The sequence below is a fragment of the Durio zibethinus genome, chromosome 15 (genome assembly GCF_047325235.1).
Source record: "Durio zibethinus cultivar Kanyao isolate XHJ-2024 chromosome 15, ASM4732523v1, whole genome shotgun sequence".
NCBI classification, from domain to species: Eukaryota; Viridiplantae; Streptophyta; class Magnoliopsida; order Malvales; family Malvaceae; genus Durio; species Durio zibethinus.
Window position 1 is genome coordinate 7,580,879 of NC_143176.1, and position 144,179 is coordinate 7,725,057.

Genomic DNA, 144,179 nt, shown 5'->3' on the forward strand with positions numbered 1-144,179 from the left:
TTTTCAAGGTATGTAATGTAGGCTAAGGTTTGAGACTTTGAAAAAAGGGATAAATAGGCTCAAAATATGTTATCCAAGGTAAAAAGGCTAAGGATCCTAAGGAACATTCTCTGGATGAAAAGTTATATGCCTTTTTTTTTTTTTGTGCTTTCTTGTCTCTTTTTTTTAAAAACATTTAACTTCAACCTTAGCATTGAATTTTGTTTTCTTTTTACTTAAGATTCTAACTGATGCTTCATTTGCTTTTTGTCCCAAGCTTTCATCTTCGAAGAACATGTTTTCATTCTTTGCTTTTTTTTTTTTTCTTTTTTGACTTTTTTTGCAAATATTTGACTTTATTGTTAGCAAAGTATTTTCTTAAGTTTTGGGAATTCTAACTGAAATCTCTTTCATTTTTGTCTCAGGCTCTCATCTCCAAGGTGTATGTTAGACACTCTCAATATCAAACATTTTTTTTGAAGTTGGTCTCTCAAAAATATCCTTATTTTGTCTCCCAAAATAAAAGACAATCCTTGGTCGAAGTTCATTTTGAAATAAAAAATTTAATAGGCTCAAATAGGTAGTAAGTAGATAAATTTTTTATATGTAAAAGATAGAAAAAGATGGTAATTCATTATTTCAAACATGATCACTTAGTTAGAAGAGCAAATTATTGAAGAATGAGATAAAAAGCTTTTTTTTTCTTTGACTGATGCCTCATCTTGTTTTTCAGTAAAGGTTTTTATGATGGTAAAAATTAGATTATTTGAGATGTTTTAAATTTGATCGCACAGTTCAAAAAGGCTCATTGGTTCTAAATTGTTTGGCATTTTCTTGGTGAAAAGAGAAAAAGGTGTTAAGGTATGAAATAAATTATCTTAAGGGGAAAGGAATTTTGTTTCTTTTAGTTAATGTGCCTTAAGACGTAAAACAAGGGTTACTTAAGAGAAAAAATTCAGGCATTTTTCATGTCCATAGCAAAATTTTGACGTACAGTAAATTACCAATTGAAAATTTGAAAGAGTATCTTACCTAATTTTCAAAATTCAAAATGAATTTTTAAAATTGATCTCTTTTGTTCATTGCCCAAGAAAAGGTTATCACTCCTTTAAATCACAATATTATCAAGTATAAATTCAAACTCACATTCTTTGAAGGGTTATGACTGATAAGTCAAATCATTTTAGTGATTAGGGATATGAAAGTATTTGAAAAGATGTAAAGGTATTTGATGAGCTTTTTCCTAATAGAAATCGCAATTATGTCCAAGAAACTTTTTTATCTTTCATTGTAAAAGAAAAACTTTTTTTTCTTTCATTTCTTTTGGTTTTGTTTTTTTTCCCTTGCTTTATGATTTTGAAAATTAATTGTGCTAGACTTTTATTGAAACAAATGCATAAAGAGAAAATTTCATAAAAAAGTCCAAAGCATTTATTTCTTCTAAAATAAGTTATAACAAGATTAATTTAGATAACTCCTATGGACACCATGCACATGTTATACATAAACGGTCAAACGATTCAAAAGAAAATAATCCTATCTTGATTTTTCAACACTCAAGTCCTCCTTCCACATTTCAACTTCTCACATTTCATAATTGGATAGAGTTAACTTTCATTGTTCTATCAATACCAGAGTCATAATATCACTCTTGATGAGATTTTTAACTTTTTTCTTCAGTTGTCTGTATTTTTCAGTTTAGTAGCCAATTGTCATCATATGATAATCACACTTGCATTAGGATCATAACTCTTTACTGGTGGATTTGGTGTTGTTTTTAGGTGCAAAAGAGTGATATACTGGCCTTCTATTAGTAAAGGCAAAAGAAAAAAAATAGGGATTAATAGTTTCTCTTGATCATTCCTTAGTCTTTTTTGATTCTTTATTAGTTGGGTGGTAGGTTTAAGTGTAGAGACAAGATCGTGAATGGTCATTTTAGGATGGCAATTTTTTAGAAAGCCTAAGTACTAGCTTGGTTGGCAAAAAAATGGACTTTTAGAGATACTACATGTGACGAGGTAATGGGGTTGATGAAGAGGATAAAGATTATATAAGATGAAGTTCTTAGGTAGATGCCCCTCTAGTGTGATTGCTTGCACCTCTTGTTTATTCTTTTCTAATGTACTTTTTTCTTCAACATTTGTTGTATCTTTCAACTTAATCCTGTCATTCTTAATTGTATTTTTTATAATTTTGTCAAAAATCATCATGTCAATAAAGTTTTTAAAGACATTCCTGATCATTCTTTTGTAATAAGGAGTGTTCAAGGAATTGACAAATAAAACAATGATTTTTTTCTCTGACAAAGGTGGTTGTGCTTGGGCTGCCATGTTTCTCCATCGATGTGCATATTCTTTAAAAGTTTCAGTTCACATTTTTTTCATGTTTTACAGGGATAACCTATTTGGCACCATAACTTTAACATACTTGTATTGTGCTAGGAAGGCCTTAGCCAAATCATTCAAAGAGCAAATCTTATTTCGATTTAGTTAGACATACCATTTTGTTATAGATCTAGTGAGACTATCTTGAAAGCAATAGATTAACAATTTATCATCATAGGTGTGGATTGTCATCTTTTAGCAATACATAATGATATCTGTTGAGGGGTATTTCATTTTATCATACTTCTTAAAATCTAGGGCTTTAAATTTTAACGAAATGACAAGATCTGGCACTAAACTAAGTTCATTGGCATCAACACTCCCATATATATTAAGGCCTTCAATTGCCTTCAGTCTCTCTTCCAACAAGTCATGCTTATCTTTCATCACTATATCTCTTGATAGATCTAGCATCATTGTCAATTTTTTTTAATTCTTTAGGCTCATCCACATTAGGCCCAGCAATGGAGTCGTAGGGAGTAGACCCAAGATTGACATTTATTTGAACTGAGAGCAACTTGACAGAAGTGCCAACATAAGGTTGATGAGTTACTAGAGGTGTTTATGGCATATAGAGGTCTTGAATATGTGTGAACCTAAAGAGATATGGTGATGCTTCAACAGCTGTTTCCTCTATTGCCCTGTGTGTTTCAACAATTCCTTTTCCTTTTGTCAACCTTACTAGCATTCGTTTTAATTTTACCAACTATCTATCCATACTTTGTTGCATTTTTATAATTGTTTTCTTGATCCTTTCTTAGGCCTTTTCTACTCTATTTATCTGACTTACACTTTAATTTTCTATGATTCTGGTACCGGTTCGAGTGTTATAAATACACAAACTTAACTATTTAACTGATCTTGTTTCCTAAAATGCACAATCTTTAAATCTTTTATTAATTACCAGAAGTCATAAATACATGACATGAATTTTGTTATTAAAACTTTCAAAAATATCCTTTTGCTTTGAAGGTTTGACGAAAGTATAATCACAATCACCATTCCTTATCTTAAAAACTTTTTATAAACACTCTAACACGTTAGTAGTATTTAAAAAAAAATCTTTTCATCTAGAGATTTCGTAAGTATTACTACTCGAAATACCTTCGAATTTTATCCTTGGATAAAAATTTCATTTCTTACATTTTTTTAATTTTTTAATTACTTTTCTTATTTTTTAAAATTTAAAAAAATTATCAAATTTAGAAATCATTTTCATTTTCATTATTGTTAGTATTATTATCCTTAGTTATTTTTTTATATATTATTTATGAAGTTTATTTTAACTTTTAGTAGAATTATAAAAAAATTTAGAGTTTATTTTTCGTTATTTTGTGTTAATCATCTTTTTGTTTTCATTTTTATTAATTTCATGTATTATTTTATCTTTCTTTTATTAATATTATTATTATAAAAAAATCAACAAGTATTTATTCTAGCAAAGTTAAGATTCTAAACATGCAAAAAAAAAAAAAAACTATAACTATAAATACTAAAAATAAAAAAATTAAATCAGAGAAAAATATTTACTTGAAACAAACTTATCAAGGATTCAATCAATATTGATTTGGTTGGACCAATCAAGGGTGGTTTATTAGTTTAGAATCGATTCAATTAGACTAGTGAAAGCTGAGGGGTGTTGGGCCTTTGGGTCAAATTGTGGGTTTATGTGTGGATTCTGAGGTCCAGAACGATGTCATTTTGGACTCCCATGCTTATATATAAACCAAAAATTTTTTCAACTCATTTTTTCTCCCTTTTTAAAAAAAAAACCTCATTTTTTCCTCTCAAACAGAACCCAGAAAGGGTTGACCAATTTTCAAAAGTCGGTCATTGGCAGCCATACCAATCATCATCATCAGCTGCTGTTGATGGTTGGAAAATCTAAAAAAAAAAAAAAAGCAAAATCTTCTTTTTTCCCTCATCTTTACAAACTCGACCTCTTTTTCATCAAAAAGAGACCCAAACAGTCTAGAACCAAACAATAATATATTTTTTTATTTTTACTCTAGTACTGTGTACCCTGTCCCTAGGGTTATGATATTTTTTGTGTTGATTTTTTCATTTTTCTTTTTTCATTTGTTTTGACAGTAGGGTTTTTTTTTTAATTTTTTGGTGCTTTTTTTTTTTTGCTTGGCAGAGGCTCTTTCCATTTTTTTTCCTTAATTTTTTTTTGGCTAGATTCCCCTCTCTTTATAGGGCTTGAAAAAGACAAGCCCTACCTTCCTCTGCTGTAATTAGCGCTGCCAAGAGATGATGAAGTTGATGGCTTTGGGGGCAAGTGTGATAGGCAGATGTAGGAAATGAGTAGTGGTGCAGGGGCTCAGAGGGTTCAGAAGAGTGGGTGGTAGTGGTGCCGTGCATGGCACCACTACCACTCACCCTTTTTGTATTTTTGATTTTTTTGTTTTTTTATTAATTGTTTTTTGTATTATTATTTGATTAAATTTTATTTAATATTACATTATAAAACTAAATGAATAATCAAAAAAATTTGGGCCTAACTTTGATAAGCCCGAATAAATTTGGTATCTATACTTACCTGTACAGCATCACTGTCACCAGCTATTTTAGTTTTTTTGCTTATTTTTGTATTTTTTTAATTAATTATTTTTGTATTATTTAATTAATACTTTATTTACTAGCAAATTATAAAACTAAATCAATAATAAAGAAAAATTGAGCCTAACTTTGATAAGTCGAAACAAATTTGATATCTACACTTGCATAAACGTAAGTGCTTGCAATTAATTGATTTTATCTATGGTAGGCAATTTTGTTAAGAGGTATTATAATAGATATGCTTTGCCAGTTCTAGATATGTAATCATTTATTTATCCCATGTGGCAGGCAAAGGCAAATTGTATAACGAATTTCTAGTTCCTCATAGAATACAATCTGACACTGATAACGACACGAGTTTAGTTTAGTTTCATTCGATTCTTGTTATGAGCTGTGTTTGCGATCTACACATACCAGAAATTTAATTTGGGTTAAAATATTTATTAAATTTGAATACAGTATAGAAGACTTTTAAAAGAGTTAATTACATATTGGATATTTAAATTATAACCTAATGTTTGATTTGTTATCAAAAGTTTAAAAATCTGCAATTAAATTTGAACTAATTTTTCCTTCTATAAGTTTGTTTTGTTAGTCACATGTATCAAAAGAAAGTCATCCATAATTTTAAGTAAAATAATTTATTTTATATATTATATTTTTTATATATTTGTTTATGAATCGATAAAATTTATAATTTTAAAACTTATTTTTTATTAATATATTGCCTGCATTTATATATATATATATATATATATATTAATAGTATATAATAGACACATTTTATGAAAAAAAAAGATTCATTATAATATCAATTGACTCTCAAAAACAAATATTAAGATTCATCATTGAATAAAACATAATTTTTTTAGTGTAATATATTTCTATATAAGAACATAAATTTATTTTTTCAAGTGATTTGATTATGGGTCAAAAGTGAAGAATTACATATTTTTTATTGGGAGAGTGACAAAAGAGATGTTCAAATTCGATTTTTTAAAAACAAAAGATACATGAATATACTTAATATTTTGCCAATTGCTTAAGTGCTAGAATTATACTTTTCAAATTAGTATTTTTGGTGTTTTATTTATTTCTACAAATATAATTGGTTGTCAATTGTATATTATTATTGGAAAACAATTAATTGGTTCTAATTTTCAAATTAATGCATATTGAAACCAAAAAGTACAATAAGTGTCAATAATTTCTACCATAAATGTAATAAGATCAACGTCTGTTGATTCGAGTGACAAAGAACTCAATTTTTCTTAAGTAAGGTTTTGGTTTCGAATCTTATAAATGAAAAAAATAAATGTTGAGAGAACTTACTTTTTTTTATAAGATCCGATCCAACTTAACTTCAGAATAGTCGGGACACAAAATGGCTATCGAACATCAAGAGGTCCCAAACAAACAAGAAATAAAAAAAATAATTATTAATTCTATAATTCTAATTTCATTATTTGTGAATTTGATTTGTTTTCAATTACATGTTTATTTGTAATTTGATGGATGCGCATATTTATAATATTTAGTTAATTGTATCAATGTATTCTCTTAATTATTTTAAAATTTTTTAAAAGTTTAAAATCATAATATATTTATATTATTATACACTGAATGAATATACTTCACACAAAAATTCTTTTCAAAACAAATTTCACTTTTGCTTGTCCAAAAGTAATTTTCAATCATGTATGTCAGCTGGCCAAAATAAACAACCCGCTACAAATTATAGTAGCGAGTTTCAATTTAGTTACAAATTATTGTGGCAAGTTTCAATTTAGTGGAATCTGGATAATGACACTCAACTGCCACTCAACGAAACAGTGATTATCTATTACAAAATTTATTTTATAATAGATAATCTATAAATTAAAAATTAAAAAATAACTTTGTTAATTTAATTTAATGTTTGAATGAAAAGTACATTAATGCATGGAATATTAATGTGTACACATATAATATTGTTTAATTATCTGTTTATTTTTATAATATATATAATTATAGAATCGAATCGAATTTAAATGTTAAGTATTTTATTCAAAATTTAATTTATTTTTTAAATAAATTTTTGATTTAAGTTTTGATTTATTTAACGGATCTAATATTTATATAATTTAAATTTTTTTAAATTTAGGACATGAGCAAGTAACTTGATTTTCATATAGGTCTAATCAAAATCGCCCTCGACACAAGGTGAGATAAGAAAATATTGGATTATGCGTAAGGAATGATGGAATAGAGAGAGGAACAAAATGAGACCATTTCCCCAACGTTTCTTTGTAAACTAGGTGGAACTGGAAAAGGGCACAACTGATCCATATGTTTAATCGTATCCAAATTCTTTTCCTCTGAGGTTCCTTGCATCTAGCATGTGCTTGACAAACTCTTTTATATTGTAATGGAAGGGCATGACTGATTTAACAAGCTCTTTTATTTGTTCTGATTTAGGATGAAAACAACATTTCATGTCTAAATTTCGGCTTTGAAAATTAATTTCCGTTGCTGATGAGGCCGGTGACTGGCCTTAGCTCAAACCCATAATAAATGTTATAATAATTAAAATTATCATGCAGTCGGTTTGATAGAGCATTAAAATTTTAATTTTAATGATTGAGATTTAGATGATGAAAATTTTATGTATAAAAAATATTATAATAATTATTAATAATTAATCAGGTTAGATATCAATTACAAAACGTAAGGATTGAAGACTGTCTTTCATCAATAATTCAATGACTTATTAACTAAATGCTTAATTTATGACTAAAAAATTTGAGGATTGCCCATAAGTATCAAAATTTTAATTTGTTCCAAATTAAAATTAAATGCTTTTTAAATCTAACAAATAAGTATGATTTCTAATGGAAGTATGCAACTGAACAGCATGCGCAGTCATATAGCGTGAGATGCTATGGACATATATATTTTTTTGTACATATCAAATGATTGGTAGTAATTTATTATGTTTGTTGAATGGTAAAAATTAACTTTAATTTGAAAAATTAATCTCGAAATTAGAACAAAGAACACCAAATTAGCTTCTAAAACAAAGAATTGGCATGTTTTTGGTTCCAGATAAATTAACCAAACCAAAAAGCTAAACGCATTTACCTCAAATAAATTAAAAATTTTTGAATGCTCATCATATCAGTGACGTTGAAACTTTGAAAATTAAAAATATTTTACTTGAAGGTCTTGGAGATTAGGTTGCTAGCTTGATAGGGCTTAGTTTGATCTTGATACCAATTAAACTGGGCTTAAAATCTCAATTTAACTAGCTAAATTATGCTTAAATATCATCTGGGTTTGGGTGCCAACTAATCTAGATTTTAGTTATCATCTTGGTGCAGCTAAACAAGACTTAATTTGATTTGAGTATCAATTAAACTAGGCTTAAGTGTCAGCTAATCTAGGCTTAGGTGCCAGCTAATCTGGGCTGGGAGTACTAGCTAATCTAGGCTTAAAGCTTTATCTAGATGCCAGCTAGACTGGACTTAAGTCTTATCTTGTATCATATCTCATCTTTTTCACTCATTTTTCAATAACCTCTCCACTTTTTGCATATCCATTTTCTTTCAACTCTGCAAACATTTTTGATATTTTGGTCTCTTGTTAAACTATTTTCTTTATTTTTTCATCTTTTCATAATAAACTTCCTTATCTTTTTTTGCCTTTTTTTTTTGCTATTTTTTCTCTTTCTTTTTTTTTTTTTCTAATATTTACAAAGTTGACAAACACAATCATGATACAAATGTCTATTTCTATCAAATGATGCGAATGCAATGTCTATGCGAATGCTTGATGCAAATATATGTGACTTTTTCACAATGTAAATGCCAATGTTCTTTTCATGTAAATGCCCCTACAAATACTTTTTCTATAATCTAGATGCCATGATACAAATGCAAATGTCTTTCTTGTAATGCAAATACGAATGCCTTGGTTATGATGTAAATAATGTGAATGTGAATATCTTTCTCATGATGCATATGTAAGTGAAGCTACTGTGAATGTCTTTTTCATGATGTAGATACAGATGCAAATGTCTTTCTTCTGAGATACATGTAAGTGATACAAATACGATTTTTTTCACAGCACACATACGAAATGTTTTTCTCTTAATGCACATGATGCAAATGTGAAGATTCTTTTTGTTTCTTTTTCGAAAGATCTTTATTCAAAATTTTAATGTTTACTTTTTACCAAAAATGATATCAATATTCTATACAAAATACTCAAATAATCTTTGAATTTTTCGAAAATGATCACAAGATTACCTTACATGATATATCTTTATAATCAATGGGAAACGTTAAAACTCATAACTCTCGAATCTCTTGAAAATTGATGATTACTATTTAGAATGCTTATGGATGGGGGTAATCGACAATTCAATTCTTTTCACTAGTGGGCATATCTCAAAGAAGGCTCAACGAGGGTTGTAAGAATTTCTCTTAGGCTCACGAAAAAGAATTTCTTAAAACAATTTTCTTTTATTGAAAATGTGATATTTCAATGTGTGTCAAAACTAGCTATTATTTTTTGACCAAGAATTGAGAAGACAAAAAGGCTATTTTTTTCACTGTTTGCTGAAATGCATAGTTTTTGATAGGTACTAACTCTTCAAAAGGTTTTGTATCGAGATGTTTTTTTATTTTGGATAGAACCTTGAAACTTTAAAATTCTTTTGGAGCCTCAAGAGTGCCTTTAGCTCTAAACCAACCTTTTTGGATTTTCACTTTAGAGCTATATTTTCTAACAATGAAGAACACCTTGCCAATTAATAACAAGTGCATATAAATTTCAAAGACATAGCTTTTTAATTCAAGTATCTCACATTTGATTAAAATGAACATTTCAAGGTATGTAGTGTAGGCTAAGGTTTGAGACTCTGAAAAAAGGGATAAATAGGCTCAAAATATGTTATCCAAGGTAAATAAGCCAATGATCCTAAGGAACATTCTCTGGATGAAAAGTTATGTGCCTTTTTTTTTTTTTTTTGCTTTCTTCTCTTTTTTTAAAAAAACATTTAACTTCAACCTTAGCATTGAATTTTTTTTTCTTTTTATTTAAGATTCTAACTGATGCTTCATTTCTGTTTTGCCCCAAGCTCTCATCTTCGAAGAACATGTTTTCATTCTTTGCTTTTTTTTTTCTTTTTTGACTTTTTTTGAAAACATTTGACTTCATTGTTAGCAAACTATTTTCTTAAGTTTTGGGAATTCTAACTAAAATCTCATTCACTTTTGTCTCAGGCTCTCATCTCCAAGGTGTATGTTAGACACTTTCAATATCAAACACTTTTTTTGAAGTTAGTTTTTTGAAGATATCCTTATTTTGTCTCCCAAAATAAAAGACAATCCTTGGTCGAAGTTCATTTTGGAATAAAAAATTGAATAAGCTCAAATGAGTAGTAAGTGGATAAATTTTCTATATGCGAAAGATATAGAAAGATGGTAGTTCATCATTTTAAAAATGATCACTTAGTTAGAAAAGAAAATTATTAAAGAATGAGATAAAAAGCTTTTTTTTTCTTTGACTGATGCCCCATCTTGTTTTTCAGTAAAGGTTCTTATAATGGTAAAAATCAGATTATTTGAGATGTTTCAAATTTGATCGCACAGTTCAAAAAGGCTCATTGGTTCTAAATTATTTGGCATTTTCTTGGTGAAAGAAAGAGAAAAGGTGTTAAGGTATGAAACAAATTATTTTAAGGGGAAAGGAATTATGTTTCTTTTAGTTAATGTACCTTAAGAAGTAAAACAAGGGTTACTTAACAGAAAAAATTCAGGCATTTTTCATGTCCATAGCAAAATTTTGACGTACATTAAATTACCAATTGAAAATTTGAAAGAGTATCTTACCTAATTTTTGAAATTCAAAATGAATTTTTAAAATTAATCTCTTTTGTTGATTGCCTAAGAAAAGGTTATCACTCATTTAAATCACAATATTATCAAGTATAAATTCAAACTCACATTCTTTGAAGGGTTATGGCTGATAAGTCAAATCATTTGAGTGATTAGGGATATGAAAGTATTTGAAAAGATGTAAAGGTATTTGATGAGCTTTTTCCTAATAGAAATCGCAATTATGTCCAAGAAACTTTTTTATCTTTCATTGTAAAAGAAAAACTTTTTTTTTTCTTTCCTTCCTTTTGGTTTTGTTTTTTTTTTCCCTTTCTTTATGATTTTGAAAATTAATTATGCGAGACTTTTATTCAAACAAATGCATAAAGAGAAAATTTCATAAAAAAATCCAAAGCATTTATTTCTTCTAAAATAAGTTATAACAAGATTAATTTAGATAACTCCTATGGACACCATGCACATGTTATACATAAACGGTCAAACGATTCAAAAGAAAATCATCCTATCTTGATTTTTCAACACTCGAGACCTCCTTTCATATTTCAATTCCTCACATTTCATAATTAGATAGAGTTAACTTTCATTGTTCTATCAGTACTGGAGTCATAATATCGCTCTTGATGAGATTTTTAACCTTTTTCTTCAGTTGTCTGTATTTTTCAATTTAGTAGCCAATTGTCGTCATATGATAATCACACTTGCATTAGGATCATAACTCTTTATAGATGGATTTGATGTTATTTTTGGGTGCAAATGAGTAAGATACTGGCCTTCTATTAGTAAAGGTAAAAGAAAAAAAATAGAGATTAATAGTTTCTCTTGATCATTTTTTAGTCTTTTTCAATTCTTTATTAGTTGGGTGGTAGGTTCAAGTGGAGAGACAAGATCGTGAATGGTCATTTTAGGATGGCAATTTTTTAGAAAGCCCAAATGCTAGCTTGGTTAGCAAAAAAATGGACTTTTAGAGATACTACATGTGACAAGGTAATGGGGTTGATGAAGAGGATAAAGATTATATAAGATGAAGTTCTTAGGTAGATGCCCCTCTAGTGTGATCGCTGCACCTCTTTTTGATTTTTTTTTTATGTACTTTTCTCTTTTACATTTGTTGTATCTTTCAACTTAATCCTGTCATTCTTAATTGCATTTTTTATAATTTTGTCAAAAATCATCATGTTAGTAAAGTTTTTAAAGACATTTTTTATCATTCTTTTGTAATAAGGAGTGTTCAAAGAATTGACAAATAGAACAATGATTTTTTTTTTTTTGACAAAAGTGGTTGTACTTAGGCTACCATGCTTCTCCATCGGTGTGCATATTCTTTAAAAGTTTCAGTTCACATTTTTTTCATGATTTGCAGGGATAACCTATTTGGCACCATAACTTTAACATACTTGTATTGTGCTAGAAAGGCCCTAGCCAAATCATTCAAAAAGCAAATTTTATTTCGATTTAGTTAGACATACCATTTTGTTGCAGATCTAGTGAGACTATCTTGAAAGCAATAGATTAACAATTTATCATCATAGGTGTGGATTGTCATCTTTTAGCAATACATAATGATATCTGTTGAGGGGCATTTCATTTTATCATACTTCTTAAAATCTAGGGCTTTAAATTTTAACGAAATGATAAGATCAGGCACTAAACTAAGTTTATTGGCATCAACACTCCCATATATATTATGGCCTTCAATTGCCTTCAGTCTCTCTTCCAACAAGTCATACTTATCTTTCATCACTATATCTCTTGATAGATCTAGCACCATTGTCAATTTTTTTTAATTCTTTAGGCTCATCCACATTAGGCCCAACAATGGAGCCGTAGGGAGTAGACCCAGGATTGACATTTATTTGAACTGAGAGCAACTTGACAGAAGTGCCAACATAAGGTTGATGAGTTACTAGAGGTGTTTATGGCATATGGAGGTCTTGAATATGTGTGAACCAAAATAGATACGATGATACTTCAATAGCTGTTTCCTCCATTGCCCTGTGTGTTTCAACAATTCCTTTTCCTTTTGTCAACCCTACTGGCATTCGTTTTAATTTTACCAACTATCTATCCATACTTTGTTGCATTTCCATAACTATTTCTTTATCCCTTTTTAGGCCTTTTCTACTTTGTCTATCTAACTTACACTTTAATTTTCTATGATTCTGGTACCGGTTCGAGTGTTATAAATACATAGACTTAACTATTTAACTGATCTTGTTTCCTAAAATGCACAATCTTTAAATCTTTTATTAATTACCAGAAGTCATAAATACATGACATGAATTTTGTTATTAAAACTTTTAAAAATATCTTTTTTCTTTGAAGGTTTGACGAAAGTATATTCACAATCACCATTCCTTATCTTAAAAACTTTTTTATAAACACTCTAATACGTTAGTAGTATTTTAAAAAATCTTTTCATCTAGAGATTTTGTAAGCTTTACTACTCGGAATACCTTCGAATTTTATCCTCGGATAAAAATTTCATTTCTTACATTTTTTTAATTTTTTAATTACTTTTCTTATTTTTTAAAATATAAAAAATTATCAAATTTAGAAATCATTTTCATTTTCATTATTGTTAATATTATTATCCTTAGTTATTTTTTATATATATTATTTTATGAAGTTTATTTTAACTTTTAGTAGAATGATAAAAAAATTTAGACTTTAATTTTCGTTATTTAGTGTTAATCATCTTTTTGTTTTCATTTTATTAATTTCATGTATTATTTTATCTTTCTTTTATTAATATTATTATTATAAAAAAAATCAACAAGTATTTATTCTAGCAAAGTTAAGATTCTAAACATGCAAAAAAAAAAAAAAAAAAAAAACTGTAACTATAAATACTAAAAATAAAAAAAATTAAAATTAGAAAATTAAATCAGAGAAAAATATTTACTTGAAACAAACTTATCAAGGATTCAGTCAATATTGATTTGGTTGGACTAGTCAAGGGTGGTTTATTAGTTCAGAATCGATTCAATTGGACTGGTGAAGGCTGAGGGGTGTTAGGCTTTTGGGTCATGTTGCAGGTTCATGTGTGGATTCTGAGGTCCCAAACAATGTTATTTTGGACTTCTATGCCTATATATAAACCAAAATTTTTTTCAACTCATTTTCTCTCCCCTTTAAAAAAAAACCTCATTTTTTCATCTCAAACAGAACCCAGAAAAGGTCGACCAATTTTTAAAAGTTGATCATTGGCAATCGTACCGATCATCATCATCAACTGCTGTTGATGGTTGGAAAACCCAAAAAAAAAAAAGCAAAATCTTTTTTTATTCCCTCATCTTTACAAACTTGGCCTCTTTTTCATCAAAAAGAGACCCAGACAGCCTAGATCCAAAAAATAATAATTTTTTAAAATTTTACTCTAGCACTGTGTACCTTATCCCTAGGGTTATGATATTTTTTGTGTTGATTTTTTCCTTTTTCTTTTTTCATTTGTTTTGACAATAAGGTTTTGTATTTTTTGGTGGTTTTTTTTTTTACTTGGCAAAGGCTCTTTCCCCTTTTTTTTTCCTTAATTTTTTTTTTCTTTTTTGGCTAGATTCCTCTCTCTTTATAGGGCTTGAAAAAGACAAACCCTACCTTCCTCAGCTGTAATTGGCGCTGCCAAGAGATGATGAGGTTAATGGCTCTGGGGGCAAGTGTGATAGGCAGATGCAGGGAATGAGTAGTGGTGCATGGGTTCAGAGGGTTCAGAGGAGTGAGTGGCAGTGGTGCCGTGCATGGCACCACTACCACCCGCCCCTTTTGTATTTTTGCTTTTTTTGTTTTTTTTTATTAATTGTTTTTTGTATTATTATTTGATTAAACTTTATTTAATATTACATTATAAAACTAAATGAATAAACAAAAAAATTTGGGCCTAACTTTGATAAGCCTGAATAAATTTGGTATCTATACTTGTACAGCATCACTGTCACCAACTCTTTTAGTTTTTTTGCTTATTTTTGTATTTTTTTTAATTAATTATTTTTTATTATTTAATTAATACTTTATTTAATAGCAAATTATAAAACTAAATGAATGATAAAAAAAAATTGAGCCTAACTTTGATAAATCCAAACAAATTTGATATCTACACTTGCATAAACGTAAGTGCTTGCAATTAATTGATTTTATCTATGGTAGGCAATTTTGTTAAGAGGTATTATAATAGATATGCTTTGCCAGTTCTAGATATGTAATCATTTATTTATCCCATGTGGCAGGCAAAGGCAAATTGTATAACGAATTTCTAGTTCCTCATAGAATACAATCTGACACTGATAACGACACGAGTTTAGTTTAGTTCCATTCGATTCTTGTTATGAGCTGTGTTTGCGATCTACACATACCAGAAATTTTATTTGGGTTAAAATATTTATTAAATTTGAATGCAGTATAGAACAATTTTAAAAGAGTTAATTACATATTAGATATTTAAGTTATAACCTAATGTTTGATTTGTTATCAAAAGTTTAAAAATCTGCAATTAAATTTGAACTATTTTTCCTTCTATAAGTTTGTTTTGTTAGTCACATGTATCAAAAGAAAGTCATCCATAATTTTAAGTAAAATTATTTATTTTATATATTATATTTTTTATATATTTGTTTATAAATTGATAAAATTTATAATTTAGAAAACTTATTTTTTGGTAATATATTGCCTGCATTTATATATATATATATATATTTATATTAATAGTACATAATAAGACACATTTTATGAAAAAAAAAAGATTCATTATAATATTAATTGACTCTCAAAATCAAATATTAAGATTCATCATTGAATAAAACATAATTTTTTTAGTGTAATATATTTCTATATAAGAACATAAATTTATTTTTTCAAGTGATTTGATTATGGGTCAAAAGTGAAGAATTACATATTTTTTATTGGGAGATTGACAAGAGAGATGTTCAAATTCGATTTTTTAAAAACAAAAGATACATGAATATACTTAATATTTTGCTAATTGCTTAAGTGCTAGAATTATACTTTTCAAATTAGTATTTTTGGTGTTTTATTTATTTCTACAAATATAATTGGTTGTCAATTGTATATTATTATTCGAAAACAATTAATTGGTTCTAATTTTCAAATTAATGCATATTGAAACCAAAAAATACAATAAGTGTCAATAATTTCTACCATAAATGTAATAAGATCAACGTCTGTTGATTCGAGTGACAAAGAACTCAGTTTCTCTTAAGTAAAGTTTTGATTTCGAGTCTTATAAATGAAAAAAATAAATGTTGGGAGAGCTTGCTTTTCTTATAAGATCCGATCCAATTTGACTCCAGAATAATCGGGATACAAAATGGCCATTAGACACCAAGAGGTCCCAAACAAAAAAAAATATAATAAAAGTAATTATTAATTCTATAATTCTGGTTTCATTATTTGTGAATTTGATTTTTTTTCCAATTACATGTTTATTTGTAATTTGATGGATGCGCATATTTATAATATTTAGTTAATTGTATCAATGTATTCTCTTAATTATTTTAAAATTTTTTAAAAGTTTAAAATCATAATATATTTATATTATTATACATTGAATGAATATACTTCACACAAAAATTCTTTTCAAAACAAATTTCACTTTTGCTTGTCCAAAAGTAATTTTCAATCATGTATGTCAGCCGGCCAAAATAAACAACCCGCTACAAATTATAGTACCAAGTTTCAATTTAGTTACAAATTATAGTGGCAAGTTTCAATTTAGTGGAATCTGGATAATGACACTCAACTGCCAGTCAACGAAACAGTGATTATCTATTATAAAAATTTTTTTATAATAGATAATCAATAAAATAAAAATTTAAAAATAACTTTGTTAATTTGGTTTAGTGTTTGAATGAAAAGTATATTAATACATAGAATATTAATATGTGCACATATATTGTTTAATTATCTGTTTATTTTTATAATATATATATATATTTATAGAATGAATCGAATTGATTTTAAGTTTTAAATGTTATATCCAAAATTCAATTTATTTTTTAAATGAACTTTTAATTTAAATTTAAATTTATTTAACAAATTTAATATTCATGTAATTTAAAATTTTTTAAATTTTGGATATGAGCGGATAATCCGATATTCAAATGGTCTAATCAAAATTGCCCTCTATACAAGGTGAGATAAGAAAATATTGGATTATGCGTAAGGCATGATGGAATAGAGAGAGGAACAAAATGAGACCATTTCCCCAACGTTTCTTTGTAAACTAGGTGGAACTGGTACAAGGCACAACTGATCCATATGTTTAATCGTATCAAAATTCTGTTCCTCTGAGGTTCCTTGCATCTAGCATGAGCTTGACAAACTCTTTTATATTGTAATGGAAGAACATGACTGATTTAACAAGCTCTTTTATTTGTTCTGATTTAGGATGAAAACAACATTTCATGTCTAAATTTCGGCTTTGAAAATTAATTTCCGTTGCTGATGAGGCCAGTGACTGGTCTTAGTTCAAACCCATAATAAATGCTATAATAACTAAAATTATCATGCGGTCGGTTTGATAGGGCATTAAAATTTTAATTTTAATGATTGAGATTTAGATGATGACAATTTTATGTATAAAAAATATTATAATAATATTAATAATTAATCAGGATAGTTAATCAATCACAAAACGTAAGGATTGAAGACTATCTTTTATCAATAATTTAATGATTTATTAACTAAATGCTTAATTTATGATTAAAATAATTGAGGATTGCGCATAAGTATCAAAATTTTAATTTGTTCCAAATTAAAATTAAATGTTTTTTAACTCTAACAAATAAGTATGATTTCTAATGGAAGCATGCAACTGAACAGCATGCGCAGTCATATAGCGTGAGATGCTATGGACATATATATTTTTTTGTACATATCAACTGATTGGTAGTAATTTATTATGTTTGTTGAATGGTAAAAATTAACTTTAATTTGAAAAATTAATCTCGAAATTAGAACAAAGAACATCAAATTAGCTTCTAAAACAAAGAATTGGCATGTTTTTGGTTCCAGCTAAATTAACCAAACCAAAAAGCTAAACGCATTTACCTCAAATAAATTAAAAATTTTTTAATGCTCATCATATCAGTGACGTTGAAACTTTGAAAATTAAAAATATTTTACTTGAAGGTTTTGGAGATTAGGTTGCTAGCTTGATAGGGCTTAGTTTGATCTTGATACCAGTTAAACTGGGCTTAAAATCTCAATTGAACTAGTTAAATTATGCTTAAATATCATCTAGGTTTGGGTGCCAACTAATCTAGATTTTAGTTATCATCTTGGTGCAGCTAAACAAGACTTAATTTGATTTAAGTATCAATTAAACTAGGCTTAAGTGTCAGCTAATCTAGGCTTAGGTGCCAGCTAATATGGGCTTAAATATCGTCTAGGTTTCGGTACCAACTAGACTGACCTTAAAGTGCCAACCAATCTAGACTTAAAGTGCCAACTAATTTGGGCTGGGAGTACTAGCTAATCTAGGCTTAAAGCTTTATCTAGATGCCAGCTAGACTGGACTTAAGTCTTATCTTGTATCATATCTCATCTTTTTCACTCATTTTTCAATAACCTCTCCACTTTTTGCATATCCATTTTCTTTCAACTCTGCAAACATTTTTGATATTTTGGTCTCTTGTTAAACTATTTTCTTTATTTTTTCATCTTTTCATAATAAACTTCCTTATCTTTTTTTTGTTTTTTTTTTTTTGCTATTTTTTCTCTTTCTTTTTTTTTTCTAATATTTACAAAGTTGACAAACACAATCATGATACAAATGTCTATTTCTATCAAATGATGCGAATGCAATGTCTATGCGAATGCTTGATGCAAATATATGTGACTTTTTCACAATGTAAATGCCAATGTTCTTTTCATGTAAATGCCCCTACAAATACTTTTTCTATAATCTAGATGCCATGATACAAATGCAAATGTCTTTCTTGTAATGCAAATACGAATGCCTTGGTTATGATGTAAATAATGTGAATGTGAATATCTTTCTCATGATGCATATGTAAGTGAAGCTATTATGAATGTCTTTTTCATGATGTAGATACAGATGCAAATGTCTTTCTTATGAGATACATGTAAGTGACACAAATACGATTTTTTTCACAGCATACATACGAAATGTTTTTCTCTTAATGCACATGATGCAAATGTGAAGATTCTTTTTGTTTCTTTTTCGAAAGATCTTTATTCAAATTTTTAATGTTTACTTTTTACCAAAAATGATATCAATATTCTATACAAAATACTCAAATAATCTTTGAATTTTTCGAAAGTGATCACAAGATTGCCCTACATGATGTATCTTTATAATCAATGGGAAACGTTAAAACTCATAACTCTCGAATCTCTTGAAAATTGATGATTACTATTTAGAATGCTTATGGATGGGGGTAATCGACAATTCAATTCTTTTCACTAGTGGGCATATCTCAAAGAAGGCTCAACGAGGGTTGTAAGAATTTCTCTTAGGCTCACGAAAAAGAATTTCTTAAAACAATTTTCTTTTATTGAAAATGTGATATTTCAATGTGTGTCAAAACTAGCTATTATTTTTTAACCAAGAATTGAGAAGACAAAAAGGCTATTTTTTTCACTGTTTGCTGAAATGCATAGTTTTTGATAGGTACTAACTCTTCAAAAGGTTTTGTATCGAGATTTTTTTATTTTGGATAAAACCTTGAAACTTTAAAATTCTTTTAGAGCCTCAAGAGTGGCTTTAGCTCTAAACCAACCTTTTTGGATTTTCACTTTAGAGCTATATTTTCTAACAATGAAGAACACCTTGCCCATTAATAACAAGTATATATAAATTTCAAAGACATAGCTTTTTAATTCAAGTATCTCACATTTGATTAAAATGAACTTTTCAAGGTATGTAGTGTAGGCTAAGGTTTGAGACTCTGAAAAAAGGGATAAATAGGCTCAAAATATATTATCCAAGGTAAATAAGCCAATGATCCTAAGGAACATTCTCTGGATGAAAAGTTATGTGCCTTTTTTTTTTTTTTTTGCTTTCTTCTCTTTTTTTAAAAAAACATTTAACTTCAACCTTAGCATTGAATTTTTTTTTTCTTTTTATTTAAGATTCTAACTGATGCTTCATTTCTTTTTTGTCCCAAGCTCTCATCTTCGAAGAACATGTTTTCATTCTTTGCTTTTTTTTTTTTTTGTCTTTTTTTGAAAACATTTGACTTCATTGTTAGCAAACTATTTTCTTAAGTTTTGGGAATTCTAACTAAAATCTCATTCACTTTTGTCTCAGGCTCTCATCTCCAAGGTGTATGTTAGACACTCTCAATATCAAACACTTTTTTTGAAGTTAGTCTCTTAAAGATATCCTTATTTTGTCTCCCAAAATAAAAGACAATCCTTGGTCGGAGTTCATTTTGGAATAAAAAATTTAATAAGCTCAAATGAGTAGTAAGTGGATAGATTTTCTATATGCGAAAGATATAGAAAGATGGTAGTTCATCATTTTAAAAATGATCACTTAGTTAGAAGAGAAAATTATTAAAGAATGAGATAAAAAGCTTTTTTTTTCTTTGACTGATGCCCCATCTTGTTTTTCAGTAAAGGTTCTTATAATGGTAAAAATCAGATTATTTGAGATGTTTCAAATTTGATCGCACAGTTCAAAAAGGCTCATTGGTTCTAAATTATTTGGCATTTTCTTGGTGAAAGAAAGAGAAAAGGTGTTAAGGTATGAAAGAAATTATTTTAAGGGGAAAGGAATTATGTTTCTTTTAGTTAATGTACCTTAAGACGTAAAACAAGGGTTACTTAAGAGAAAAAATTCAGGCATTTTTCATGTCCATAGCAAAATTTTGATGTACATTAAATTACCAATTGAAATTTTGAAAGAGTATCTTACCTAATTTTTGAAATTCAAAATGAATTTTTAAAATTGATCTTTTTTGTTGATTGCCTAAGAAAAGGTTATCACTCATTTAAATCACAATATTATCAAGTATAAATTCAAACTCACATTCTTTGAAGGGTTATGACTGATAAGTCAAATCATTTGAGTGATTAGGGATATGAAAGTATTTGAAAAGATGTAAAGGTATTTGATGAGCTTTTTCCTAATAGAAATCGCAATTATGTCCAAGAAACTTTTTTATCTTTCATTGTAAAAGAAAAACTTTTTTTTTTCTTTCCTTCCTTTTGGTTTTGTTTTTTTTTTCCCTTTCTTTATGATTTTGAAAATTAATTATGCGAGACTTTTATTCAAACAAATGCATAAAGAGAAAATTTCATAAAAAAATCTAAAGCATTTATTTCTTCTAAAATAAGTTATAACAAGATTAATTTAGATAACTCCTATGGACACCATGCACATGTTATACATAAACGGTCAAACGATTCAAAAGAAAATCATCCTATCTTGATTTTTCAACACTCGAGACCTCCTTTCACATTTCAACTCCTCACATTTCATAATTAGATAGAGTTAACTTTCATTGTTCTATCAGTACTGGAGTCATAATATCGCTCTTGATGAGATTTTTAACCTTTTTCTTCAGTTGTCTATATTTTTCAGTTTAGTAGCCAATTGTCGTCATATGATAATCACACTTGCATTAGGATCATAACTCTTTATAGATGGATTTGATGTTGTTTTTGGGTGCAAATGAGTAAGATACTGGCCTTCTATTAGTAAAGGTAAAAGAAAAAAAATAGAGATTAATAGTTTCTCTTGATCATTTCTTAGTCTTTTTCGATTCTTTATTAGTTGGGTGGTAGGTTCAAGTGCAGAGACAAGATCGTGAATGGTAATTTTAGGATGGCAATTTTTTAGAAAGCCCAAATGCTAGCTTGGTTAGCAAAAAAATGGACTTTTAGAGATACTACATGTGACAAGGTAATGGGGTTGATGAAGAGGATAAAGATTATATAAGATGAAGTTCTTAGGTAGATGCCCCTCTAGTGTGATCGCTTGCACCTCTTTTTGATTTTTTTCTGATGTACTTTTCTCTTTTACATTTGTTGTATCTTTCAACTTAATCCTGTCATTCTTAATTGCATTTTTTATAATTTTGTCAAAAATCATCATGTTAGTAAAGTTTTTAAAGATATTTCTGATCATTCTTTTGTAATAAAGAGTGTTCAAATAATTGACAAATAGAACAATGATTTTTTTTTCTGACAAAAGTGGTTGTACTTGGGCTACCATGTTTCTCCATCGGTGTGCATATTCTTTAAAAGTTTCAGTTTACATTTTTTTCATGATTTGCAGGGATAACCTATTTGGCACCATAACTTTAACATACTTGTATTGTGCTAGGAAGGCCCTAGCCAAATCATTCAAAGAGCAAATTTTATTTCGATTTAGTTAGACATACCATTTTGTTGCAGATCTAGTGAAACTATCTTGAAAGCAATAGATTAACAATTTATCATCATAGGTGTGGATTGTCATCTTTTAGCAATACATAATGATATCTGTTGAGGGGCATTTCATTTTATCATACTTCTTAAAATCTAGGGCTTTAAATTTTAACAAAATGATAAGATCAGGCACTAAACTAAGTTCATTGGCATCAACACTCCCATATATATTATGGCCTTCAATTGCCTTCAGTCTCTCTTCTAACAAGTCATACTTATCTTTCATCACTATATCTCTTGATAGATCTAGCACCATTGTCAATTTTTTTAATTCTTTAGGCTCATCCACATTAGGCCCAACAATGGAGCCGTAGGGAGTAGACCCAGGATTGACATTTATTTGAACTGAGAGCAACTTGACAGAAGTGCCAACATAAGGTTGATGAGTTACTAGAGGTGTTTATGGCATATGGAGGTCTTGAATATGTGTGAACCAAAATAGATACGGTGATACTTCAATAGCTGTTTCCTCCATTGCCCTGTGTGTTTCAACAATTCATTTTTCTTTTGTCAACCCTACTGGCATTCGTTTTAATTTTACCAACTATCTATCCATACTTTGTTGCATTTCCATAACTATTTCTTTATCCCTTTTTAGGCCTTTTCTATTTTGTCTATCTAACTTACACTTTAATTTTCTATGATTCTGGTACCGATTCGAGTGTTATAAATACATAGACTTAACTATTTAACTGATCTTGTTTCCTAAAATGCACAATCTTTAAATCTTTTATTAATTACCAGAAGTCATAAATACATGACATGAATTTTGTTATTAAAACTTTTAAAAATATCCTTTTTCTTTGAAGGTTTGACGAAAGTATATTCACAATCACCATTCCTTATCTTAAAAACTTTTTTATAAACACTCTAATACGTTAGTAGTATTTAAAAAAAATCTTTTCATCTAGAGATTTTGTAAGCTTTACTACTCGGAATACCTTCGAATTTTATCCTCGGATAAAAATTTCATTTCTTACATTTTTTTAATTTTTTAATTACTTTTCTTATTTTTTAAAATATAAAAAATTATCAAATTTAGAAATCATTTTCATTTTCATTATTGTTAGTATTATTATCCTTAGTTATTTTTTTTATATATTATTTTATGAAGTTTATTTTAACTTTTAGTAGAATGACAAAAAAATTTACACTTTAATTTTCGTTATTTAGTGTTAATCATCTTTTTGTTTTATTTTTATTAATTTCATGTATTATTTTATCTTTCTTTTATTAATATTATTATTATAAAAAAAATCAACAAGTATTTATTCTAGCAAAGTTAAGATTCTAAACATGCAAAAAAAAAAAAAAAAAACTGTAACTATAAATACTAAAAATAAAAAAAATTAAAATTAGAAAATTAAATCAGAGAAAAATATTTACTTGAAACAAACTTATCAAGGATTCAGTCAATATTGATTTGGTTGGACTAGTCAAGGGTGGTTTATTAGTTCAGAATCGATTCAATTGGACTGGTGAAGGCTGAGGGGTGTTAGGCTTTTGGGTCATGTTGCAGGTTCATGTGTGGATTCTGAGGTCCCAAACAATGTTATTTTGGACTTCTATGCCTATATATAAACCAAAATTTTTTTCAACTCATTTTCTCTCCCCTTTAAAAAAAAAACCTCATTTTTTCATCTCAAACAGAACCCAGAAGAGGTCGACCAATTTTTAAAAGTTGATCATTGGCAACCGTACCGATCATCATCATCAGTTGCTGTTGATGGTTGGAAAACCCCAAAAAAAAAAGCAAAATCTTTTTTTATTCCCTCATCTTTACAAACTTGGCATCTTTTTCATCAAAAAGAGACCCAGACAGCCTAGATCCAAAAAATAATAATTTTTTAAAATTTTACTTTAGCACTGTGTACCCTATCCCTAGGGTTATGATATTTTTTGTGTTGATTTTTTCCTTTTTCTTTTTTCATTTGTTTTGACAATAAGGTTTTGTATTTTTTGGTGGTTTTTTTTTTACTTGGCAAAGGCTCTTTCCCCTTTTTTTTTCCTTAATTTTTTTTCTTTTTTGGCTAGATTCCCCTCTCTTTATATGGCTTGAAAAAGACAAACCCTACCTTCCTCAGCTGTAATTGGCGCTGCCAAGAGATGATGAGGTTAATGGCTCTGGGGGCAAGTGTGATAGGTAGATGTAGGGAATGAGTAGTGGTGCAGGGGTTCAGAGGAGTGAGTGGCAGTGGTGTCGTGCATGGCACCACTACCACCTGCCCCTTTTGTATTTTTGCTTTTTCTATTTTTTTTTATTAATTGTTTTTTGTATTATTATTTGATTAAACTTTATTTAATATTACATTATAAAACTAAATGAATAATCAAAAAAATTTGGGCCTAACTTTGATAAGCCTGAATAAATTTGGTATCTATACTTGTACAGCATCACTGTCACCAGCTCTTTTAGTTTTTTTGCTTATTTTTGTATTTTTTTAATTAATTATTTTTGTATTATTTAATTAATACTTTATTTAATAGCAAATTATAAAACTAAATGAATGATAAAAAAAAATTGAGCCTAACTTTGATAAATCCAAACAAATTTGATATCTACACTTGCATAAACGTAAGTGCTTGTAAATAATTGATTTTATCTATGGTAGGCAATTTTGTTAAGAGGTATTATAATAGATATGCTTTGCCAGTTTTAGATATGTAATCATTTATTTATCCCATGTGGCAGGCAAAGGCAAATTGTATAACGAATTTCTAGTTCCTCATAGAATACAATCTGACACTGATAACGACACGAGTTTAGTTTAGTTCCATTCGATTCTTGTTATGAGCTGTGTTTGCGATCTACACATACCAGAAATTTTATTTGGGTTAAAATATTTATTAAATTTGAATGCAGTATAGAACACTTTTAAAAGAGTTAATTACATATTAGATATTTAAGTTATAACCTAATGTTTGATTTGTTATCAAAAGTTTAAAAATCTGCAATTAAATTTGAACTATTTTTCCTTCTATAAGTTTGTTTTGTTAGTCACATGTATCAAAAGAAAGTCATCCATAATTTTAAGTAAAATTATTTATTTTATATATTATATTTTTTATATATTTGTTTATAAATTGATAAAATTTATAATTTAGAAAACTTATTTTTTGGTAATATATTGCCTGCATTTATATATATATATTTATATTAATAGTACATAATAAGACACATTTTATGAAAAAAAAAAGATTCATTATAATATTAATTGACTCTCAAAATCAAATATTAAGATTCATCATTGAATAAAACATAATTTTTTTAGTGTAATATATTTCTATATAAGAACATAAATTTATTTTTTCAAGTGATTTGATTATGGGTCAAAAGTGAAGAATTACATATTTTTTATTGGGAGATTGACAAGAGAGATGTTCAAATTCGATTTTTTAAAAACAAAAGATACATGAATATACTTAATATTTTGCTAATTGCTTAAGTGCTAGAATTATACTTTTCAAATTAGTATTTTTGGTGTTTTATTTATTTCTACAAATATAATTGGTTGTCAATTGTATATTATTATTGGAAAACAATTAATTGGTTCTAATTTTCAAATTAATGCATATTGAAACCAAAAAATACAATAAGTGTCAATAATTTCTACCATAAATGTAATAAGATCAACGTCTGTTGATTCGAGTGACAAAGAACTCAGTTTCTCTTAAGTAAAGTTTTGATTTCGAGTCTTATAAATAAAAAAAATAAAAGTTGGGGGAGCTTGCTTTTCTTATAAGATCCGATCCAACTTGATTCCAAAATAATTGGGACACAAAATGACTATCGGACGCCAAGAGGTCCCAAACAAAAAAAATATAATAAAAGTAATTATTAATTCTATAATTCTGATTTCATTATTTGTGAATTTGATTTTTTTCCAATTACATGTTTATTTGTAATTTGATGGATGCGCATATTTATAATATTTAGTTAATTGTATCAATGTATTCTCTTAATTATTTTAAAATTTTTTAAAAGTTTAAAATCATAATATATTTATATTATTATACATTGAATGAATATACTTCACACAAAAATTCTTTTCAAAACCAATTTCACTTTTGCTTGTCCAAAAGTAATTTTCAATCATGTATGTCAGCCGGCCAAAATAAACAACCCGCTACAAATTATAGTAGCGAGTTTCAATTTAGTTACAAATTATTGTGGCAAGTTTCAATTTAGTGGAATCTGGATAATGACACTCAACTGCCAATCAACGAAACAGTGATTATCTATTACAAAATTTATTTTATAATAGATAATCTATAAAATAAAAATTAAAAAAATAATTTTGTTAATTTAATTTAATGTTTGAATGAAAAGAACATTAATGCATGGAATATTAATGTGTACACATATAATATTGTTTAATTATCTGTTTATTTTTATAATTTATATAATTATAAAATCGAATCGAATTTAAACATTAAGTATTTTATTCAGAATTTAATTTAAGTTTTGATTTATTTAACGGATCTAATATTTATATAATTTAAATTTTTTTAAATTTAGGACATGAGCAAGTAACTTGATTTTCATATAGGTCTAATCAAAATCGCCCTCGACACAAGGTGAGATAAGAAAATATTGGATTATGCGTAAGGAATGATGGAATAGAGAGAGGAACAAAATGAGACCATTTCCCCAACGTTTCTTTGTAAACTAGGTGGAACTGGAAAAGGGCACAACTGATCCATATGTTTAATCGTATCCAAATTCTTTTCCTCTGAGGTTCCTTGCATCTAGCATGTGCTTGACAAACTCTTTTATATTGTAATGGAAGGGCATGACTGATTTAAGAAGCTCTTTTATTTGTTCTGATTTAGGATGAAAACAACATTTCATGTCTAAATTTCGGCTTTGAAAATTAATTTCCGTTGCTGATGAGGCCGGTGACTGGCCTTAGCTCAAACCCATAATAAATGTTATAATAATTAAAATTATCATGCAGTCGGTTTGATAGAGCATTAAAATTTTAATTTTAATGATTGAGATTTAGATGATGAAAATTTTATGTATAAAAAATATTATAATAATTATTAATAATTAATCAGGTTAGATATCAATTACAAAACGTAAGGATTGAAGACTGTCTTTCATCAATAATTCAATGACTTATTAACTAAATGCTTAATTTATGACTAAAAAATTTGAGGATTGCCCATAAGTATCAAAATTTTAATTTGTTCCAAATTAAAATTAAATGCTTTTTAAATCTAACAAATAAGTATGATTTCTAATGGAAGTATGCAACTGAACAGCATGCGCAGTCATATAGCGTGAGATGCTATGGACATATATTTTTTTTTGTACATATCAAATGATTGGTAGTAATTTATTATGTTTGTTGAATGGTAAAAATTAACTTTAATTTGAAAAATTAATCTCGAAATTAGAACAAAGAACATCAAATTAGCTTCTAAAACAAAGAATTGGCATGTTTTTTGGTTCCAGATAAATTAACCAAACCAAAAAGCTAAACCCATTTACCTCAGATTTTTTTTTTTTTTGGTCAATTTCACATCAAAATTTTTTATCAATTTCTTTGACAGAAACCGATAAGCTTCAGTTGATATACTAAAGGAAGAGAAGACTAGAATTTTTTTTAGTAGAAGTGACATATTTTCCACAACAACGTCAATATGTTTGAAACCATTAATTCTTCAGATGGAGGCTGTGTTGCCATGCACTGTATCAGCCTATTCAGGTGAGGCCAATATGATAAAACCAGAACTTATGTATTAGAGGTCCGAAAACCTGATAATATAATAATTATAAGTAGAAGAAGATCTAACCAACTTGTATCTAGTTGGAATTTATACGGTAATGTAGTTATCAAACTCAACTATGTAAAATTTGTGTCTAAATCAAGATATTAGTTATTTTTCATAAGCAATGTTAGTGAGAAAGAGTACTCATTAATTATATATATAAATAATAATACAAAATTGTATCATCAATTGACCTTTAAATCAATTAAAATAACAATGAAGCTGATACTTGAAAATTACGGATTGAAAAGAATTTATGCACATAATATGATTTTCAACCAGATAAGTACAAGGGTACATAGTTCAAAAGTGAATAAAAAATTTTCAAAAAAAAAAAAAAAAATTGTATCCGTCAGCCTGTATTTATTGTAGCAACCAAGGTGACCCGTAGGAGGCAGCTAATCTTCAACAGCGTGGGAGAGGAAAATTGAGATGCAAAATTGACTTTTGTAAGCCATAAGGCAAAATCAATTTGCCAAATTTAAAAGAAAAGAATAAAAAGGAAGGCCAAGTCAAGCCATGTGCCATCGTGTTAGTTGAAAAATGAGATAAAATGCTTGGTTTTGGAAGTGCTTATAAAATATGGACAAGGTTGCTTTAAATTCCCAAAATTTACTTTTTATTAGGGCTCTCAATTCAATTTGGATTATTGGCCAGCTTGGTAGATGATAGTCAACGAATTCCGCATATATGAATCTTTATCTATAATAATTAGTGTCCCCAATTCGATTTCTTTATATTTCAATTTTTTTCTTAAAACAACTCAACTTGTTCTTTTTACCAAAACAAAAAAAATTTCACATCTTTATTTTAATAATAAATCTATTATCTATTAAGTACGTGTTTATTAACTTCATTTTCCATAATTTTCCCCAAAAATTGATAAAATATATAAAAACATAGATACTAAATAATTTATTTATATTAATCTTGAAATACCTTATAAAAATGATAACTAATTAATAGGTTTTGCTAATAACTATAATTAATACTTCCAAAAAAAAAAAACTATCATTAAGGCATTTTTTAAAATTAGTTGATATATTATTTATAGTAATAATTTTGTATTAAATACAATAATTGACAATTTTATTCATGATTTTTAATGTATTGAGTGAAAATATTATTTTATACAATACCCTTAAATCTCTAATTAATTAGTAAAATAATTTCCTTTTCATAATCAATTGGTTTAGGGGCCTATAAACTCAATTAGGTGTTTGTTTGTGCACAAGAATAGTACAAGTAATGAACCAAACCCTACTTGATCATTATTGGTTAACTCATCAAAGAGTTAGGAGAATTAAGGTTAACCGATAATAAACTTTTATGATTGTATAGCTGTAACTAAGAAGTTATGAATTTATTTGTCAAAAGAAAAAAGTGTGAATTTAACTCTTTGGATTTTTTGTCTACAAGATATGAGATGAAACTTTTCCTTTATTGGGTTGTCATCAACTAAATCATTTATCACTTAAAGGATAATTTATTGCCCTTTTAAATATGCTTTGCTTGCATGCATATTTTCATTACGTGTATTTTACAAAATATATATAAAAGAAAAGCATAATATCCAAACAAATCCTCAAAAACTTTATTTTTATTTTAAATAAAGTTAAAAAATTTATTAGGGTATCCTAAAAGAAAGGAAAAAATGTGAAGAATGTGTTTTTCACCAAATCCTAGTAACTAACCTTCATCATACAGCTACACCCAAAGAAACAATGTAACCCACCTAACCCATCTACCCCAATTTTCAAGGGATTAGGACCTACAACAATTTTGGAGATAACTAAACGGAAAAAAAAAAAAAAAGAGTAAAACGTTGATAAGATGAAGGGCTTACCATGGTTGAGAAACAAAGTTAAATATGTGAGATCAAAATTTTCACGTTTTCAACGGTTAGGGTTTCAAACGAGAGTGAGGTTATGATACCAAGGAAGACTTGGATTATTAAAATCATGGGCACGGATGGTTGTAATAATAACAAAAGCACATGTCAAAATGGCTACTGGTCAGACGGTGAAAGCACTTATGGCTTATTTCAGCATTCCAGTTGGAAAATTTTGAATTTGAAAAAAATGCATTTAAAAAATACAATGAAAAAAATATAATTAAAAATTTTAAGTATTTGATATTATTATAAAAAATTATTATGAATAATTGAAATGTCACGAAATATATAAAATAATAAAATATTATAAACATAAAAATAAAAATGAATTTTTATCCTAAATAAGAATTTTTACTTCAAAAACATCTCTTGGGGATCTTTTGGTTTGGGTTGAAATATAAAAATTTTAAATTAAAAACCAAAACTTTTTTTTTTAATTACTTAACAGTACATTTGAGTCAAAAACAAGTTTTAAATACAAAAGTTATTTTCAATAACATTGCTAAAATGTGAATGGTTAATGGACCCCCAAACATAACGTGACAATGTGCTGCCAACCTGCACTAAATTTTTTAGCTGTCTTCGTCATTTAATTTTTGTAGGATCCTTGGTATTTTGTTTTTTTTTTTTTTTGTTTTAAAGTCTTTACATATTCAAAACGGGGCAATTATTTATTTTATTTTTTGTTTTTAGGTAATCGACAGTTTCCTTTGTTCATGATTAATCTATTTTTAACCCAAACAAGAGTGGTCTAGTTATTTTAAACTTTATCCCATTCAATTGAGCAAGTATCATGCAAAAATTAAGATAGAATTAGTGTGATATCAGAATTAAGATGTCTAGTATTAGTTATATAATATTTCATATTTATTAAAACTAAATCCAAAAATTTTAAATATAATACAATAATATGATACAAAAATAATACGAAAAAATTATACAAATAATACAATTCAAAATTTTGATAAAAATAATATGAATTTGATAATAAAAATTTTATATTTAATATATCAACACCAACTATGAAATGATAATTTTTATGTTAAAATATATTTAATATAAAATAAATACGATACTAATACACGAATTATTATTAGATATAATTAAAATCGTCATAATTTTAACCAATGGTACTTAAAAAAATAGCGAGTACCGTAGGTGGGCTCCTTATTAAGACACAAAAATAAGAAAAATCAGAAGCTATCCATGGTTGGAAAAAGAAAAATCATAAATGGAAAAATGCACGTAGGTGGACTCCTTGTTAAGACACAATGGCCAACTTCCATTCAAACCATGCACTCTCACCAACTAGCCCAATAGCCAGACAAATCATCTTCCCGTCCATGCAAAGACTCGCAAATAAAATCTTCAACGACTTCAGACGCTCAGCACAATATTATCAAACTTAAAAAATTATGAGACCTAGTATTATCAGGCTTTTTAAGAATGCATTAAAGCCATAGACATGGCAGTCGCCGGGAAGAAGCATGAATTAACTTCCAACGTAAGTCAAATCGGATCTGTTTTTAAAACAGATTTGGAGCATAGAGGATACAAGGAACATCTACAAGGAGTTTAGGGAGGGCTGGTTGTTTCTGTGGGAAGGCAGGACAAGGACTGGATTTGATTGTTTTTTCTTGAGGAATACAGGAGAAGATTTTCATAGATTTTGGTTTTGGAATAGATAATGGGGTTTGCAACAACTATAGGGAAGTATCAGCTAGGTCGAACGATTGGAGAAGGTACCTTTGCCAAGGTCAAGCTGGCTGTAGACACCAAAAACGGTCGTCATGTTGCCATCAAGATCATCAATAAGGCCATGGTCATGGAAAGCAATCTCAAGCATCAGGCAAATTCCTAGCCCTTGCTTTGTTTTATGTCTTGATCTTATCCATGTCTTGGCCTCTGACCTGAAATAAAATAAACAAAAAAAAAAAAGGACAAAGTTTGTTATGGCTGACAAATCAACATTCAAATCTCAGGTACAGCAAGAGATAAGAACAATGAAGCTTCTGCATCACCCCAATGTCGTAAGAATCCATGAGGTGTGTTTTTGAATTTCAGCATAGGTTAACTGGCACCAATTTTTGCACCCTCACTCATTTGTAGAGATGAATCCTGTTTGCAGGTTATTGGCTCGAAGACAAAGATATACATAATAATGGAATACATATCAGGAGGACAAATTTCAGATAAATTGGTGAGACTCATCACACAGCACTAGGGATTCAATAAAATTTTGATGTAAAGCTTTTCAATCTACATTTTTAATCCTCTTTTCCCTTTTTATCCAGTCTTATGCCAAAAAATTAAGTGAACCAGAGGCAAGAAAACTTTTCCAGCAATTAATAGATGCAGTGGACCATTGCCATAGAAAAGGAGTCTATCACAGAGATCTAAAGGTACGTGTAACACACTAATTTTGCTGTCTTCACAAATGCAGCAAAGACAAGACATTAAACTAATTAAGATCACTGTCAATATTTTCTATAGCCAGAGAACTTGCTTTTGGATAGTAAGGGAAACCTGAAAGTAACTGATTTTGGGCTGAGTGCTTTGAGGAAGGTAGCCACAGACTTTCCATTTTCTTAAATAATCCTTCATTTTTCCAATTAATTCCAAAGAGTTCCCACTGAATTTTAGCTAAAAATTCTCATAAATTTCAGCCTGGAGATATGCTAACTACAGCATGCGGCTCACCGTGCTATGTAGCACCTGAGGTAAGAGACATCTCTTCCAGTTCAATTGTTCTATGCTGTCCAAATTCAATAGACTAAAACAGGAGAAAAACACTTTTGAAAATACAGAAAGAACCAAAAGAGTGTAGAAAAATATAGACTAACAGTTAACTATTCTTTAGAAAGCAACTTTACCTGATTAGGCTGATGATTAATCTTTTGGCGAACAGCTGCTTGCAAATAAGGGCTATGATGGTGCAGCTGCTGATATTTGGTCTTGTGGTGTAATACTTTTTGAACTACTTGCTGGCTATTTACCATTTGATGATCGCAATCTTGTGGCTTTATACAAGAAGGTATTCATCTGCTTATAGGAACATAACCTGCATCAGGTACAATAAGTTACCCTTCACTGATGTTTTGCACTTCTGTGAAGATATCTAGAGCACAATACACATGTCCACCATGGTTAACAGGATGTCAGAGGAAGCTGATTGCACGTATACTTGATCCAAATCCCAAAAGGGTATAACTCCAAGACAGTCTATGAGATAGAGATTTCCATGTTAAAATGAAAAATAACAATAATTTCCCTTTATATCACTACAGAGGATAACAATTCCAGAAATCATTGAAGATGCATGGTTTCAAACAGATTATGTGCCTTCATGTGGCTATGAATCTAATGAGAACATACACTTGGATGATGTTTGTGCTGCCTTCGATACAGTTGAGGTAAATGCTCAAATTAGTATCAACATAAGAGTCTCATAGTTTCGCCTAACCATCTGAAATATCATGCAGGAACACAACGCAGAGATGAAGACACACAAATCCTCAAATTTCATAAATGCATTCCAGTTGATAGCAATGTCACATGATCTGGATTTATCAGGTCTCTTTGAAGGACAGGCAAGTCTGTTAAAATCAAAACCAGCATTTACAATGAACTAGCATCGTTAGTTCATCACTAAATTAAGCCACCCATTTTCTCTAAGTAGGATGGCAAAAGGCAGAGAACAAGGATTGGATCTAAGCATACAGTTAATGAAACCATAAAGAAAATAGAAGCTGCTGCAATGGATGTGAGTCTATCAGTTGAAAGGATGAATAATTTCAAGGTACAAATTGAACATGTTGCTAGTTCGTGGACAAGTAACTGTTTTTTTTTTTTTGTCCAACTTTTTATTGTCTTTCACCTTAGCAGATGAAAATTCATCCAAAACAGAAGATGACTAGATGTTGTAGATCATCTTATGACCTATCAGCTGAGGTAATTAATTGTAATATGTTCTTTCTACAAGACAATTTATCGAAAGGTCTCACCACTTTATGTTTCAATGCCAGGTCATTGAGGTTGCTCCCACAAATTGTGTTGTAGAAATATCAAAATCTGCAGGAGAACTAACAGTTTACAAAGAGGTATGATAATCAGTCATTAAGTTGATTATTTTCGACGAACAATGATTATTTTCTAAGCCGATATATGATGATGAGCAGTTCTGCAAGAGTTTATCAAGTCTACTGATAGAGAAATCAGATGTTTCATCACAAATTCAAGAGTCTGAGACAGTTGACACCGATAGCGATAGTACTATACTGAATGAATGGTAAATTTAACAAAGATTGCCCATGTAAAATTGTGTATATTGACGCTGCAGGCTCACTATTAATTTTCAATTGTGCAGCTCCAAAGAAGAAAAAGACAAAGAAAATAAACTCATATGAGACTATTTCTCCTCATGAAGATCAGCTAAATTATTTTAGTCATCATCTTCTTCCTCCCAGCATCCTGAGCAATTCCACTGGAAGACCAGAGCCACATCAACACATAATCTATTTCAAGTGCAGGACAAAATAAGAACACAAAATTATTGCTCTTAGGCATCATTCTTTACCCAAAACAAAGTCCAAACAACATCACTTGCACAGCTATCTTCATGTTTCATGTGAAGTTTTTGTCCTTTTACTTTCTCTTCTCTCTTAAATTTAACAGTGCACCTAATGTTTCAAGATGTATATTAGAGGTTACAATTTTTTATCAATTTTTTTGTTTAAAGAGTTAATAACACATAAAGCAGTTTCTCACCTGCTCAATTTTCCCTGAAATGATCACACTTAGTACTTTACACAGCAAAGATGGTATTCCAGTGGTATAGAACTATAAGTATTCAATCAATCAACTCATCGTAATCTCTCGGTTTAGCAACCTAGACTTTTCTACAAAAGGTGTTACTTTTATCAGGTACATACGAAATTATAAGACAATATCCCTTAAAAAACTGTCATTCTCATATCACATTCCTAAACTGTTATCCCTCCAACTTGATTTAACATAATGAATCTTCTCTCATTCTATGCTGTCTAAAGCCCTAAAGCACTGGAACTTGAATTATATCTCATTTAATCATCATTCTAAGTGAAAAGAGTTCCAGACCACATCTCTAACTCTTGCCTCTGGATTCCCCCATTTCCCACTCCCTTCCCAAAACCCATTTTCTCTCTGCATTACTGATTTCTGTCTCCTGGTACAATCACGTTAATAACAATAATTTACTGGGCTCTTTGGATATGCCAAATCAGATCTCTAGACTAAATTCAATCTCAAAGGTCCTTCATCTGAGACGTGAAACCTACAACATTGTGAATAGATTGCAAAACCAATGAAGGGTAATGCGAGGAAAGGAGATTCAATGAGCTTGATCTAATGCAACTTTGATATTGTAATGCAAACCATAACAGAACTGACATCAATTCAGTCTCTCCTATGTTCTAATTGGTTCATCAATGCTTTTACCTGAACCTACAAATTCCCCCAGCCACTTTGAGTTTCAATTGACTGGTAAAAGATAATCAGTTTGATGTGGCCTAACTATGCATGCAGTGTCTTAAATACTACACTTAGTCAAAAGCATGCAAATTTGTGCATACTAGAATGCAATACAAATTAAAGAGCCAATTTTTGGATACAAGATGGAGCTTATTTGGCATCAGGAAGATAAGACTTATTTTGCAAAAGCCATGAACAAATAATGCTTGAACTAACAACTATCCATAAAGTGTTCAAGATGAAGACAATTAAAATCCCATAATTAAGCACAAAACATTTATATGTAAGTATCCATGTAGCAATAGTAATTGGTATAGAACTAATAATTACGCACACAACATTTAGATGTAAGTATCCACATAAAAATAATAACTGGTATAGAAATTGTAAGTTAACCATAAAATTGGTGATTAAGCAGGTAATCTTCAGGGAGCCTGAAAAATGAGGTAAACATGCCCATAAATCTCCATATCCCTAGCTACAATTTTGATGGGTTGTAGATATCATAACTTTAAGGGATTACTACATCTTTGTGGCAGCAAGATTAAAGCTTGTTGCAATTGGAATTAAAAAAAGCAGTGACAATCATACAATATCGTTGGAATTCCTCTACAACTTGCATTCCGCATAATGAGCAAAAGTTTGTAACAACCTGCCATAGAGATAGAAGCAGTTAAAGTAAGAAACAAAGACCTTGTAAATAAAGTTGAAACGCAAAATGAAATATAAGTAACAAATAAACATTACATTACCTTCAGATTATATTATGGTGTAGATATCTAAGATCACTCAAGCCATCTTAAGTCCTATTACTCTGCAAGGATAAGGTTCCATGTAATATACGTTGACATCAGGAGAAAATCTGGCATTTCATCAAAATTCTGAATATCTAATTAAAGCCTGGACATGGTCTCAAAAACCTTTTGCTTACAAACAAACAGACCTACCACAAAGCAGCAGATGGAGTGTCTAAGCCAGTGAACTTGTTATAGACCAAAAATGACTCTGACACTCAGCAAACTAACAGATCACCAGAAATCACCACAAGAGCAACAACCATTTCTAAAATGGTGAAACCTGTTTATATCCCTAACAAGGATTTCCCTCTGTGTAATGCAAGATGCATGCTTCATAAAAGAATGACAATCCCCACAAATCCTGAGATTCTTCATTATTCGTATCGGGGCACTAGGAGGTAGGCAAAGCAACCCAAAACTAAGTGCCAGTTTCTCACTGTGGTGCTTCAGCAGTTCTTGCTTTCTACTCTCGTCCACATCGTGAAGTTCATGTTCAATCTCAACTTTATAACCAAGGATCATCATCTCTTCCACCAAATTATCTAATTTGGAATAAATTTCAACAATTCTTGGGTGATTTATCTCTCCAACCATAAACATGTGGACCTTGTCCTTGATTGCAATCCAACTCTTACCCCTTTCTTTTCTCACCACACTTTCTTTGAGAAGTTTCCTTGCTCCTGCAACTTCCTCCCACTTTTTATTAGCAGCATATATATTTGAGAGCAAAATATGGTTTCCAGCATTATCAGGTTCCAACTCAAATAAATGCTTAGCAGCAACCTCAGCTAATTCAAGATTCCCATGGAGCCTACAGCAGGACAAAAGTGAACCCCACATAGAAGCAGTGGCACCAAAAGGCATTCTCTGTATCAAATTGTAAGCTTCAGAAATCTTTCCTGCTCGACCAAGAGTATCAACCATACATGAATAGTGAATGACATTAGGTGACAAATTGTGCTCTCTTATCATGAGGTCAAAGTAGCTCTTTGCTTCATCAACAAAGCCCATATGACTACAAGCTGATAACACAGAAATATATGTCACTTCATTAGGGTGGAGACCTATCAGCTGCATTTTCTCAAATGAAATCATTGCCTCCAAGGCGTGAGCATGTTTAGCGAAGGCAGAAATCATTGTGTTCCAAGAGACAACATTTTTCTCCTCTATTCCAGTAAACACAGTGTAAGCCTCTTTGACGCTGCCACATTTAGCATACATGTCTATAAGAGAGGAAGCCACAAATATGTTTGAATCAAATCCAGTTTTAGATATAATAGCATGTACCTGTGTTCCTTCAATCAAAGCAGCTAGACCCGCACAAGCACACGTAATGGAAGATAACATAAACTGATCATGCTCCAGCTCCATTATTTGAGCTCTATGAAACAACAATAAAGCCTCCTCAAAAAGATCATTTTGAACATACCCAACCACCATACAACTCCATGTAACAACGCTCCTCTCTTGCATTTTCTCGAAAACCCAGCTAGCATCCTTTACCAAACCAGATTTTGCATAAACATCAACCAATGCAGTTCCCACAAACAGGTTTGAATCAATGGCAGCCTTTATAGCAAAACCATGCAGCTGTTTGCACACAAAAACAGCACATTTTGCAACGGAGGCGCAAAGAACGCTTGAAATGGTGAATTCACTAAATGAGTTTCCTTCCCTTTGCATAGACTTGAAAAGACTTAACGCTTCTTGAGCCTTCCCGTTCTGGGCATATGAACCAATGAGGGTATTCCAGGAAACCAAGCTTCGTGCTGGCATTTCATCAAACACTTTGCGAGCGGAGGACAAAAGACCAGATTTACAATACATATTAATGAGGATATTGGATGTTGTAGTGTCTTCTTGCAAGCCAAAACGGATTGCATGCGCATGGCATGCTTTCCCTTGGATGGCTGCTCTGTTTCTTGCACATAACTGTAAAACAGCATGCAAATATGTCACTGACGCATTACACATTTTTCTCCATGAAAGGTCCTCTGGAGTTGGTGTCTCAAGTTGAACAGCGGCAGCTACTCCTACGGCAGAAAAGTTCTTACAGTACAAGCATAACACAGGAAATATTTAATCTTTATATGGTGGAGATCTCAGTGTTGCATGGTTGTTGTAAAAAGGGAAATAAAAAAAAGATTTAACTGATAAATATTCTCAGATTATAAATATGGTACCTTAGAAGTAATTTGAGGAGTTTATTAAATTAAGACATTAATCAATAACATATATTCTTCTTCTTCTTCTTCTTCTTCTTCAATCAATTGAATGAGGTTGCTGAATTTGAGATTATTGGAGCTTTTAATCTTGATGACTGTCCTTATTTTAATTGGATGGGCTTTTAAGTCGTGAGATTTTGGGTTGTGGAGTATTTGAATTCGTGAGTTTTGATCTTAATTGAGGTGGGAGGTTTTGGATGGCATCGTAGCAAGGTTTTGGACTGCGAGGTAATGGATGTGTTTTTTTTTTTTTAAATGATTTTTGAATTTTTATTACTTATTATTTGTAATAAAATAAAAAATTAAAAGTATAATATTAAGAAGAGAAATTTATTTATTTAAAATAGTGTAAATCTTACATTTGTTTTTATTTTTTGATCAAAATAGCTAAAATCAAAAATATTATTTTAATTCAAATTAATTGTATACTATATTTTGATCCAAGAGTGAAAAAAAAAGTATAAAACTTATATTTGTATAAGTGAATCTCTACTTAATAATGATGATAAATATATAAAAGACATAAAACAAAAAAATAAAATTTAAGTTCTTTTTTATTTTTTTCTTTTGTTTTAAATATTTTTACAAAAAAAATTATACTCTATAATAAATTTAAAAAATCATACATTTGATCAATGATTAATAAAAAATAAAACGCTCATAAAATTTAAGTTCTTTTTTAATTTTCATAAAATTAAATTTTCATAATAAAACAAAAAATAAAATTTAAGTTCCTTTTTTTTCTTTTGGTTTATATATTTTTACAAAAAAAATTATAATCCGTAATAAATTAAAAAATTATACATTTGATCGAATGATTAATAAAAAATAAAACACTCATAAAATATTATGAAAATTTAAGTTCACTCTTGGATTTAGTTTTCATAAAAATTTAATTTAATTTTCATAAAAAAATTAAGTTTTTTTTATTTATTTTATTTTTCATTAAATATTTTTTAAAAAATTATAATCAATAATAAATTAAAAAATCATACATTTGACCAAATGACTAATAAAAAATAAAATGCTCATAAAATATTATGTAAATTTAACAAAAAATATAATTGCAATATAAAATATAATATATATTTTTTAATTTAAATATTTTTATAATATTTTTTATTTATTTTTCATTTTTATATATTAAAATCATTGTAAATATATTCAAAAATATTTTAAAAATTGAGAAAAAAATTCCACGCAAAGAGCTAATTCTGGTTCAAATAGTTAGCATCCTTAACCGTCCGTAGTATAAATTTTGCTCTCGTACAGGTGTAAGGAGCCTTCAGCCCTTGCACTACGTAGCACTTTCTCAGTTTTATATATATAGAAATATATATATATATATATTACTTTTTGCTTTTAAAAAAATTAATGAATATTTTTTAAAATTTTAATTTTTGTTTCTTTTAATATTTTTCTAAAAATTTTTTATATTTAATAAATTTTTTAATTATTTAAAAATTTTAATATGGGACCACTTGATACAAAGTTTTTTCCTTTTCTATTTTTTTACCATTTTTTTCCTTCAAAAAATTAATAAATATTTTTTAAAATTTTATTTTTTTTATAGGACATAAGGAGGATGTGTTGTGCATTGTTTTTTATTTTTTATATATTTAATAAATATTTTAAAAAAAATTTGTCTCATCCACTTCATATTAAAGGTATATCACATGTTAAGTAATTTACTTTTTTTATTTGTTTATTTTAATATTTTTGTGTAATCTACTTGATATAAAAAAAGTAAAGGTAATAATAATAAGGATCGGATTCAATTCAATATTTTTGTATATTATAAATATTATAAATTTTTAAAATTTGATTAGAATACAATTTATCATTTATATGATCTGAATAAAATTAAATTTTATTGGTTTAATTTAATTTTATTTATCGATTTTTAAATTTTAAATTTTTTATATATTATTTTAATATAAAATTTTAATATATTTAAATAGATTTTGATATAAAATTATTATTTTTATTTTATAAAAAATAAAAATATAGATAAAAACTAATAAAAATGTATAATTCGATTCGATTTTTTTTATTTTTTATTTTTTGATGCTAAATTTGATCTAAATTTAATATATATATTTAATTTTTAAACTTAATATAAATCGAATAAAAAAATTTGATCCAAATCAAACTAAAAACTATGATTTTGATTTGATTTTTAATTTTTTCGTTTTTTTCACACTCTTGACAAAAAGTATGCCATGTGTTCGCTTTTTATTTCTTTTCCTATTATTTTCCTTTTTATATATTTAATGATAACGTTTTGAGATTTTAATTTTTTTTTCACTTGAAACTAAGGGTATGCATGTGTTTAAATCATTTTTTTCTCTTTTTCTTTTTTAAAAGTTTTTATTCATTTTTTCCTTTTTAATATCTAATTTTTTATATTTTAATATTTTTTAAATGTTGGACCCATTTAATGCTATTGATTATAAAATTATTTTTTTCATTAAATAATTTTCAAAGAAAAAAATATTACAAAAGTAGCGATGTCACATCTATATCTGTTTTTTTTTTTTTGGCCTTTTAATTTTTTTCCTTTTTTATTTTTATTTTTAATTCATAATATAAAATTTGCAAACAAAAACACATCATTTAAACACATTTATTATGTTAATAAAATTATTATTTAATATCTTAATTTAATAAATTTTGTTTTTATTTTTTCATAAATATTTTTTAATTTATATTTTTAAAGGTAGGACTTTTTTTACCAATCATTCCTTTTATTTTGCTTTTTTAAAATTTTTATAAAATTTTTTAAATATTTTAAATTTTTTTTGGTATGAACTCACTTGATACCAAGGTGTGTTTGCTTTTTTTGTTTTTATTTTTTCTATTTTCTATTATTTTTCCTTTTTATACCCATTTGATATTATTAATTAAAATTTTTTTTTCATTTTTTCATTTTATAATTTTTAAAGAAAAGGATATTACGGAGGTGTTGATGTTCCATTTAGATTTATTTTTTTTGCCTTTTTATGCCTTTTTATTTTTAAGTCATAATCTAAATTTTGCAAAAAATCTAATATATGTATTATATATTAATAAATTATTATTTAATATATTAATTTAATAAATTTTGTTTCAAATTATTTTTCATAAATATTTCTCTAATTTATATTTTTAATGGTAAGACCTTTTTTTTACCAATTCTTTTTTTTATTTTGTATTTTTTTCTTTTTCTTGAATTTTTTATAAATATTTTTTAAAGATTTCAATTTTTTGTGTAAGATCCACTTGATACTAAGGTCATGCCACATGTTTACTTTTCTTTAACTTTTTCTTTTTCTTATATATTTAATAAATATTTTAAAGATTTTAATTTTTTTTGTGTGACCTACTTGATACTAAAAGTATTTATGTGTCAAGTCATTTGCTTTTATTTTTTTTTCTTTTTTTCATTTTTTTTCTCTTTTTTCTATTTTTTTCTTTCAAATAATTAAGAAATTTTTTTTATATTTTAAATTTTGTAATTGATGCTTATTTGATATTGTTGATCATAAATATATATTTTTCCTCTATTATTTGATAATTTTTAAAGAAATGATATTATGAAAGTGTCATCATCATATCGGGATTTATTTTTGTTTCTTATTTTTTTTTTGTTTTTTGCATTTTTAAATCCTTGATATAAATATATGTTTTATTATTAATTTAATTTTATATTTATTTATATATTATATTAATAAAATTATTATTTAATATCATAATTTAATAAATTCACATGCCATTTTTATTTCACTTTTTTTTTTATCATTTTTATTTATATTTTAAATTTTAAGTATGTACAGAGATTTTATATGGTTCACGTGACACTTTAATGCATTTTTTTAATATTTTATCAATAATTTTTATAATTTTAAATTTTTATGTGTGAAATCCATTGATATTCATAAGATAAAATTTGCGCATATACGACTGTACAATAATTTTTAATGATGTCGTGTGACACCTCATCTTCTTTATTTTTTTCTATCACACCATCCTATTCACTCTCTCTTTATATTTGGTAAGCCTCACCATTTTTTTCCCAACACAATCCTTTCTTTTTTATTTTTTAAGGTAGGTCCAATCTAGTGTTGCCAACCGGTCAGATCAAGATAGATTTTTACTCGCTCTGAACCTGACCCGATTTTATAACCATAAAACTCGTACTCATACTCGATCAAAAATTTTTTTTATTTTTTTATACCCGAACTCGATATTGTATAAACTGTACTCGATCCGAAATTAATAAAATATTATTTTTTAAAATATAAAATATTATTTTTTAAATATAAAATATATAAATAAAAAATTAAAAAATAATTTTTTATATAATATCGGGTCAGGTCAGGTTTGCCTAAAACCCGAACCTAATTTTCCTTTAATAATATTCGACTCAATCTGATTTGAAACCTGATTTAAAAAAAAAAAAATTGACCCTATAAGGTCGGGTCGAAACCTGTCGATTTCGGGTTGGGCTACCAACCCTAGTCCCATCTACCTATATTTTCACATCTGGTCTTTTCTTTTCATCATCTCCTTTTTTGAATGCATCCTATCTTTTTTTCCTTTTTTTTTTTTGTGAGTCTTATCTTTTTTATTCTTTTAATTTTCTAAATTTTTTTAAAATTTTTTTCATTTTTGGATGGATGGTCATTTTTTATGGGTTCTAAATTATTTATATAATTGTATATTTATATATAATTAAATATAAAAATAATCCTTATATTATATATTTTTTATCAATTTAATACTTTTAAAAAATAAAATTATCAATTTAATACTTTAACTTTCATTTCGTTATCTATTTTGATATTTGAGACAAACATCATTAATCAATTTATTGACGTGGTATGAATATTAAATAAGATACTGAGATGTATAAAAAAGTTCAATTAATACTACATCATCAACTACTAGATTAACATTAAAAAGAAAAATTCTATAAAAAAATTAAAAATTTCTAAAAAAAAAAATTGAATAAAAAAAATTGAAATATTTTAAACAATTATAAAAAATGAAAACTTAAAAAATTCAACAAATCTTAATTTTTTTTTGCTTTTTGTTTTTTAAATTAAATTAATTTTATGAAAAAAAAAAAAACCAATAGAGGTGTCTAAATGTTATTCCCATTTGGATTTTTTTTCTTTCACCTTTTCAAAATAATTTTAACTAAATAAATTTTATAACAAAAGCTGCTGATTGATAAAGATGACAAAATAATATGTATTCAATAAGTTTCGATTCATTCTAATCCTATAAAAGGCTATTTTTTAAAATTAGAATTGAATTGGGATAGGTATAGTTGTTTTAATAGAACAAAATTGGATAAAAAAACATGTTTAGAGTACTATGCCCTTATGCATTTTTAGTTATATAAAAAAATATATTTTATTATTAATTTAATTTTATATTTATATGTAAATTAATAAAGTTATTATTTAGTACATTAATTTTTAAATTTAATATTTTTAACTTAATAACATGTTTATATGTTCAGCAGTCATGTAATCTATTGATAAATTATTAAATTTTTACTTTCGGTGATTAGAGTTTAAATTCTCGCTCTATATATATATATATAGATTGTCCACGTGCCACCATTTAAGAAGTCTTTTTCATTTTTTTTCACTTTTTTTTGGGCTTTTTATTTTCACTTTTTAAATTAATTTTTTTTAAATTTTTGTGAATTTTTTTGTTTTCAACTACGATAAATTTCCTGATAGTTAAATAGGCGTTAAAACTACCTAAAAAAAGGCAAAGTGCATTTTGGATTAAAACCGATGAATTGTTACCAAGAAGATTTTTTTTTTTTATAACCATAGATAGAAATAGGGAAGTTCCCTCTTATTATTGATAAATTCTTTTTTTTTTTATTTCTACTTTTTTGATCTATCAAAACAACTTAGGCTATCTTTCAATTAATTTGAAAATAGCATGCTTATATTGCCTTTTGTTCATTTTCTAACATAGCAGCCATAATAAAAATCATTTTATTTTTTATTTTTCTTTATTTTTCCTTTTTTTTTATTTTTTAGATATTTTGGGTTTTTATTTTTATTTTTTTAATTAGATAAATTTTGTTAGGAAAGATGACCAATGGAGGTATCCACATATCACTTTAATTTAGCTTTTTTTTTCTTAACTTTTGTGTTTTTATTTTTATTTTTTTAATTAGATAAATTTCATAACAAATTAAAAAACCGATTAATAACAATGATAAAACAAAAGAAAAAATTTACCCATGGCAATGTACGGTTAATCCATCTAGTTGTTTTAAAAGGCACACATTTTTATTAAAATTCTTTTCTTTGGGTGTTTATTTTCTACTCCTTCTGTCCCATTTTCGTTGTCCATCATTTTTTTTGGATATCTTAAAATTATATCTTATTTTCTTTTTTGAATATCTAAAACTCTTTTTTATATTTTAAAATTATTTTTTCTGATTTTTAAAACTTTTTTTATATTAAAAATCATGGAACTATTAATTTTATAAAAAATTAATATTAAATAAATTAAAATCAAAACTTTTTAATTAAACTTCATGAAAATCAATACATGAAAAATATTTTGGGACGAAGGAAGAATCTGTCATTCTATATCTTTTTTTAATTAAATTAAACTAAATTTTCATTTATTTGTTAAAACAGAAAGTGTCCAAAGAAGGCAATTACCAAAAAAAAAAAAGCTCAACTTTACAAGTTATTAATTTCTTTGAGAAAATAGAAAGTTAACAATTACAAATTTTATCAAATTCACCATTACTTAATTACAAAATTTTTGTATGAATATAGGTTATGTTAGAAATTATTAAAAGAGGTGGGACACAAAAGATAAAAAAAAAATTAATAATTCAACATCCTGAACATTATTAATACAAAATTTCATCATCAAATTTTAGTTATATATCATGATCATAAGATCATTACACTAATAGACAAAGCATTAATTGAGTATAAAATTATCCATTTATCAGTTTATAAGGAAAGGAGATGGTATACAAGTAAATTTTTTTACACAAATAAAGTTGAAGTTTGAGAAAAAAAGAGTTATACTCTATAAGTTGATCTCACACACACACACACATACATACACACACACACACACACATATATATATAGAGAGAGAGAGAGGAGAGATCAACTTACACAGTATACATTTTTTTTTTAATTTTACATATATTTTATTAATTTCATTAGATCCAAAAGATAAAATTAAATTATTTTTTTATTTTTACTTATCTTTCTCATCTTTAAATTTTTTAAAATCAAGAATTAACAAAATGTGTAAAACTAAAAAAATTTTACACAACGTAAATAGATCCCTCTTGATATATATATATATTTAAATTAATATTTGATATATTCTCAGTTTAAAATTTTATATTATAGGGATTTTGGTTTTTAGTGGTGTTTATTAATGCCACTATAAGGTTTGCGGCATTTGCGAAAAACACTACGTAGAGTACTGCCTATACACGCGTCGCGATAAATAGCGACGTTTTTGAAAAAATACCTTAATATTAACGGCGTTTATATCTGAAATGTCACAACTTTAGCGACATTTATATCTTTGAGACACCACTACTTTAGAGGCATTTGAATTTGAAAATGGCTCAATATTAGCGGTGTTTATATCTTTTAGTCGCCGCTAATTCAGTGACATTTTTATAAGAAAAATGCTATTGCATTAACGACATTTGTATCAGAAAACGTCGCTACTTTAGAGGCGTTTGAATCTTAAAACACCTTAATATTAGTGGCGTTTGTATCTTGTAGGCACCGCTAATTCAGTGGCATTGTTATGAGAAAAATACAATTGCTTTAGTGATGTTTCTATAAAAAAACACAACTACTTATAGTAGCGTTTTATGCTACAAACGCCACTAAATTATTCATTTAGTGATATTGCCTAATACAAACACCGTCATTATGTAAAATTGTAATTTTTTTAATTTGTTATAATAAATTTTATTTTCAGTAAAGAGCTAAAATTCATAAACTGAAATTAATATTAACTTCATTCATGTTTAAATATACATCTAATTAATGCAAAGTTTAATAATTAGTATAATAACATTCAAATATTTTTAATACATTAACAAAATAAAAAATTAAAATTTATGAAATAGATGACTGCATACATTTTGCTGGCTACCAATTGATGAAAAAAATTTTTCATCTTTGTCACTAACGTGCTCAAGAACCTACTAAATAATACCATATAATTTTTAACACTTCATTGTATGCTTTTTTTTTTTATTTAAAAATTTTAATATTTACTAAATATAATACCTGAGTTGGTGGAGCACTAAGATCATTTCATGAAAATTGTTGTTGCACAAAATTCATAAGATGATCGAATCGATCATGCAACTACTGAAATTTTGCACGCTCTAGCTCCATTCTAGCACGTTCTTTTTCAATTTTGGCACGCTCTTATTCTCTTTCTGCTTCCATTTATTGAAAACGATGTTGCATAATTTGTAACTCCCCTTTCAATATTGAAATGTCTTGCGAAAACTGACTTGCTGAGAGTGTAAATTACGGAGAGTTATGTCCATAGTAGGCAGATGGTGTTGGACCTAATCCAAGGCCTCAGACCCGTTCATGCCTTTCTTTTCCAGCAACTTCTATGGATATTCGATTCTCCATTTCTTGCATGTTGAGAGAACTTTCAGATGTTACTTCAATCTCAGCAGCCATTTTCTCATTCGCTTTCTCTTGTAAATTTGTCATATACAACTATTAAGTTTAATGATTAATTGATTATATGTTAAAAAGAGTAAATATTTACTTTATGTTAAAATAGATTATACAAATTACCATAATTTCTTGTGTTTTGACATTCATGTAAAATTCATCTTTTTTGTATGTGTTATGCGAAAAAGTTTCACACGTCCAATTATATCGCCCATCTCATTCTTCTATACAAAAACATATATTATTTGATAGGATACATATCAACCGTAACTTATTTATTCATATCAATCCTGGCATTCAAGTACTAAAATTTTGAATAATTTTAATCTATTTATTTATATTTTGGCTCTGTAACAATACAATTGTCTTAAACATACGCAAAAAATAAAAGCATTTTGGACTTTCACACATATCGATCATGAAAACCAGATTCAATTATTTTCTCTCGATTTAATATGAGGATTGAAGCTATTCAATATGTTGAATGGTATTTAAAATTTATCTGTATATTTGCCTTTTATATGCAAAAATATTCCCAAACAAAGATAACTGACAACTTTTTCTCTCATATCAATCATAGAAACCAAGTTCAATCAATTGGACAAGCTTAATATCAAGTATTGAAGCTATAGAAACTGTTAAAATACAACAATAACAACAACTAGATATTAAAGGCATAGATATACGTAAACAATAACTTTTAATACATATCATCTGTGTAACTAATTTCAAAACTTTCGATAAGTTTAATATCATGTATTGAAACAACCAAATCTATTAAAACAGAATAATAAATGTTAATTTGCATATTTACCTTTTAACGGCAGAAAAAGTTCATTCATTGGAATAAGTTAATTATCATAAACTTACGATTTCTTTTTGCTTTCTTGCAAAACTTTTTTATCCACTTGTGTGGCTATATTTCTGATACTTTTTGCTACCAATCCCAATCTATTCTCTTTTCTGTCATAAAAAATAATTGCATATATGATAGAAATACAAATATTACTAACTGAAACGATCAAATACTTTCATCATTTCATTCTATTATATGAAGTTATAAACTAGTACCTCTCATTTTTTTTAGAACCAAAATCTAACCAGTTGTTCATATTGCCACCTAATCACATTACAGGGTAGATTTTGCATCATCGCCTCTATAGTAATATTTTGATCGAAATACTTATTCTTCAAACTATGCTTATAATCTTTACATTTATTTCTCAATGACTTAAGCACAAATGAAATTGATATTTCAAGTACAAATCTTGACTGTAATAATACAATAAGAAAAGTTTAAATAAGTAAACAAAATCTAAAATAAAAAATTTGAATATATCTAATTAATTATACTAATACCTCAATAAAGTTTAATGTATCGACCGTAACTTCTTCTAGAACATTATGCCATGTTTTATAATGAATAGTCAATTTCATTCCATTACGGGCTAACATGCCTAGAAATCCAGCCAATAGTTAAGCCTCTTCACCAATTGGTTACCTATCAGAGTTTGTAGATACTATAATACGCTCGTTAGGAGGTAGTGCAAACAATTCCTTCAAAGTTGTCCGGCCTTTGGTTTTTCATTAACCATTGTTATCAACTGCAACAAATAAAAAATATATTTGTAAAATCGTAATACTTTTATCATTATACTCGAATTTTAAAATTGGAGTATATCATACCTGCATTCAAATTTAAAGCATAATCAATTGATGGGGTACTATCTAAACCTGAACTTCCCGTATTATCAGATCCAATATTAGTAGAAGGGTTAGAAGTGATGAAGTTAGATTCGACGGTACGTTCATTTACCTCCAAAAGATTCAGTCCATAGCTAATATCTATAAGTGTCACAGACGGTTCTAAACTAATATCTTTGATATGTTTTACTTTCAACCTACTTCTCCGCATTGTAGCTTACCTACATCATAAAAATGAATATAGAAAAAATGTTAGTTCATAAGGTATATAAAGACATTGACAATTTAAGAAATCAAAACCTACGATATATAAAGAACATATTGATTTAATTAAATTAAAATATAATGTATGATTTAGAAGACAATAATTATACAATAGCGAATGTGACATTATTTACACACTATTATTTACTACATTATGTCTTAAACACTCGAATTACAAATTATAGATGCATGGAATCATGGTTCATAAATGTCTTCAGTAACATCTTTACGGACTCATTGAGTGTAAGTACTGAAGATATTTTTATCCAAGTTTTGTTTAGCAAAATGATAACATTCAGTTTCATGTTCACCATCATCTTTGGTTTCTAATCCTATATCAAATAAGTCTCTAGGTGTGTTTCGAAGAAGAACAAACCAACCTAATTGTTTCAAATCTTTAGAGTAAAATACTTATTTAACTTGAGATGAAAATACATAAGGTTCATCATTGAGTTGTTGTCCAATGTGAATTAATCAAGAAAAATTCACAAGTGTAAATCTGTACTGATCTTTCTTAAGATCTTTTACAGTATTCACATCAGTCGAATCATACCGAAATAAAACAACTTTTCACTTGCCATAATAATCCAACTCAATGATGTCATTAATCATGCCATAATAGTCAACATTTTTCTCTAAAGAGTTTGTGTCCCTAGCACTAGCATAGCTAGTAGTTGATGAAGTCACAAAAACTCTTGAATTTTATGTACTTCTAAATCTTTCACTGAATTTTATGGGAAATCTAAATCCATTGATGATGAAACCTTTGTATCATTTCACAATCCGATTTGAACCATGTGAAAGATATTTCACCTCTTCACTAACAAGCCTTCCATTCCAAACCTATAAAAGTGGAATAAATATATATATGTTATTAATGTTATTTTTACCATAAGCATTCTATATAGATAAAAAATAATGGAAAGTATAGCATTACTTACAGTTGCTCCTAACCATTCATGAAAGTTTTCAACAAACAACTTATCAAGCTCTCGAGGGTTTGATAGTCGACAATGTGCAGGATCTTTTTATACTTACTATAAAGCATCATGATAAAGTATTAACAATAAAAAAAAACACAATAAATTATGCCTAATGTAATGAATAATTTTCTTGCTAAATAACTTACGTGCGAAACGATTCAATTGAGTCATGATGAAAATAATATATCAATGTACTTGTGTCCAAGATTTATCATCTAACTCTACCAATTCAGCTTTGCCTATGGGTTGTCCAAAACTTTGAAAAAATAATTGTAGGCTAAGTCTGTATGCTGCATACCAATATTTTTTGAAAGTCTATTAAATCTCATTTCAATATCTTTCAAATAACAAGAACAAAATGTCATATACTCTTCTGGTAAATATCTTTCAGCAATAGAACCTTCAGGATAGTGTTGTTGCGACAATAAGACTTTAATCTCCCCAAAAACCTATAGCATAAAACATTAGTCATATGTTATTTTAAGTATATTGGCTTGATAATCAATAAAAACGTAATCAATCTATTAACTAATAATACCTTTTAATATGATACATCCATTGATAATAAATCGATTCACTAACTTTTATTTCATATAAAAGGTGGATAACCAAATGCATCATAATAGTGAAGAAGTTTGGAGAGAAGATCTTTTCTAAATGGCATAAAGTAATCGCGGCTCGATCTTGAACTTTATCAAGCTCTTCCACATTCATACATTTCTAACATAAAGATTTAAATATGTTACTCAATTCAATTACCACAAAAGTCATTTGCTTTGACATTGATGAACGTAAAGCAATTAGAAGTAAGTTTTGCATCAAAATGTGATAATCATGTGAATTTAATGAAAAAAATTTTCGCTCTTTCATATTCACACATCTTGATATATTTGATGCATAGCCATCCAAAACTTTGACATTTTTCAAAACCTTACAAAACACATTTTTTTTAGCTTTAAAAATCACAAAACAAGCAGCAGGTAATTGATATTTGCCATTAGAAAGTAACATCGGATGAAGGTCTGGGCAAATCCCTATATCAACTAGGTCAAGTCGACTCTTTAAGTCATCTTTGGATCTTTTATTCACATTGAGAATTATCCCAATAAAATTTTTTTAAACATTCTATGTGCATCAAATCAAGATTATGACATAATAAATTATATTCTGAATAAGATAACTCAAAAAATATACTTCTTTTTTTTTATAACTCATACTCATTGGGGTCATCTACTTCATTGTCCTTTTCATCACTTTGAACATCAAGATCATCAACTTCTGTATGACTATCATCAACTTTCGTAATACGAGGCTAGACACCTTTAAAGATGTCCCTCATTCTTTTTCTTGATGGAGTCATTTTTTCATATGTGAAATTGATATATTTTAATTTTGACAAGATATTAGACCCACTAATGAGTAAAGACGATCTCCTCAACTCTTCAGTTCTATCAAAGAGATGATTTTGGAATCTAAATCGATGATTATGATCTAACCATAGATGTCCTATATAACAAAACTTTCTACCATTATGTAACCACGTCAAACATGTCTGTGCAGCATAAGATAGACAAGCATAACGATCTTTTATACTCCAACCAGATAAATTCGTATAAGTAAAAAAATTATTGATAATCCATAATAAAGCAGCATGCATATTGAAGTTATCTGTTTTTGATGCATCATAGGTATCAACTCTTTCTCATAATTATTTTAATTCTTTAATAAGAGGTTGTAAGTAGATGTCTATATCATTATCCGGACCTTTTTTCTCAGGAATTATCCTAGATAATATAAATGACTGTTGCTTCATAACAATCTATGGTAGTAAATTGTACGGAATCAATACAACTGGCCAAGTACTATAAGAAATACTCATTATTTTGAATGAGTTGAATCCATCAGATGTTAGTCTAAGCATAACATTTCGATGATTAGATACAAAGTTTGAAAACCTAGAATGAAATGACTTTCATGCCAAAAAATCTACAGGATGCCTCAATGATCCATCATCCGTCCACTTTTTATGATGTCACCTCATTGAATCTATAATTTTGAAAGACATGTAGAGTTGTTGAAGTTTTGATATTAATGAAAAATAACGTAAAACCTTAACAGGCTTCTTTTTTACGCATACCTCATCACATCATTATTCAACCTTTCATCGAGGTTTATGTTGACCCAACGAGAAATACCACACAAATGATAAGATTCTTGATTTTTTATATCACCCAAATACAACATGTAATCATTGAGACAACTATGAATTTCTCATATTCGAGACCTAAATCCTTGATCATCTTCTTTGATTTCTTACAAGATTCAAGAATTTTTATAAAAGAAAATTTTCTTTCATAAATTGTAATAACAAAGTCAGAGAGTTTTTCGTTCATCCATATAAGCATTTTAAGTGAAAAAGATAAACATAAAAAGACAACCTTGAATGCTTCGATCCCTCAAAAAAATTTTCACTCATCTATTCAAGCAACCTATAAAACTTTGATACTTCTCCTCTAGGTTGTTAGTCACATACACCTATCCCAGGTTCACCAAATTCATGTATTTCAACATTGAATTGATTAAATCCTTCATTTTGGAGAGAAAGATTACAAAAATTTTGGTTATGAATGTTAAAAGTATCTCGCAACATGCCTTCAATGTTATATGCTATAAAAAGATTATGTTGGTAATAGGGAGCCTTTGATGTTGAAGAAATTATAGTGGAAGACCTTGACGGTACAGACTCTCCATGAAAATACAAATTATCATATTTCGATAAAAATTCAATACAAATTAAATGCTCATAAATAACTTGACGCATTTGTCACTCTATATTAGCACATTTCACACATTGGCATAATATCATATTATCTTCACTTGTATTCTCAAATGCAAAATTAAGAAAAATTTTCACTCCATCTCTGTACTTTTGACTTAATCTTGACTTTTACATCCAACTCTTATCCATTTATTAGTTGCTACATTACCAGACCAAATGTATATAAATAATTAATATGAAAACAAACATGTACAATACTTAAGTTTACTATGTTTTAAACAAAAGATAATAACAAGACCAGTACTTACACAAAATGAGAACTTCTTGTTGTGAAGTAATTTATTAGCTACCAGATATTATGATTGTTAAAACTTTACTCCTAACGTAGACAGTACTCAAGAGTATTTGTAGTTGGGGTTGACATAAGGTGAAATAATGTGGATTTTAGAGAAAATTTCTTTCACCAAAATGAAAATCATGAATTGCAAAAGCTAAAAGAATAGTCAAATGAAGTAAAAACTAAAGTCAAGAAGTAATGAATAGTCAAAATAGGGTTCTAAAATATAATGCTCAAATTCTAAAAGTGGAAGGAAAGAGAAAGTAAATTGTATTTGGTTTGAAAAGAGAAATAGTATAATAATGAAGATCAAGTTTGAAGTTGGTGTTGGATGCACTAAGTTTGGAAAGATTTTTATTGGATAGGATTATGAATGGCATTTACTAAAAAACAATGTCAGCAATAATTCTCTCATAAATATTTTTTGAATATATTATAGGCACTTTGAACATATCACCACATAAATTTTAACACGGTTATTAAAGACGTATATCTAAGAAAGATGCCTTTAAAAATTTCTATAACAGTTTGTAGATAATTAGTGAAGGTGGTTCCAGATAACAATGGCTTCAATAATTTTCTTAAAAAAAATTTTTCGAATTATTAAATGCGTCTTTTATTATGAAACACCTTCAACATACCATTATGGTTATGGAAGGTATTTATTCGAAAAGGTGCATTCAATATACCTTTAAACTTAGTAATCTATTACTAAAGACGTTTGTTAATAACAGATGCCTTTAAAATTTTCTCACTAAAAATTTTGAGAATCAGTAAAGGCATCTTTTACTGTAAAATATATTTTATATACCGTCACACAAATTTTAACATGATTATTGAATGCGTATATCCAAAAAAGATGCCTTTAATAATTTCTATCACAGTTTGTATATAATTAGTAAAGGTGATTGCAGATAACAACGCCTTTAATAATTTTTTTTAAAATTTTTTTTTGGATTATTAAAGGCGTCTTTTATTATGACATGCCTTCAATATACCACAATGGTTATGGAAGGCGTTTATTCGAAAAGGTACTTTCAATATACCTTTAAACTTAGTAATCCATTATTGAAGGCGTTTATTAATAACAGACGCCTTCAAAAATTTTTCACTAAAAATTTTGAGAATTATTAAAGGTGTATTCTAGCGTAAAATGTCTTTTATATACCGTCACACAAATTCTAACATGATTATTGTAAGCGTATATCCAAGAAAGATGCCTTTAATAATTTCTATCACAGTTTGTAGATAATTAGTGAAGATAATTTTTTACTGAAATACCTTTTATAATTTTTAAGAATTAAAAAAGGTATTTTTTTTTATAAAAAATGCCTTTAATAAGTTAGTTGGATAATTTTAAAGGCTTATAATTAAAGGCATCTTTTTTTTTGTAAAAAATACCTTTAATAATCTTTAATAAAATTTTTAGGTGATTATTGAAGGCGTTGTTCAACATAAATGCTTTTAATAATTAATTTTCTATTCATTTTCTTGCCTTGAACATAGGAATTTACAGAGGGTTGGAACACATAATGATTAAAAGCTGCATTATTCAACCAAACAAACCAAACCCTTAAACACATTTCTAGCAGACCATTGGTTTTTTTCTCCAATTCTTCACCACCGACCTTCAACAAATCACCTCTGTGAACTTTTATTTTAACCGGTAAGTTTTTTTTTCGTTTACTGTATTATTTACAATATTCATTAGAGAGTTTTTGTTTTTGTGGTTCCTTAATATTGACATATGTGTTTATATATTTTCATTAACATCACTGTCAGCATAATCATTCAAGATTCTATTCATATTACAAGTATGTTGTTTCTATGTAGTACGCATTAAATATTATGGTTTGCTGAATCTTGTTAACTGTTAATGTATTGCCAAATGGTATTGTATGATATTGGGGGTCTGAATCATATTTCATGCTGAATGGTTTGCTAAACTTTGTTGTTTGATATTGTTTTGCTGAATGAGTTTGAATGAAATTGGGGGGCTAAATCGTATGCTGAATGGTGTTTTTGAGTGGTTTGCTGAAGGGTGTATATGAGCACATTGCTGAATAGTGTGCTAACTGCTCTTTCTATACATAATATGATATTAGTTGTATTAAATTAATTATAATGATCAATTTAAAGGGTAATATTATGTAATTTGTATAATTATGATCAATGTTACAGGTATTATGGACTCCGAACAACATCGTTCTCCTTCTAATGAACATGTAAAAGAAATAAGTGTAGGCCAAAAAAAAAAGGGAAGGGGCCCAAATAAATAAATCAAAGTGAATGACATAAAAATTCATCTTGACTTCAATCGAAGTGGACAGCCTGTGTCAGAAGGAGCTGCCAAGATGGCTACTCATATTAGAGCCATCGTCCATCGGAGGATTTCAATTACGTACACCAATTGACAATGAGTTTCTGATAGTCTAAAGGATAAGATATGGCAGTTCGTTATGGTATGTTTATGCAACTATTTCATAAAATTTGTTAAATGATAATTTAATTGAAATTCAATGTGTTGATACTAATTGTGTTAACTTATTTAGGAACGGTTTGACATCCTAATTGAGTGTAAAATGATTGTGTTACAATCTGCTGGGAAAGCTTTCAGAGACTTTAAAAGTAAATTGACAATCCAATATATTTTACTGCTGGCTGGTAAAGGTGATATTTTGGTTGTTTCACCTGCAGCATATACAGATGTCATAAGTGTTGAAGATTGGATAAATTTTATTCAATACCAACTTTCAGAAGATTTTTCGATACGTAAACCCATTACCAAAATAGTCCAAGTTTACAAGTCTTTATGCAATATAGCCTTTGATCTTCATATATGATTGACATTATTTTTTGATTTTGTAGAAAATCAAAGAACAACATCGGGACATTCAGGCCAAACAACAATATCACCATCAGATAGCAAGAAAAGGATATACAAATATGAAGTATAAGCTTGTATGTATTCACACACTTATTTTATACTCATTAATGAATATTTATAAACATTCATTTCATACATTCTGATTCTTTTATTATGATAATTTAATAAGAATCAGTGAGCTCAAACACAAAAGTTTTCAGATGGGATGTTTAAAAACAAAGACATCTATGGAAGGATGGATCATTCGCAGATGAAGCAACCGAAAAAATGACAAAAAAGATTGTATGTATAACTATTTTTTTATATAATGTATGATTGGCATTATGGTTGTATGCATGAATGTATACTAGCTTGTGTAGATTTGTTCTAAAAGCCTAACTTATTATTATCTTTTAGGATGATTATGCTGTCAAAGTAAAATCTAGTGAACTAGCAACCTAGTATGATAGAGATCCTTTGTTTTTAGTATTAGGCGTTAAAGAAATGCCTGGTCAGGTTCGTGGGGTTAGTAAATTTATCTTGCCATCAACATATTTTGGTAAACAACAAAAACTCCATAAATGAGAAATGCACAATATGAAGTAATAATTGAGCAACAACAGAAACAAATTAATGATCAGGAGTAACGCCTCAATGACCAACAGTAAAAACTAGCTGCTTTGGAGTCCATGTTGGCAGCAATGCAACAGGTAATGCTAGTAGCCCGACCTGATAGCATAGTCCCTTTACGAGAAGCTTTCGTTGCAAGTAAAGAAACGATCCCATCATCCGTTACCACTCAAGAAGTATGATATTGTTTATAATTTGAATATTAATTTGTTTATTATATTGATTGATTTGGTTTTAAGACTTATATTTCATTAAATATTGTAGGAGGATGTTCAAACTCAAAGTATAACCCGTGCCCAGGCTTCCATGGGCGAGTTAACAAAATATTCGCTGGAGCATTTATTCGGTGAAAACTTTATATCCATTGAGTCGGAGGAAGACTTGTTTGATAAACAATCATTTTTTTCATTGGTGTGGACGAGGTGAAAGAATTTTATGAAATTGATGAATTATCAGCTGCTGAAATCATTGCTTATATGAGGTTAGCTTATAAATACAAATATGCACATTCAATATATAATAAGTTAGTATTAAGGTGTAATACTAACTAGTAATAATGATTGTTATCGTGTAGCTTCCTATATAGAGAGCTGAAGAGGAGACAATTGATGAACAGATTTAGATTCATTGATCGTAACTTTATTAGTGAACAGAGTGGCACAGTCGTGTATCGTGCTAATCATGTGATCCTATGCATGAAAAGATCGACTGATTATTATTTGCTCCCGTATAATGCACAGTAAGCTATATTCTAACCTTAATTACTCTTACCTGCTCATTCTATGATCTTATGCGTATTCTGAGTATATTATTGTTATTATTTTGCAGTCGTCATTAGGTGCTTATTGTGATTGACATCGAATCCTTATCGCCATACCTTCTTAATTCAGTTAATCCAACGGCGATACCTAACCCCAATATTCAAACTTTTATAAAGAGGTATTACAGTACTTTATTATATTATATATGTTCTGTTTCTTCATAAGTAATTTTATTTATGCTCCCACTAATTTTTTTTCTTTTCAATTTAGGGTAATATTTGTATTCAATAAGAAGATAAAGAAATTGAAATGGGTGTCATTACCGATAAATGTGAAATATATTCTTTTAATGCTGAGTTTATGTAGATAAATATTTTTTAAACAGACTCAATTTAATTTTTACGTACCTCATCAGCTCGGTAAGACTGAATGTAGATATTATGTTCTTCGTTTTATGCGAGAGATAGTGTTACATGATTTTATGATCACACCATTCAAGGTTAGTATAAATTTCATAAACTCATTATATATTCAAAAAAATAAAATGGTACATTATGTTATCATTTCTTAACATTTACTTCTAATTTTTTTTGTAGTGGGAGGGTAAAGAAAGCTTCACGAAAAAGGAGCTGGATGAAGTCTGTAAAGAATGATGTGATTATGTATTGTCATTTATCAATATTGATAAACCTTCAAGTTAGACATTGTTGGTTGAATGTAAATATATATAGAACAAATTGTTATAATGTTTTTAACATGCCATGTTGAATGAAAACTTTAAGTTTGTACATTAGGGGTATTGGTTTAATATTATTGCTATACTTAATATGAATACACTATGTGTACTTAATAAATTACTGAATACGATTATTTCATAAAAGTATATTAATATGGTAACGTTATCAGTTTTAATTTCGGATGTGTAGTTAATTTATTGAAATACAACAATGTTCATTATGTAATGTAATTCATAGTATCAGATATATAAATCAAATGTTTTTTTGGCATAAATATACAACTGACAGCAAACGTTTTTTTTTTAGGCATAAACCTATAACTGACTTCACATATACAGTATTAAATATGATTTTTTAATGTGATTAATGAAGATATTTTTAGCAAGAAAATACCTTCAATTACCCCTAACAGAAAACATTGAAGGTATTTTTTACCAAAATTACTTTCAATTATTCCCTCATAAAATTTTTGTGTGAAATATTAAAGGCATTTTGGGCAAAAAACGCCTTCAATAATACAAATTAAAAATTAATCGAATGGATTATGAAGAGCGTTTTTCTATGGGTAACGCCTTCAATAATCCCATACAAAATGTTTATGAAGGCGCTTTTGAATATAGCCGCCTTCAATAATTTGACCATTAAAATTTATCATTGGGAATATTAAAAGCGTTTTGAGCCTAAAACGCCTTTAAGCATCCCATCCAAGTTTTGTCTATGGAATATTGAAGGCGTTTTTTACAAAATCACCTTTAAAAATCACAAAAAAAATTTACTGATTGGATTATAGAATGTGAGTTCAACAAAAAACGCCTTCAAGAATCGACTCCATATTTTTTCTATGGATTATTAAAGGCATCTCTCCATGAAAAACACTTTCAATATTTTATGAAAATTTTTTTAAAGCAATTGGTGAAGGCGTTTTTACCAAGAAAATACCTAGAATAATCAATAACAAATAATCTGTGCAAAAACCAAAAAAAATGCTAAAAGATAGATCAAACCAATAACCTTATGGTAAACATCCGTACAATCCAAACAATTTGATAAACTTAATATTGAATGTAATTTTGAACAAAATAAATTTAGTAAGCCTGCGAAATTATTTGATCCAAATATTAAAGACGTTTCTTGTAGACACCGCCTTCATTAATCTCATACAATTTTTTATAACGTGATAATTGAAGGCGTTGTTTGTAAAAAATATGTCTTAACTATTTACTAAAATTTTTAATAAAAAATATTCAAGGCGTTTTAGTCGAGAAACACCTAATATCAAGTCTTGGGTGGCGTTTATAAATAACAAACCGCTATTTTAATATTTAGTAACATTTGAATAAAAACACCTTAAATTTTATAAAAATATGAAAGCTAGCAACATTTATAAATAAAAGGCCACCACAAAATTGCCGCTAATATACTATTTTGCTGTAATGTTAATTACACTAATGGGATTTAAAAAATAATTATGTCTTATTTTCTTTTTTAATTAGATTTTTTTTAATATACCAAAATGATATATGTCACTTTTTTAATATATCGCTTGTGTAAGTATATATATAAGTTCAAAAGTTATATAAAGCTGGGCTTCCAAGAAGTGTGAAAAAAAATATTTTATAAACTAGAAGAACAAAGGACGTGCCTTGAGTCACCACTGGTTTCTCAAGATGACGCTTTTGAATCTCAAGCGGGATTTGGCAAAGATGAGATTCTTTCTGAGGTGAAGAAGCAGCTGTTATTAGCGGGGCCTCTTGTGTCAGTTAATTTCTTGATATTTGCTTTGCAGATTATCTCAGTAATGTTTGTTGGTCATCTTGGGAACCTACCACTTTCTGGTGCTTCAATGGCAACTTCCTTTGCTTCAGTAACTGGTTTTGGCTTGTTGGTAAGATTGGGTCTAATCTTTTTTTTTTTTTACTTGATGATAAGATGAAATGAACCTGATATTCTTTTTTTTCCCCACTTTCTGATGGTTAGAGAGGAATGGCAAGTGCATTAGATACATTCTGTGGTCAGTCCTATGGAGCAAAACAGTATCCAATGCTTGGAATTCACTTACAAAGGGCCATGATTGTCCTGTCACTGTTTAGCATTCCCCTTGCGTTTATCTGGTCCAATGCTGGTGACATTCTTTTGTTCTTCCGACAAGATCCTGAAATATCAGCTGAAGCTGGACAGTACGCTCGTTTCATGTTGCCTAGCATTTTTGGTTTTGCTATCCAGGAATGTCATATCACATTCTTACAAACCCAAAACAATGTTGTTCCAATGATGGTTATCTCAGGATTTACAACATTACTTCATATCCTTGTTTGTTGGATTCTGGTGTTCAAGTCTGGTCTAGGAAATAAAGGTGCTGCTTTGGCAAATTCCTTCTCTTACTGGATTAATGCTTTACTTCTAATACTATATGTCAGAATCTCTCCCTCCTGTAAAAAGACTTGGACAGGCTACTCGAAGGAAGCCTTCTATGGTATTCACAAGTTCTTAAGACTATCAATTCCTTCAGCTATAATGCTCTGGTAACCTTCATTTCCCCTTTTTAACTTAGCTTCAGATTCATTTTGCTGTTGATTGTAATTAATTGAATTGAAGAAAGTTTTGTCTCTCATAGCTTACATGTCTTGGAACAGCTTGGAAATCTGGTCGTTTGAGATGGTGGTTCTGTTATCTGGCCTTCTTCCCAATCCAAAGCTTGAAACATCAGTTCTGGCAATCAGGTTTATGTTCCATCCTATTTTGATCAAGGACAAATACCATAGTTTTAAATGTATAATAGATGAAAATTTCATCAATATCATTGACCAATTGTGAGATTGATACTCCAGCCTTAATACATGTTCAACGATTTATATGATACCTCTTGGACTTAGTGCTGCAGTGAGGTTAGTTCAAGTTAAATGGCTGATACAATCTCTTGAATTTCATGTGATTTACTTCTTTTTTCTTTCGCTCCTCATGATAAATCTATTTTCTCTCCTAATCAGCACAAGAGTTTCCAATGAACTGGGAGCTGGACGACCACGAGCCGCTTATCTAGCAGTCTGTGTAGCAGTGTTCATAGTGGTCACTGAAGGAATTATAGCAGGTACTGTCATGTTCTTGGGTCGAAAATCTTGGGGCCATTTATACAGCAAAGATGAAGAAGTAGTGAAATATGTGGGAGAAATGTTGCTGTTGATTGCAGCCTCCCATTTTATTGATGGTATTCAATCTGTGCTTACAGGTTAGTGGCAAGTGACAACTTTCAATACTTATTTTTCTTCACTATTTCCTTTCAAGCTTTGCATGTTTCCCATCTAAAATTTCTAACTCTACATTAATATGCTACAATAGAAATATGCACTTCTTTGAACGGGTTTTTTCAATACTATCATAGGCGGATCCAAATGCGATGGTAGGGTGTTCATGGACATCCCAAAGATTAGAAAACAAAAAAATTTTGAAAAAATCTTTGATCCACCACCGAGTTTTATCCACATATTTCTGCTATTGGCTTCTTACAGCCTTTCTGATATTTGTGCTTCTCCATTAATGAAATTGGAATTATCCCCACCCCCCCAAAAAAAAAAAAAATCAGGGGCTGCTAGGGGATGTGGTTGGCAGAGAATTGGGGCCTTGATTAACCTGGGAGCATATTATCTTATGGGTATCCCTTCTTCAATTATACTGGCTTTTATCTACCATCTTGGAGGGAAGGTAACATTTTAAACTTAGGTTCTTTTCAAGGCTTTCCAATCTAATTGCTTACCTTTGTGCACTTCCATGGCAGGTTGGAGTAGTATGTATGACATAAATCTTTTTCCTTTTGCTTTACACAGGGACTTTGGACAGGACTTATAGTGGCACTGTTTGTGCAAGCATTATCTTTAGCCATGGTCACTCTAAGCAGCAAATGGGATCAAGAAGTAAAGCTCTTTTGCCAGTTAAACCACGCATATATATTTTTTCCCTCTTATCATCCATCTTAAATTCTATTTTCTCTATTTGCAGGCACAGAAAGCTACTGATAGAGTATATAGCGCAACAAATTCTACGGATGCATGATCAAGAGAAAAGATGAGTTCGAATAATACATTACGGGATTATCATTAAAATTAAGAATTCAACATTTATTAATAATTCATGCAGATTAACAATATTGGATTGTTGTATTCGATCAAAACAGAGAACCAATTCTCTTCTCTATACTGATTAGTGTGTGGTAAAGTTTTTTTTTTTTTTTTAAAGTTCTTTAATTGCATTAGATCCAGATTTAGATGCTTTCAGCTATCAGACATGACAAATTTGACTCATTGCAATGTTTCAGTTTTATAGTATTGCTTAAAGACTAATGGGGATTATTAATTAACTTTGGAAAAAAGACTGCAACTTACTGAATTTACTTTGTATGTTTTCTATTCTCGAGATGTATATGCCAAAAAAGTTGGTAGAATCTTTTAAAAAAAAAAGTGCCCTATTTCTCCATAAAATGTTAGACATTTTCCTTAACTTTTTTTTGTATGTTTTGTTAAATTTGTATCAAGTACGTGTAATAATACAAAATTTATTTTATTATAATTTATGTTCATAATTAAACATAAAATAATTTTTTTTATTTTTATTAAAATTTTAAATTATATCATTTTTATATTTTTATATTATTTTTATATTACATTATCATATCATATTTCAAATTATAAGATCTACTCCAAAATTTGTTTGAGTACTTGTCACAGTCAGTCTAGTGTTTACACGAGGAATAGGAAGAAAGACCCACTTAAGAAAATTAAATTTGGTTTGTGTAGATTTATTGATAATGATGAAAAACATAATATCTAGGTTCATGAGCTATCCATCTACCAATGTATATTCATACATGCTACTTGGGTTGGTGCGCTCATTGATGAGAATCTGCCTAGTTAAGTTTCCACTTGCTTAATATATAAATAGGATTAGGGATGCCAATAGATTGGATTGGGGTGAATTTTTAACTTTTTTAAATTTAATACAATTTTATTTGAATTTGATTTAATTTAATATTAAAATATTATTTTTATATTCAAATCTAATCTAATTTATATATTTTTAAATGCACAATTGATCTAATCTAATCTAAAATTAATAAAATATTATTTTTTAAATATAAATATAACATTAAATAAATATAAAATTAAATAAATAATAAAAAATTAATATATATATATATCGAGTCGATGTGAGTTTCATAAAATTCAATCCTATTTTTTTTTAAAAAAAAATCAATCTAATTCGAAACTCTATTTAAAAAAAAAAAATTTAATTTTATAAGATCGAGTTGAATCGAAATTTAACAGATACGCGTTTGATAGCCAACTCAAAATAAGACAGAAAACGATCCTATCAATTGTACACTAAATTTAACTGGATCGGAGAGTTAGACGCATGGCTTATTGGGTAATTTGGTAGAGATGGCTCAATCGGCGACAGAAGGTTACACAAGAAGCAATAGCAGCAGTGTTCAATGAAGAAAATGTCACAGGGGCAGTAAAAGCAGTGGTGCCTGTGGTTGCAATAGTAGCACATTAGCAGCAAGCCGTGGAAGCCGTAGCTGCCACGGTAGTAGCTGTTTGTAAGATCCACAAGGTTGTGACTGAGATGAATGACATGAAGGGTAAAGGGAAAAACTAGATAGCAGGGTATGGTTGTTCGTGGAAACTGTTTGAATCTTTGTGGTTGATTTGCTTTGAACTTATATCTGTGGAAATCTTTCCATTATACTAATAATATGGGTTTTTCTTTTTATTAATTTTCAGCACTCTATTGTTTTTTTATAATATAAAAATTCTAAACGGTCCAATTTTATCAAGACACCAAACTAGAACTATAGTTTAGTGGACTTAACAATAAGCGGGGATAGCTCAGTTGGGAGAGCGTCAGACTGAAGATCTGAAGGTCGCGTGTTCGATCCACGCTCACCGCATCTGCTCTTTTTTTTTTTTTTTTTTTAATTTTCTGATCAAAACTAGGCTAACATTTAAAAGCTTCCAAAACAGCCTTTCTCATAATTATATTACCAAATTTTGGTTTAAGATTTCCTTTTTATAAACTAACGGTAGAATTTTTAATGTTACAAGAGTTTTTTTTTTGTCAGGAGATTACTATATAATGATGCCCAAATATTCAGAGATCAGTTACACAAAGTCACCTCAATGCCCTTTACGGCCAGGCCAGAAACAATTCAGAAGGGTATCCCCCCTGCTTTGCCAAGGCATCAGCCATGTCATTGGCTTCACGTAATACGTTGATAATCCTAACCATACCTATTTCCCTAATCAAACTGTCAATGGCTAAAAAATCTTCCACAGCTTCCATGGTCTTGTTTCTTCCTTTACACACCATCCAACCACCACCGTAGAATCAGATTCTATTAACAAACCCGTCTTTTCCATCCCGCCCTTCTTGGTGAGCACCTCAAGGTTGTCATGATGGCGAGTAATTCTGCTACATTGGATTCTTGGTTTCCTAAAGGCCATCAAAACATCGCCAGAACCACTCCAGCTTCGTTTCATACACCCCCACAACCATAGGCCTTCGGTCACCTTTTGCTAAACCATCCACATGGAACTTCAAGAAACAAGATCTAAGTCAAATATCACGTTAAAAGAGAAATTAAGAGGTCCATTGCTAATAGAGTTTTTAAATTCTACAATTAAGATTAAGAAAGTGACATATTTTTTAAGATATAATAAAAAAATAACACATAATAATCTCTTTAATTCTTTTATAAAATTGAGATATTAGCGAAGTTCAACCTAAGTCAGAAAGCACGGTTCAAGTTGAATTCAAATATATTTTTTTTATATTAAAGAAAAAAGTTTACACCTAATGCTATAAATTAGTTTATTCATAAAAGAAGGTATAGAATTGAACATAACAATTAAGCAATTTTGCGTAGGCTATTAGGGGAAGATGCATGTTTCTTGTTTGTTTTCTTCTTTGTGTTTGGCAGTACAAGGTGAAAGAAACCATGAGGCCCAAGTGATCTTATGTATTGTTTGCCGACCAAAAAGTAAATACAAATTCTAAACTACCCTTTTTTTATGTGTGTAAATTTTCAGTTGCCAAGTAACTTTGCAAAGGCAGGAAAGTCACTCAACTCCTTGAAATGCTACCGTGAATCAGGTTATTCTTGTCTCCAAGGAATCTTGGAACAGAGCTGGGAACAACATAATAAGTCATTGCACTGGAGTCCCAAATGGCTTTGCTTACTAGAGTCCCAAATAGCTTTGCTTATTGTTTGTTTTATCTATTCAAAGTTGAAACCTTGATGCACGTATGACGCGTGCAGCAGCACAAACCTCGGGTAGCTCCTCCTATTTTACAATGTACTGTTCTTGCCTAGGCCAATGTATGCATGTATACAGCTAATTTATTTCTCTTTTTGAACATTAACTGAATTCATTTTTTCTGATTAAAATCTACATTTTCTTCTAACAAACGTGCATAAATATGTACCATAGGGAAGAGGACAGGGGCATTTGTTGAACCTTACAATAATTGCTTGCATTTGTTGATATAATGATGAACCTTTTTAATAATCAAATTTTGTCGACAATCTCAAATATATATAAACCCTAAACCCTATATATATATATATATATATATATATAGATTTGATCAACCTTCAATTTTCAACCTTCTTAAGGTAATGATCCTTGGGCTAAACTTGAATTTTTTTGGTACTTTTGTTGAATCAATTAAAGTAGTAAAAGCTCTCTAAATTTAATTTGTAGTACCAAGGAAACAAACAGCTCTAAATTTATTTTAAACATTAATGCATTAGATCTACATACTTAAAAAGAAAAGTTTGCCTGATAAAAAAAAAAAGTAAATTTTGCAAAAAGTTATCATACATATGCATGATAAGGAACTTGTTTAGGTCTTGCAATAAATTTATTTTTATGTGTTTGTATCTCTCATGTTTAATTTGTTATATATACATGAAAACATGTGTTTCAATCATATGATTTGTTGATAAATTATTAAACTCTTAACTTCAAATCAAAAAACTTAAATTGAGAGAGGAAAACTCTTAACTTTTCTCGTTTCCATTTCAAAGAATACTTTAGTCAATACATATTTGTCTCAAAGCATTTTAAACTTTGAATGGTTTCACGTAAGTATCTGAAACAAAAATGAGTTAATCCTTTGTCATAAGGAAAATTAATGTGTTATATGTCATGTGATTCATCTTGGCGTATCGGTTTTTGCTTTCTTTTCTTTTTTGTTCTTAAAAGAAAAAACCCTAATTGAACATACTAACAAAGATGCTATTTGGTCATGATTCTTAAGTAGCATAGAATAGATTGCAATTGTTTGAAGCTCTAGAAGGAGGTAAAACAACTGTACTTATAACCACACCATTCAGATTTGGCAAGAAACTGAGAAGGAAATTAACATTATTATTCACACAGTTTACATGATCTCTGTATGAAATCCAGTCTTACCCATCTATTGTCCACCACAAATAAGCTTAAATAGTAAACCAATCCCTACTTTTTTTTTCTTTTTTCTTTTTTTGTCTGGCTACATATATTCATAATTTTGAAACATTCCATAGGATAGATGAACAGAGTTTGAATCCCAAGAGTTGGAAGATGATGACTTTGCATCAAATTCACTAGACCACCAAATCAAGTTGTCCTTTGAACCATTAATCTCCTTGAAGCAATCGAATTGATCAGCCATTTGGTCTTCCTGTGGTGCATAACCGGTTGTTTTGTTATTGAGAAACTCATCCAGCTCAGCCTGAAAGTTTGAAACTGGTTGAAGAGCCGCATTAGTTAATTGTGCTATTCCATGATGATTGCTATCTGCCTTAGGCATAATTTCCGAGTCCATCAAATTGTCCCCGGTGCCAAAGGGAACTGAGCCATCTGATGGAGATATTTCATCCAAAGAGTTGTCTAATTCAAGTCCCTTGGCATTGATGGTTTTTGGATAATCTTGCTGTTGCGCTAGAGAAGCTTGATCATAGAAATCATCAGCGCTTTGTTCATTTTCAGCTTGAGGGTTTGGCAGGAGAGGTTGCACTAGAAGGTTTGAACTTCCTTTGGAGGCCTGGATGTTTTGGATCATCTTTTCCTGCAAGGGATGAATTTTAGGCCGTGGAGCAGGGTTGTTGTAGGACGAGAAAGGATTCTGAAGACTTTGAAGCTGCATATGGAGCTTTAGTCGTTCCAAGGTTGAGGTGCGTAAACCCTGTGAAAAATATTTATTATCACTTGCCCCATTGGCCTCAGTAGGGTACTGACTCGAGCACCACAACCTATTGCTGTTAGATTCTTTGCGCCTCCCAAGTAGTTTCTTTTTCAGTTTGGTGTTCCAGTAATTTTTTATATCATTATCTGTTCTTCCAGGCAGTTGGGCTGCAATTATGGACCACCTAAAAAGTCGACCAATTCTGTCAAGATCACCCTCAACCAAAAAAGACGAATAATGAAGAACAAAAGGAGAATTGTAGAAACCCTAGGGAAAAAAAGAAAAATATCTGAAATTAAGCACAAGATGCAGGCTTTTACATATATTTTTGTGAAGGTATCAAGGACAACGAATAAAAAGACAAGCCATCCAAGCCTAAAAGTTTGAGAGAAAAAAGAGGATTTACCTGCTTCCAATACTTATATAGAGGCTGCAGATGATGTTGTCTTCTTCTTCAGAGAATCCACCATGCTTAATGTTTGGTCTCAAATAATTCAGCCATCTCAGCCTGCAACTCTTTCCACATCTCTTAAGGCCTTTGAATATTACCCAACAAATACAAAACGTCAAGTTCATAATTTTTAGCGACATGCAAATAAATTCCGCTCAAAGAAACGAACAAGAAATAAGTTTTATGTAGGTATAGGGTACCAATTTTCTGAGGAAGAGCAATCCAGTTGCCTCCAGTGCCATAGTTCTCGATGTAAGTCTTGAGCTTAGCATCTTCTTCAGGTGACCATGGCCCTTTCTTCACGTTGGCTTTGTCACAGCAAGGAGCTCGACCCATCGCGTCCGTACGTGTTCTTTTTTTCCCCCTTTCTTCAAGCAAAGGAATAGCAAGGGAAAGCTGCTTAGATATTTGGGAAAAATCGGGGAAGGAAAGAGCAAGATTTATAGGTAAGAAATAGCGAGTGACGTGTGAGGCATTTATGAGGACAAAAAGTCTTACACTTTACCCTCTTTCTCACCCTCTCTTCACCTCATTTTTCAACCCTATTTTCTCTTCCATCTCTAGGGTTTGAGCAAGGTTTTATTCTCTCTTTCTTTTATTTTTTTTTCTCTCTCCTACTTTTGGATTTGTTTTCTCATCTGTAATTAAACTATACATACAACTAGAGAAAGTATATCACAAATTTTCTTCTTCTTTTGCATTTTAAATTTCACTGCTTTTTCTTCAGTTTCATTAGTTTATTGTTTGGAGTTTGAACCCAATTTTGATCCGACTCGCTAACAATTATACCTGATTCCGCCTCAAATCCATTCGTTATCATCCTTAGTTTGAATTCAATGTTACAACTGCAAGTACCTGATAAGAAAAAAATCCTTCTCCCCTCTCAATTCATCTCCTATGTCCATGAATTGTTCCGTTATTAATCTATGCTTAATTAGACTATACTTAAAAGATTATTTTATATATGGGAAATTAAGGCACATCATTGGCTTTTATATGTAAAAGATTAAAAGACCAAGAGATGGATCAGAGATACCTTGAATGTTTTGGATTAAACATGTTTAATTATTTTAACATATACTATAATCCCTGATTAATGATTTTTTTTACAGGGAAGTTTCTTGGAATGACAGACAACTGTTGAAATCTATGGTCAAATGGTATATTATGAGAGTACGTATGTTAGTTGGAAAAGTAACAATCTATGACGAAGGAAAAGCAGTGTTGGACAAATTGATCAGAGTGGCAACCATTTCTCCCTTGAAGATTTTTTGGAAACAATAATTTTTCTTTTGTTCTTTGAACCATGAAAGCAAAAGAACTTTCGTACCACTAAAAGACACCTCGTTTTCGCACATAGTATATATGCCATCTGCTTGATTTTACTTGCAAGTTAAAGATACATCTTTCTTCGGTTAAACATGTATAGTTTTTTTTTCAATTAAAATAAAATTAATTTTCTGATAATATTTTTTTAGTGTGTAATAAAGTTGATACATGCTTAATTACAACTCAAGTAAGACTTGATAGGGTAAAATGCACTACTGCTTTTGAATTGGTTAGCTCACCATGCTATCTCTCCAGTAGTGATGAAATTAGATATGACAATTTAAAATATCACATGATACAATAAGAAAATAATATGAAAAAGACACAAAACGATATAGTTTAAAATTTTAATATTGACAAAAATTAAAAAAAAAAAGTTATTTATGTTTGGCATGTCGATATGAATTTAGCAAGATAATTTTTGTGTTTTATATGTGTTTAATACAAAACAAATACGATATAAATATACCGATTATCCAGTCTAGTGGTTGGTCTTGGTTTTTTTAACATTTGCATGCAGTGGCCTTAGTGCCCATTATTTGTGTTTGAGGCCACAAATAAACAACCATTTCCACCAAAAATTACAATGCTAAATATATATTCAAGCGCATGGAGTTTTCACTTAATTTGGATTTATGTTTGGTGTCAAATATTACACTGCAAATTAAAACAGATTAAAGCAGTTGCCAATCTAGCTAGAAACTGCTTTTGTGACTACAATCAAGTCCACAACACTATATATATGACCAATTAAGCACCCCGACAATGCATATCATCAAAATCCTTCATTCTCTTATTGTTGTCAAAGTGACAATTATGGTAGGCAGTATAGGCACATCACAGTCGTAGAAATATATGAGAAATTATGCCTATAAAAGCAAGGTCCGTCAAAGCCCCATCATCACTCTCAGTTGATGACTACCCATCATCACTCTCAGTTGATGACTAAGTATAAAGAGTGCTATGTGAAACTTTACAAGCATTGCCTTCCTTTTTTTTTTTAGTTTTTGGATTATTATTGAGATTTGAAGTAAGATTTTTAATTTTGAAATCATTTCCAATACTATTAAACTAACAGCTCATTGGAATTCATGACCTAAATTTCAAAATATATATAATCTCTTGCTTTTGTGCTTGTATTAAATAAGCAAGGAAATGCATACAAGGTTGCAAGAAATTCCTCATTGGTGAAAGTACTACAAGAAATATTAAGGTTAATTAATATTTTTAATACAATTAACTTGAGATTTCGCTCACCTGTTTTCAATTACATAAATTCCTCTATGTGAAATTTATAGTATAAATCATAACACTAAACTTTTTTTTTGGCACTTTTTAACCTTTAGTAGCTATTATGCAAGTATTATATATCTAATTCATTACTTATTAATTAGTAGTTGGGTATCCCTTTGATGCAGTTCTATCCAAAATATTATGTTGAAGTGTTCTAATGAAAGCAAATTTGTAGAAATATTGTGCAAGCATATAAATAAAAACTTTGCTAAAATGGTTTTTTAACATTGTAAATCGCATCATACATTTATGATATTTTTATAATATTTGATTTTCATCTATAACTTTTAAAATTCAATCTCTTCATTCACGATTTTTAAAAAATATTTCAAATTAATTTTTCTATCAATCGATTATTAAAATTTGATAAAATTTATCATTTCAAAATCATGTATATGTCCATGTGCATGTTCATATGGCAAAAAAAAGGTGAGACCCCTTTAACTTTTTGAACTAAAACTTATGTCATGTGAAATTTTACTATAAATGACATATTCCATTAAATTTTAACAATGATCGATAGAATGAATAAATTTAAAATATTTCTAAAAGGCCACAGATGAAAATTTTGAGTTTTAAATACTTTGAATAAAAATAAAATGTTATAAAAAAATAATAAATGTCTGGTGCATTTTACTCCTTTTAATAACACAAATTGTTTTTCTTTAATGTTTAATTAAGGTCAAATTTATTGTATCATCTCATAATAAGAACTAAATAGTCACAATAGCACCAGTGCCCTGACGCCTGTTGATTTTGGGATATATAAGATAATATTTTTATCAAGGCCTAACAATTGCAAGTTGGCTAGCTAGGGTTGCAGTGCTTAATTAAAAAAAAAAAAGAGGGAAAGGCTATACTTTAAACAAAAGTAAGGAAGAAAATGAAGCTCAGGAATCTTTTATCGTTAAATAAATAAAAAAAAAAAAAGAAAGAAAATGCCATAGGGAAGAGGATTGATTATTAAACCTTTTAGAAGTAGCACCATTCATTGACCTTGGTTTTCTTACTGTAATATGTTAGACATAGAAACAACAAGATCAGGGAAGCTATCAAAATTTCAAAAGCACTCACGCTTTCAAAATACTAATATCTTAAATAACAAATGGACTGAGATCTTTTACAGATGAAAAAAAAAAAAAAAAAACATGTTTCTGCGTGTCTTTTCTCTCAACCCTAGAATCTATGCATTGACATATATATACTCTGGCGTTTCATAATCAATAAGACCAAAGCTTAAGACTTTTGAGTGAGAGCTGGTAAAGGGTGGGGGTCCCTGCATAACAATATAAGCTTGGATTGTTATTGGCTGCATACAACAATAATATGGGGTAATGATTGATGCTAAGTGCAAATTAATTGTTTGCCTTAGTGAAGATTTCTATTTATCAGTTAGACAAGAGCCATGATACTTACACTAGTTTTTTAATAAAAAAGATCGGAATATGATAATAAAAAAAGAGATTATGATACTTTATCAAAGTAAAATATAATTTCTTATCAACCAATGTCACAATAAATACAAAAATGTCTATGTTTAGGACCACTTAGGACAATTTTTTTTTTAAGATTAGTTGATTTTTTATTTATAGTAATAATTTTGTATTAAATGCAATAATTAATGACATTATTGATGATTAGCTGGTTTAACTAGTCGTTCTGTATTATGATCATGAGTTTGGGATCGTTTATGTTAATCCAAACCTCACGTTGAATCCTTAAACATTGGCAACCGATATTCGGATACTTTGATAAAAGTGTTCCTTCTTCCAAAATGAACTGAAGTTCGTGCGCTTAATTTATGTAGAGTAATTAACTCAAGATTTCCCCTTTTCTAAAGTTTATTCCAGATCCCCAGAGCAAGCATTAGCAAAAAGTTGATGGGTTTTTTTTAAGCCTTCATCTTCTAGGTACCGGCTCATCCCTTTGCTTTTTGATCCCTTCGTTCCGGGTTTAAGCTAGACCTATATCACCTATATATAGATATATGCATTAAACATGGAGTATAAGTACTCAAAAGTAAGCCAAATTGGCAAAATCCAACGAAATATTACACGTTATTGCATTCATTTTTTTTTCTTTTTTTATATATAAAAAGGTGTTGGAGATAAAAATATATATAAATATTTAAATTTAAATTTCAAACCTATCAAATGTTATTTTTTAAAAAATGATAATATGACCAATTTAACTCAATCATAAATTCACATTTTTTTATTACAACCAAATCAATTTAGCTTAGCGATGGTTACTGTTAAAGTGAATTATTTTACATTTAATAAATATTTAATTTATTATAATCTTATATTTAGATTGGACCTTTCATTTACTGCTATTGAATATTTATTAAATGTTAAATATAAAATTACAAAAAATTAAATATTTATTATATATGGAATAACCTATAACATCTATTAAATATTTCATTTATTGCCATTGAATATTTAGTAGATGTTGTGAGTTATTTCACATCTAATAAATATTAGATTAGACCATTTTATTTACTGTTATTGAATATTTATTAGATGTTGAATATATGAAATAACCCACAACATCGACTAAACAATATTACTCTATACCAACTTGCGTGAGCATTTATTACTAAGAGATACTCCAGTATTGATATTGACTCATTCGAGGAGTTTTTATTCGTTTTAATAGAACAAAAAATAAAATATATATTTTTTATTTTGCTATATTCATGTATTACTTATCCTTACGAAATATCAAATGAAATAGAATGATTTTAGAAAGAATATAATGAAATTCTTTGATTGATTTTTCTCAAAGAGAGAAATGATCTGACCGATGGGTAGAGGCATCTGAATATAAGATTACAAAAAATTGAATATTTATTAGATGTGGCATAACCTATTCAGGTGTACGGGAAGATTGAAGAAGTTTACTACGTGACAAATTTAGAAAAAACAACGAAAGAAAATCCTAATTTTGATACCTTGTTAAGTATCTGACTTAAAGCCAATTGACAATAAATGGAGAAACCCAACTTGAATATAAAATTATAAAAATTAAATATTTATTAGATGTGGGATAATATACTTTAACAAATCCCGTAACTTCAAGACCCTAGCACAGCTTCCCCTCCGAAACCGCTAAACATGGCATCACACAAGACCTTCAGGATCAAGAAATAGCCAGCCAAGAAGACGAGGCAAAACAGACCCATCCCATATTGGATCCGTATGTGCATCGACAACACCATCAGGTACAGCGCAAAGCGTAGGCAATGGCACCACACCAAGCTAGGGTTTTAAGCTGGATGAGCTTATTTGGATTCAAGCTTTACTTTTGTTTTTCCAAGTTTATTTTAAGATGATTTGATATGGGATTTAATATTGGCAACTACTAAAGGGTTCTTTCATTAGAGATTTTGATAAGATTGTTGACAATATTACAAATCATTATAATAAAATTTTCATCAATTTTTTTTTCTTTTTCATGGTATAAGAATCAAAATTTTCTTTTATTACTCTTTCAAAATCTATCACATAGTAGGTTTCTTTCATTTTCACCTATACGTGATGAAGGTCGATTAAAGTGAGTTATCTCATATCTAATAAATATTCAATTTCATGTATTCTTATATTCAGGTTGAACCTCTCCATTATTACTGTCATAATTTCTAGATCTGAGGATCTATCGCTAGACATTGACTTGAATGAGTCGCAATCAATCTTTTTTATCTAGGTGCGATTGGTCACCTAAAGAATCTATCCTTTCAGGAACACTTAAGTTTAAGGGTCCCTACAAGAATAGGTTCGAGTCTACTAACCAGAACAAGGTTTGAGAGTTCAGTTATGTGTAAGAAAGGTTATAACACCCTCACAACGCCCATCGAAATATGGTACCAACTTAATTTTGTGTTATCCAATAAGCCTTAAAAATTTACCAAGTAATTAGTTGTTGGAAATTATTCTCAATTGACTCTAATACTTTTAGCACAAAATTGAGAAAATCCCCTCACTTCAAGAGTATGCAAGAAAATTATTATTTCACTTGCAGAGGTTCCATCGTCGGATTATTTAAAAAGAAAATAAAAAGAAAGAAGAAAAAAATGACTATTTTGTGCAGGAAAAATTGATACTTTTAGCTTTTCCCCAAAATATTTTTGAAAACTTTAATTTCGAGGAAAATTGATACTTTCAACTTTTTCCCAAAATATTTTTGGAAACTTTAATTTCGAAAAAAATTAATACTTTCAACTTTTCCTGAAAAACCTTTTTTGAAAATTTATTTTTAAGAAAAATTGATACTTTCAACTTTTCCTAAAAAAAAAAAACCTTTTTCGAAAATTTATTTTTAAGAAAAATTGATACTTTCAACTTTTCCCCAAAAATATTTTTTTTTTAGATTTTAAAGAAAATAAAATAATAAAATAAAATAAAAGTGAAAATAAAAATAAAGAAAAGTAAAATAAAAATAAAAATAAAATAAAGATAAAAATAAAAGAATATTAAACAAATCTAATCTAATAATAATAATAATAAATATATAAATATATAAATATATAAAAAAATGAAAAAAAAATGGAACGGTTCGACTAACGGCTCAACTCGATTTGAGGAAAAAAAACGGCTCGAAAATGCAGCTCGGCTCGGCTCGGCTAGGGAAACAGCTTGCACTCGGGTTGAACGCGGGTCGAAAGCAAGTCGACCCTCAAGTTGGGTCGAATCTTGACAAAACGCGCGGATCTTCTGGGTTACTTAACGCAGAAACGATATCTTTTTGGAGAAGGTATATAAGGCTGAAGGTCGATTTTTTTCTTAGAATCCCTTCTCCTCTTCTCTCTCTTCCCTTCTTTCTTCTCTCCCTTCTCTCTAAAACTCGAAGAACTCCAGTTGAATATTCACTGAATTTTGAAAATTTTCATCAAAATTTGAGTTTTTCATCGGAAGTTCATCGAAAAGTTGGTCAATTTCTGAGAATGCTTGTCGAAAACTGAGCAGCTGGTCGAAAAATTCAAACTTGGCCGAAATAGTCATCGAAAAATTCAACCTTCGTCGAAAAATTCAATTGAAATCTGAAAATTTTCTAGAAATTTCCAAAAAAAAATCACAAAAAAATTCTCCAAAAATTTCCCACCGATTACTAGAGCTATTCTAACGCCTCTAAACCTTTTTTTTCAGCTTTTTCCTTCTCTATGTCTGCCTTTTTTCTGTGTGTTTTCTTCTGTTCTTCCAGCACCTATTTATAGGGATTGATCAGAAGAGTTTCTGATCAATCCCAACTCTTTCTAGGATTTGGATTCAATCTTTGAATCTAATCCCAACTCTGCTAATTCTCAAATCACAGCCAAATTCATTCCAATTTTTTTATCCTAATCTTAATCGAAAATTAATCAAAATAAAAAGATAAATATATTAATAGATAACAAAAAAAATAATTAGATAAATAAAAGAAATAGATAAATAATAAAAAATAAAAGCAGATAAATAATAAAAATATTAATAGATAAAAAATAATATATATTAAATAATGAAAATAAAAATAAAAACCCATTGGGGCCAGCTAATTGGATCCTAAACCGAGTCCAATGGGCTTAGACCCAAATCTTATTGGACTAGGCCCAATGGGTTTGGGTCGGGACTAAATAAGGTATCTACAACTACCCTTCTTTGCACATTTTCTGCGAAGTAGGAATTGTGCAAAGACGTAGACACCCATTCAAGACTCAACTTGACATTTTTTTTGTTTTGTTTTGTTTTTTTTTTGTTAAAATTTTGATCAAATCTCCTCTAAGTAGAGGTTTAACAACTTTAAGAAATATAAACAAAGCTTCTCTAATTAGAGGCTCAACGACTTTTGAAAAATAAATGGCTCCTCTAATTAGAGGCTCAACGACTTTAAAAAAATAAATGGCTCCTCTAATCAGAGGCTCAACAAATTTGAAAAGTAAATGGCTCCTTTAATCAGAGGCTCAACGACTTTTGAAAAGTAAATTGCTTCTCTAAACAGAGGCACCTCAACTTTTGGAAAGGAAATTGCTCCTCTAAATAGAGGCACCACAACTTTGAAAAGTAAATTGCTCCTTGACAATCATGTCTAAAGGAGTTATAGATCGTGATTAAAGAAATTTTGTAATGGAAACTCAAAGATTCACAATTTGAGTTAAATATTCATAGGGTCAGATTCATAAGAACCTTCCAACTTCATAAGAATTTACTGAAATTTAATTCTCAAAATTTCAGTTTCGTTTAAATTTACAAGATCTCAAGATTTGCATTTGCAACTTGCAAGACTCGCATCAAAGATCCTAATTTGAATTTTGGAGGCTCACATCCAAAAGTTCAAGGCTTTTTAAAGGTTCGCAATTAGCAAGCTTGAGATTCACATCCAAAAATTCAAAGCTTCTCATTTGAGCTCAAAAACTTAGCAATAAAACTTAGAGTTTCACATCTAAGTTCAAAGGTTCTCATTTAAAAATTTAGAGATTCATATCCAAAAAGTTGAAGCTTTGTATTTTGGAGATTCACATCCAAAAGTTTAAAACTTTTCATTTGTTCGAAGATTCACATTCGACGAACTTTAGGGTTTCACTCCTCAAAGATTCTCATTTTGAAACTCAAAGATTCTCATTTGAATTCTCAAAAATTTTCATCAAAATATTCATAATTTTTTTTTCAAGTGACTCAAAAATTTGCATGAATGAATATTATGACCAAAGATGCAAATGCCTTCTTAATGATGCAAATGCCTTCTTAATGATGCAAATGCGGTAACCTATATTCTTATAGTGCCATGCATGTCTAAACAAAGTTTAATTCATCAAATTATGTACATGTACTATTCAAGTGACGATGTCACCATGATGTATGTAATGTAGATGTCTATGTAACAAAATTTTAAATAATTATGGTGACATGGCTCTCAAAACTCCACCATTTTGCATGTCTTCCTTGTTCAGTTTCTCAATACTTCGAAACAAGTTTCATCAATCGATCATCACTTGACCACCATTCATGGACTTTTCAGCATTAACAAATTTTAGAACAAGTTTCATCCACCATTACTGAGTCATTACTCATAGGCGTCTCAGCATTAACCATTCCGAACTAGGTCGCACTCATAGATTTCTCAACCTTAGCCATTCCAAAATAAACTTTGTCTACTAATTATTTTCATCATTCAATTATAACTTGCAAGTCATGTCGACCAATTCATCCTTGTGTTCATCACTTGGTCATCATTCATAAACTTCTCAGCACCAGTTTCGTTTATTGTTCCATATCATTTTCATCACTTAACCAATACATCTCCATATTCATCACTTGATTATACCACTTTTTAAGATTTACCCCATCTTTATTTTATTGTCTAATCCATCATCATATTCTTTATTTGGTCACATTATATGTCCTTTTAAATCATCTCTTTTAGGTTTCTACCATTTTTTCATTTTGTTACCACCATCATCTTAGATTTCTTTTCAAATGAATGCAAGACTCTTTTAAGCACATATTCATTCATTCATTATCATTTCAATTCTTGACAAATACAATGCAATCAAGCATTTTTTTCAATTCATTCAGGGGTGTAAAAATAAGAGAACACAAGGTGAATTATGGTAAAGATAATCAATGAAGATCTATTTTGATACAAAATAAATGGGAGAGAAAATAAATTGAATACATGTCATTGGGATGAATAGTATGTCCAAACGATGAAGATTCAGACAATTCTTAATATTAATCTAAGATTCATTTTCAAGAACTCATTTCATTTACTGTTGAAGTCATTTTGAGCTTGGCTAACTTTGCCCCATCTTTGAGGGATCTTCAGATATCTTTGATCTTCCATCTATGTGAACCATTTAACCTAGATCACCTTTTCAGGTTTTCAATTCGAATCTCTTTTTTTTTTCATTTTTTCTTTTTTTTCTCTATTTTTTTCATCATCTTTTTTTCTTTTTCCTCATTTTTTATCCATTATTGATATCTTTCACACATCCAACTTTAGAGCAATGTAGCATGATTCCATTGTTTCATCATGAGCATGTCTTTGTCTAATATATGATCATTCAATTTGAGCATTCACACTTGATCCAAATAGACTTTTCAAGATTATAATATAGGTCAAGGTGAGGGGTCATGAAAGAAGTGGATATAATAGGCTCAAAACATGTATTAAAAAGGTTCAAGACTAAAGGATCATTTGACACAACTTGGCATTTTACCCCCACATCATTTCACTATTTTTTTTCACATAAAGGATTCTCATTATTTTACCTCAAATCATGTGTGGCATCTATTCTTTCTTTTGCTTTTCTTTCTCTTTCCATCTTGAGACCTTTTGCGATATTTTTTCAAAAATTGCCCCTTCAGTGTAAAGGGTGATCCTTGGTTAGGGTTTTTTAGAAAAAAAATCATAATAGGCTTAAAAGGGTAGCAATGAATGGTTTTTCGAATGGTAAAAAAAAGATGACCATTTTTCATTTCAATTGTGAATACTTTTCTTGAACATCATATATTGAACAAAGCTCATAAACTTGTATAAAAGATTACACATCTTCAAGACATATCTATTTCACCTCTGGTAACAGCTTACTTTTTTGCTCAAATCATTTCCTTATATTAATGTGGATGAGTTTTCAAAATTAAATCTCAAAATTATTGTTATCATCATCTAAATATTCATCATCTAAAATTTGAGAATGGGAATATAAATTTATGAAAGATAACAGAGCATGGAGTAATGGTCGAGTGAAAGAGAAAATGTAATGAAATGCATTAACTTGCCTTTATTAAAATGATAACAAGTGAAGTCATATTGCAAAAAAAAATCTAACATTACTTGAAAAGAAATCCTAAAATGATAAAAAACCTTCAACCAGCCTTATATCCATTCTTCAAAATTATCCCCTTATGCGATCATGTGAAGAATTTCTATTGACATCTTGCCCCTCAATTCATTGTGACTCTCCGAACCCTTTCATACCAATGTATTCTTGATTGTCACTCAGAGCACTAACATCAAGTGTTGCTGCTTTTCCTTGATCAAAACTTACCATTCCATCATTGATCAACCGTTGCACCTTATGCTTTAAAACAGTGTAATTTTTAGTAAAATGATCAGTAATTTCATAGTGATAGTCACAGTGGGCTGTAAGATCATACCACTTAGGATAGGGTAGCTTAAGTAGCTCTACATGGCTGGGGGCAATCAAATGGCTATTATAAAATTCTCGATATAACTCCGTATAAGTCATGAGAATTGGATCAAATACAGATTTTTCTCGAGTAATCTGTTACTCTCATGAACCATTTGTTGGGTTAGTAAGATGAATTTGGGCTCTTGCAGGAGCTTGAATGTTAAAGCTATATGTAAGATCTTGAGAGCTAAAAATTGATCGGTATGTAGATGAATAAGGTGGTTGTGAAACTAGTTGGTATTGAAGGATGAGGCATTATTCACAGCAAGATAGTACGGAGAGTAACCTTGAGGTGGATAGGGTTGATAACCCCTGAATTATTGTCTATCAAAGCTCACAGCTTGAGCTTCAGTTTTTTTCTTTTCTGATGCCTTCTTGGTTTCTTCTCATTTCAACTTGCCATTTTTTATGGCACTTTCAATAATTTTTCCAAAAATCACCATGTCGGTGAAATTTTTTGTTGTGTTCCCTATCATCTTTTCATAATAGGGAGATTTCAAAGTGCTGACAAACAACACTGTAGTTTTTTTCTCAGTTAGAAGAGGTTGTACTTGAGAAGCAATATCCCTCCACCTCTGAGCATACTCTTTAAAAGTCTCATTGGCCCTTTTTCTCCAGGTTTTGTAAAAATAAATGATCAGGGGCTAAATCCATGATATATCAATATTGACTGATAAAATCATGGGTTATGTCACTCCAAGAATGGATGCATGTTCTATCTAACTGGATATATCACCTAACAGTAGAACCAGTAAGACTATCTTGGAAAACATGCATTAGTAGCTTTTCGTCATAAGCATGGGCTGTCATCTTTCGATAATACATGGTAATATGAGTTTTTGGGCATTTTGTACCATCATATTTTTTAAATTCTGGTACTTTAAACTTAGGAGGAATGACCACATCAGGGACTAAGTAAAGCCCAACAGCATCAACTGAACCATAGAAGCCAATTCCTTCCACAGCCCGTAGCCTTTGTTCTAGCATACTAATTTTAGAGTTTTCCCGAGCTTCCATTTTTATCTTTTCCTTGTCTTTTCCTTTCAGTTCATCCAGATCAAGGATTTGAATTGGTTCAACTGCCTTTTCAGTAAAGACAAGATTCATATAACTATGATAATACCTTGGATTAAAAACTGATGGCATTCCAGGATATATAGGATATGTGAAGTATTGTGGTGGAACCTCTTATGTAGACTAGGCTTGAGGTGGACCAAAACCAGGTGGATATAGAAGGTTAGTCACTTCTTGCGATATAGGACCTTGTTGGCTTGTGTTTTTTTCTACTCCTTTCTCCTTATTTGATTTATTGATAGCATCTAAAATTTTACTTAACTCATTCTCAATCTTTTTCTGTGCTTTTTCTAGCTTTTCAAATCTGTGAGAGTTTTTCTGCTCTATTTGTCTGGCTCTGGCTCTTGTGTTATATCGATGGATAGGGTTCTCGCTAGATGGAGCTATCCTTGAACCTTTAGCACCACAATTATGATTAGAAATACTATGTTATGCTTTATGTATGATACGTTGATGGACAAATGAAATGTACATTTTCATGGATGAAATCTAATATGAAATGGATGCAAATAATAATGTTAAAACATGATCATGTGGATGCACAAAATCAGACAAACAACATGGTTAGTTTCATAGATGAAATGAAAGTGATGCCAATGCAAATGTTACATATGATAATGAAAATGATGCACAAAGTCAAACAATCAAAATGATTAGGTAAACACCCTTTTTTGTGTCTTAGTTTCAGGGTATATCTATCATTAGATAGAAATTGCTCTATCTTAGGGTTAGGCATTTCTAAGGTTCACTATATGTGGTTTAAGGCTAAAGTCTAAAGGTTTCCAAATTGCTCCTTACATCATTGTCTATCACAGACTAGTAAGGCACCCTAATCCTCACCCATTACAGGCTACAAATGGAAAAGATTCGATTTGAATGAAAGTATTTCGCTAGCCACTACGGAGGCATTAAACCTCACGAAAATAATAGGTACTTTACTCCTTCCTAGAGGGACAGAGCTCGGGTATAGAACTCATGTTATACATATGCATATGAATGACATAATTAATAAAGTAAATAAACATGAATGAATAAAAAAATCTATACAAAAGGTTCAATTTTATTAGGCTTTTGGATAACACAAATTTATTTGCTAGCCTAACTCTCAGAGTTCTTCAGCGGAGTCGTCAAGCTGTCATAACGTCTAGATCCAAAGATCTATCGCTAGACATTGACTTAAAGGAGTTGCCATTAATCTTTTTTATCTAGGTGCGATTGGTCACCTAAGGAATCTATCCTTTCAGGGAATACCTAAGTTTAAGGGTCCCTACAAGAATAGGTTTGAGTCTATTAACCAGAACAGGGTTCGAGAGTTTGGTTACGTGTGAGGAAGGTTATAGCACCCTCATAACGCCCATCGAAAGATGTATTAGCTTAATTTTGTGTTATCCAATAAGTCTTAAAAATTTATCAAGTAATTAGTTGTTAAAAATTATTATCAATTGACTCTAATACTTTTAGCAGAAAATTGAGAAAATCCCCTCACCTCAAGAGTATGCAAGAAAACTACTGTTTCACTTACAGAGGCTCCATCGTCGAATTATTTAAAAAGAAAATAAAAAAAAGAAAAAAAATGATTGTTTTTGTGCAGGAAAAATTGATACTTTCAACATTTTTCCAAAATATTTTTTTAGAAATTTTAATTTCGAGAAAAATTGATACTTTCAACTTTTCTTTAAAAAAAACCTTTTTTGAAAATTTATTTTTAAGAAAAATTGATACTTTCAACCTTTCCCCAAAAATATTTTTTTGAAACTTTAATTTTGAGGAAAATTGATACTTTCAACTTTTCTTCAAAAAAAATCCTTTTTTGAAAATTTATTTTTAAGGAAAATTGAAACTTTCAACTTTTTCTCAAAAATATTTTTTGAAAAGCTTATTTTCAAGAAAAATTGATACTTTCAACTTTTCTTCAAAAAAAAATTTTTTTTTTATTTTAAAGAAAATAAAATAATAAAATAAAATAAAAGTAAAAATAAAAATAAAAAAAAGTAAAATAAAATTAAAATAAAGATAAAAATAAAAATAAAAATAAAAGAATATTAAACAAATCTAATCTAATAATAATAATAATAATAAATATATAAAAAAATGAAGAAAAAAAATCTGGAACGGCTCGGCTCGGCTTGAGGAAGAAAAACGGCTCGAAAACCCAGAGAAATGGCTCGCATTCCGATTGAATGCGGGTCGAAAGCGGGTCTACGCTCGGGTTAGATCGGATCTTGACAAAACGCGCGGATCCTCTGGGTTACTTAACGTAAAAACGACGTCGTTTTGGGAGAGTATATAAGGCTGAATATCGGTTTTTTTCTCAAAATCCCTTCTCCTCTTCTCTCTTTTCCCTTCTTTCTTCTCTCCCTTCTCTCTAAAACCCGAAGAACTCCGATTGAATATTCACCGGATTCTGAAAATTTTCGCAGGAATCTGAATTTTTCGTCGGAAGTTCATCGAAAAGTTAGTTGGTTTCTGGGAATTCTTGCCGGAAACTAGGCAACTGGCGAAAAAATTCAAACTTGGCCGAAATAGTCACCGAAAAATTCAACCTTCGCTGAAAAATTCAATCGAAATATGGAAATTTTCCAAAAATTTTCAGAAAAAAATCACAAAAAAATTCTCCAAAAATTTTTCACCGATTCCTAAAGCTATTCTAATGCCTCTAAACCTTTTTTTCAGCTTTTTCCTTCTCTGTCTTTGCCTTTTTTCTGTGTGTTTTCTTCTGTTCTTCTAGCACCTATTTATAAAAATTGATCAGAAGAGTTTCTAATTAATCCTAACTCTTTCTGAGATTTAGATTCAATCTTTGAATCCAATCCCAACTCTGTCAATTCTCAAATCACAGCCAAATTCATGCTAATTTTTTTATCCTAATCTTAATTGAAAATTAATCAAAATAAAAAGATAAATATATTAATAGATAACAAAAAAATAATTAGATAAATAAAAGAAATAGATAAATAATAATAAAAAATAAAAGCAGATAAATAATAAAAATATTAATATATAAAAAAATAAAATATATATTAAATAATAAAAATAAAAATAAAAACCTATTGGAGCCAACTAATTGGATCCTAAATCGAGTCCAATGGGCTTAGACCCAAATCTTATTGGACCAGACCTAATGGGTTTGGGTCCTGACTAAATAGGGTGCCTACAATTATTAATTGATTTTAAGTTGAATACTTAACAGTTACTCCTCCTTAAGAAGAATGTGGCCTAAGGTTTTAGTGTCCTCATCTCTCTCATACTTGACTTATTTTATGTATCATTTTGGTGCCAAACAATGGTCTCTCTTCTATTTAAAATGAAAATAAAGAGAAAAAGAAAAGAAAAAGATGATTATGTCAAAGGGAAGAAAGCAGATAATATAAAGAAAAATATGATTATGTTAAAGGGAAGAAAGTATATAATATATATATAATCGTGAAATTTTGATTAAATTATGTTATTGCATGATTTATAATTATTTGATTTATGGATACTATTAACTAATTTTTTTTAATTTCAAATTACACTAATTTAATTATTCATGATTAATTATTCATGAATTTAATCAAATATATGGTATTTGTGAACCTCAATAATTGAAAATGAATATACGTCATGTTTAGTGTCATTTAAATTTAATAGTTTAAGTCTAAATTCATATATACTATTAAGTGATATAAATAATTATGAATCAAACTTAAATTGAATAAATTTAACTATTTATAAATTTATGTATTCATAAATTTATGGTATCCATGAATATAATTAATTATGGATAAATGATTTTAATTATTAGTGTAATTTAAATTTAATATATCTATTGAATAGTATAATATCTATGAATGAAATTCAAGTTATTATATTTTTATTTTTATATTTATTGTAAAAATATAAGTTTTTTATTTGTATCATTAGAAATTAAATTTTAATTTTTAATTTATACATCAATTGAGTTTGGATTGAATAAATATATTAATTTATTCACATAAAAAATTATTTTTAAAATATTTATTATTGAAAAATGGACACGATTGTGTTGAATATTAATAGGCGTGATGTTAAGGACAATAACTAAGTTGAAAGAAACTAGTAATCATTTATTTGATGATGATGTTAGTTTATTGATCCCTTAAGCCACCTGTGATTTCTAGATTCGTTGTTTTATATTACCCACAGATCAAGATAAGACTAAATTTCTCAAAGATAAAAATAAATAAGAAAGAACTCAGGATAATCGTTTCATTTATAAATGTAATCAATCGAATTTGAGTTGATACAGTATTTAGTTTGAGTTTGAGCTCAATTCAAAATTTAAGATTTAAACTTAATCGAGTTTTATTTTTCTAACTCGAATTCGATTCGACATAAAAATTAAACAACTTGAGCTCACTCGATTAGACTCGATTAATATTTAAAATAAGTTAGATTATTGTATTCGACAAAAGCTCAATTATTTGTATTCTAACTCAAATTTCAGATATTTTATTAATTAAAATAATTAAAAAATTTTAAATATAAAAACTTAATTAGACTCGCAAGCTATTCGAACTGAATATAAGAATGTTCGAACTTAACTCGATTAATGAATCGAATTACTTGAATTTGATCAATGAGTCGAACTACTTATTTGACTCGATAATAATTAAATCAAATTTAAATTTTATTTAAATTAAACTCAAATAATTTATGAGTATGAATATATCATTTATATCTCTACTTTCCAAAGCTAAGTCGACAATGATGCATGTAATTGTTGGACTTCCATATACCATAATACTTGTTTAACTTTCATGCACTTTTTTTTCTTGTAAAACAAAGGGCAAAAGGACGCAGCTGCTAAGCTCAAATGGGTCTCCAATCTTTAACCCTTGCCTCAGGCTACAAACAATTGACAATTCCCTTTTTTAGGAGGCTGCGTCTGCAAATCAAAAAAGAATTGTAAATATTAAATTCAAATTTTAAATTTGTTGAATATTAGTTTTTGAAGATAATTATATTAATTAATTGAACTAAATTTAGAACTTCACCCCCTTATTGCTTTTTTATTTTTATTTTGCTAACAAACCAATTCCCTTTCAGTATACATCCAAGAAATCCTTCTATTTCACTGGCCAGAATTCATTTATAGTTTGGAACTTTGTTGTTTCCTTGCAAAAATTTCACAAATAGAGTCAATGGAAGACTGATTTTAAGACAAGTCTTTCATTTTTTGTGATGTGGAACACTGTAATTGAGCTCTTTCCATATTTTTTTCCTGATTTTTCTTCTCTGGTTACATGTAGTAGGTTGCCAACCAAGAGACCATACATGCGAACTTAATTTCAATGCAAAATTCCTCTAGACTGCATCAAACATGTTTGAGTGATGATTGGTCACGAACTCGTGATTCCGAGTAACTGGAAAGTGTTCAGAACTTTGTTCCCTCTGTTTATCTTTTGGACCAAAAAAAAAAAAAAAACGCAAAACTACCATAGAATGAATTCTCATCAGTGGGTGGATTAATGTTTTGAAAAACAAATCACTCGGCAATGCTTTAACAATACCATAAAAGATTATATACATAGTCATGCAATTTGAAAATATCTCTATTTTTTTAGTTATACAAATTTCTAACAAATAGATTAGATCATTTGTCGTTGTTATTCAATTTCATATTTGTTACTTGATCATATTTGTTACTTGATCGTATATCATGAAGTTCATTGATAGATAATTGAATTTTTAATTTCAATATTCATAATTTAAATCCTCATTCAAGAATTGAACTTTTAATTTCAATAATTATAATTTAAACTATGATACTTAATAACGAAGATATTTTTTAGGGAAAAGTACAAAAGGTCACTGGCCTTTGACTTGCAAATAAATAGATTTTCCTATGTGTTAGTTGCATGAGACTTAAGAGAGCAACAGGATTAGAAGAGAGTTCGGAGTGGTGGAGATGATGGTGTCACAAAATTTGACCCTGTGGAGTTTTGCTTGGTTTGCAAAGTTGGTGATGCCATGCTAATTCTTACTTCACCTCATTTCTTTAATCATTAGCAAAAACATTAAAAGGCAAAGCCCTTATAATTTCGATGCCTCATTAGTTTCCTACATCAAAAAAGAATTTGCTTGTACCAGAGGAATAAAATCAATCGAATGTTTGAACATTCATCACCCTTGATTAGTGGGACATACAAAGCATAAATGTCAATCAAACAAGATTTCCTCTTGCATGTTTATTGTTTCACTATGTTAATTGAAGCTATTCCACGTAATGTTTCAGTTAACTTTTTTCTTTTCCTGCAAGAGCATAAACAAGCACAAATTACTTGATTTAGAGATCTGACTACCCTTTTTCCCTCCAACAAACAAGCACAAGGCTATGACTAGAGACACCTTAGCATCACAATTATACAATTTACACTGAATCTCAATGTTTTTAAATGAGTTCCATAGAACTGCAAAAAAAAAAAAAACAAACAAACTTCAATGTTACATTAATTTGTACAGTGCAAACATTTTGATATTTCATATGGAATAGTGTTTTTAAGTTCTCAAATAAGTTTAATACTAATGGAGACAGCCTGCATTGAACCATTCAAGCTTCACACAGCCACAATCAGTATTGAACAGGACGACCCTTTTAAAATAATCATATACATCTGAAAACCCAATTTACACCATATAAATATGAACTCTTGGTCTAATAATAATAATAACAGGGGTAAAGTGATTAATAGCAAATTTGACTCCTTATTCATCTTTGGCTCGTAAGTGCTATACATTGTTCAGTACCATAAACTTGTATACAGAACTTACAAAAAGAAAAAACAGTCACACCTCAAATGATAGATACATTCAGCCATGGTACCACCATCTTGATCGCATTCAAAATAGCAACAGTCCTGAGGGGGGAAGTTGAAACCTGTTAATCATCATGAGAAACCATTTTGTGCTAGATTTAAGATTAAATTGGGGTAAGCGAAACTCACATCCAAATGGAACTTTCATGGCTCTCCTTTGCATATTATATAGTCTCTCTGAGTATAATTCAGCCCAGAGTGTATAGATTTTCGCTTTTGCAAGAACCCATGGCAATGCTATAAGAGATCCATTAGAGAAGAACCAAGGCATAGTAGTGTATTATCAGCCTAACCAGTAGATGACCTTAAACTGCAGTAACTGGGCCTCTTATTTTTCTTTTTCCAGTATGATGGGGAGAAAGTTAAATCCTCGCTTCAGGATTTACTTTATTTTACATTTATTGCAGCAGCCATGTTTCTAAGCTTCTGAGATATTTCAGAAAATGAAGGTCTCTCTGCAGGATCAGAGGTCCAACAATTTTCCATCAAAGCCTTCCATTCAGGATCACACCACGTTGGTACTTTTGGACGTAAGTTGCTGTTTACAATTCCCCCTGCATGTTAAAAGAAGAAAATTTTGGAAGAGTCGCAGTAAAAAAATCCATTAACAGGCCAAGTTCACATCTAAATGTATAATCTGAATGTGGAGTCCAAAAACATGCATACTAGTAGAATAGCAATCCTTAAATCAGAAAAGATCCTTTAAACTATTGAATAGAGTTAGAAGTCCATACTCATACATCTGACCATTGATTTCTCTTTCATTTCAAATGTGTAGAAATGAATGGAAGATGTGTAAAATGCAGGGGAGATGTGTAGAAAATCACTCGCAACATAGAAGATACTGTGATTTATGACACTTACCAATTATAGAAGCACAATGGATATCTGCATAAGGTTCTTCACCAGTGAGTAACTCCCACATAACAATCCCAAAAGAGTACACATCAATCTAAAGGACAGAAATTAATGAAACATGAATAAAATTAGTCTCTGGCCAAATAAAAATAAAATAAAATTAGTCAAAAAATGTCTTAAGAAGCAAAGGAAACAAAGAACTCATGTTGAGAACAGCTGTATCCGTTCCCAGATTTCTATAGCCAGCATATGGTATTACCTTTTCAGATACCATGTTGCTTTTACCACTCAAGAGCTCAGGTGCCATCCAGGGTAGAGTTCCACGAACACCTCCTGAAACTAAAGTATGTTGTCTGACCTTCGACAAACCCAAATCGCCAATCTAAAAGGGTATGCATGCATTGCATGAGTTCCAACTCCGTGACCATCAAAAGAAAACTAACACTAACGTGCTTGAAAGAAAATTTACAAACAAAAAAAAAAAATCAAATTGAAGGCCAATGTAAGAAGAGCCTATGCTGAAGAAACGATCTTAAGCTGAAACTCTTACCAAGCTTCTACTATTAAAGAAATCACAGAAAGCTGACAATAACATCCAGATTCTTCCAGAAACTTTGGAAGAACACAAAACAAGTTTTGCAGACCCCCCACCCTCTCTTCCAACACCAGAAAAACCCAAACCCAACTTAAAGTTAGAGTACCAGAAACAATTTATTCAGCATACCTTGCATACTGGACGCTGGGGATCTCTCATATTTACCAACAGATTTTCACATTTCAAATCAAAATGTACAATGTTCTTTCCATGTAAATACTCCATTCCAAATGCAGCATCCATGGCTATGATGAGTCTCTTACGACGATCAATTGTCCTGTTCAATAGTATTATTGTGTCACACATATTACTTAGGAACAAAAAGGTGCTTGTGAACACAAACAACAATAATTCTAGAACAAATTCCAGTGAAGATGCTCAAAAGGAAGCTTAACCGCATAGCTATTAACATGGTTACCTGTCCTTCTTCCGTAAAAACTGCTTCAAGGATCCATTAACCATGAATTCCGTAACAGTAGCTAAGGATCCATCAGGACCATCACGAACTATACCATAGAAAGAAACAACATTTGGATGATGTAATGAACTCAATATCAAAGCTTCTTTCCAGAAATCCGCAATCTATGGCAGCAGAGGTTGCCGTCAATCAATTTATAAGAAGCATAAAAATATCATATAAATGAGATTATTTCAGCAATGGTATAAAGATTCATCATAAGAGCTCCTGAAAAAAGAATCCTTAAGAGGGACTTAATAAAAATGAACAATTGAACTTTGCCCCACAAAATACCCTTGCTTTAACTGCCACCATGCTCAGGTATTAACTTCAAGGGGATAAAATCATAAAACATATAGACCAGATATGTAAAAAAATAATACAAAGATATAAAAAGCAAATAAAAAAAGCTGGTCTCCCAGAAACATCTGGTGGGACAATCACAATAAGGGCAACAAGGAACTATCATTGTAGTGATAACAAGATCTCTACACCAGGATCCAACCAAAGAAGAAAAAAAGAACAGGAGCCAATTGGTAGGATGTGATCTAGAGAGTTCATAACTGCAAAGTTATCTTTTGACAACCTTTCTTGATGCCAAAGTAAAAAACAGAATTTTCCAACATTCAATTCACCAGCTGAATTGCTTCCATTTAATCACAATATTTATAAGAATTTTCCTTTGCCTTTTTCCCTTTACATGCCTTGAAGCAACAATAAATTTTTTATTTATTTTTTAATGTTATAATAAATTAACTGGTTTTGTTCCATGTGAGACAACATAGTGTTCATTCATTCAAGTTATATACACAATTTATCTTTTAGTCATTGGGCAATAATGGATTACATATATTGCTTCTTCCCCCTTTTAACTTCCAACAAACTCACATGCTTTTGCTACAGTGGAATATCCATTCAAAACCTTGATACATTGGTAAACAAATACCCCCAGAACCAATACCATACAATCTATGGCACATATAAGACATATTATGAGAAGCCTTTCTTCACCTTTAGTAGCCTTGTATTACAAGGATATGCAGCCAAAGCTTTATAAAAAGGAAAAGTTACAATGGTATTACCAAACGTTCTCTTTCAGAAGGCCTCCCTGCAAAGCAGCTGGCTTTAATTCTCTTGATTGCTACATCAGAACCTTTCCATTTGGCATGATAAACTGCCCCATATGTTCCAGAGCCTAATTCTCGGATCTCCTCTAAATCATCGTTTTTTATTGTCTTAAGTTAAAATGCAAATACCATTAGTAACCAAATGGTAAAAGAACATGTGAAACAAAGCTTAATAAAAAAAATAAAAAAAAGAATCAACGGTCTTAAGAAATAATAGTGAGAAAAAATTTTAAGTTAATTATGAGAAAAGCAAACAATGACCTGTAAGCCTCTTGCAAAAGCTTCTGCCTCAGCCTTTGTTGGCTCAATTTCGGAAGGGGTTATTTTGCCATTATCAAAATCCAATTCCAACTCGCAATGGCCATTCTAAAGTGCAAAAAGATATTAGAAAGTGAAAATATAACATTGCAAGATGTTCTTCAATATAGAAAATTTTCTTCAATCTCACCACTGATTCAGATTCATTTGCAAGCGCTTCTTTTTCAACTGCATCATGCTTCACAGAGGCACCATCTTCAACTTTGGCTTTCACTTCTTCTACCTCTTCTAAAGCTGCTTTTTTAACTGAAGCAACAAACTCTGGTATGAAACTCAAACGGTTTACAGATAGCTTTGAATTTTCAGCAAAACTAGGATCTTTTTCACCAGGTTTTGCCTGCTCACCACCTTTTTCAGAAAGTTTTAAGCAATTTGAAATGCCAGACTCAAGGGATGCTAGTTGAGATTCATTTTCAGTAATTTTGTTTTGCTCTGGGCCACTCATGCTTGGAACATCAGATTTTTCCATCTTCACCACATGATTTGCTTCTTTATCTTCCATGGGAGCAATTTTCTCCTCAATCCTCAATGCTCCAGTGGCATTAGAATTATCTCGTGATTTTGAATTGTTACCAGAAGCAGATTTATCATGAATTAAAGTTGAAGGTTGATCTGGCAACTGCATAGGTTCTATGGAAGTGGCAAAATGTAGTATGTCTTGAGGGGATTTAACTGATTCTATAGTGACAGAGTGTTGAGTTTCCTGACCAGTTGGAGCAACATTCACCTTAAGAGGATGGGCATAAGCATTATCTGGAACTGCAGAGTGTTGAGTTTCATTACCATGAAGACCAACATTCACCTTAAGAGGATGGGCATAAGCATTATCTGGAACTGCAGAGTGTTGAGTTTCATTAACATGAAGACCAACATTCACCTTGAGAGGATGGGCATAAGCATTGTCTGGAACAGCAATCCCATCAAATCCCAGCATCTTTTGTGAAGACTCAACCCAAGGATTTTGATTATCTGTTGTAACACAAAGCCTTGCACTACCTTCTCCCGGACCCTTCAAAAATGCTGAGTTAACTGCATCGTTTACTTGCTGGGGTACGCCAGATGCTTCATAAGCAGGAGCACCATGAATTGGGTTCTGAATGTTTCTCCATAAAGACTGCGCATGTACATGTCCATGTGGCGCTTGGTAAACATTATCTCCTCCATATGGGTAAGGATAATTTCCATACCGGACTCCACGTTCTTCAGGAGGAATGTGCAGATGGGGTGAACCAACTACAGCTTGATCGTGAAACACTTCATTCCCCAATTCAGATCCAGCACGGTGATGAACATAATTTGAGGATAGATGATGGCCATCAGCTAAGCTAGCATGCCCAAGAGGTAAATTCATGCAGGCACCATCTACAACATAGTGACAATTCAATCTACCAGCTCCAGGTACATGATTTCTCACTTCGTCAACACGAGGGTTCAACTGGTGCTGCAAAACCCATCCTCTTTCATGACTTTCACCATAGGCAGAATGGGGATCAGTTTGATCTCTGGAATAAAACCCGTGATGCAATTTTCCATCTGCATTCAGCATGAATGCTTCCCGGTTTGGGGGGCAATCGGCACATGGATAATTAACCTGAGGAACTCCATTTCCCATGTTGGGATGCTCCAAATATGGCGGTTGATTTCTACTGAAAGTAGCCATGCAGTGCTCGCAGATGTGGTTCCCATCATAAACACCATGGCCATGAAGTATGTTACCAGGAAAACCACCAGCCTTATCACCAGAAATAGCTCCGGTTGGCATCCATACTACATTATCTGAAAATTGTGTCTGATGTTCGTATTGGGGATGATGATTTAATTGCTGCCGCACATATTCTTCAGGCATTCTATCCAAGCATTTGTCTGGTAATTCTGCAAATGGTACTCGGTAACGAGCAGAAGATGGAGAAGGTGGAAACTCTGATAGCGTTCTCGGATCATGGTGCCTAGGAGAATAGTAAGCAGGACTCCATGGACCTTCAATTTCGTTGTACCTCTGAGGAACTGGTTGCTGGATTTGCCCAGACCCCATATGAAGATGTTGCAAGTTATATGATGGCCTATACATCTCACCACTCCTCTGGCTATGAAGGCCACCATCAATACTCATACTGTTAAAGAATTGTTCTGCTAAATGAATATCATCAAAAACTGGAGCCATCACAGGAGAGTCACACTTCCTAAAATCAGAACCCTCATTTAAACTGTTCAAAGCGTCCACATACCTCCTCTCAGTCTCCCTCTCATCCCCATCAACATAGTGTGATGAACCATCTTGGTCAGGATGCGAAAACAAAAAAATCCTAAGCCTAGTGAACCCATCGCCCGAGCCCAATTTCTCGTACTCTTCCATCATGTTAGTCACGTCATCATCATTCACAACTGACACTAAAGCATCAAGATCCTCATCTGGCTGCTGGTATTTCAAAACAGCTGCTCCATCATAAAGCTCCCTCATCTTACTCATCAACTCCTCATAACTAATATCTCTCGGTACGCTCAAAATCCGCGTCTCTCCACCAACATATCTCAACTTTCCATCTTGGGGTCGAGGCAAAATGCTACCTAAGAAGCTACACAAGAATTTTACCCGCGAGGTTTCATCATTGGAACTAGGGGAGAAAGAAGACGGGGCAGATGCCGGGGATGATGAAGGTGAATCCATCAAATACAAAGCTTGGTTATTATGCTGCTGTTGATGATCAACTATTCCTTTATTACACATGGGAGGGTTTCCAGCTTACAACATGTAATTCAACAGGGTAGAAAACTCTATCCAAAATGGAAACTGATATACAAGTTAACAAATTTTAACACCAGGAACAGATTGATTCTCCATCTGGTAACTCAAAAAGAGTAACAGAAATCATCAAATCACTCACATTCTCAAACACCCAGAAAGCCAAAGAAAGAAAAACCTAAATTCAATCCACCTAAGCAAACAAAAAGGCTACCACTCGACTAAATTCATCAACAACAGCAGAAACAAAACCCAGCAAAGCTTCCAAATTTAGCAGTTTCCAGATTCAAAATAGAAACCCAAATCAGCTTTAGTCAGAAATGAAATAAATCCAAAGCTAAAAAGAAGTATCTGGAAAATGGGGATTGTCAAAAATAAATTGAAACCTTTTTCAGTTTTATCTCTCTGATTGATTGGGTGAAGCTATTTTTTTTATCAAAAGGAAGAATAACGCTAATATGGAATTGATCTAAAGAGAGAGAGAAAAAAAAAAGAACAAAAATTAGGGGAAGAAGAATTGATGAGGATGCAGAAGGAGGAGCGCCAACGCCACAGGCAAAGAGGGAAAATGGGGGAATTTTGTTTGGAATGATGCCAAGACGGTACGCCAGACACTGCCCCACGTGGCACGACCATCTCTCACTCACCCTTTCTTTCTCCCTCCTTCGTTTCCCTATTTATTATCTCCACCCTCAAGTCCCGCGCGTGAAACTCCTCTCTTCCACCGATTTTTTCTTTTTCTTTTTTTTTTTCTCTTTCAAAAATAAATACAAAAATAATTTCCGTATTATATAGTTTTTATTAATTTGACACTTTAAAAAATATTTATATTTAAATATTTATATTATTATACACTTAATGAAATTTTATTTTAATATATCCAATAAAATCATATATCACGTGTCAACAATTTTATTTATATATTATCATCAATGTAGGTCAAGATTGAAAAATCTTTTTAAAATTTTAAAAAAGTAACAAAAAAAATCACAACGAGACTCAAAATCTTAACTAAACATTTATTTTATTTCTACCTTTTCCGATTAATAAACGAGATAATAAAAGAAGGTGAATAATTTCAAAACCATAACAGGGCTTGGATATTTGGATTCTTCTCTCTTTCATCCTCATCATCTATTCAAGGAAATCGCCGCCAAAATCGGTGCTAACTCAATCAATGGAGGCAGCGGCAACTCCGGATTAGTTGACCGTTCGGGGGTGGAGAAGGGTGGGCATGCTAATTTCGAGTGTCCACATTGCAAAACAACGGTTCCATATTTGAAATCGATGTCGATGCAGATTCATCATGATGCCAAGCATCCCAAAGATTCCCTCTGAAGAGTTAAAGCTTGTGAATCTTCATGCTAATCATGTTGGTGATTACTCTAAGCCTTGTCCTGGTGTTGGAGGTAGCTTTAAAAAGTGAAAAATAAATAAATAAAATTGTTGTTTTGTTTAAGATTTGGTGTTTTGGGGATGTTATGGAATCTGCGTTTGGCTCCTTCTTTCCTTTTCGTTTTAATTGTTTGTCATGGTAGTAGCAAAGATGGGAAAGAGAAGGTGGAATGGGTTGATAAGGGTTGGATTAGTTTTGTAAGGCCTCCCTTAAAATTCACTGCTGACGGAAAAATCAGTAGTTTTCCATTTCTTTTTTTCTGTTGTATCTAATAAGGAGCCAAAAGAGGTGTTTAAAGAAAGCAACTTGAACGAGCAAAGGAGAGGCGGTGGACTGGAGGTGGGGAGCAGACAACGTCAGGGGACGGAGACGAGGGAGCGAAGGGAGCAGACATTTTTTAGATTTTTTTAGTTTTTCATATTATTAATTTTTTTTTTAAATTTTAAGATTTTTTAAAATTTTTGTAAATTTTTTTAACGCTGGCATGATAGTAGATTATGTGATGATGACTGAGTATTTTTTAGACATGTTATGATTTTATTAAATATTTTATATTAAATTAATAATTTAATTAATTATATTAGTCTAAAAGTAAGAGTGATTCGAATTGATATAACAAAAAATTTAAATTTAATTTAAAATTTATTGCTTGAAATTTTATCAAATTCGATCAAATTTTAATTTTTAAACTTAAGTTATATTTAAAACAAAATATTGAGTTACTTGGATTTATTTAATTAAATTCATTTAATAAAAAAAATTTAATTATTATGTTTGATTTGAAATTTGATTGTAGATTCAAAACTTGAATTTGAACTCAAATTTATATATATAGATAAAATAATAATTTTATAATAAAAATAATAAAAATATTTTAAATGTAAATATTTAGTTAAACTCGTAAATTAATCAAATTGAATATTAAGATGTTTCAATTTTGTTTATTCAATAAATTAAATTATTCAAATTTGAATTATCTAAATAATGATCAAATAAAATTTAAATTTTATCTAAATTGAATTTATATATATCCTTTTTTCAAAATGTGTGATAAAATAAAATTTTAAATATTTAATTACGAATTTTATTTTTTTTATCAAATTAGTAAAAAATTATATACCATAAGTTCGTTTTTGTATTTAAAAAAACAAAAACAGTACGTCCGGTTTTTAAGATCATTGTCTATTCTAGTGATAAAACAACATTTTAAGATTTTTCCTTCTTTTAGTGCTTTCAATATTAGTAGTTAGAAACGTAAATGTCAATACACTTTTTTTTTCTTTTCATGTTTGATTTAAGACCACTCATATTTGAGATATATAAGGTACTATCTTTTCAAAGTCCGATAAAAAAAAAAAAAAGAATTGTAGTAGTAGATATAGGATTTAAATTTCAAAACTTTTTAATTAGATAATTTTTGAAGATTATTGCATAAATCAATTAGCATAATTTTATATTATATTATAATTTGAAGAAATTATCAAATATATTGATAGTAGAGTTTTTTAATTAGATAATTTTTTAAAGATTATTGCATAAATCAATTAGCATAATTTTTATATTTTATTATAATTTGAAGTAATTGTCAAATATATTGATAGTAGAGTTTTTTAATTAGATAATTTTTTAAAGATTATTGCATAAATCAATTAGCATAATTTTTATATTACATTATCATTTGAAGAAATTATCAAGTGTATTAGTTTTACAAGTAGGGTTACACAAGGTGATTGGTATTATTTTCAAGATCACCAAAGTAATTTAATCATCGATTGATTTTATTATTAAAGTGATCTTATCATTCATGATCTGAAATTATTTTATTTGATTAAGAACCATTAAGTCATACTAATTAAATATCATTATTTTTTGTATTAAAAAAATAAATATTATTTCCTTTGAAAGTTTAAAACAACTATGCATATTATAATAGCTATATAAATTAATAATTTTAATGTTATTTAAAGATAATGATTTGCATATAAAATATTAGTAATATTTGTTTACTTCATTATAAATATAATTAAATTATTATATAAAAATATATTTATTGATAGAAAACTAGTTTTTATAATATAAATTATATAAAAAAATAATTGAATTAGAAAATAAAAATGATATATTAAAATTAAAATTAAAATATTATAAATAAATTTAAAAAATCATACAAAATATTTTTTAACTTGTTAAGCAAGTTTTTAATTCAAATATTAAATATATAATATTGATTATTATTAATTTTACAGATCACTTCACCTTGGTGATAAACGTTTCTCACTTCTTTAGATGAGATAGAGATGTTAATGGGTAGGGTATGAGGTAGATAGATATCTCCACCATTGTGGGTATTTAATGAGTATGAATAATTTTCGTATTCATAACTTTCTTAAAAAATAAAATTTTAGATTTTTTATCTTGTATATTTATGTAAATTTTTTAAAAATATATATTAATATATATTTAAATAAAAATATATTAATTTTAATTAATCTAAAAAAATAGTTTATATTATTTAATAAAAAATCCACTTACTAAATATATATGTATATATGTAAGTACTTATATAAGGTGAGTACTATATTACTCATCTCCATCTTTATATCAATAAAATTTAAAATCATACCATCTTATCTCTATTCAGGTGAAAAAATCAAATTTTTTATTAAGTATAGATAAAATCAATATTTTCAGGATAAGTATTAAATTATCTTTTAAAATAGTGATATAATTATTTTCAATGATTCAAAATTATCGTAACGTAAAATCATTAAATGATTATTAAATATAGTGATATAATTATCATATATAAATCACCATAATTTTTTAAATAATCACCAAATATCAAACATTATCTTAATATATATTTTAAAAAATTAAAAAAAATAAAACATGTATCATTCTATTAATTTTGCTTAAAAAATTAAAAAATTCGTTGATAACATATCAAATAATTTATTTTATTATTGTTTGTGTAAGAATATAGACAAGGGATATGCACTTGAAAGCAATGATAACAATTAGAAGCAATGATAGGAAGCGGCTTTGGCATTTGAACTCTAATGCTCAATTCAGTGGATTGAAGGAGGAGAGAGAGAAAGAATAGCAGAGGAATTAGTAGAAATGAAAAAAATTAGTGGCTGAGGATTACTTGGAAAATAGAGTAGTGGCTGAGGATTACTTGGAGTGGGGTATTTATACTTAAGCTGATGTGGTTGAATTTAACCTGACGTGGAAAACGAATTGCTTGATGTGGCCTTACAATGTTCAAAAACTTGAGTTGACATGTTAGCTTGATCAAGGGGAGTGTATGGAATAAGGTGATTGCCTACGTCGATAGTTGCAAGACGTGCGGATTTGAGAATCTTATCTATTCATGCAGAAGTTTCCCTTGTAAAAGTTTTGCCGCAACAAAAAATTATAATGCACTAAGAGTTTTGAAATATTTCTTGTAAGTAAAAAGATTATTTTGCTTTTAAAGTCTAAAATATCTCTATCAATTATATTAAATTGTATATTTGGCTATAATAATTTTATATTCATATCTACATTATAATTTTTTTACTATATTTTATAATATCTAAAACATATTATCTTTTTTTTATAGAATTAAAATGCATTGTCATTCACACTTAGTAAAAAATAATTTTTTTTTTACTTAAATCAAAACTATATAGAGCCAAAAATTTCAATAAAAACCTATGTTTAGTATCAAGATAGAAATAGAGAAAACAACTTTTTATTAGTTTCAACAAAAGAAATATTTTTATTAGTTGCAATTTTAGGTAAAATAATGTTGTTTTATTTGATACTCATACACTTATCCTAAATTAAAAAGTTATAATTTTTTATTTTTATAATTAATTAAATTATTAAAAAATAAAAATTATTTGTAAAAAATTAAATTTAAATTTATGACTTAAAATATATTCACTTGTTATTAAATAAAATTTATTATGTAAATAAAGTTTGGAATTTGGATGTTGGAAATAAAGTGGGTCAAGACTTTATCCAATATTAATCAAACACGTGTCAAACTCGACTGAATCAAGCTTCCGCGTTTGATAGCGTATAAGGTTGAGAGACGCCAAACTGGAAAACCACGCGCACACGCCCTCAGGCTTTTTCGTGCAGAAGGGAAACATGAGGTGGGGCCAGGGACATGTGCTGCCAATAATCAGAGGTCAGGTGGCACAAGTTCCAAAAACAATCAGTTATGCAATGAGAATGCGCTGTATGGTTGGAGGGGATACTGGGGAGTCACCTGTACAACTACAAGTGCACTGACCAGGTGTCACCTATTTTTTAATACCAAAACCGGTTACGGGTGGTTACAGGTAACGATCTCAATCTTATCTTTGTTTAATAGAAAATTTAATATTTTATTTAAATAAAGATATAAATAAATATTATATTATGAAAATAAAAATAAGGATGAATTTAATTTTAAAGTTTTATTAAGTATAAAGGTGAAAACAAAGAATATAGTATCCATTTCGTATATATATCTTATATATATTTTTATATATTTAATAAATAATTTTTTAGTAAATAATATAAATTATTATTTTAAATTAATTAAAATTAATATATTTTTATTAAAAAATATATTTATATATTTATAAAAAAATTATCTAAATATACAAAATTAAAATAAAAAAAGTTGAAAAAAATTTTAGTTTTTATTTTATTTTTTTAAAGTTAAGGGTACGAGAATGAAAAACAAATATGCAAATTAACTAGAGAGAGACATATTAGAGAAGGATTTCACGTTATGTTTAATGTATAAAATGATAGATATGATAATGTGATAATTGTTTTATATTATATTTTATTTATATTTAATTGAAAGGGATATGATTATAAAAAAATTTATTATTTTCTTGATATAAAATAATTTAATCATTTTTAAATAAAATAATTATTTTTAATCCATAAGATTAAACTTATATATCTTATTATATGTTTAAAAATTATTTTAATAATTTAAATTGTATAAATTTTTGAAAAAAATAATTTTGATCAATAAATAAATTATCTTATCTTAATATTTATATACATTAAACATCAAATAAAATGATATTATTTAATCTAATCTTATTTATAAATATCATTATATCATATTTTATCATAATTTTATATATCAAACACAATTTTAAAAAGAATTATAAAGAATCAATGCCAAGCAATACTTTTAGCATATCATAACAGCAGCCGAAACATATTTAATTATCAAGCCATAGTTAGATGGCTTTTAATTGAAGCTCCTTGTAAGTCGACATGTATCTGGACATGACATTGTTAACCAAAACCTATTTATAGGTCATTTGCCAGCAACTGTTCTAGATCAGCGTTTGACAACAAGACAGGAAGTTTTACACTTTTTATCACACGACCAAAACAGGCATTATGGGCTAGAATCATGAAATGATTGCTTCTGACTTCTGAGCTGGTCCTGAGACAAGTTAATGCGATGCATTTTGTTCCATTAAGGCAGGTGAAGTATTAGTTCTGGACCTTTTGAACTCTCTAAGATGTCATTAGGTGCTCTCATTGCTAAGCTCAAATCAATCCTTGCTTAATTCTTCATTCTGCAATCACTTGTACAATTCCAAGTGAAATTGCTTTCGACCTGTTTATCACAAGCAACCCTTTGGTTATTTCATAATTGTTGCAACCAATAAGAACATAATATGGAATTGATTACCTGTGAGGGTGGAAAAACTCCAATAAATCGAAATTTTCAAAATTGAAACATGAATCTGAAATACCAGAGAGAGATCAGACCTCTGTAGTCATTCTATCATTTTCTTTAAAAAAATTAAACATGCAAATCTTGAGTTTTGGTTGAGGATGAAAGAAAATTCTTAATGTGCAAAGAAATAGCAGCATTTAATTCGTAACAATTGGAATTATGGAACCACTTAAGGCTGAGCAAATTCTTGGTGTAAGATAATTATCCTTTGTGAACCAATGGTGGATTGAAGAATTTTTTCGAAGAACGTTCACTTATAATATATATAAAAAAAAAAACAAATTAATTTATCAATTTTAACATCAGAAAAAGTGTTAAAGGAAAACTTTTGGAGTGCACAAGAGAAAGTTCTCATTTAGATTTTCTTATTTTTTAATTTTTTAAGTGTTCATGGATACCCGGTCTCCACATACGAATCCGCCACTGTTATAAACAGTACTTTAAAACTAAGAACATCTGTTCATCTCACAGAAATAGTCTGCTGTGAAGAAGCGTATATTCTCGAGAGAGTATAATAAAGGCTTTCCCCAAATATAGCATCAATTACACAAGATATTTTTAAAGTGAAAGTAATCCATCCATTGTATTAAAGACATGACAAGCGACAAAATGGTAGGCATTGCCCAATCAGAATCAGAGAATGCTGTTCCTTCCAAATGAAGAAACCATGAAACAGCTTTCTTTAGGATATCTTAATACTCTCTTAAGAGCTTGAAATTGCAATGTAGTTGGCTTGTGCATGAAATGTAAGCGAAAAAAGGAGTTGTTTCCAGCAAACGACAGCAAAATAAGCAAATAGAATAACCAAATTAGTTGTAGTATTTTTGCTGTTTGACTACTTCTTCATATTCAACAACTGAAATCAAAAGGCAAATAGACTATAGATTTATAATTCACCTTCGAAAAGATATTAACTCTTACAAATGTTTTATTTGTTCCGAAAGTAAAAAAAATTTTGTGTCTGCTAGTTTACTTAACAAATTTGATTTCATATTAGTGTTTGAAGGGGACAAGTTTATATTATCAAAGGGTGGCTTTTTTATAGGAATGGGTTATGTCAATAATCGCATGATTAAGCTTAATGTATCCCTAATTAATATCAATAAAAAAATAAAAGTATTCTATTTTTATGGTTGATTCTTTTGATATATGGCATTATACATTAGGACATGTTCATTACAATAGAATGTTAGAAACATCTAAGTTTAATCTAATTCCATATTTAAAGAAACATGATGAAAGATGCAAGATATCTATGCTTACTAAGATTACAAAAAAATCATTTACTAAATTAGAAAGATGTATACAATTACTTGAACTAGTACATAATTATGTATGTGACTTGTATGAAACTCCATCTATAGAGAGAAAGAAATACTCTATCACTTTCATTGATGATTTCTAAAGATATTGTTCTGTTTACTTAATGCACTCTAAGGATGAAGCATTAGAACAATTTAAGATCTACAAAAATAAAATAGAATTAAATTGTAATGTGATGATTAAAATCTTGAAAAGAGGAGGTGCGTACTATGAGCCAAATTAATTTGAATCCATTGGTATAGTTCATCAACTAATTGCACCATATAGTCCTCAATCTAATGGTGTGGCTGAAAGGAAAAATAAAGTACCAACTGAAATGCTTAATGCCATGTTGTCTAACTCCAGTTTAGAATAAAGTTTTAATGTGAGGCATTATTAATAGCATGTCATATTCAAAATAGAGTTCCAAATAAAAGAAACAAGGTAACCTCATATGAATTATGGAAGAAAAGAAAACTTAACTTAAGCTATTTTAAAGTATAAGGTTGTAGAACAATTGGAAAGGTTCATGAACCTAAAAGAAAAAAATTAGGAGAAAAGGAAATTGAATGTATATTCATTGACTATGCTCAATATAGCAAGGCATATAGGTTCATGGTTATAAAACCAAATGATTCCATATCCATTAATACAGTGATAGAATCAAGAGATGTCTATTTGATGAATATAAATTCAAAGTAATTCCTCATCCTAATGATATTACTCAAGATAGTTTCAATTAATTCAAAGATATTTCCATAAATGAAGAAGAAAATATTGTACCTAAAGCTAATAAAAGAGCTAAAAAGTTAAAAACTTTGGCTTAAATATCTACATGTTCATAGTAGAAGGAAATAAAGAAAGAATAAACAATCATATTGAATAGTTTAATATTGAATCGGATTCTAGGACATTTGATGAGACAATGAAGTCTCAAATGTAACTTTTTATAAAGAAGTTATAAATGATGAAATGGATTCAATAATGAGAAACAATACATGGGTCATAATGGATTTAACTCTAGGTTGCAAACTGATTTTACTAAAATTTTAGCATTTTACCATATGTTTTTAGTTTAACTTTTCTTGAATATTGGCTTATTCTTTAAGAAATTTAGCGAGATTACTCCTAAATACATAAATATTAATATGTAGGTAAAAATATGAAAAATAAAAAAATTTGAAGCTTTTGGACTCATGTTAGATGAAATTTGGTGCAAAAATCGAGAAAAGTCGAAAATAATTTGTTTGTGCTACATTGTCATTTATGGGTGCTTTTCTCACATTTCTCTTTTATGAATTTCTTAGCTTATTTGAGTTTATTTGACTTTATTTCAACCTTTAATTCTCTTATTTTTCATTTGGAAATGTCATTATTTGATTAGTGCATTGTTACCTTTTGTAATATATATATATATATGTGTGTGTATATATATATATTTACAAGCACTAGAAAAGTAATGTATGCATTAGTGTAGTTTGAAGCATCTTGGGACTTATGAATTTTTTAAAAATTTTTAAAATTTTTCATGCATAAATTGTCCTCTAAATGGTTTTTATTTGGCAGTAAATTGAACGAGAAATTGGTTAAAATTGGCGTCAATTATTAGAAGCAAAATTCAACCAAGGCTATTAGATGCATGTGATAGGTGATCAAAAGATTGTGGCACCATTTTGGAGATACAAAGATGGATTTATAATAGTTGCTTAGCTAACCATTTGAAGGCTTCTAATTTGACATAATATTGACTTTTTGGAGCTTACTAGATCATGGGAAGAAGGATTAAAGTAAAAAGAAGTAAGAAGAAGCAAATAAGGAAGTAAAAGATACAAAATAGTTGAGATAGAAGGATCTAGAAGATTTGCAGTTGAGTTGGAATTTTTTTGCATTTTTATTAGATGAACCACCTTACATTTGCCTATAAATATGAGGGAGTGGCCAGCCATTTTGGAGACTTTAGCTAGTTTTTACATTTTTTTTTCTTGCATTTACTTTTTTTTTTCTCTTCAAATAGTTTTCTTCTTGTTCTTTTAGAGGGTTTTTTGTGAGAAAATAACATTTATTTTCTAGCAAAAATTACTTTTCTTACATTTGTTTTCAATTCACTTTAAGATTTTTTCAATAAATGTTTAAGATCTTTAAGTTTTCAAGTTCAATTTGATGAATTTTCACTTATTTCTCAATTTTGTTTGACAATTTATGTTCTTGACTTAGTTGCTTTTTTTTATTAAATCTTGATCAAATCCTCTTTATTTCAATCCAAAATTTTCTTTTATGATTCATTGTTTTACAATTCTAAAAAAAATTACATTCAAATTTTTTCCACACTGTGAGTTGGAGCTTGAATGATACCATTTCAAGTTGCTTTTCTCCTAGTTGGGCATTTGGTTTTTGATTTGTTCACTTTACATTCTTTAATTCATTAATTTACTTGTTAAATTTCATTTGATTACATTTAAATTCTGTTTGGCTAATTTTCTTGTAACTATTTTGTTTTTCCCATTATTGTATTCGGTTTAGATTTTACTTTAATGAACTTGGATTTCAATTGTTTTATGTGATTTCTTTATTGATCTAGATAGTAAACTTGTAGATCTATGTTGTTCTAGCTTAATTCAAGTTTATGCCCTTTAGAAAGCTTTAGATCTAAATTTTTATCCAATAAACGATAGTTTCTAACATGTAATTTTAGTTTCAGTTTTTGATTCTTTCAATCAATTCTTGTAATTTCCTTTCATAACTTGCACTTTAATTTTGTTCTAGCTTTAGATCATTCACTGTTTTTGTAATTTTTAGTTCAAGTTTATTCAATTATTGAGGTTTAGATTTAGTTTTGTTTGTTGAATAAACGGTTTTCAAATTTTGCATTAAGTTTAGTTTTATTTGTGGTGCTAAGGAAAAGAATGATATTGGTAGATTCGAGAATGAAATGCAATGTGATTCTCTAACACTAATGAAAGTCAAGTCTTTGACTTTAAACAAGCGTTTTTTAAGAGGTAACCTAAGCTTTACATTTCATGTTTTGTTCATTTGATTATCTTGTTGTTTTTGCTTATATTTCCTTCTACATATTGATTTTTGTTCTTTTGTAGGTGTTTTCTTTTGTTTCATAGGTGAATAAAAAAATGAAAGCTAGAAGCATAAGTTTCGACCACTTGCATTATTTATTTGATCACTATACTTTCAAGATGATAAGGAAGTTCTCTTATTTTTCTTTTGTGCTTTATTTCTTTTTGCTTACACATTAAGGACAATGTGTTCTTTGAGTTTGGAGATATGAAAAAATTACTTAACATTTTTTATAAAATTTTTTGAATTTTCTTTGAGTTTATCTTGAAATTGAGCTTGACTTATTATAGCTTGAATCATTTTTTGAATAGTTCTTTTATGAAGCCAATGATAAGTAAAGATTAAAAATAAACATAGCTTTAGGAAAATACTAAAGATTGTGTGAAATACAAGATGATACTTAGGTTTAGTGACTTCTTAAGTATGAGTCTTCATTTATAAGTTAATACTTTCATTATTGAATTACATTTTTTTATCTAATGCATGATTATGTGAGTATGAAATATTTTTGTCATTAGTTTTTGAAGTTGTGTTTCATATTCTAGAATTTGTTTTTATCATTTATCGAGGTAAAATCTTAAAGGATACATGATTAGGGAAATGATATAAGCTATCTTTAGATCGTTTGAGCCTTTTCAAGTTAACTTTGATATAATTCTTCCATAGTCACCCTATTTAAGCCTAATGATACCTTTTCTTTGCTTTGAACCCATATTACAAGCCCAAGCCTTTGCTTTTATATTTCCTATCTTTTAGTCATTTACCCTATGTGCATTAGGATATTGACGCATTATTTTTTTAGCTATATATTGTTAGGGAGAAAAGGGTGAGCTTGGAAAAGAATGAAAAAAAAAATTATGAATAAAAAAATAAAAAAAAATATTAAAGTGGTGAAATAGCAAAGAAAAAAAAAAAAGAAAGAAAAAGTAAGCAAAAACTAAGTTTGGGGGTGATTCTCTAGACAAGTTTAAACTTTTTTCCTTTGGAAACTTAATAATAAATGATTTTAAACAAAATAATGCATAGTTAGGGTACTTAAACTTAAAATGTCTTTTATCATATATTGACCTTAGTTTTACATTACAAACTTATAAAAGTCCTAAATGATCTTTTAGTTATGTTTTTATCTATATTACTGGAGAAAGATGTGATAAGTTAACATATGAAACTTGATCACACTTTATTGATATTTGTTTTTGAATTTTTATGCTTTACATAGCATCATTACATTTCATGTAAGGATTTGAGAGATGTACTGCTTGCACTTGGAACTATAATTAGGATGGAACTTAGCTTAGGTTGATTCTTGTAGACTAGGCTAAGTTCATGATTTTGCTTTAGTTACATCCATTAGTTAATTTATAAAGCATTCATGTTGAATGAAGTATTGAAAGTTAATAATGATTCTTACTTAATCTTGTTTTACTTAAGGACAAACAAAACTTAAGTTTAGGGGTTTGATTGCACTAAAATTTTAGCATTTTATCATATGTTTTAGTGTAATTTCTCTTGAATATTGGCTTGTTTCTTGAGAAATTAAACAAAAATATTCCTAAATGCATAAATATTCAATATGTAGGTAAAAATATGAAAAATGAGAAAATTTGGAGCTTTTGTACTCATTTTGAAGGAAATTTGGTGCAAAAAAGCAAGAAAAAGCCAAAAATAATATATGTGTGCTACATTACCATTTATGAGAGTTTTTCACCTTTTTTTATTATTTCCTTAGCTTATTTGAGTTTAATTAAACTTTATTTCAAGCTTTAATTTTTTTATTTTTTTATTTAGAAATGTCCTTCTTATTTCATTAGTATATTGTTACCTTTGTAGTATTTTTTTTACAAGTGTTAGAAAAGTAATATGTGCATTAATATAGTTTGAAGCCATATTTGGACTTGTGAATTTTTTAGAATTTTTTTAAAATTTTCATGTATTAATTGTCCTCTAAATGGTCTATATTTGGTAGCAAATTGAATGAGAAATTGGTTATAATTGGCACCAAGTATTGGAAGCAAAATTCAACCAAGGTTTTTGGATGCATATGGTGGGTGATCAAATGATTTTGGTGCCATTTTGGAGATTCAAAAAGGGACCAATTGTAACTATTTAGCTAGCCATTTGAAAGCTTTTAATTGAACATAATATTGACTTTTTAGAGCTTACTATATCATAGAAAGTAGGTTTGAAGTAAAGGGAAGAAAAAAGAAGCAAATAAAGAAGACAAAATAGTTGAGATGGAAAGATCTAGAAAAGATGGCAATTGAGTTAGAATTTTTTTGCATTTTGATTGGTAGAACCACCTCACATTTGCCTATAAATAGAAGAAAGTGACTAGCCATTTGGGAGACTTTAGAGATTTTAGCTATTTTTTACATTTTTTTCCTCGCATTTACTTTCTTTTTTCTTCAAACAGTTTCCTCTTTGTTCTTTTAAAGTGCTATTTAGGAGAAAATAGCATTTATTTTTCAGCAACATTCATTTTCTTTGTCTTTATGTTCAATGAATTTTAAGATTCTTTCAATAAAAGTTTGAGATTTTTAAGTTTTCAAGTTCAATTTGATGCATTTTCACTTGTTTCTTAAGTCTATTTGACAATTCACGTTCTTAACCTAGTTACGATTTTTCCATTGAATTTTGATCAAATCTTGCTTGTTTCAATCCAAATTTTTCTATGGATTTTTGATTTATTGTTCTACAATTCTAAAAAAAATTGCACTCAAATTTGTTCCACACAATTATAGAAAAATCTACAAAGTTTTGGTTGAATCTAGAAAATGAGCTGAAGCTTGAATGAGTGATAGCACTTCAAGTTACTTTTCTTCTAGTTGGCTATTTGGTTTGCAATTTCTTCACTTTACACACTTTAATTCATCAATTTACTTGTTAAATTTCATTTGATTACATTTAAATTCTATTTGGCTAATTTTTCTTGCAATTATTTTGTTTTTCTTGTTATTGCCTCCAGTTTGGATTTTAGTTGTTTTATGCAATTTTTGTTGTTGTTATAGGTAGTAAACTTATACATCTATGTTTTTCTAGCTCAGTTCAAGTTTGTTCCCTTTAGAAAGCTCTAGATTTAAATTTTCATCTAAGAAATGGTAGTTTCTAGCATACAATTTCAATTTCAATTTTTTATTCTTTCAGTCAATTCTTGCAATCTCTTTTCATAACATGCACTTTAATTTTGTTTTTGCTTTAGATCATTGATTGTTTTTGTAATTTCCAATTCAACTTCACTCAAATTATTGAGGTTTAGATCTAATTTTGTTTGTTGTGTAAACAGTTTCCAAATTTTGTACTAAGTTCAATTTTACTTATTCTTCTTAGATCTTGTGTCTTTGCTATTTCAATTGCAATTTACTTTTGATTTGGTCTTTTGTAAATTACCAACTTGTTTGGTTTATTTCTTAAAAATTTTCTAGATGTTTTTCTTATTGAAAATTGGCAATTAGTTAAAGTTAGTTACATTTAGTTAAAGTTAGTTATTTTGGTTTACTTCCTTTAGCTACTATTTTTGTTGATTTTTGCTTTTACATTTTAAGTCATGATGAGTTCATTGCAATCTATTTTAGCTATCATTTTTATTGATTTTTCTACTTTAATTAGTTCACATATTGTAAGTTTATTTCTTACTAGATTATGCTTTTGTGCATTGTTTGATTTTATTTTCCTAGTTAGCTTAGTTCCATGTCAACTTTTCAATTGAGCCAATTTCAGATAAAGTATAAAGATAAAAGGTGCTTGGGCTAGGAACCTCTTTAACTTATCCTTATGGGATCGACGTCTAAACTTTTTAGTCTCTATTATTACTTAAACGACTTGTGCGATTACAGAATGGTCCAATCAAGATTTTGGTGCCGTTGTCGAGGATTAGGTGTTAAGAGTCTTAAGCTAATATTGTGGTTCACCATGCTCATCTATAGATTGATTCACCCTTAGTGTACATTTGCTAAACTAGTTACTAACTTGCTTTGCTTTTATTTCTTTAAGTTGCACATAAGCTAACTTTATTTATTATCATATTTCATTAGTTTTCCATACTTAAAATAGTTACTTTACATAGTTTTAGCATAGCTTCTATTAGAGTACATGCATCATCATTTAGTTTCCATAACTTTAGTATAGAAAGGTGTTGTAACGGTTTGCGTTCCGCTAGATAAATTTAAAACTAAATGAAGTCATCATCAATATTTTTTGGTTAGGTGTGATTGGTCACCTATTAAATTTTTACCTTTTAAATAAAATTTTAAAATTAATTAAAATTTATTAAAAAAATAATTTTTGGATCTGCGAAAACAATTAGGATTTGAGAGTCGGTTATACGTGTAGAATGATTAGCACTCCTATAACACTCGTAAAAAAAGGGTACCAATTAATTATGTGTTATCCATTAACTTTGACAAAAAAATCTTAATTTTAATATTTAAAAAATGATTCCCTTAACTATTTTAATTAATTTATTTTCATTTTCACTTTTATTATTTCACCCATTTTTCCTTTTTATTTTATTTTATTTTATGATTAATCCATTTTATTTAAGAAAAATGCATTAGAACTTTATTATCGAAAAAATCTCTTAAAATGTTTTAGTAAGTTGGAAACATTGAAAGAATTTTTCTCGTCTAAAGATTTCTTAAGAATCATTATTCGAATTTTCTTAAAATCTCGTCCACAGAGGCTCGTATCTATTTTTTCAAATACTAGGATATGTATGCAATGCAAATGATAAAATATTGATACACGTATTTTAATTTTCCCAAAAAAATTGTTAGGTTTTTTTTTTTTTTTAATTTTTAGTTACACACATTTTCATTGAAGAAAAGAAAATTTTATATTGTACTGAAAATTTTTATAAATACTTTACTACATTAGAGGCATTTAAAAAAAAATCTATTCATCTAGAGTTTTTTTTATGCATCACTACTCGGATTACTTTGAGATCTTATCATCGGAGAAAAAATTCCTTTCTCACATTTTTTTATTATTTTTATTATTTATTTTTTATAAAAAATGGTGGAATTTAAAATTACCAAAATTTAAAAAAAAATTCATTAAAACTTTATTTATTTTAGAACATAAAAATAAACTAAAAATGGTGATAGTAAAAAGGATGAAAATACATTAAAATAAAAATCAAAATTAAAAAATAAAAAAAAATGAATTGGGTCAGTCAATGGCCTAGTCAACGGTTTGACTGATTTTTAGATGGTTCATAAGCAGTTCGGGTGTGGTTTAAGTGATTCAGACATAGTTTAAGAGTAGTTTGAATGGTTTATACCTATTTAAGAGCAATTTGATTAGACTGATTCGAGGCTGTTGAAAGGAGTGGAAACTTGGTCGAGCGTGTGGACCTTGGGTCGAGTAGGGTCTACACGTGGGTTGACTAGTGAGTTTTTTTTTTTATGCTATAAAAGTTGCTTTTTTTAAGCTTTATTTTACTACTTTTTACAAAAAAAAAAAAAAAAAACTTCAGAAGCTTTCAAGAACCTAGAATGTCAAACCTCTTTGTTTTTAGAAACTAGCCATAGGCTATCACGATGGCCGTCTCCCTATGCTGCTGGCCACTTGTCACCAACACCTGTTTGAATCCAAAATTTGACTACTGACTCTTTTTTTCCTTCTCTTCCATTTTTGAACTTAGATTTCTTAAAAGTTTCCTAATTCTTTCAAATATGAGCCAAAAGTTTCGACTTTAAAACTCAAAAGCTTATTCTTTGTCGATCCGTTTAACATCTTTTTTTACTATGCTTATCCCTTATCCCAAATCTCCCTTTTCACCCAAAATCAATCGATAAAATTTCCTGCAACACCCTAAACCAAACAAACCAAAAGCTCTTTTTTTTGTCTTTTTTTTAAGGTTTTTTTTAGCTTTTGGTGTTAAAGTTCTTTTTGTCGAGGAAACTATGATTTTTTCTCCTTTTTTTGGTGTGTGATTCATGGATTTTTGGTGGTTAGGTTGAATGGGTTTTTGCTTTTTTTTTTTTAAATAGTTTTTTGTTGTTTTTTAGTGTTATGGTCTATTGGTAATGTTGGGAAGATGATGGTTGTCTAAAAAATAGAGAATGAAGAGTTGTTGGCTGAGTAGGTATTTTGGGGATGGTGGTGGTGATGGGTTCTTTGGCTAGTGAGGATGGTTCAATTGGGTTTTAGGGTGATTTTAGTTTTAGGTTGTAGTAATGGGGTCCAAAAGGAGGATTCGTTTTTGTTTTTTTTTTTTCTATTTACAAAGTCTTTTTACTGAAAATTGGCCCCTTTTTGTGTTCATTTTTTTGCTGTCTTATAAAGGGTTTTGAGATTCATGGAAGAACCCAGAAGACAGAAAAAAGACCAATGGAAAAATGGGAGAGGCAGGGTAAAAGCAAGGCTACTAGCGGTTGAAATTCAGTTGTAAAAGTGGCTGAGCAGAGTAAAGGGGGTTGGGTAGTGTCGTACACGGCACCTGCCTAGATTTTGTTCCTTCCCTTTTTTAGTTTTTTCTTTTATTTATTTTATTTTATTATATATATTTTTATATTAATCAATATTAAATCAACTCTATAAAAATTTCAAAATAAGCCCAAAATCTAAATTAATTTAAAGCACGAAATTATTAACTCGAACAAAAATTGATGTCTATAGTAGATTAGTGTAGATAGTTTTAGTCTATATAGCTATTATGTTCTTGTTTAGGTTTTATTTTTCTTTTCATATGGGAGTTCTATCTTTGTAAAGTAGCCGAGCACCATGTGGACCATGCTAGACCTTATTCTTCTGATGACTATTTAGTACAATGGCCAAGTGACAAAAACAAAGCCAAAATAGAGTTGATCCTTAAAGATTTATCCAAAAAATTAAATTATCTAGAAAATCAAATAGAGGCCTTCAAAGTTAAAAGTGATCTTAAGCCTAGTCTAGTCCATCACTTTGTAAGCCAATATGAAAATGGTAAAGTGCATGGTGGAAATTGCCACAATGATAGGTGTACCTTTGATCAACAATTTCAATCTTACTCAATTACCTACACTACTTAAACTTGAAAAGGTCATCCTAAGAACATGTGGATGACATATTAATTTTTGTATGAATTTGAAACAAGTTGAAGATACCAAAAGGTTTTTGTCAAAGAATTTTGTCATGAAAGATTTGGAGGTGATAGACATAAGTTTGGAAATAAGAATTTTTAAAGAAAGCATAAAGTAATCTTATCCCAATCACATTATATAGAAAAAATCTTTAAAAGGTTTAATCATTTCAGTTATGTAACAATTACAACACCCTATGATCATAATTTAAAGCTTATATCAAATAAAGATATGTCAGTTGCACAATTAGATTATGCAAAAGTAATAGGTAGTTTGATATATGTAATGACATGTACAAGACTGGACATAACTTTTGTAGTAGGCAAACTTATTAGGTATACAAGCAACCAAAGTCACTTGCATTGGAATGCCATGTCAAAGATATTGAACTATCAAATGAAAAAAAATGGATTATGATGTTGTTTTTAAAGGTGAACCTTTAATTTTAGAAGGATACATATATGCAGGTTGGATTACCAATGTGGAAGATTATCATCCATAAGTGGATAGATATTCATGTTTGGTAGAAGTGTGATTTCTTAGGGTTCAAAGAAGCAAACTTGTATTACGTATTCTACTATGGCCTCGAAATTTGTAACTTTAGCATCGGTTTATAAGAAAAAGGAATGGTTAAAAAACTTATTATAAGAAGCTTCTTCTATTGCCTAAATCGATGCGTTTTATGTCTATCTGTTGTGACAGTAAAGCTACATTGTCAAAAGGTTTATAGCCAAGTTTACAATGGGAAGTTAAAACACATTAGCTTGTGACATAGTTATGTTACGGAGGTAATTAAAATTAGGTGATCACCATAGATTTTGTCAAGTGAAGTGAAAACTTGGCATATCTATTGACAAAAGATTTATCAAAAGATTTGGTATCTAAAACTTCTAAAGAGATGATATTCAAGCCCATTATCTAAAAGTCACACATGATGGAACCTCAATTCAATACTTAGTTAGACATTAAGTCTTGAATTTTAATGAGTCTAAGTACATCATTTCAATGTGGTTATAAGTATTTAATATTATATGCCATCCCAAGGTTGATAATTATTTGGAACTGTATGGATAAATATGAGAGATTGAGTTTTAACTCTTACTGGACCTATAACACTTAAATAAAGTATTGACATGCTTTAAACGGGGGTATTTCTAATGGAGTTCACCTATATAAGTGGAAATGGTGCCACTTTTAGAAACTAAGGGTTTGGTTTTAAAGCATTCATAAAAAGATACAAGAGAGATGGCTAATGAAATCGTGCCAAGGATTGTTAAATGATTTTTTTTAAGAAATGAAATGTTACGTGTGATTTTCTAAAATGATTTCTAAAAAAATGATTTTCTAAAATGATTTTTCTTGGTATGAAATATACTCTCATACATGATCTTTCACAATAAAAAAGGTAAATAATTATGTCCATAATTATTCATAAAAAGGTGTGATTTGGTTTAAGATTGCGTCTTTTAAGTGGAATAACACAAACAAAAGGTGATAAGCCTTTTCTTTGGTCTTAATAAATAGAGATGGCCATGTAGACACCCTATTTTATCTTATGTTATCCTTAAATCTTGAGTTGGTTTGCCATGGGATTTGGACTTAACCTATTTGGACTTAGATTTAGCATTTGAGCTTTAGGGCTATATTATATTTTGGATTATGTCAGCCATTTGTAATTATTTTGCTTCTATTAGAATTTTTCAAAAAAAAAAAAAGAATTAAAAAAAGATAAATTAGGTGACAAGGGTCTGTGTTTGAAATTTGGAGTATTAGATTAAATGTTTAAAACTTCGGTGCTTTTTTTTTTAAACTTAAAATTTAGATTATAAGGGATAAGATGCTCAGTTTTTTTGAATTAAAATCCTATCTTCATCATGTTGTTTAAACCCTAGTTCAAGAGTGAAAAAGAATAGAGCGAAAAACACAGAGAAAAATACAAAGCAAAACCCAAAAGATTAGAGTAAAAAATACAGAGTTCATCTTTTAGCTACAGCCACTAAGCCTTCCACCGTGCATGGTTGTTATTCCCAACACAACCTTTAATAGCCCCAATGCATAATCCACTTTCTCCCATAATCAACACAAGACATTTAAGCAAAGAGAAAATCGTAAAAAATAATCTAGCAAAAAACATAGGAAGAAAGAAAGTCGCTGGCCAAAAATCTATTACCACTAAATTGCCTAATCCTATGACCCACTAAACTACCTAATCTTACTACCACTGAAATTGGCGTGATTGGTAACCCAAATACCCATTACCAAAAATCAATCACCTATGAAATACCCAAAACTTGGAATACCCGAAACCCAACAAACAATGCACTATCAACCTAAGATTAGTCATAATAAGCAGGAAGGAAGGCAATAGTGGTTGTGACTTATGTTAGCAGAACAACGATGATCATAGAGTAGGGTTTCAGATACAGGATTTTATTGTGACTGATATTAGTAGAGCGATGGTAATTAAATAGTAGGGTTTTAGGTGTAGAATTCTTGACTAAATTTGGAAGAGGCAAGACTTTTGACTGGAATTTTAAGGTTAGAGAAAGGAGAAAATAGAAAACAAATAAGAGGGTGGTGGTGGTGACTTATGGTGTTACGAAGTCGATGATACACTACAATCTGAAAAAAAAAACCTATAAGTTTTCTTAAACATTTTGGATTACCAGAAATAGAGCCACCAAGCCTAATTCACTCTTGTAGCCAACCTTTTATGAGCCTAACCGAACCGACATTTATTTGGTATTTTCTTGTGTTATTTTATTTATTTTCTTAATTATTTTGTTGGGGTAAATGTTTGTTCTAAATAATAATAATAATAATAATAATAATAATAATAATAATAATAATAATTTTAAAATTTCAAAAAAAGTTAAAGAATCATTTTTTCTTAAAAAAACTTTAATAATAAAAAAGACATTTTAAGAAAAATTTAAAAGTACCAATTTTTCTTAGAAAATAAATTTTAAAAAAAATATATATATTTCATAAGAAACGTTTTTAAGGAAGTGTTGAAGGTATCAATTTTTCTTAAAAATAAAAATTTTAAAATTATTTTTTAAGAAAAAATTCAAAAGTATCAATTTTTCTTGAAGATAAAATTTTCAAAAGATATTTTTTGAGAAAAATTTGAAAGTATCAATTTTTCTTGAAAATAAAAATTTCAAAAAATATTTTTGAAAAAAAGTTAAAAGTATCAATTTTTCATGAATAAAGGCATTAATCTTTTTTTTTTAAATAAAATAATGAAAGAAATCTCAAGAAAAAGTTGATATATTAATTTTTTTTGTTCTTTCTTTGATTTTTTTAATGTTAAATAATTTGACTATGGAGTCCTTACAAGAAAAATAATTGTTTTTTTTTGTATACTTTTAAGTTGAGAATTTTTTTTGAATTTTTTGTCAAAAAGTATTAGAAGTAATTAAGAATAATTTTCAATAATTAATTATCTAGTAAGATTTTTAAGGCTCAATAGATAATATGAAATTAAGCTGGTACTACCTTTTGATAGGCGTTATGGGGTGTTATAACTTTCATTACACGTAACTGTACCACTGGACTTAGTTCTGGTTTTGTAGACATTGAATCTATCTTTTAAAGATATCTAAGTCAAACTTAAAATTTTTTCTAAAAATGAGACAAATTCAGTTAGGTGGTTAATCACACTTAAATTAAAAAGATTAGTGCTGAATCCTTAAATCAATGTCTAGCTATATGTTTATAAATTTAAACATTATGATAGGCTAGATCACATATTTGTGTACCAAAATCTTATGAAACTCTCTTTCAAATTCTATCTCTCTGACTTTTGAAGTAGCAAAAACTCATTAAGATTTTGTTTGCTATAGAAAGCACAAGATTTAAAGTAATATTTTCATTCTTTTTAAGGGTGTTGTGGTTTAATCTTCATTGGTGCAAAGTGAGTTCAAACATTGGCTACATTATATCTCATAACTATTGCAATTTTCCTTTTGCACCCCAAAGTTTGTTGGGAGAGAAATAAGTTTAAAAGAAAGTATTTTTCAAACACGCTTTGTGATTGGTTACTTATGTCATTTGGTGCAACTCCATTGCTGCTACAATATTCTACATCGTAAAAGGATTGCATCAACAAGTTGAAGAAGACCTTTGAGGCTTGATACCACTCTTGTTTCTCATAACAAGGAGGATTGGAACCTTTTTGTGGAATCATGGCAGAGGAACAAATGTAAGGTCTATCAACATGATTGAGAAGTTTACACAGCAAAAAAAAAAATGATTCAATTTATATTTTCTATCCATAAAAAAAAATTTATGAGGAGTAAGTTTGAGTGATAGGTTAATAGCATTGTTTGTTGATTATAAATGAAGTAGGTTGATCAAAATTACAATAAATGGGAGATGAATGAAAAGAACTATAAGAACATATAATGAAGCCATAGCATCTCTTTTGATGTTTTTTGTTTGTTTTAGTTTTCATCTTTTTCTCTGACATTCTATTTTTTATTCAATTTTATATAAAAAATGTATTAAAAAATTTTAATAAAATTATATATGAATTTTAAAAAATTAAAAATATATTTCATATTTGGTGTATTAAACAAATTTGATAGAATAAGTTTTATATTTGACATATTTTTTACATTTAACAAACAATACATAAATGTTCACATCTACGGTATTTTTGTTCCGTTTTTTTTTCTTGTTAATTATTAAAATTAATAATTTAATTAAGTCTTAATCTATAATTAATTTGGACGAATTAGCAGTGACACCAAAATCATCGACGTCAGCTAAAAAAAACACATATACGTCTGAAATGACGTGTAAGTGCCGACGTACGGTCACGATTTAATCGCAGGACTCACCCAAATCCCCTACGTTAACTGAGATTAAAAAAAGCACATTTCTGCTAATAATTATCCGCTGGATCAGAGTCCACCCGAGTCGCTTTCACCATACCCCAAATCCACCACAAAACTCCATCCAAAGTCATCACCAACAAACTTCATTCGTTGACTACACCAAAGGACCATCATATTGCCCTGAATCATGCCGTACGGGATTATTCCTCGAAGCTCTTTTCACAGCTAAGAAAGTCGCCAGATTAGACCATAAAACACAAAAATGGAGTATTAAAATGTCCAAAAACCAAACGCAGATTTTATGTTGCTTCAATAGTAATCATTGCTTTGAAAGATTTTCTCTTTTCCCAAACACACCCAAAATTTCCTCTTTAAAATTTCCTCTTTTTCTCAGGTTTTTTTTCTTCAATTTCTCACTTTTTTCCTTTCATATCTATTTATCATCTTTCGGTTAAAATTGAGAGTAACTGTTTAGTAAGAACCTGATTTTGCTGATTTTGATTTTTTTACTTTAGTTTATTTTTGGTGTTTAAAAGGGAGATTTGGGCTTTGAGTAATTTGAATTTGAAACTTTTGATTTGAGTCAGTGATTTTTCAGAGTGTTGATTTTGTTGTGACTGTGCAGATCCGGGAAAATTAGGGTTTTGAATTTGGTACTCCGAGAATGCAGAGGCAAACTAGGTATATGGAGAGGACTAATAGTATGGCTAGAGGGAAGAGGAGTTTGGAAGGAGATGAGGAGCAGCAGCCCGAGCGAAAACGCCCCGCTTTAGCTAGGTATTTTCTTCTCCCTCCCCCCCCCCCCTTTTGTTGTGTAAATAGTACTTTGTTTGTTTGTTTGCTTGCATGGTTTTCTAGCATATTTTGAGAAGTTATGTGTGAATCCTAGTTGTTGTTGTTTTTTTTTTTTTTTTTTTTTTTCATAAAAGAAAAAGCAAAAAGTTGCCCTTGAATATAAAAGAAAATAATTTTTTGAATAATTACAAATTAAGATCTTTTTACAACAAAATGTGTAACTTTGCTTTTATGTAGAACTATTATGTTATTATTTGTTCATTTTTAGTCATTATGATCTTGCTGTAAGTTTTTAGGAAGCAAAAGGTAAGTAGAATATGCATCAACCAATCAGAGCAATTTGGAAAAACAAAAAAAAAAAATAACTGGATAAGGTTTTTGACTTTTTGTCATTTGATTGTGTGATGCACTTGGGGATTTTAAAACCTTAATATCAGGGTTAAGAATTGATGGGATCTTCTCTCTGTTATGGGCCTAGTGGTTTTCTCAAAAATTACATGTATATGTTATGCAGTGTTATTGTAGAAGCTCTTAAGTTGGACAGCCTGCAGAAACTCTGCTCATCTTTGGAACCCATTCTTCGTAGAGTTGTAAGACCTATTTCCTACTGTTTTTCTTTCTTTGCAATCAATTCTTTATGTTGTGGGGGATTTCTGGAAACTGCTAGTCTACATATGTTTAGTGCATCTTCTATTTCTTTTTCTTTTGATATAGGGTTAGTTACAGTTGTGTTAAATCTAAGATTAAAGTCACTGCTTTAAATTGTATGACGATCTTCTTGACAAACATTGTTCTTCTGCTGACTGGAGTTTTACAACTGAATTGTGCCATATATGCATGCCTATATATGCCTACACATGAACATTCATCTATTGTGCTTTTATGTGCAATTGCCTTTTTTATTTACACAGAGAAACACACACACATGATATCCGTTTCACAATTTATCATTTATTTCTCTTCAAATTCTCTCTTGTTTTCAAGGTTTCAGTTTCTTATGGGACTGGATTAAATCCTTTACATTTGAGTGATTTGAATGAAGAATGCTGTTTTCTCATAAAACCTGCACACCATATCAGGTTTTCCTTCTTGGATTAAATCCTTTACATTTGAGTGATTTGAATGAAGAATGCTGGTTTTCTCACAAAACCTACACACCATATTAGGTTTTCCTTAATTTTGTTTTTGGAGTATTCCAATGTTCACCTCACTGTTATCTTGTTAGGTTTAAAGGTTGGTCGCACAATCAGATATTGGTGTGATTGGTCACCTGTTTTCTGATGTTTATTACTGCTATCAGAAATTGTATAATTCTTGCATATATTTTTTCAATTAATCCTAGATTAACAAATGTTTATTTGAGATTGAGTCATGAATGGAACTTTTAGATGATCCGGCGTTACATTTATCACTGTCTTTAAGAATGACTCGCCTTTTGCGATGTTACCCATTCTTCCTCTCTCTCAGACCCTCGTAATAAAGTTAATTGATATAAAAATATTTAAGATTTGACTTTCTTCTTTGTCTCTCTTTTTTTTTTCCCTAATTGATCACTTGTTCATGCTCAGGTGCCCATCGTTTGAGTAAGATGATGTTTTTCTAGGATTTACCTATCTTAAATACGCATGACAAAGGTATCTGAGGTGTAGACACTGGCCTGCCCTGCATCCATGTAACATAGATGTTCACTATTTGTGCAGAAATTTTGTTAGATAAGTCTAAAATGAGCCTTTTGTATTGCATTTAAGAGCCCAATTTAGAACAACAATTTTAGTGCAATTCTAAGAACATCTATTGTCTATTCTGTTATTTCCCCTTTGGATTGTGTTCTTTTCCTCATGTTTCCTTCTTATGTCTGCACTTGATGCTTTGCAGGTAAGTGAAGAGGTTGAAAGAGCTTTGGCAAAATTAGGCCCTCCTAGACTTAATGGAGGGTAAAATATTTATGTTTGATCATTTATGGTTGTAAAGTCAATTTTGCTATATTCTAATGTCTTAATTTTTAAAAAAACTTCTTGTTTACAATTATGAGGCATGGAATATGATGCATGTTAAGTGGTGTTAAATACCCCTATGATTTTGGTTTGGAACTATGTGGTAGCCTTATATTTAGCATGTGCTTCCCCACCTATTGTCAATTGGAATTGCAATGCTTAACAATGTGGAATCAATTAGGGAAGTTCGAGATTTGAGAAAAGCATCACACCTTAATGTGACTCAAACAGGTTGTTTTCTTATCAGATGGTGTATCTTGCAGTAGCTGGAGGTTTTCATTTTCATTTCTTAATTGCTTGGTTTTAGTTAATTTTAGTTATTGTGGGAAATTCCTGTATGTATGTAGGATTGTGCATGATGATGTGAGAACATCATATAAGATATTGAATTACACGTTTTGACATTAAAAACAATTGTCTTTTGTTACTACAAATTGCTTTAGCAATTGCTTGTTGAATCATAGGTGTTTTGCTGAATATTTATGAACTATGAAGTACGACAATGGTTTCTCTTAATTCTAAGAGTTTTGTGTTTGATCTTGACTCATTAAGTAGCCAATGTTTAACAACATTGTGCATGAGAATTGAATGGCTGTGATGAGATTCTAAGAGAGTTTTGTAATGCTCTTAGCTTTGATTCTTTTCTTCTCCCTTCTTTGTAGGATTGCATTGGTTAATTAATTCCTTGCCTTTGGATATACTTGAGCATTATTAATGAAACAGATGAAACCCAAACAATAAGCTTGGTTTGATGATAACTTTTATTATGTTTTTGGTTGGTTGATTGGTATACGACTTTCTTCAAATTAAATATTTTATCTTGATCCTTTTACAAGAAACCTAGTGGAATTAGGTTTAGTTTATTGTTTTTTGATGTTGTTGAGTCTTTACAAGAATCACCTTTTCTTCGGCATTAAGATTCCTGTTCTCTCAGTGTCTCCCTACATTTTTCTTTCCCTTTTTTCGTATGCAGTGCCTTTTGCTTTTGTGATGTGGATAGAATCTCTTAATACTTTTGGTTTTCAGGTCTTCTCCAAAACGAATTGAAGGTCCAGATGGACGGAGCTTACAGCTCCACTTCAGGTCCAGGTTATCTCTTCCTCTTTTCACAGGTGGAAAGGTAGAAGGGGAGCAGGGTGCTGCCATCCATATAGTTCTAATTGATGCTAACACTGGACATGTTGTAACAACTGGACCTGAGGCCTCTGTAAAGCTAGATGTTGTTGTGCTTGAAGGCGATTTTAACGATGAGAATGATGAAGGTTGGACACAAGAAGAATTTGAGAGCCATGTTGTAAAAGAGCGTGAAGGAAAAAGACCACTGCTGAGTGGTGACTTGCAAGTGACCCTCAAAGAGGGGGTAGGGACGCTAGGAGATCTCACTTTCACTGACAATTCAAGTTGGATAAGAAGCAGGAAATTCAGGCTTGGCTTGAAGGTCGCTTCCGGATATTGTGAGGGTATATGTGTACGGGAAGCAAAGACGGAGGCTTTTACTGTCAAGGATCACAGAGGGGAATGTGAGTTCATACTTTATACTATATCTAGTTTTTCATTTGTGGATTTCTTGGATTTTGCCTTTTTTTTTTTTTTTTTTTGAATTGAGTTGCTTGACAGTGTATAAGAAGCACTATCCACCTGCATTAAATGATGAAGTATGGCGATTGGAAAAGATTGGGAAAGATGGGTCATTCCACAAGAGGCTTAGCTCTGAAGGAATATTCACAGTTGAAGACTTCTTGCGGCTTGTGGTCAGGGATCAACCGAAGTTACGGACAGTGAGTTTGGATTTGGTTTTGAAATCAAAATGCTTTTCTTTGTATTTTCCTTCTGATATTTCTATTTATGTTTATAGATTCTTGGAAGTGGCATGTCAAATAAGATGTGGGAAGCTCTATTAGATCATGCAAAGACTTGTGTGCTGAGTGGGAAGTTTCATGTTTACTATACTGATGATTCAAGAAACGTTGGTGTTGTCTTCAATAACATCTATGAGTTGAATGGCCTTATTTCTGGGGAACAGTATTTACCTGCTGATTCTCTATCTGATAGTCAGAAGGTAGGTTTACCTAGGCCTACAGTAGTATTTTTTTTTTGGCAATAATTTTCTTATATTTTAGCACATTCTATCTGAAACTATTTAAATATATTTAGTGGATACGTAATTAATTTTTAAACATGTTGGTTATAGGATTGTGTTCTCTACAATTTAACTTTGTATTGTGTGCTGGAATAATGATCTTTCCCTTTTAGGTTATATAATATAATGATTAGGTGCTTTGTTTAGAGCTAGTATGTTTTATTTTTATCAATTTAACTTTGTATTATGTGCTAGAATAATGATATTTTCCCTTTTTATGTTGTATAATATAATAATTAGCTGTTTTGTTTAGAGCTATTGCGTTTTACTTTTATCTGGTTTACCAACTGGATTTGCCTTCTTGTGGGAGTAGAGGGTATCTAGAAGGCTGGATGCAAGGGAGGCCAGCCTACGGCTTAAAAACTCAATCAACCAAAAAGAAAGAAAGAAGATGGAAAGCTCTGATACTGTGGATTCTTTCTTGGCTTGATAGATTAGGATATGCTCATAATAATTTATGCATCTGAGGGAGTGTGCACATCTGGTCCTGATGTGCATTAATCTAATATAAAATGACAAATCTTGCTGAAAGAGACTTGGTTAGGCTATTCTGTGTTGGTTTATTTAGCTGCATCATAGGCTGAGTAACCAATGAATTAATTTCAACTTTCCTCTCCCTGTTAATGTACTGCAGATTTGTTCACATCAATTGATATTATTCTGTGGCATTTCAGCAAAATAAAACAATTAAGAAAATATTGGTAGCTGGAAGGAATGATTACTGTCTTATGAATGCAGGATAGTACATCATTCTGTCTTTAAAATGTGACAGTTGCATTCAATTTGTAACTCTCCTAGCAGCTGAGATTTGATGCTGTTACCATGTAGCTTTCTGAGTTAAACTCGTTAAGAGTAGGTCAATCTGAAACTTTTTGTTTCTGGCTTTTAGTTTTGGATATTGACCTTTTCTGCTCTGGTTCTGGCCTATAAACCTAAAAGCATGGGAATGGCAGTTGATTTGTTTTAGGGGCGAACCAATTGTGTCTTAACTAAGCCGTACTTCCTGCAGTATTTATTATATATGGTTGAGAATGAAAATTTTCTTTAATTTACAATTGATAAAAGGAGTTGTTGAGAACTTCTTTGCTTGATGTTAGATTTAAATTTGTTAGATACCATGGAGTTCCTTTGATTTTCTTCCCAAATATGGTTTGCTTTGTTTTTTGCCTTTTGATAGGCCTTTAATTGAGTTTGTATCTTCTTGTCAATTTCAACAGCTTAAGCTCTGAGCTAGCTTGTCAGTTTTATTTTCAAATTGAATAAAATAGTTTCGTTAATTTAACAATGGAAGCAAAAATTTCTGCAGGTCTATGTAGATACGCTGGTGAAGAAAGCCTATGACAATTGGAATCAAGTCATTGAGTATGATGGCAAGTCACTGTTGAACGTCAAGCAAAATAGGAGGTCAAGTGCCCGAAATGAACTTCAGATGGATGCAAAAAACTGCCCTAATGCTTTAGATCATCAACTGCAGTTACCACGGCTGCCAGTTGCAGTACTTACTGATCAAGTGCACTCTGGCCCACATGTTGGAGGTAAGCATTATGATTACTTTAAACATATAACTTTAAAGGAATTTTCATTTAAGTTATTTATCTCAGCTTAATCTTTCTGTAGTTATGCTCATAAACATCATTTTGCTTATTGCCTGCTTACTCCCCCTTTTCCTTGGTACAAGACAGAAGATTAACATGGTATGAGTAAAGGGTCTTTATGAAGGATAAAAGCTTGCTATGAAGTAAGCTAAAAAAATAAAAAGATGGAACCACGTAATATAAGAAAATTCTAAAAATAAGCGATACCCCTGTTTTATCTAGCATTACTGTAGTATAGTTTTCTTTGGCTACTTTTTTATTTTTTTGGTGGGTAAATTTCTTTGGCGGTTTTTGAACCTTTCGGTTTTGTTGATTGGACGTGTTAAAATTCATTCAACATGATCCTGGACATAATCTGGATTTGTCTGAAACTGCAAAAAAATTGCTACCTTCATGGCATGACCTGACCTCCTTGGCCGCAAGGAGATCTCTAGAAAGGTAGTGCTAGCTTGGATAAGAAGGGAAAAGAGTGAGGCATAGAGAGAGGATAAATCAGTGGTTCAAATTTCCAATTCTATTCCATGTATAATTCAACCAGAAATTCCAGATTTCCAGAATAAGATGACTTTAAGGTAACAAAATTGCATGAAAGTAGCTATTAAGTAAATGTAAAACGTATTATTTCTTATAAAAAAAGTAAATGTAAAACAAGTCCCTGAACCCATTTTCTTCCTTGCAGCATAGTCTTTGGGAACTGCATCTTGATTTATGTCTTGGCATTATCCAAGGTCATAAATGGGAGGTTTTATTAAATTGTTTTAAATCAGATAGATATTGGGACAGCTTTAAATTGAAGCAAAGTTCTTTTCTTATCTTTAGTTCAAAAGGCAGTATTCTTCAAGATCTGTGTCATTGAAACCGGTTGAACTCAGAAATTCTTTAATTTCAAAATGACTTTCTTCGAGATAGCAGTTGTTATAGTGAAATTTTTTTTTAGTTATAGAGATCCAGATGACCTATGTGTTTGCTGTAATCAGGATAACATCAGGTAGTGAATACCTTGGTCATTGGAAATTATGGGTTTTGCATGATTGCATCTGATACAATTTGTTTGTCAAGCATATCAAAGAAATATATACCATTCTTATTGTAATTGATACCTTTTCTATCAAGATGCCTAGATTGAAAAATGTTATAAGGAAATGTCAATAATAGTCATCTAAATCAATAGTTTCATCATGAATTACGGCTATGTTGCTATGATTATAGTTGGAAATCTCTTATTATATTTTCAGTTTTGAGTTAAATACATCTCTTGTAGAAGACTTGGTTGATATTTTGCCCTTAAGGATAATGCCTCCTTTTATAGCATAGATTTTTGTTTGAGATCTTAATATCTTGGTACAACTTTCAGGTTTAGAACCACGTTTTCTTCGTTTCATCCTATAACGGCTGGCATTTTCAATTTTTTTTTCCTTATGGTTACCTCAGGGTTTAATGATAATCAGTCGACCAGATACTCAGGGCAGTCACAACATGTGAATTCACGTTCTGGTAATCAATTTGACAGCACACAATTTCTCCCATATGACCAACTGATTAACAATTCGCAGCAACCACAAAGCTCAAGAAATGATAACAATGTTGTTGGGCTGGCTCTTGGTCCTCCACAGTCATCTGCTGTAGGATACCAAAATATTGGTTCGTCAATGCAGCCATCAAATCTTAATCCTTTTGATGATTGGACGAACAACAGAGATAAGGGAGTTGAGGACTTATTTTCAGAGGAAGAGATTCGCATCAGAAGTCATGAAATGCTTGAGAATGAATCAGATATGCAGCATCTTCTCCGTCTCTTCAGCATGGGAGGTCATGCTTCTATTAATGTGACAGAAGATGGTGGGTATGAATTTCCAAATTACATGCCATCCCCATTGCCAAACTTTGTTGAGGAAGATCGATCGCGTCCTGGCAAAGCAGTTGTTGGTTGGCTGAAGATTAAGGCAGCAATGAGATGGGGGTTCTTTATCCGGAAGAAAGCCGCTGAGAGGCGGGCACAAATAGTTGAGTTAGAAGAGGAAGAATAGCTATCAAGTCTTTTTAAGCGGCAAGCATCTCATTTCTGACCATGGTTTTGGAAGTTGCGAGAACTCCATCAATGCCAGGGAAAAATTAGAGGTCCTGATCGCATGAAAATATCGGTTTCAGAGCTCCTGAAGACCCTAAGTAGACAATGGGAATCTCTTCTTGTACAGTTTCGTGTACAGTAAACTGTATCTTCGACTTCCTGTAGTCATATGCTTTACCATTGCTTTGTGTATGATAATTTGAGTATCTGTTGACGGGCTAAATTTAGGAATAAATATCCATACTCAAATGAGAAGTTTGACTTTTTACGATGTTGATAGGTATTAAATTGTGGTTATGAGAATGTGAATGGTTATGAATTTATATTTTTATTGGATGCGAGGATAGAAATAAATAATATAGTATTCGTATATATATTTTAAATATATATTTATATATATTTAGTAAATAAAATTTTTATTAAATAATATAAATAATTGTTTTAAATTAATTAAAATTAATATATTTTTATTAAAAAAATATAAAATTATTAGAATATACAAAATACAAATTAAAAAAATTAAATTTTAGCTATTATTTTTATTTTAAAATTATGGATATGTGGATTATATATATTGATTAAATATCTGTTGGGTATAAAAATGAATATAATATAAATTTTAAGATGAAAAATGTTCCATTTTTCTCATATCTTATTCATCGACAGCCCTAGTTAAATTTGTTTTTAAGTTCATGGCCCCTCCTTTCCCTTGTTGACTGATTCTTCTAATGCATGACATTATTTCTCTCAAACTGTTCTGGAATTTGTAAGCAATTGTTGCCTGAGTTTGGTCTTCACTCATTGATGAAACATAAACTATTTAAATGTGTTAAGAAAATGGGGTCTAGCATCATATAATTGACTTTGATTTTTTTTTTTACACAAAGCTTAACTACTTAATAAAAGAAAGTGGAGCTATTTTAAAGTTGTATCGTAAACCAAAAAGAGAAAGAAGAAAAATCAAGAAAAAATAGAGAAAAAAAAATAGAGATTGGTTGAATGGAAGTCAATCTATGGTCTGATTGAGTGAAAATTTTATCAGCAAGTTTATGATTCAGAGTTTTACATTCTGAACGATGAAGATCGGGTTTGAAGCTCTCTAAAAATAAATTCATAGTATATTTGTTGAGTCATCTATTTGATAAAATTTCTCCAATTGTCTCTCTAGTTGTTGATTAATTCTAGTTTTAGCTAAAGAAGAACTTTGTATATCCATTATTTGATAGTAAAAATTTTTTTGGTGATTCGTAATTTTTTTTTATACACTCGAGAGTTTTTCATATAAATCTTGATGTGTTTTATTTTTTCTGCGTTGTTGATTGTTGTCTATTACTGTAGATTTATTGCGATATATTACTTTTGCATTATTATGTTTATTATTTCAAGCCTAATAAGTGGCACATAGTAAGGGTTATTTTGAGACATCGATACAGAAATAGCCTAAAACATAAGTAAATTCTATTTGAGATCATGGAGGGTGATATAAGTTTCATGATAAAATTAACAGCATCAAATTATTCAATTTGAAAGCCTATGATGGAAGATCATTTATACTACAAAGATTTGTATAAACTAGTATTGGGTGATTTGGCTAAACCAACATATATGAAAGATGAAAACTGAAAGAAGTTAGACAAAAAAATGTTGGTTACAATCAGAAAATGGGTTGATATCAACGTGTTTCATTATGTAGCATAGGAGGCAGATGTCCACATTGTTTGAGAAAAATTGACAATATTATATGAGAAAAAAAAATATATGAATAAAGTTATGCTTATTAAAAAGTTTACAATTTTACAGTACAGGGATGGACGATCGATTATAAAACACTTGAGTGGTTTTCAAGACATATTTAATCGGATGACTACTATGAAGTTTAAGATGGATGACGAAATGAAGGCATTGTTTCTTTTGGGTTCATTGCTAGACAGCTGGAATACTCTAGTTGTGACTATTTTTAATTCAGTTCCTAATTATAATGTGACATAGGAGATGACAAAAGACAACATACTTAATGAAGAAGCAAGACGAAAAGATGTAGACCCTATAATCAAGCTCTGATCACATAGAACAGAGGTAAAAATATCGATAGAGATCAAAACTCAAAAGGCCATAGTAAGTCTAAACATAGATCCAAGTTTAAAGATAAAGTGAAGTGTTTTCATTGTGGTAAGATAGATCATATAAAACAACACTATAAAATATTGAAGCAGGAGCGAAAAGATGAGAAAAGTAAGAGTTCAGATGATGACAATGTTGCAGCAGTGAGTTCAAATAGTGATTTAGTTACTTTGATTTGTACACATAGTGATTGTAATCATGTTGGTGATCTCAACATTGAGTGGATAGTTGACATAGGAGCAACATATCATTGTGTTCTTAAGAGAGAGTTGTTTACAACTTACAAAGTAAGAGACTTTGATTGCACTAAGATGTAAAACAAGAGTGTGTCATAGATTATTAGGATTAATGATATTGTTGTACAAACTAGTACAGGCTGTATATTGACTTTGAGAGATGTCAGACATATTTCGGATATGAAAATGAACTTATTTACTATTAATATCCTTAATAAGGAAGAATATAAGAGTCGACAAAAAAATGGGTAATGAAAGCTTCTCAAAAAATCTATGATAGTTACAAAAAAAAAAACTATGCTGCACAATGTATGAGACATGGATGCAATTGAATGACAATCATGTAAATACCATTGAAGATGATATTTTAACAAACTTGTGGCACAAAAAGCTGGCACACATGAGTGAAAAGGGATTACAGGTTTTGATAAGGCAATATCTCATTCTCTTGACCAAATGTATGTCTCTTGATTAATGTGATCATTATTTGTTTGATAAGCATTGTGGAGTTTCTTTTTGTAAGAGTTTTCAGAGAAAAGAAAATATATTAGAATTGATTTATTTTGACGTATGTGATTCTATTGAGGTTGAGTCATTCGATGGTAACATGTATTTTGTTACTTTTATTGATGATGCTTCATGTAAAACTTGGGTATATATGTTAAAAAATAAAGGATGACAGGGTTACCCTTGAAGTGTATTCAGACTGACAATGGTAGGGAATATACATCCAAAGACTTTGAAAAGTACTGTTCAAAGTATGAGATTAGGTATGAAATGACAGAACTTGAAACATCGTAGCATAATGGTGTAGTTGAAAGGGATGAATTGCACCATTATGAAAAAAGTCAGATGTATGTTGAGAATGACAAAATTACCAAAGCAATTCTGAGGTAAAATAGTCAACAGCGCTTGTTATTTGCTTAACAGATCACCATCAGTTTCTTTAGGCTTTGACATTCCAAAAAGAGTGTGGACAGAAAAAGATGCTTCATACTCTCATTTGAAAGTTTTCAGGTGTAAAGCATTCATACATGTGTCAAAAGAGTGGAGGTCAAAGCTTGACAGTAAAGTCACACAATGTGTGTTTGTAGGATATGGTGATGAGAAATTTAAATATAAGGTATAAGATCTAGTGAAGAGAAAAACAGTCAGAAGTAAAGATGTGATTTTTCATAAAAAAATATAACAGACTTTAAGAAAAATGAAAAGACTACACGGGTAACTATTGAGTGTGATGTTTTAACACCGATAAAGGTTCCATAGGAAAGAGCCACAGATGATGAAAATAAGCAAGAAACAAAATTTAGGGATTTGAATGAACCAACCATAATTGGTGATAAGTCAGATGCAATCAGTTTTGAGTAAGGGGAGCTACTTTCGAAATTAGGTGGTGTAGAGTTTTAACCTAGAAGATCTACTAGAAAGCACATGCCATCTGCCTGGTATCCAAGTTCATATTTTATTTTAGTTATCAGTGATAGAGAGCCAGAGAGCTTTCAAGATATGCAGGCTACTTCAGATAGAGAGCACTGGTTAAAAGTAATAAAAAAAGAGATGAAATCATTACAAAAAAATGATACTTATAACCTTGTTAAACTTTCAAAAGGGAATAGGCTATTGAAAAATAAATGGGTGTTTAAGTTAAAAAAGGATGGTGACAAGTTAGTGAGGTATAAAGCTTAATTGGTGGTGAAAGGTTTTGCTAAAAAACTAGGCTTTTTTTATGAGATCTTCGCTTCAGTTGTGAAGGTAAGTTCTATTTGAGTGGTACTCGGATTAGCAGCTAGTTTGAATCTTGTGCTTGAGTAACTTGATGTTAAAACTGTATTCTTGTATGGTGACTTGCAAGATAACATTTATATGAATTAGCCTGAGGGTTTTAAAATAAAAGAAAAAAGGCACTTAGTTTGTAAAACTGAAAAAAAAAACTTGTATGGCTTGAAACAAGCTCCGCGATGTGATACAAAAAATTTGATTCTTTTATAGTGAGTCACAACTATAAAAGAATGGCAGTGGATCCTTGTGCATATGTCAAAAAATTCTCTGATGGTAGCTTTATTATTCTCTTATTATATGTTAAAGATATGTTGATTGTGGGACAAGATGCTGGTATGATTCGTAAGTTGAAAGAACAATTGTCTAATTCTTTGGATATGAAGAATTTAGGTCTAGTAAAACAGATTCTTAATATGGATATTATTCAGGATAAGAGAGCTGAAAAACTATGGTTGTCATCGAAAAAATATGTTGAACGAGTGCTTAGTAGATTCAACATGTAACATGCTAAATTAGTTAGCAGTCCACTTGCCAACCATTTTTATTTGAGTAAGAAATTTTATCTGATGACTAAGAAAGAGCAACTAGCTATATCTAGTATTCTTTATTCTTCTGTAGTTAGTTCTTTAATGTATCTTATGGTTTGTACACTACTTAACATTACTCATACAGTTGGTATAGTGAGTAGATTTTTTTCTAATTTGAGAAAGGTTCACTGAAAAGCAGTGCAATAAATTTTCAGATATTTGATAGGCACCTCAAAAATGTGCTTGAGTTATGAAATTTCATAACCAGTTCTAAAAGGGTTTACTGATGCTAACATGGTAAGTGATCTTGATGGTAGAAAATCTACTTTAGGGTATTTGTTCACTTTTACAGAAGGAGCTGTGTCTTGACAGTCTAAGTTACAAAAGTGTGTTGCTTTGTCAACTACAGAAGTTGAGTATATTGCAACAATCGAAACAGGTAAAAAAATGCTTTGGATGAAACTTTTTCTTCTTGAATTGAGATTGAATTAGAAAGAGTATATGGTATTTTATGATAGCTAAAGTACTTTAAATTTGAGTAAGAATGTCATGTACCATGCTAGAATAAAGCACATTGATGTTAGATATTACCGGTTGTATTTAGCAATTGAGGAACAACAGATGTTGTTGAAGAAAGTCCATACTGATGAGAATGTAACATATATGTTAACTAAGATACTTTTCAGGAAAAAGCTTGAGCTTTGCAGTAACCTAGTCGAAATAAGTTTTTTGGCCAAGGTAAGTTTCAAATGAAACTGCTATGATAATGAATATCCTTCTGATAGGGCTAGAGGGGGAGATTGTTAGGAAAATGAGGTTCAGTCTCATGTAATTGGTTTTGGACCAATTAAAGGCCATAAGCTTTGGTCTTTCTTTTTACATAAAGCCTTAGTTACTTAATAAAAGAGGTGGGGTTATTTTAAGGTTGTGTCACAAACCAAAAAGAGAAAAAAGAAAATCCAAGAAAAATAGAGAGAAAAAGGGAAGGGAAGGGAGAGTTTGGTAAACAAAAGTAGATCTGTGATTTGATTGAACTGAAATTTTGTCAGAAAATTTATGATTTAGAGTTTTACATTCTGAATAGTGAAGATCGAATTTGAAGCTCTCTAGAAGTAAATTTAATGTGTATTTATTGAGTCATCTATTTAATGAGATTTCTCTAATTATCTCTTTAATTATTGATTAGTTTTAATTTTAACTAGAAAAAAATTTTATATATCTATTATTTGATAGTGAAAATTTTTTTGATGATTTGTGATTTTTTTCTCTATACTAAAATTTTTTTTACATAAATCTTAATATACTTTTTTTTATATTATTAATTATTAATTATTATCTATTATTATAAATTTATTATAATATATTATTTTTATATTATTATATTTATTACTTGAGGCTCAATGGAATGATCAACCCTCATCTTGGATGCTGAAGAAATTGACTGAATGCTGAAGTCTTTTAACTTTTGAGTGGCAAAGAGGTTGGTTACCGGTTAGCATCTGTAAACCCAATTGAGCAAAACAAAGTGAAGCTTAACAGCATTCATTGCATGAGGCAAATCTTGTTTGACTGCGTTTCAGTTGGAGGACCAACTCTTGGTTCAAAGGAAAACTAGATCTTTTCCATCTAGAAACTAGGTCTGATAATTTTAAATAAAAGTATAAGGGCAGTGGGCGATAAAAAGCAAGTGTTGATGAAGTAATTAGTAAGCAATGGGCCCATGAATTATTTTATTCATCAATCAATCAATGGTAAATGAATATATCTATACATAGGGTTCACCAATAAATGTCCTGCTATATATTTAGGGGTACGAAAAGGAAAAGGTGGTTCTTAAACATGTTTTGAATTATTTACTTTTTATGAACCTCTGCCCTTTAACTTTAAGCCTATGCGATGTAACAGCCTGGTCTTCCGTCGTCCCTTCCCTACCTATTCCCATTTTGCGTTTCCCCCTTTTCTTATGATGGTTTTGCTTTTTTGCTGAATATTAATCCCTGACAAATAATAATCAATTGAGATTATTTTTATTTTTTCCTATACATTTATTATCATTATTTGTATATATGTTGGCGTTGGATTCAATCATAATTTATTAATTGTACACATATAAATTATGTTTTAAAAATATAAAAAAAATGATGGAAAGTTGAACAAAAATAAAAAGGTGATAACTAATAATAAGATTATCAATACAGGGTAGGACCTTTGACCTTTGTTCAATGACATTTAATTTGGGCATTTAAATTAATCCGTGATTGAAATTTAATGGTTCCTCACTCCATTATTTGGCAATGGCATTTAAACAAAACAAGTGCTTTAAGAGCACTCATGAATTTAGATACTTGAAAAATTTTAGCATGTAATACTTTTGGTAAACTTTTAAAGTGAAATTCGTTACATTATAATAAAGTGATTAAAATTGAAATCAAGTTGTTGATTTTATAAATAGTTAATAATATGTAAATGAACTAGTTAAAAATAATTTTATATGTGCATGAAAGGATCATATTAATATTTTTAAAACAATAGATTTTTTAAGTTTTAAGAAGAATGCATTTCAAGTAAAATATTAAAACTTGTTAAAGTTATTTAAATATTTAAATATTTATTTTATTTATAAATAAGTTTTTTTAAAATTATAATTATAATTAAATATTATATTTATATAATCAATTATTATATTAAAATTAAATTATAATCATTAAAAAATTAACTAATAAATTAAAATATAATTAAATAATCAAATTTATGTGCAGTAAAACATAAATTTAGATCAATTTTAATTTTTACTTAAATACTTTTTTGACAGAGTTACAGTTGAATCAGGCCGATGGACAACTTTAAATGTTAAAGCTTGAATTTGAGATCAATCCACAAAAAAAGTCTGTGTACATTTAAAAATTTTCTTAAAATATTAAAAAAAATATTTTATATTAATATTTTAAAATATATTTTAAAATTAAAATTAAATATTAACTTTTTATTAATAAAATAATATCTCAAACCAAATCGGATCCCACTGAACTTGAAAAATCTGGTCCAAGAGGGATTTTTTTCCCCCCTCTTTTTCATGATTTTCATCTAGGCTTCTATTCTACGAAGTCACCAAGATCTTGCTATCCATATAGGGAATGGGTTTCCAAGAGGACATGTGCCGACTGTCAGTGATCGACAATCTGACCAAATCAAAACACCTAGATATGATCTCTTTGGGTTCTATCTCACATAGGTTTTTATTTATTTATTTATTTATTTTTTAATCTATAACTTTAAGCACATTGTCCTGATTTTTATTTGATTATAAAAAATATTACACGTATAATTTTTTTTAAATTTATAATTTTTAAATACTAATCTAATGACATGTTAACTTAAAAGGAGTTTCTTTTGCTTTTAATTTAAAAGTTTTTATAACAACTATGATAAAGCTAGGGAAATCAATGCATGGATCTGGCTCCTCTCTTTTTTCAACATTAAATGTAGATTTTTGTTGATGGTCAAATTAAAAAAAATACAAAAGCATAAAAAAAATTATAATCTAAACAGTATCATGTCAAAGTTATAAATAAAAATATATTATTTAATAAAAAACAAAAAGAAAATTTTTAATAATAAAAAAAAATAATAGATTTTGTTAATGCTGATGTGGCTTTTCATATGATAATCAACAATACTCTTCATTTAATATTGAAAAAGGAGGGAAGCCAAATCCTCCATCTACTACTGAGGTGTATCAATGTCATAAATGGCCACAAAATGTGGCACCGAAAGACGGAAAGATAGGCTCACTTTGTTGCCTGTTTGTGCATCAGTTTTTTTTTTTTTTTAATATGTATTTAAAATTGTTAAAATTTAAATATTGATCACTAAAATTAAGTCTATACTCGTTTATTTATCATCTTTCATATATATAAATATATATATATAATAATATCAGAACAAAGAATCCTGCAATTTTCAAGCTAAAAAAAGCTGTTGATCCATTCAAAATTCCCAATCCACAAGTTAAGAAACAAAAGAAAAAAAGTAGCTAAAATCCCAATCTGCAAGCCACCGGTCTCCTCTTTTTCCTTTTTCAGTGAGGAGTTGCCAATATTAATTATTTCAGACTAAAGTTTGATGAAATATTAATTGGAGTAGCCACCCGGGTTTAAACTAGCTAGCACGCAAGACGTATATAGTTTTCAATCTTAAATACTTGGTAATTAATTGTATAACTTTAAGAAAAGATTTTGCCAATCCAATTAGCTCGCCCATATCAGGAATCCATGCAATACGGTGTTTTTTTCTTTTTTTTTGGATTTATAAAGCCATGGTTTTTTTCTTTAATTAAAAGAAGATTCAAACTTTATTTTTTGAGTTACAGATAAATGCATCAAATATTTGGGTCAAAAATGAACATAAATAGAAATTATCATACAATAAAAAATTTTAACTTCATAAATAAGGTTAGACACATACCCTTTAAATTATAACAAAAATAATTTTTAAAAATAAAATATATGATAATTTTATAATTTTGTTTATAAAATTAAAAAAATTATATCGTCAATATATAAAAACCAACATATATATATATATGTATATAACAATATTGATATCAATTTAGAGTGGATATATAATATAATAAATCCTTTTTGTTGTTGAACTCTTTAGTTTTATTTAATTAATTTGATTATTTTGGGGTATAATTATAGCAAATCCTTTTGGTATTACTGATCAAGAAAGCCACTTTTCGTGCCCAAGCCAGCCCTTTCGTCTGATACCATCGGCAAATTGGTTTTAGTAAAGATTTTGAGGTTAAATTGTTCGCCTATTTGCCGGAAAGCAAATTAAATATTATATATTAATAATCTCATAAACATACTTTGGCGGATCATCATATACCAACCAAAAAATATACCAATTAAGGCAACTTACTCATTGATGTCATGTATGACATAAGTTTCAATTAGAGTGGATTTTTGCATTAGTTACCATCTTATTGGAATTTACGGTTAAAAATTATAAATTCGAAAAAATTTATATACGTAATATTTTATTTAATTAAATAAATAATAAGATAAAAAAAATTTAAAGATCATTAGAATTAATTAAAAAAAAGGTTGTTTGGAAACGGAAATTAAAGGCAAAACAATGAAAAGCAAAATCAGGAAAAATGGAAAACAAAAAAAGAAAAAAAAAACAATGGATTATAGAGATGTCAACAGATAGAGTATGAGTAAAGTAAAGCATTTTTCATCCATCATCAGATTTTTTTATTATTCTCATATTCGTATCTATGTCCAACGAATATTTTAAATTTATTTTTATCTTTATTTTTGTGAATATTTAATACGTATGGATAATTTTTATATCCATAGCTTTTATAAAAAAACTAAAAAAATAAATTTTTTTTATTTTTATCTTGTATATTTAGCTAATTTTTTTTTATAAATATATATTAATATATATTTTTAATAAAAATATATTAATTTTAATCAATTTAAAATAATAATTTATATTATTTAATAAAAAATTTTATATGCTAAATATGTATAAATATAAATATAGAGTACAAATACGAAATAAGTACTATATTATTTATTTTCATCTCTATTTTTATCTTTGTAATTAATAAAAAATTAAAATTATATTCATTTTATCTCTATACTTATAATATAATACTAATTCTCATTTTTATTTAAATAAAAAATTAAAATTTTTATTAGATATAAGTGGAATTGACATTCTAAATTGATTGATATTGTTGAAAGATTGAAAAAAGATAAATTGTTTATAAATTTATTACATTTGACTTAGATAAATTTGTTTGGATCAATCCATTTAATATAATAATAATAAAAAAAAACCTAAACAGCTTGCAACTACGTGGCTTGCAACGACAGCATCTGGTGGGGGGCTATCAGTATCCTCACTTCTACGTACAAGAAGACCCTTATATATAGAGAGGGTGATGAAGAGAGTAAAGATAGGGGTGGCTTGTTTTGAAGGTTCTTTTTCCTAAAAAAATGGAAAAGAACTCTTAACGGCTGATTCCTTCCTCTCAGAGGAGTTCCCACCAAAAGTCCAAGAATCCAATGTTTTTCTTGAGGTTTAATTTTCCCAAATTAATACCTCTTCGGTATGCGGTTTCCTTTTGCCTGGATTGCTTCTTTCTGCTCAGATGTTGATTTATCAGCAGATAATATGGTACCGCAACAACTGTTATTTCTTATGGTCTCTTTCAGCATAAGAAAGTGATGAAGATGCAAAGTAACGAGGAGATGGGAAGGCTTTGAAACTGATGATATATATAGAGTACCTCTACTTTATTTCTAACTTTCACTATATGTGTGGCAATCTTCATTAAACTATAAGTTTCTATAAGATTTTCATGATTTGTTTCCATTTTTTTAGATTTCTGCTGATGAATTATGGTGGTATGTGACAGAAATATAATAATATATGGTTCTTAAGTGATATTTATTGTATAAAATGATAGATAAAATATGATAATTATTTTATATTATATTTAGTTTTTATTAAAAAAAAGAATAAAATTACAAAAAAAATTAATCCTCTTCTTGATATTATAGGATGATTTAATTTTTTTAAATTGAAAAGAATTATTTTTACTTTGTGAGATGAGATAGAATTTAAATATTTTATTATATTTTTAAAAATTATATTAATAATTTAAATGATATAAATTTAAAGAAGAATAATTTTGACTTATAAATAAATAATTTTATTATAATTCTTAAATTAATAAAAGGTAATCTTATTTATCATATCTTATTATAATTTTATATATCAAACATATTCTTAAATTATTGTTTCTTCCAAAATATGAATAAAACTGATGTTACTCATATATATATATATATATATATATCTCTTTCTCAATTTTCTTTTCTCCTGTAATTGCGGACGTCGGTTGCTATCACAGCTATTATGGCTATTGTGATGGTGAATCACAGCTATTGTGATGGTGAATTTTTTTCAATTTTAATTATAACAGTTTTCTTTTTTTTGTAAATTAAAATGATTTTATTAAACCATAACAAGTTACCAGATTGCAGTCACGATTGACTCCCATCTTAGTAAGAGAGTCTGCGAAATGGTTAGCTTCTCTAAATACATGAGCAAAAGTGATCTTTATTTTGCTGAATAAGTTTATGAGATTGTTTATAACATCATTATGCCTCCATGGACTGCCATTGAGTTTGTTAAGCCAAGCAATGACCAGTTTAGAGTCGCTTTCAACGATGAGGGATTGATTTTTGGGTCTACCAAGGTTAGTGCTTCAAGGACTGCTAGTAGCTCGGCCAAATTTCAGTCTTTGATCTCAATACTAGTCGAAAAATTCATCAATGTGTTACCATTCCAATCCCGAACTACTCCCCCTATGCCTACAGGGCCTGGCTTGTCAGTGGCGGAACCGTCAACGTTAAGTTTCCAAACTCCATGAGGAGGTGACGCCCAGGAGATATTTGGTCTGGCTGGCTTCCTGGTTGTTTTGTGAACGTAATATCTTTGATGCAGCATTCAAAATTAGAAATGGAGAGACTGTTATAAGGAAATTTTGCCTTTAACCACCACCCGAGTCTGATGCTGATCAGATTGAAGATTTGGTCCACTGAAAGACTGTTCTGGTTGAAAGATCATTTCATATCGAGCGAGCCATATCGACCATGTTGTAGCGTAGAACAGTGACACCCATATCAACTTTTGATCCTTCTCATTAGTCCGTTCAAAGATAGGAAGAGCATGTTTAGAGAATTAGGAATAACTCAGTAAATGCCCCCTTGTAATACACATTTGCACCAAACCTTCCAGGAGAATGGGCAGAGAAGAAGTAAATGGTTCACCGATTCATCCTCATCACAGAAAACACATTTTTCATAAAAGTTTTCTAATGGTTTTAAAAATATTTTAGGACTCTTTACGATCTTATATTTATATAAGAAAAATTATTCAAAAAATTGTCATTTTTTAAAACTATTCATATTTAAAAAAAATAGTTATTCTTATCTATGAATTTCTACAAATATTAATAATTAACAAAATAAAATATGCTACATGTAAGCATTCATATTTAATAATATTACAAATTAAACATAATAATTTAAAATTTCATTCACTACAAATATTGATATATTTTGGCTTGATATATCTTTTATTGAGAAAATTAGAACAACATTTTCAAAAGAATTAAAAATTTTATTTTATTTTTAAAATTAATAAAATTATTTTATTAATAAAAAATATATTTTTAATTCTAAAATATATTTTAAAATATTTTAAATATACTTTTAATATGATCAAGTCTAGAGGAGATAGGCGATGTTCGAATTTTGACATTTAGAGGTATCAACCAAACTTAATCGATCAATGTACAAGAAATCAAGTTATCAACAGAACAATTTGCTTATACTAATTTGTCTATTAATAATAATATGCTTAATTATTATTAATTAAAAAGTATAAGCATAATCGAGTCACAAGTAGGGGTGTAATCAAGTCGAATCGAGTCGATACAGTGAGAAGCTTGAACTCGAGCTCGACTCACAACTCGGGGTTTGATATCCGGTTCAAATTCGATTGAGTTTTATTTTTCAAGCTCGAGCTCGATTCGTGATCGAATTCGAGCTATTGAGCTTGTTCGATTAAGCTCGATTAATATGTAAAAATAAACTCGATTTGTATATTCGATAAGAGTTCGATTATTTATGCTCGAACTCGAACTCGAAATATTTTATTAATTAAAATAATAAAAATATATTTAAATATAAAAACTCGATTAGGCTCGCGAGCTACTCGAGTCAGATATAAAAATACTCGAATTTGACTCGATCGATAAATCGAGCTACTCAAACTCGAGCTTGATTCGATAATAATCGAACCGAATTCGAATTTTCTTCGAATCAAACTCGAGTAGCTTGCGAGTACTAATGTATCATTTACACCTCTAATCACAAGTAATTGATGATTGATTTATGCTTTTTTTTTTAAAAAAAAATTGTTTTCCATCAAGGATATAATCCATAAACATGAAATATGTAAGCAATTAAAATTTTAAAATAAGTGTCGATAATAAAGTTTCATTTGTTTGGAAGAAAAAATGCCTCACCATGAATTCTTTAAGTGTTCAAATAAGGTTTCATTTGTTTAGATTAAAAAGTACTTAGTTGAAGGTTAGCATTTGTTGTCGCCTGTAACGGACTCGAATATTTGTTCTTTCTTTTATTATTTTTAAATAATAATTATATATTAAACATTTGTATTGTATAAATTATTAAAATTAATGAAATGCATATTAATTAAAATTTGAATTAATATGTTAAATTTGTCATATGTGCAAAATACATCAGATTAATATAAAATTTATTACTTTTAATTTTAATGTAAAATCAAAACTCTGTAAATAAGAAATTCAATGCAAACATTAATTTTTATTTATCAAATAAATTCATTAATTAAAATATTTTAACGAAATTAAAATTTTTATTTATAAATTGAATAAATAATATTTAATTTAATAACTCTTACTTGGATAATTAACCTGCTTCAACTAAAAACTGTACTTATGCTTCACCTAGTAAAGCTAGAATTTTTTCTCTCTTTTCTTGTTGTTCATACATTAGCTCATGATCACACACGTTTTTGCGCATTATTATTTTAAAACAAAACTGGAAAGTGAAAACGTGAAGAAATGCTATTGCTTTTCCATTTTGTATCAGCAAATGCCCTTTTAGATTTTCCAGCCATTAATTATTACTAATACATTTTATTGTATTGTATATGACCAAGGTAAAGTTTAAAGGAAGAGAAATTTAAAATTTAATTCAATTGATTTATATAATTATTTTTAAAATTTAATTTAATTAATTTGTACAATTTTTTTTAATAGGTGATATCTAACATATTTATAATTTAAATATTTCACTTACAATTCCTTTATGTATTCTTAAATTGTAAGCATATAAAAAAAAAGTTTAAAGGGAAGCCACGGAAAGAATCAAATTTTATTGTTACATAAAATTTGCTTTAGAAATACTATATCAATCGCTTCTCTAAACGAGGGATCAGCATTGTGTTGTGTTTTACTATTATTTATTAATATTACATGGGCAATAGCAGATTAGCAGTTCTCTCAACTAACTTTTTTTTTTTTTTAAATAAATTTGGCAGATGTTTTTGTTTGTTTGTTTTTTTTGTTTAAAAAAAATGAAAGAATAATTATCTAATTAATAACTGTTGATGCCTCTTGGTCAAGACAAATTGTATTTCTGAAGGTAGACCTTGAGGAATTCTCTTGGCGTCAGCGCAGAAGTTGTACATCATGTAGTGTTTCTGCACCCATTGCAACCTTTGCTGACTTGTTGAATCCAGCTCTTGGGAGAACCGTGGATTGTTGGTTGAGGCAGAAGATGGGGAATTTGTTTTGCGGGAAGATGCTTGCTCCATTAGACCAAACACAGGCATTGGCATTGAAGTTTCTGTAAGAGGCAGTGAAAAGAGCTTGAGTCCAGTCTGTCTTCACCAGACCACCCCTTGTAGCCCAGTCATCAGCAGCATTCCACAAGCTGGAATAAATTCTCATCGGCTGGTTCTTTGGAAATGGGACTTCATATTTTTGAACTCTCTAACCAGTGTACCGTCCACAGAGAAGCTGCAACAGATGAGCAATAACAAATTTTTGTCAATCAATCACTCAATTCCATACGAATGAAAAGAAAACGGGGCAATTTACGAATGTTCACATGATGCATTGGGGACTCCAGAGGATGGAATAGGTGTGGGAATCTGCAGTTGAGTCAAACCAGGGATAGAACTGGTGTTCTCTGTTACCCTTTCCTCGACTGAACACATTTGTATTAAAAATGCCATCCCCACTCACCACTAAGATTTTCCAGGAACTCGAAATCAATTTCATTCCAGGTTGATCCTTTCGAATATAACTGCAGACAGAAATATACATATATGTATCAGGATTTAAGCTATCGCCATCCATATGATTTTGTAAAAATTGTGGAAAACAAGCATTAATTGGAGAATAACTTAAATAGTAGGCAGTGATCGTGCCAGCAGAGTTGCCAGGGACAAGCTTATTCTTGGATTGGAAGCCAGAGCCAGAGGCATTATCAAGGGAGAGTGTGAGAACCTCTCCATTGTTGACTATCTTACAACTGCCATTTCCCCATGTGATGTCAAAATCTTGGTAGAAATTAGCAGTAACAGTAGAGGCACCTATAAAAGAGATTAAAAAAAAAAAAAAAGAGGCAGGCTATGGTACTACTTGAAAAGAAGTAAGCCATGGGCGTGGTAGTGGAAAGATTAAAGAAGCTTGTATTTGTTGGAGAAGTTTGGTTAATTGGAGTTGTTGGGATTTGCCTTGAATCTCAGAATCTCACATCGAAAGTTAAGTAAGTTTGAATTTGTCTTGTAGGGAGTTTAGTAAAGGTATAAAGGATTTCACCCTTATAAATAAGATGTTTTGATTTTAGTTTAGTAACCCCATAGAGTTAAACACCAAGAGAATAGCTAAGTGAGTAGGTTATTAAAGGGTGTAATTGAGTTTTGGGTTAAGTTTTGAGTAAGGAGTTTTATGAGACTTTTCTCATTCTAAAAGTCTCACAGTTGTAAAGATTTATTTGTTAGTGGATTGTGTTTGGAGTAGGCCATTTTGAGTTGGGCCAAACCAAATATATTTGTGTGTTCTTATTCTTGATTTGAGCTTGCTATTTTGTGTGTGGTTGCTGCGCGTGGGTGTTGTTTTTCCCAACAAGTGGTATCAGAGCTGAATGTTTGAAATGTGAGAAGAGTTGAAGATTCAAGATGTGAAAAGAGCCGAAGGTTCGAGATGTGAAAGAGCTGAAAGTTCGAGATGTGGGAAGAGTTAAAGGTTTGGGAAGTGCATGATTTGAGACATGGAAAGAAGCAAGTTCAGAAGAGCTCGATTCAAAAGAAGAGTTCGAGTTCGAGTTTTGAAGATTGAGGATTAGTTTGTATGAAGTGTGAAGACACAAGGGAAGAAAAGATGATTGTGAGACTTTCATTGTAGGTGGAGCCAAGCATGTCTAGCATGAAGACAGATGATTGATGAAATTTGAGTCAAGGTGAAGATTGTTGGGAATAATGACTCAAATCCCATAAGAGATTTGTTTGGGATTTGTTAGAGATTTGTTTGAGATTTGTCAGATATTGCTTGATGGACAAGAAGACTTGCAAAAGAAGAATTCCAAGAGAAAGAGGATTCTTAATAGGTAAGTTTGACTTGCAAGAGAAGAATTCTAAAAGGAAAGGGATTCTTAATAGGCAAGTTTGACTTACAGGAGAAGAATTCTAAGAGGAGAGAGATTCTTAATAGGCAAGTTTATATGATTATAAATAGGTGAAGTCTCTACAAGGTTAGGTATGAGAAAAAAAATGTAAGAGAGTTGTAGGGTTTTGTGGGATAGACACCCCATAAGAGTATTGGGGCTTTACATCTTATGGGTGTGTATGTTTGTTTGTGAGTGGACTAGAGGAGATTGAGAGGGTCTACATAGGTATGATGTATGGGAGCATATGGGTATGTGTTTGGTTATGTTGAAAGGGTGCACAAGGGTTTGGGTTTGTGTTTGTTTGGGTTGAGAATACTCTATAGGACTAGAAGAGATTGAGAGTGTCTTATGAGTATTGATTGTTGAGTGAGGTTGATGATTTGATGTAAGTTTATAATTCTCTACAACTAGTGGATCTTTTTTTTCATCCGTGGATGTAGGTCAGTTAGACCGAACCACGTTAAATTGTTGTCTCTTGTGTGTTTGATTTATTGTTTGATTTCGCTTCCGCTGGTGTGATTGGATTAGAGGCTTTTAGCCCAACAAGTGGTATCAGAGCAAGGTTCGAGGTTTAAGGTTCGTGGGTCCAAGAGATCGTGAAGCAGTGTTTGAAGATGTCCGAAGAAGGTATGTCTGGTATGCCTATGCCTAAGTTTGAGATTTCGTTATTTGATGGAAAGAGTAATTTTATGTTATGGCAAAGTACGATTCAAGATTTGTTAGTACAACAAGGATTTGATCAGGCATTAGAGAATAGTAAGCTTGAGGAAATGTCTGACGCTAATTGGAATAGGATTCAGAAGAAAGTTGTTGTACTATTAGATGGACGTTAGCTCCAGAGGTAAAGTACAGTGTGTTGACTGAGAGTACTCTGAAAAGTTTATGGGATAAGCTTGAAGGTATTTATGCTTCGAAGTCGTTGACTAATAGATTATGTTTGAAGATGGATCTGTATTCTCTGAAGATGGAAGAAGGCATGAGTCTTCATAATCACTTGAATGAGTTTAATAGATTAGTTTCTCAATTGCTAGCGATTTCTATTGATGAGTTAAAAGATGAAGAGAATGCTTTAATTTTGTTATCATCTTTGCCCAAGTCTTATAGGCCTTTAGTTCAGACTGTGTTGGTAGGTAGGTCTACTTTGAAGTTGGATGATGTGACTGCTTTATTGCGTGAGAATGAAAAGTTTATGAGAGCTCAGAACTCATCACCTGGAGGGAGTACACTAGCTGTAGAGAGTTTTGATCGAAGGAGGATTCAAAAGAGGATTGATGGATCGAGATGGAGATCCAAGTCAAGAGACAGAGATTACAGTGATGTAGAATGTTATTATTGTGGTGAGAAGGGACATATCCAAGTGCGCTGCAGAAAGCTGAGAAGGGATATGGCTGCTTTCAAAAGGACGAATGATGAGAAGAAATCAGATGAAAAAAAGAGTGATACTGCTGCTGTCGTGTCTGATGATGATGATGTTGTTTTGACAACTTGTGTGGATGAGACCCAAACTTTGAAAAGTGATAAAGGTTGGAT

At 29.5% G+C, this 144,179-nt stretch overlaps 6 protein-coding genes, 1 non-coding gene and 2 pseudogenes across 20 annotated transcripts; 5 read left to right on the forward strand and 4 right to left on the reverse strand.

The window, feature by feature from the left end:
• The first annotated feature begins 31,275 nt into the window (after positions 1–31,275).
• LOC111301726 (CBL-interacting serine/threonine-protein kinase 21-like) lies at positions 31,276–34,651 on the forward strand. 2 transcript variants are annotated; one of them, XM_022897630.2, is made up of 15 exons: positions 31,276–31,734; positions 31,868–31,930; positions 32,014–32,085; positions 32,180–32,287; positions 32,379–32,450; positions 32,552–32,605; positions 32,794–32,919; positions 33,000–33,089; positions 33,173–33,298; positions 33,368–33,475; positions 33,565–33,684; positions 33,768–33,836; positions 33,911–33,985; positions 34,064–34,173; positions 34,252–34,651. In XM_022897630.2, the coding sequence occupies exons 1-15, from the start codon at positions 31,573–31,575 to the stop codon at positions 34,289–34,291; spliced, it is 1,395 nt and encodes a 464-aa protein (XP_022753365.2). In that variant the 5' UTR covers positions 31,276–31,572; the 3' UTR covers positions 34,292–34,651. The 2 variants fall into 2 exon arrangements, with proteins under 2 accessions (XP_022753365.2, XP_022753366.2); XM_022897631.2 differs by having other exon boundaries at positions 33,771–33,836.
• Positions 32,826–38,638, reverse strand: LOC111301724 (Pentatricopeptide repeat (PPR) superfamily protein). Of its 6 annotated transcripts, XM_089744552.1 has the most exons (5): positions 38,374–38,515; positions 36,341–38,223; positions 36,146–36,207; positions 35,985–36,045; positions 32,826–32,946 (listed from the first exon to the last, which is right to left on the reverse strand). In XM_089744552.1, the coding sequence occupies exon 2, from the start codon at positions 38,162–38,164 to the stop codon at positions 36,422–36,424; it is 1,743 nt and encodes a 580-aa protein (XP_089600678.1). In that variant the 5' UTR covers positions 38,165–38,223; positions 38,374–38,515; the 3' UTR covers positions 32,826–32,946; positions 35,985–36,045; positions 36,146–36,207; positions 36,341–36,421. The 6 variants fall into 6 exon arrangements, with proteins under 6 accessions (XP_089600678.1, XP_089600676.1, XP_089600677.1 ...); XM_089744551.1 differs by lacking the exon at positions 32,826–32,946 and having other exon boundaries at positions 35,871–36,045; XM_089744550.1 differs by lacking the exons at positions 32,826–32,946; positions 38,374–38,515 and having other exon boundaries at positions 35,766–36,045; positions 36,146–36,255; positions 36,341–38,298.
• Positions 38,639–59,776: 21,138 nt separating this feature from the next.
• On the forward strand, positions 59,777–62,501 carry LOC111302349 (protein DETOXIFICATION 16-like). The gene is made up of 8 exons (XM_022898273.2): positions 59,777–60,072; positions 60,165–60,709; positions 60,821–60,907; positions 61,016–61,072; positions 61,175–61,413; positions 61,768–61,886; positions 62,009–62,095; positions 62,181–62,501. The coding sequence occupies exons 1-8, from the start codon at positions 59,986–59,988 to the stop codon at positions 62,232–62,234; spliced, it is 1,275 nt and encodes a 424-aa protein (XP_022754008.2). The 5' UTR covers positions 59,777–59,985; the 3' UTR covers positions 62,235–62,501.
• Positions 62,502–64,055: 1,554 nt separating this feature from the next.
• Positions 64,056–64,128, forward strand: TRNAF-GAA (transfer RNA phenylalanine (anticodon GAA)). The gene has a single exon. It is a non-coding gene; the product is annotated as a tRNA-Phe (tRNA).
• A 2,509-nt stretch (positions 64,129–66,637) lies between these two features.
• On the reverse strand, positions 66,638–68,547 carry LOC111301964 (transcription factor MYB36-like). Its single transcript, XM_089744554.1, has 3 exons — positions 68,061–68,547; positions 67,816–67,945; positions 66,638–67,593 (listed from the first exon to the last, which is right to left on the reverse strand). Exons 1-3 carry the CDS (start codon positions 68,194–68,196, stop codon positions 66,735–66,737), a joined length of 1,125 nt encoding a protein of 374 aa, XP_089600680.1. The 5' UTR covers positions 68,197–68,547; the 3' UTR covers positions 66,638–66,734.
• A 5,054-nt stretch (positions 68,548–73,601) lies between these two features.
• On the forward strand, positions 73,602–73,757 carry LOC111302350 (large ribosomal subunit protein eL39 pseudogene; annotated as a pseudogene).
• Positions 73,758–87,385: 13,628 nt separating this feature from the next.
• On the reverse strand, positions 87,386–94,209 carry LOC111301727 (RAF-like serine/threonine-protein kinase 20). 2 transcript variants are annotated; one of them, XM_022897632.2, is made up of 9 exons: positions 91,047–94,209; positions 90,860–90,964; positions 90,554–90,706; positions 89,433–89,596; positions 89,144–89,291; positions 88,679–88,801; positions 88,426–88,513; positions 87,691–88,115; positions 87,386–87,603 (listed from the first exon to the last, which is right to left on the reverse strand). In XM_022897632.2, the coding sequence occupies exons 1-8, from the start codon at positions 93,639–93,641 to the stop codon at positions 87,949–87,951; spliced, it is 3,543 nt and encodes a 1,180-aa protein (XP_022753367.1). In that variant the 5' UTR covers positions 93,642–94,209; the 3' UTR covers positions 87,386–87,603; positions 87,691–87,948. The 2 variants fall into 2 exon arrangements, with proteins under 2 accessions (XP_022753367.1, XP_022753368.1); XM_022897633.2 differs by having other exon boundaries at positions 87,386–87,623.
• Positions 94,210–117,319: 23,110 nt separating this feature from the next.
• On the forward strand, positions 117,320–125,942 carry LOC111301728 (calmodulin-binding protein 60 B-like). Of its 7 annotated transcripts, none has more exons than XM_089744555.1 (9): positions 117,320–117,474; positions 117,706–117,857; positions 118,390–118,465; positions 118,860–118,954; positions 120,896–121,389; positions 121,487–121,647; positions 121,725–121,928; positions 123,316–123,544; positions 125,036–125,942. In XM_089744555.1, exons 2-9 carry the CDS (start codon positions 117,745–117,747, stop codon positions 125,629–125,631), a joined length of 1,968 nt encoding a protein of 655 aa, XP_089600681.1. In that variant the 5' UTR covers positions 117,320–117,474; positions 117,706–117,744; the 3' UTR covers positions 125,632–125,942. The 7 variants fall into 7 exon arrangements, with proteins under 7 accessions (XP_089600681.1, XP_022753370.2, XP_089600683.1 ...); XM_022897635.2 differs by lacking the exon at positions 118,860–118,954 and adding an exon at positions 119,751–119,809; XM_089744556.1 differs by having other exon boundaries at positions 117,352–117,554.
• An 11,713-nt stretch (positions 125,943–137,655) lies between these two features.
• Positions 137,656–141,641, reverse strand: LOC149514644 (xyloglucan endotransglucosylase/hydrolase protein 22-like; annotated as a pseudogene).
• Between the last annotated feature and the right edge of the window lie 2,538 nt (positions 141,642–144,179).

What these genes read in the sequence shown, in the direction of transcription:
- LOC111301726 (XM_022897630.2), top strand. Translation starts at nt 31,573, where the DNA reads ATGGGGTTTGCAACAACTATAGGGAAGTATCAGCTAGGTCGAACGATT. An exon ending in CTGCCTTCGATACAGTTGAG is followed by an intron (nt 33,299 to 33,367) that starts GTAAATGCTCAA and finishes AATATCATGCAG; the next exon opens with GAACACAACGCAGAGATGAA. An exon ending in CTTATGACCTATCAGCTGAG is followed by an intron (nt 33,837 to 33,910) that starts GTAATTAATTGT and finishes TTTCAATGCCAG; the next exon opens with GTCATTGAGGTTGCTCCCAC.
- LOC111301724 (XM_089744552.1), bottom strand. Translation starts at nt 38,164, where the DNA reads ATGTGTAATGCGTCAGTGACATATTTGCATGCTGTTTTACAGTTATGT.
- LOC111302349 (XM_022898273.2), top strand. Translation starts at nt 59,986, where the DNA reads ATGTTTGTTGGTCATCTTGGGAACCTACCACTTTCTGGTGCTTCAATG. An exon ending in GGACTTAGTGCTGCAGTGAG is followed by an intron (nt 61,073 to 61,174) that starts GTTAGTTCAAGT and finishes TCTCCTAATCAG; the next exon opens with CACAAGAGTTTCCAATGAAC. An exon ending in TCTACCATCTTGGAGGGAAG is followed by an intron (nt 61,887 to 62,008) that starts GTAACATTTTAA and finishes TGCTTTACACAG; the next exon opens with GGACTTTGGACAGGACTTAT.
- LOC111301964 (XM_089744554.1), bottom strand. Translation starts at nt 68,196, where the DNA reads ATGGGTCGAGCTCCTTGCTGTGACAAAGCCAACGTGAAGAAAGGGCCA. An exon ending in TGCTCTTCCTCAGAAAATTG is followed by an intron (nt 67,946 to 68,060) that starts GTACCCTATACC and finishes TAATATTCAAAG; the next exon opens with GCCTTAAGAGATGTGGAAAG. An exon ending in TATATAAGTATTGGAAGCAG is followed by an intron (nt 67,594 to 67,815) that starts GTAAATCCTCTT and finishes TCGACTTTTTAG; the next exon opens with GTGGTCCATAATTGCAGCCC.
- LOC111301727 (XM_022897632.2), bottom strand. Translation starts at nt 93,641, where the DNA reads ATGTGTAATAAAGGAATAGTTGATCATCAACAGCAGCATAATAACCAA. An exon ending in CTTTTGCAAGAGGCTTACAG is followed by an intron (nt 90,707 to 90,859) that starts GTCATTGTTTGC and finishes TTTTAACTTAAG; the next exon opens with ACAATAAAAAACGATGATTT. An exon ending in CTTCTGAAAGAGAACGTTTG is followed by an intron (nt 89,597 to 90,553) that starts GTAATACCATTG and finishes CTGCTGCCATAG; the next exon opens with ATTGCGGATTTCTGGAAAGA.
- LOC111301728 (XM_089744555.1), top strand. Translation starts at nt 117,745, where the DNA reads ATGCAGAGGCAAACTAGGTATATGGAGAGGACTAATAGTATGGCTAGA. An exon ending in AAACCTGCACACCATATCAG is followed by an intron (nt 118,955 to 120,895) that starts GTTTTCCTTCTT and finishes TTTGGTTTTCAG; the next exon opens with GTCTTCTCCAAAACGAATTG. An exon ending in CTCTGGCCCACATGTTGGAG is followed by an intron (nt 123,545 to 125,035) that starts GTAAGCATTATG and finishes TGGTTACCTCAG; the next exon opens with GGTTTAATGATAATCAGTCG.